The 141,425-nt window shown below is 41.7% G+C and overlaps 2 protein-coding genes and 1 pseudogene across 6 annotated transcripts; 1 reads left to right on the top strand and 2 right to left on the bottom strand.

Moving 5' to 3' along the window:
• DCSTAMP (dendrocyte expressed seven transmembrane protein) lies at nt 4,034–20,037 on the top strand. 3 transcript variants are annotated; one of them, NM_001185150.1, is given in 4 exon segments: nt 4,122–4,156; nt 12,792–13,833; nt 17,422–17,724; nt 18,844–19,203. In NM_001185150.1, coding segments are annotated over 3 exon segments (1,464 nt in total). In that variant the 5' UTR covers nt 4,122–4,156; nt 12,792–12,804; the 3' UTR covers nt 18,976–19,203.
• Nucleotides 52,868–141,205, bottom strand: DPYS (dihydropyrimidinase). Of its 3 annotated transcripts, none has more exons than XM_001925251.5 (10): nt 140,093–140,436; nt 125,087–125,245; nt 120,523–120,702; nt 118,234–118,423; nt 103,570–103,726; nt 102,190–102,331; nt 99,047–99,189; nt 66,171–66,378; nt 54,643–54,773; nt 52,873–53,291 (listed from the first exon to the last, which is right to left on the bottom strand). In XM_001925251.5, the coding sequence occupies exons 1-9, from the start codon at nt 140,354–140,356 to the stop codon at nt 54,657–54,659; spliced, it is 1,560 nt and encodes a 519-aa protein (XP_001925286.2). In that variant the 5' UTR covers nt 140,357–140,436; the 3' UTR covers nt 52,873–53,291; nt 54,643–54,656. The 3 variants fall into 3 exon arrangements, with proteins under 3 accessions (XP_013852013.1, XP_001925286.2, XP_020944687.1); XM_021089028.1 differs by lacking the exon at nt 52,873–53,291 and adding an exon at nt 140,983–141,205 and having other exon boundaries at nt 53,961–54,773; nt 140,093–140,705; XM_013996559.2 differs by lacking the exon at nt 54,643–54,773 and having other exon boundaries at nt 52,868–53,291; nt 140,093–140,449.
• LOC102164145 lies at nt 119,658–120,516 on the bottom strand (annotated as a pseudogene).

Genomic DNA, 141,425 nt, shown 5'->3' with positions numbered 1-141,425 from the left:
AGATAGACTTCCCCTTGGCCAAGGATGAGTCATATATCCATGGTCTGACTGTAAGGAAGCCTGGGGAAATGGAAGGGAGAGGTTTTTCTGGTGAACATTCACCAGGGCCAGAATACCGGCACATCCAGAGCTCTGTGGCTTTGCTGGTTCCCAACCCCACCCTACCCCCAAGCCTTTCTCTAAGCACGGCTCTCAGCCTGATCCTCTTCTCTGCAGTTCTCCTACTCCCCCCTCTACCCCTGAGAGTGTTCAGTAATGCTCATGGGGGTTCCCACAGGCCTTTCTATATACCTTCATTGTCCTTCTGTCTAGATAGCCTTATGTGTGCATCTGTCTTAACAGCCAGAGGTGAGCTCCCAGAATCACGCCTCTTTCAACATGGGAGCCCAGGACCTAGCCCAGTTATGCTCAAAGAAGTAAACATGAATAGGAGAAAAAGCTGATGGAGCTAGAAATGGTCCTGGAGAGGACAAAAGGCAAAGGTGGGGGTGGGAAGGAGCTTCAGTAAAAAGTGAGTACAAAACACTGAAAGCCTTCCGGATTGAAAGAGCATTAATGATCAAGACTTATCATTGTAAAGGATATCTCTTCAGTGAGCTCAGAAAAACAGACCTGCGAATATCACTCTGAAATTAAAAGCAGAGAGTTTTAGAGCAGAGATGGAACAACCGCTTGCAGGACGGAATCCTCTGATTATTCATTCAACATATGGAACTCATTACTTCTCATACAGGTAGTGTTCAGGAAAGACTACAACAATGTTTAAGTTAAAAGCTGCTGAATGGACAAAGGGACTACATTGTCTCTGCTGGGTTCTTGAAGCCTCACAGGGCATCCTTTCCCAAGCTCAGTGCTCCAGAGGGACCCTGGGCTGGATGAATCATGTGGGTCTGAAGCAAGCCTTGGAGCATCTATGCTTCCTGACTCATCAGAGCAAAAATCACCTTTGCGGGGCAGAGACTCCTGATGGCTGAAGAAAGGACAGAAGATGCTCCTGACCCCAGGATCAACAGTCATTTCAGCAGTGACTGACTTCCTTGACAGCCACCCCAGACGGAATCCTAGCGACACCCTGAAAGTTTAGTCTCTGAGTCTTAGTTGGCTGGTGGCCAGCAGGCCCTCGCATTGGAATCACAATGGTTCCTGCACATCAGGACCATTGCTGTTCTGAAGCCATTTATCTGAGGAATACAGACACTCTCAAAGAGTCCAACCCACTAATTGCAGGCTCAGAGTCATTAAGGAACATTTGAGCTGAATCAGGTTGAAATTCCCAGCTGAGCATAGCTTTTCTCTAAGTTCACTGGAAGCACCGGAAAGAAATCTGGCAGCAACAGCTGAGTCCCATCCGCCTGCATCCCAGCCCCTCAACCTTAAGCTGCACCTAGTTTTAGGAGTCTCCAAGGTCCAAAGCCAACTGGCCATTTCTCCCACTCCCAGCTTGGATGTTGCTAGGCAGCAGCTTTCAAAACCACACTCCCCCACCCCAGTCATGGCCCCAAGGGTCCTTCCCCTCCTCCCTGTGCTTTCTTCCAACAGCTGCTCCCAGATTTGCTCTCCTCAAGCCAGCAACCCCTGCCTCCCTCCCTTTTCTTTGAGCAGAAGGTCCCCTCTTCTCCTTCCTCAAGAGGGCTGAGACCATCCTCATAAATGTTTTTACTTTGGGGTTGGTATGTTAAATTTTCTCTGTCCTTCGAGAAACCAAAATCATTTCTTCTCTACTACTGCGTCCCCCTCTCTGTTTCCGTCCTTAACACAGCTACACAGTAACCTTTGGCATGTCCCTCCCTGCCTCACCTCTGGTTCCTGCACCCACCCTTCTACTGAAATGGCTCTTCGCAGAGCACCAGTGACCTCCAGTCACCAAAGTCTAGGGCCATTTCCAGTGCTTCATTCTTCCCACCCTCATAGTCTCCAGCCTGCTTCTGATTCTCCCTTTTCTGACTCCTCCCTGCCTTGGACCCCCAATACCCCTTCCAGATTACACAATCAGGCATCCGCTCTGCAGTCTGGACCTTCCTGTTGGACTGAAAACATCTTACTTCAACAGCTCTCATTTCTTCAGGACTAAGTCAGCCCCCTGACATGATGGGCTGTCTAGGATGTGGCTCTGGTGAACTTGCCTACATCGTTTGTGAGCACTTGTCCCTAGCCCCTTACCCTTCAGTCACTCCCAGAGTTTTTCAGCTCTCTCATTGGTCTCTGTGCATTTGCAGGTGCTATGTCCTCTGTTGGGAACACCTCCCTTTCCACCACCATTTGCCTCTCCATGCGCCTGAAGCTTTCCCTGAATGTGCTCTGTGAGCTTAATGACTCAGCAGCAGCTTCGGGCTCTTGAGTGCCATGAAAAGACCCTCTCTGCAGCCCAGTGCATGACAAACAGAGATCCTCACTCTTCTGCTTCTACACTGGCTCCCTCTGAAAACCCATTCTGTCTCACAGTTTCAACTTGCAGCTCCGTTCAGCAGAGATGCTCGGGTGTCATCCTGCAAGCACACATCTGGCTAATTCCCAGCTCTCTGCCTGCACAACTCATGTCTTCTCCGAAGCCCAGGCCTATGTTCCTGCCTGTTCACAGGATGGATGTCTCCATCCGGACATCCATCTGGGACCTTGTTTCTCCAGCCACTGTCCCTGGGAACCAGGGCCTCCATGCTCTTCCTGGTTCAGGTGGAAAGTTCTGATCATCACTGATACCTTTCCTGTCTCTCCCCCCACTACCAAAATCTATCCATCCATTCTTTGCAGCCTAAGCAAATAAGCAAACAAGCAAAGCTCTATGTGTTGTCTTTCCTCTCCATTACTCAATCTGGTTGTGATGGTTCATTTTCTGTGTCAATTTGGCTAATTCACAGTACCCAGACATTTGGTCAAACAGGAATATAGATGTTACTCTGAAGATATTTTAAAGATGAGATTAATATTTAAATCAGTAGACTTTGAGAAAAGCAGATTATCCTATCAAATGTGGGTGGGCCTTGTCCAATCAGTTGAAGGGCATACAAGGAAGAAAAGCCTGGCATCCCCTGAGGAAGAGGGCATTCTGCCTGCAGTCCACCTTTGGACTCCAGCTGCAACATTGACTCTTCCCTGGGTCTCCAGCCTGCTGGCTCACTCTGTAGCTTTCAGCGGTGCTGGTTCCACCTTGTGAGTCACTTCCCTAAACTAAACCTCCTTCTCTCTATATACATACTCTCTATTGATTCTGTTTTTCTGGAGAACCCTGACTTATACACTATCTTACCTCCTGACTCAGCTCCCTTACCCTGTATTCACTCCCCTCCACCCCACTCCAAAGGTGCTCACTGATTTTTTTGGTAATGTTAATTTGCTCACAAAATTTGCTGGATCCCTCTTGTTCACTGATGGATAGCTGTGTCTCCCAAACATTAGCTCTTTGTGTATCTTCACCATATTTGATGAATTTTCGTGTCCCATCTATACAGTTACTTGTTTTAGATTTTTCTTTACATTAATCCTTCTCAGGGATATTTGCATTTTGGCAGGGATGCATGAATTTTAAGATAAAAGCTCTTGCAGTTATAGGTCTCAATCAGATGGTGAAGAGCAGTTTCATGGAAGGATTTTGAGGCTTTCCTAATTTCTTGCAACCACACAAGCTGGTCCTCTTGACGTAAAGCTACATCTCTAAGACAGAAAGTCCCAACGAGATTAAAAAGCGTGGCACAGATTACAACACCTGTCTTGGGACATCAAGGCACAGGTGGCTTCTTCATGCAGTCCACCTCACTGACTGTGGATGGGAGTGGGGATGGCAAAGTGTTTGTCACGGTCTCTCTTCTGGGGGGAGGGGGGGAGGATGAGCGAAGGAAGAAGAGGAAGAAGGCAAGAGACTGCCCAGGTTTTCATAACTTACTCCCTGGTGTTTGAAACTATCTTATTTCGTGATTTTCCAGGGTTGATTTCTGAAACATCTATGCCCAGGAAAACACGAGAAAGATATATCTAGTTCCTTTGCATCAGTTATCCCCTTGGTCAATACTAAATGACTTAATCACTTCTCCTGGGAAACAGAGGTTGATTCATGGTGGTGTGACCCTCTTGTCACTTCTGGTTCCTTTTTTCCTGTTCTATATCAAGACTGTGCCCTTGGGAAGGGCAGTTTTGCACTCAGAGAAGAACCAGAGAGGACCCTGTAAGTAAACTTTCAGAATAATATTGTTTTGGAAATAGATTTTTTTTTTAAGAAAAACTTGAGTATTGGTAAATTGGAATAAACAGTAGAGACCAGAGGAAACTTGAAGCCTCTACCCTTGACACTTTACCTGTGTACAGAAATGACAGAAAGGAAGCCTTTGCTAATGTTGGCCTGAGGGATCTGAGCCCCATCATCTCAGGGAAGCGTGAGCATCCTCTTCCCAGAACAGCTGTATGGACTTGTGCCATCCTGGCTTTTGAAGAACCGATCTGTTAGCCAAGCCTCGGGCCGGCGAGAGGAGCAGGGCTGGCTCAGAAAGGCTGCCAGGCCTCACAGACCATGCCATGCACACGGTCAGACTGAACGGTTCTGTAGATGCTCCTTCTGTTTACCCGGTAGCTTTCATCAATCTCTCCTTTCTGGGGTGAAGGTTGCTTTCTGAGAGAAAGGCATTTGCTGGCTTTCCCAAGGCAAGAATGATGAAAACCAAGTTATGAGGAATTCATTCCACCTCTCGGTGCTGCTCGAGCTATTTTGGCAGGCTCCAAGAACAGTGTGTTCCAAACCAATTTATAAGTTCGCAAGAGTTTTTTTAAAAAGAAAGAAAGAAAAAGAGGCAAGGATGAGAAACTCTCCATCCTCTTTTTGTCCCCTTTCCAGGTGCTGGGCTGATGCAAAACACCAGCACCCAGAGCGGCCCTGCTGCTCTCCTTTGCCTTTATTTCTGGGGCTGTGGGCTGGGAGAACCCTTAGAACTAGACTCACCCAAGGGAGCCACGGTCCTGAGAGGTGAAGTGACTTATCCAAGGTCACACACAGGCCAGAATACCAGTCTCCTTGCCCCGTGATTTTTTCTATCCCACTTTGCCCTTTGTCCAAATTTCCTTTAAAATGAGATTCCCATCAGGTTCTGAAGCCACTGAGAGCCTGATGGGTTCAGACAAGGTTCCCACAGATGATTAGCAGAGCGGGCTGGAGGAGCAGAGAAAGACTAGCAGCGTCGGCAGGTAGGTTTATTTCCCCACTGGGTGTCTGCAGACTGTATCTGGGCTTGTTGAGCAGAAGCCATTGGCTTCTGCATGGGAAGCAGGGTCAGAAGCAGCTGGTCTCATTACTGGACATCTCGGGATGTTGGACCATGCTCCCCAAATGGGGAAGCAGAGGAGAGAGAGGATGGTGCCCAAGGCCCTTGTCCTCCAGGTCCTTCCCCAAAACAGGCTGCACAGGTTTTTCCTATATTTGCAAAAGCAGTGAGCCTGTGCGTTTCTGTTTGTCAGCCTTGGCGCAGCACTGGTGATGTACATCTCCAGTCTCCCCCTCAATCTAGAAGGCTCCTAGGATGGGCCATTTTGGAGGCTCTAATTATAATTGTCATAGCTGCTTCCTGGGCCTTGGGTCTGAAGCAAGGATGTGTTCTGTGCACTGTGAGAGCTGATCTGTGCCCAGAGGAACCACAGGGCAACACAGGAATGGTAGGCTCCCTGACTCCCCAGCAAAGCAGGCGAACAGGGTTCTGGGAGCCCCTGTCTTTTGTGCCAGGGCTTTTGCTGCTGCTACTGACACTTAATACCCCTCAAGGAAAACAACTGAATCCACTGTGCATGCACCTCGCAGTCAGTGTTTGCTGGCATGTGCAGGGTGATGGAGAAGCCTGGCTGCTTCTGTTTCCCATGGCAACAGCTCAGCTCTGCATGAAAGCAGATAAGTGTGGGCTAGGGCTGGATACACAGACTGCCCAGTTCTTCATGGCTTCTGGCTTGGACCAGGGGCTCCTCATCAATGCCCCTGATTCCTTAACTTGTTCCCTCCCACACAGCCACACAAAAATTACTTTCATCCCATGAAAGAGAGATGGGTCCTTGGTGATCGTTTCCTGTGGACTGCAGCTGTGGTTTCCTTGCCTGGGGTGTGGTACAAACAGTAGTTTAGGGAGAAAGGTAGAAAAGTGGCCATTATTTTTGGGATATTGCTGTTGGTAAGAGCAAAAAGCAGGTACGTGGTCCTGGGGAGATGCGGGTGTTGAATCAGGCAATAAACATTACTGATGATGGAGGCACAGTAAAGAGAAACTGCAGGTTAAAGGGATCAGGTTAGCCTTTTAGGAGCTTCTGGAAGACAGAGTGAGAGAGAGAGAGAGGGTGGGAGGGGCTCAATCCAGCAGCACAAGGAAAGGTAATAAAATAGAGTTAGAGATCTTCAGACAAAAATAAATATTCCCAAGGCATAGAGAAAAACCTTTATGCATGAGACTGGAAAGTGGCCTACAGCATGATTTTAAAATGTCCCAGGGGATAAAAAGAGGGCAAGGTAATTCAGGTGAACAGAGAAGAAGGTTAAGGTGAGGGGGGAGGTAGAGCAGAGAGAAGAGGAGGAAGCCATGTGAGGATTCCCCAAAGACCAAGGGTTGCAAACTAACAACCAGTGGCCAAAATTATTGTCAGGCTATTTAAAAATCATTTGAACCAAACTTTTTTTTTAAATCAGAAGATGCCACCCAAAGGAAACTAGATTTTTGGCTTCTCTTGAGGAAAATCAGAAAATCTGGTAACACTGGATCTGAATATAGACTTGAAGAAAATCTGCTGGGCTGGGCTGCTGCTCCTGCAACTTTAATGGGGGCTTCGGCTTCCCAGACCATAAGACCCACTGTCCCACATCCCTCTTGCCAAGAAGTATCTGTATCTCCTGATTTCCTTCACTCTTTGCAGTGCCTGTCTGACCGCTGCAGGCATTTGAAAGGCACGGTGCTGCCCACATGACCCTAATTTTCCAACACAGGGAAAACCTTGACTCTGACCTTCAGCTCAACAGAGAAGGTGGGGGCCAACACTGAAGAGAGCTCTCCCTCCCTGACCCTGGAAGAGACGGTCCAGCTGAGAATGAGTGTCTTGCAGCCCAGACCTCAGACCAGAATGGGCCTGACCCCAGGATGGAGATCTGTGGTCAGCCCTGGAGGGTTCAATTAGGCTATGCTGGCAGAGGAGGTGGGGGATGCCCGGTGTACATGACAATGCAGGGGGCGCTTACAGTGGCATTGTTGAATGTGCATTTCAGGATTGGAATTCTGGGAGTATATTTCAACCAAATCTAGAAGCTATTCTCTGAGGATCAGGTTAAAGAGAGCCCAAGAAACTTGCCTAGCCTGAACGCTCAGTGCCACTCAAACATGGGTTAGAATCCTGGCTCATCCACTTACTCGCTGTGTGACCTTGGGCAAGTTATTCAGCCTCTCTGAGCCTCAGTTTCTTTGTATAAAACATATAGATATAATTGTACAGAGTGCTGTGAAAATTAGGAATAATGTATATCAGATGCCATATCAGTGGGAAGGCACTTGGTAACAACTTGGTAATTATTACCTATCATTATTACTATTTTGCTTGTCCACTTTTCTAATTATTTATTTTGTGGTGCCTGAAGGCAAATTAGATATGTGGGAAATTTTATCTCCACTGCTTAGGAACTCTGGTAGGGATTTTTAACTCATGAAAAGTCAGAAATGAGGTGGGAAGTGTGTCGCATTGTGTCAGAAAACTGGGGGTCTCCCTCCCACCTCTGCCTCTAGTGCCGGGACAGCCTGGATTTTTGTTTCCTCATCTGTGGAAACCAGCGATTCAGGTGTCAGTCATCTATAGCCGTGCCGTTCAGTACATAGACACCAGCATGTGACTATGTGACAATTTAAACTTAAATTAATTAAAACTAAAGTTAAAAATTCAACTCCTCAGTTATTCGAGCCCTAATTCAAGGGCTCAGTTGTCACATAGTGTCAGCTAGTGCTGACCGTGTTGGACAGCGCAGATATGGACCATTTCCAGTACGGTTGAAAGGGCCATCGGACCGTCTGAAGTCTAGAGCTTGCTGTGCAGTGTCTGGTCCTCAGATGAACAGAATCAGCACCACCTGGGACTTGTTAGGAGTGAATGAGACTCTCAGCCGCCACTCTAGACCTTTGGAATCAAAATCTGCATTTTAATAAGACTCCCCCAGCGATTACATCCTCAAGGTTAAGAAGCTCTGATCTATAAGATTTCTTCCAGCTCTAAAAATAAAATTTAAGAATCTGGGTATCTGCCTGAAAAAGTCTTTGAGAAAGGAATAAGCAACCAGCTGATTTTTCTAAAAGGGAAGAATTGGGGCCATCTGGAGAAAGAAAGATGAGCAGAACCACTGCACCTCTGCAGGAGCCAGAGGGCAGAAATCAACAGACATCTAAAGGCAATGTGTCAAACATCAGTGCTGGGAAGGCTGTGCAATCCAGCTTCTGCCTCTGAGCCTCCCATCATCAAGCATTCCATCCTTGCCCAAAGAGCATCAGAGAAGGAAAGTTCTCAATTTTCTGTGGCAGCAAAGAAACAAGAAGAAAATGGGTTGCATTTACTGGGTACCAAACCTCCGGGGCATTTTGATGTGCTTATCCAAACTCCCCTCCTTAGACCTCAACAGGAAGGAGCTCAGGCAAGTCTTTTATTTAAGGAGGGAATATGAAGAACAGGGTTTGGTGAAGAAATCCAGGCCACATTTACCAGTGATGGGAAAGGCAGATTGGAACACCAGCCCTGGGCTGAGCTACAAAATAAGAGAGAAGGCACTCGGTCCTCTCACTGCGAAAAAATCTTGGTGTCTTTTGGTGACATACTGTTTTCAGCACAAAAACAAAGGGGAATAATATTAGATCTGTTGCTTGTTAAGAAAACATGTGCCTCTTACAGGACAAAATTGCAGTCATATATCTTATTTAATTGTTATTAGATTTTATTGCCGAATGTTCAAATTTTAATGTCTCCATAAATCTGCTTCTCACTTGCAGAGAAATCTCTTTATTAAGAACACACTGTAAGGATGAAGGCAAGAGAAGGGAAAAATGAATCTAAAATATGCATTATTAATTTTTTAGGAAGCAAGCAACATGGTGCCTCATAAAGAATATTAGAAAAAAAATAAAACTGCTGGGATTTCTGATTTGCTTTAGACAGAAACCTGCTGATTGGAGAAACACGCTTACAGGGTCAACTATTTTGTTGCAAAAAAATGAGCAGATAGAAATGGGTTTGCGATACACAAATCAGGTCTTAACAGTCACTGTCAGAAAGTGTGATTTTTGTTTCCAGCATTCTGTCACATATCCCAGAACCGTGGAATCTAGGAACAACGCGGGGGGCGGGGGGGGGGTGCAGAGAGATCTGGTTTGAATTCCGCTGTGCCACCTCCTCTCTGCATGATCCCTGACACATTTCAGCAAGTGCTGGAGTCTCAGTTTCCACTGTGTGAAATGCAAAGAACACCCATCTCCTGAGGCTTCAGGAGACGGATAGTGCTCCTAGGACATAACAGACCATTAATACCTATTAGTGTACCAATTACTCAGATAATGGTTTGGGGTCAAATCCAAAGCCATGACAAAGAAAGCAAATGGGGACACACCTAGGAGGAGAGGCTGCATGTCCTGATCTGCTCTGGGGCTGGGGGTTCTGCCCACTGTCCGGCTCACTGCTGGCTGAGCTTGTCCTCCAGCCCAGGCAGTGAAGCAAGGTCTGCCTCACACTGGCAGCACTGGGGTGGGGGAGGTTCAGGAACACAGAAGCCCATCAGTGATTTCTGGGGGTCAGAGAGGTGTCGCAGTGAACCGGGCTCCAGTTCTGAAAGGAAGCAAGCCTGCAGGAGAAAAGAACTCGGTTCTTTTGCCAGTCCCCATTCTAATGACCATTTATTCCAGTTCCCTTTCCTCCAGACATAATAACACCCTCTTAGGGAGGATCTTGAATCTCTGATAAGGCTAGCTCACATGGCAATGACTCTTCTTCAACACAATTTCTCACCATATCTCTTTTCTGAGCTGAACTTTCCCATTTAGATTAGGTGCCAGGAGCTAATTTCCACAGGTTTGTTTCTAACCTGCCTATTTCCCCATCTCATTTCTGCCCTATATTAGCCACCTCGTTCAGCCTGAACCCAATAGAGAATCATTTCCTCATCTCAGGTTGCTCAGTTCATGCTCTCCAGCCAATGCTCAGACTCCTTTCTCACATTATGAGTGTTAAGTCCCTGCCTCGAAAAGCATTAAGCTACCCACAAATCCAGCCCCAAAATATTTGATGTGAGAAGGGATTTATTTGAGAGTGTTTAAAAATTGATTGATGTCTTCATTAAAATTCCATACATATGGTATAATGCTCATTAGGTATTTTCATATCAATCAAGATACCTCAAATTTATTTCATATCTTTCCAAATGAACCCAAGGATCTCTGAGTGCATCCCAGACTGAAATCTGCATGACTGACAGGCTGGTAGCAGCCCCATAGCCCCTTCACTTTAATTATGTCAGATCTGGGGGAAAAAGATGATTAACCAGTGACAAAATATTCTCATTTTCCTTGTAAGATTCTCAGGAGAGAACCGCTCAGAGGGTAGGAGCAAGAGAAGGAAGGTACAGTGAGTTTCTACCCTCTGAATGGCCTCCCCAGTGCTACATTCAAGTCTTGATGTCTGTGGCTTGCTTTCTTGTCTGTAAAATTAGAGCACAGAAAATGGATGACTATCAAAAAGTGATGTTATGTAACATAGTTTGTTGAAATTTCAGCCTGTCCATCAATCCAAGGTTTGTTTCCAGTCATAAGACCCATGACACAGTATTGCTGCTTTTATCAGTTAACAATCACTGCCTAACAAAGCAGTACAGAATTCAAGGGCTTAAAGTAAATAAGCATTTCTTACTGCTCAAGTACCTGTGATCAGGTGGTGCCTGGGGACTGGCCAGGCTGGAGGTCCTTCTTCATACATCTGGCAGTTGACTGACCAGCTATTGGCTGAGTTGATGGAACAGACTGGTCATGGACCTCTCATCATTCTGCAGCCCAGCCTGGTACCACAGGCTGAATGACCCCCTGAGCCCTGCCCAAAGATGTCCACCTCCTAATGTCCAGAACCTATTACTGTCTTACCTTTCATGGTAAAAAGGGACTCCACATATGTGCTTGAGTTTAGGATCCTAAGATGGAGAGATTACCCTGGATGACCTGGGTGACCTCGGTATAGCACAGGGGTCCTTATAAGAGGGGAGGCAGGGGGATTTGAATCATGAGAGAAGATATAAGGATGGAAGCAGAGATCAGAGAGAAAAAGAAGAGGCAACACTGCTATCTTTGAGATGGAGGACAGTCCTTGAGCCAAGGAATATAAGCAGGCTCTAGAAGCTGGAAAGGCAAACAAATAGATTTTTTTCCCTAGAACCTCCAGAAGGAACTCAGCCCTCTGGGCCCATTTTAGACTTTTGACCTCCAGAACTCTAAGAGACTAAAGATGTGTTTCTATAGGCCACTAAATTTACAGAAAGTTACTACTGCAGCAATAGAGGCTAATACATGTGGACTTGTTAAAAACTTAGTAGTAGGGTTCTAAGAGAAAGGCAGGAGTGAATCAAGACCCAAGATACCCAGAATAGGTATATTGTCATTTATGCCATATTCTATTGGCCATTAATGTCACAAAGACATCCCAACTTCAAGAGTTGGAGAAAGGAACCCCACTGACTGATGAATTCTATTTCTCTCACTTCTTGTTGGGAGAAACTGTGAAGTCACTGTGCAAGGAGGTGTTGAAACAGAGCAGGACCCTGCGGGGCCTTCCCAGGGACAGACCTCGCTGTCCCCCACCTCTTGTTTGTAGAAAAGCTTTAGCCCCCTAGGCCTTCCCTGAGTTCCAAAGAAATTAGAAAAGTGAGCAAATGCAGAAAGAAAGGAATGCAGTCAAGCAAGACAAAATAATAATAGTTCAACCAAAAAAAAAAAAAAAAAAAAAGAGTTTCCACTGTAGCTCAGCAGAAATGAACCCGATTAGTATCCATGAGGATGTGGGTTCAATCCCTGGCCTCAATCAGTGGGTTAGGATCCAGCATTGCTATGAGCTGTGGTGTAGATGGCAGATTTGGCTCAGATCCCACATTGCTATGGCTGTAGCATAGGCTGGCAGCTGCAGCTCCAATTAGACCCCCAGCCTAGGAACCTCCATATGCTGCAGAAACAGCCTGAAAAAGCCAAAAAAAAAATATTGTTTAGCCATAAAACAAAGTCAAGGACCTTTAGTTCCTTCTCAAGGGCTGTGGATAATATCCTGAGACATATCCTTGAGTTGTTTTGCAGGTATTAAAACCCCTACCAGGTGGAAGAAGTTAACTGCATGCTGACCATAAGCATGTAGACTCCAGACTGGTTGGAACCAGAGTGTTGATAATGTTAACTCCTGAAACATCACCCCATTACCTCACCAACCACCAATTAGAAGGACGTACATGAGCTTTGGACACCATGCAACCCTCTCCCTCACTTTGCCTTTAAAATCCCTTCTCCGAAAGCCATTGGGAGGTTCAGGTCTTTTGAGCAAGAGCTGCCCATTCTCCTTCCTTGGCCCCACACTCGGGGTCTTGCAATAAACTCTGTACTTCCCTTCATCATAACCAGGAGTCAGTAAACTGGCTTTATCGTGTGAGGGCAAGTAGACCCAAGTTTGGTTATTAACAGTGTAGGGACTGAGAAGATTAAGAATTATGGTCATTTTTTGCAATCTGCCCCTTACAAAGTGACAGAAGACACTCAAACACAATGCCTGACCCTGGTTTCTTTTTTTATTTCCAGGGACACTGGAAGCATGGGGGTCTGGACCTCAGGCACTGATATCTTGCTAAGTGTCTGGAGTATGTATGTGTCTCCAAGAAGCCCTGGATGGATAGACTTTACCCAACATTTGGGAGTTTGTTGTTTAGTTGCTTTCATTTCCATGGGCCTCCTCTCTGGAGCCTTCTACTGGTTTCTGTCCTCATTCATAGTCTTTACCGCCTCCTGGATGGTCACATGTGCCCTGCTGTGCTGCTCCAAGCATGCACGATGCTTCATTTTGCTTTTCTTCCTCTCATGTGGCCTGCGTGAAGGCAGGAATGCTCTGATTGCCACTGGCACGGGGATAGTAATCTTTGGACACATAGAGAACATTTTTCACAACTTTAAAGGTCTCCTGGACAGTATGACTTGCAACCTCAAGGCAAAGAGCTTTTCCATCCATTTTCCATTTTTGAAAAAATATATTGAAGCAATCCGGTGGATGTACGGCCTGGCCACTCACTTAAGTCTCTTTGATGATCTTGTTTCTTGGAACCAGACCCTGGCGGTCTCTTTCTTCAGTCCCAGCCAAGCCCTGGACGCACAGCTCAATAACACTACAGACAAAGCCCTGGGTGTCTTATACCAGATAGTGACGGCGACAGAGGTGGTATCCTCCATGGGGCAACAGCTACTTGCCCTCATGGGGCTTCTGCTGGTGCTCCTGGGCACTGGCCTCTTCATGAAGCGATATTTGGACCCTTGTGGTTGGAAGTTTGAAAACATCTACATCACCAAACAATTTGTTCGGTTTGACGAAAGGGAGAGGCATGAACAGAGGCCCTGTGTCCTCCCGCTGAATAAGCAGGAAAGGAAGAAGTACGTTGTCATTCCGTCTTTCTGGCTGACTCCTAAAGACAAGAAAAACCTGGGGCTCTATTTCCTCCCAGTACTTACCCATCTCTGCATCTGGGTGCTGTTTGCAGCCATAGATTATCTGCTGTATTGGCTCATTTTCTCCGTGAGCAAACATTTCCAAAGCTTGCCAGGGCTCGAGGTTCACCTGAAGCTGCACAGAGAGGTAGGCGCTCATGGGCCCGTCTCATTACGAATCCCAATTGTCTGCTGGTCTGTTTGCAAAGGATCATGAACCTCAGGGTCATGTCTTATTCATTTCCAGATCCCTCCACCTGGCATGGGGCCTGGCATGTAGGAAGAGCTCTCAAAACATTAGTTGCATCAAGTTGACATCCCAGTGTTGGGGAATGGTATCATTCTGAACATCTTTGGTCACTGCATCTGTTTCCTGTGGCAGCTACTCCCTGTTGAGAAGACTGCGGTTTTTCTCACCTTTCCTCTTTTTCATTTTTCTATGGAAATTTACGATTATGTGGACATTTTGGAGGATCTGGATACTGTCAGATACTTGCCATTTTTTTTAAAAAAACCCAGATATTGTGAAACTGAGCTGGTGGGCCATGCACGTGTGGATCTAGTGTGTGCTTCCGTGTGAATGTGCATGCGTACTGTGTGCAGCTGTACGTGTGTGCGGGTGCACGTATGCATGTGTGTGTAATGTCATGCATGCTGGGTGGAGGGTATTAGCCTGGGCTGGCGAAAATGCCATCCACAGATTCCATGAGTCTGTCTTTCCCCTCCTCGTTATCAAGCTCCACTGGGTAGCTGCTGGCCTCAGAGGGGCAGGGCAGAAAGGGACCTATAAACCCTCCTTTGAAACCCTTCTTTCCTCCTGCTGCATCCATACTCTCCCTCCCCCTTTCTCCTGCTCAGCAGGTACTGTCTGGCCCCCGCCCCTCCTAATCCTGGGCTGTTTCTCAGGGTTGATTACTCTGAGCACTCTGCTTCCCCTGAAGACTCCAGTTAATTACCAGAAGTTGCTCTAGATATCTGGAGCAGAGTGGATAATGGAAGCAGTGTATCAAAGGAAAGGCAAACAAGCTTTTCAGACAGGCTTGATCCTGGGGGTGGGGTGGGGGTAGGGGCTAGTAAAAGGGCCTCTCCCCTCAACCCCCACAACCCACCTCCCCTCCTGCATTCCTTTTTGATCTTCCCTCCGTTCTTCTTTTCCTTGGTTCTCTTTTTGCTCCTTTCTGAGTTTTCTCACTCTCAGCCAGTACTCATGCCTGTTTTGTGAATTCTGACTGTTTGAAACAGAAGGGGGAAAAAGTGAGTTCTGCCTTCCAAAAAAGGCCCAGAAGCCTTCCAATGATGATGTCCTGACAAATACATTTTGGGGTGTTGCTGGGTCCTGAGGATGGAAAGATGTCTAGACCGTGATGGCTGCCATCGAGGGGCTCACGTCCTGGCGGGGGAGGTGGCCACACATACTCACAATGACAGCAGGTTGGTGGGCGCCGGAACAGATGTGAGTACGAGACTGCTGTGGGAGCTTGTCTCAGACTCTCCTGCTGAGCCTGGAGGCTGTGTCACTTCCCCGTGACTGGCAGTGCCCCGCCCTCATCCCAGGAGGCCCTTGGAGGTCCCTGAGCTCTCCACTGCCACAAATTTGCAAAGGAGAAGTTAAGCAAGAAAAGAAACCTTGCCTTAAGATTTCGCCAGTGTTTCTCTTCCACTTTCAGATAATTTTAAATAAAGACAGAAGATGAGAAATGATGTGAATGGACCTGGCTGGCAGGGTGGGCATTGTAGGTGAAAATGGCGAGTCACCACTTATTGAGCACCTACTATGCCCAGTGTTGGTCTACCTTAACTTTTCAAGTATGATACACCCATTACTCAATGCCATCTAGGCAAACTGTTTACTTGAGAGAGGTAAACAAATTTTAAAACATCTGGGTACCATTTAGTACAATGTTCAGTATTTTGGGAGCGTTCATTTGTCTTCCACACTATCTTCCACCGAGCCCATACCAACCTTTATGAAGCCCTGACTCCCAGCTGCAAAATTCCCCTTAGCTTCCTAGACTAAATAACTTCTTTCCAGGCCAGACACCCGCTGCTTTCTTAATGCAGAGTTTCTCATCACTGACTCAATCGATGTGTTTGTTTCTTCAACAGTATTAAAAAGAGCTCATGCCTTTGCTCTGGGGACTGAAATCTCTCTATTTAATTGTAGGCGAACTGTCTTTTTAATAAGAGAAAAGGAAAGGCAACACAAATGCTTTCTCCTGCCCAGCCACAGTGCTGGGTAAACTGCAGATTTGACTTGACATAAGTATAGAAGTCCCAGGTTTGGAGTTTCCAGAGTTTTCACAGGTCTTGGGATAGATCCAAGGAGCACAGTGTTCTCTGGGTGTGGTTGGGTTCTTTGGAGAAATCATTTCCCTCCTGTGGGCCCCAGGACTCCAGGCTCTGGAGTGATAATAACTTACTAAGTACTCCGGTCTGTAAGGTTAATGCTCCATCCCCAAGGTGCTTAATTTACACTGGGAGTAGTTTATTCATGGGCAGGATCTGGTCCATTAATTCCTGTTTTACCAAATTGGAAAACAAATCCACTGAGAGACTCTGTGACTTTCTCGGGTCAGGGAAAAGAAAAAGCTGAATCAGCACGTACTTCTCCTGCCTGTGGCTTGCTGGGAGGCTCAATGTCACCTGCCTTCTGGGTCAATTTGATGAGAGCAACTGGTTTATTCTCTGCCTTCAAGCAGGAAGGAATGCATTCCTCCTGGCATCCAAGAGAGATGAGAAAATGTCCCATTTTGAACCTTTCTATGTAGGAGTTTAGAGACACTTTCAGTAAATATACTACTCTAATATTCTTGCACCAAGAATAATCCCCCCACCACTACCACCTCAAACTCTAAGATTGGGAGTTCCCATCATGGTACAGGGGAAACGAATCTGACTAGGAAGCATAAGGTTGCAGGTTCAATCTCTGGCCTCGCTCAGTGGGTTAAGGATACAGCATTGCCATGAGCTGTGGTGTAGTTCGCAGATGCGGCTCGGATCTGGCGTTTCCGTGGCTCTGGCGTAGGCCAGCAGCTACAGCTCCGATTAGACCCCTAGCCTGGGAATCTCCATATATATGCCGTGGGTACAGCCCTAAAAAGACAAAAGCCAAAACAAAACAAACGAACAAAAAAAAAACCCTCTAAGGTTGACTTAGAACATAATTTTAATGTCTCCACATCTTTATGAGCTTCTGGTCTACTGACTGGGTGTTTGTCAAGATGGGGAGGCCATGACTGGGTCTTGAGTAGCTCTGCTCCAAAAAACTACCCCCTCCCCAGTTGAGTTAAAACCATCTTTCATTAGTCCCACATGCTCTGAAGAGCAGAAACAAGTGTTCCAAAGAAATGGGCTATGCAGTAAAAATTACTGGGACAACTGTTGGATGAAATTAAACAGACCTCTCTGCTTTCCTCTCAGAGCCCTCAACGGTCTCATGGGCACCATGTCTCTCTAAAGAAGGGACAGAGCAGACAAAGTTATCTGATATCCTTCTCTCAGGGAAATCTGAATTTCCACAAACCCGCTTTGGAAAACACTGCAATGGCTACTAATAAAATTCACCTCTTTTCCTTTACTCCAATCATAGCACATAAAAGGAGCTGCAATAGCTCCTTCAGCCAAAGCTCCCTGCCTATTTTAAAATAAATGCTACATGCTACAGGGCAGTATTGGGAAGACAAGGATGGAGTACCAAAGTGGCATGGATCTTGATGATTTCATTCTTTCATTTTAGGCACAAGGAACTCAAGACATCATCCATAATTCTTCTTTTAATATATCTCTGTTTGAACCTAACTGCATCCCTAAACCAAAGCTCTTTCTGGCTAAGATCTGGATTCCCCTCAGTATTATTCTTGTGATACTAGTGATGCTAGGACTCTTGTCCCCCTTCCTAATGCAACTTAAAATCCTGGTGTCAGCATCCTTCTACCCAAGTGTGCAGCAGGAACGTGTCTTATATCTACATGCAAAGATGCTGAAGAAAAGAACAAAGCAGCCAGTGGGAGGAGTCAAAAGGAAACAGTACTTTACAAAGGTAAGATACCAATGAGGGTATAACCTGTAATTAGGGAAATTTCGAGTTTGAAGGACAAATGGACAAATTTCAAAGCACTCTTCAACTTTACATAGGGGCTTATATCCCCAGCAATACATGGGATACTGGGGATGGGAGTGCGGGAGACAGTGATTAACAGGTTTTACAGATGTACCTGACCAAGTCCAAAAGATTCTACAACAATGCTAGTCCAGAAGATTCTACAAGATAGCCTTCAAAACACTGATTTCCTGTGAGATCCTGCTGTGTAGCACTTGGAACTATATATCTAGTCGTATAGAGCATGATAATGTGAGAAAAAAGAATGTATGCATGTATGTGTAACTGAGTCACCTTGCTGTACAGTAGAAAATTGACAGAACGCTATAAGCCAGCTATAATGGAAAAAATAAAAATCATTATAAAATAAAAAAACACTGATTTCCTGTGAATACATTCAGTCATACTACAGAGAAACTAATGAAAAGGACCTGCCTAATGGCTATTAAAGGACAATAGCCACTAAGAGCTACTTTTCCAGGATAAATAAATAACAGAAGGAAAGTATCTACCAGAGTTTGGTAAACTCCAAAGAATTTGCTCATTTTCTAGCATTAAAAATATATATGATGAAATATATATGATATATGTATATATATACATGTATATAAAAACACACTTTCATACACATATAAAATGAATACTTGTCAAAGATTTCATTCAACTTATTACTTAATTAGAGAGGGAACAGGAAGAAATTCCAACCAATTCAAAAAAAAAAATCAATTTAGCTCACACATATACATATAAGCCATCAGGAATACCAAAATGAATTTGCTTAATAGATACAAAACTGACTTTTTCCACCAGGGTTAATGGGAGACTCAACTGTATTCTACTGGGAGAAATTCATTTGCATGCTCATGGACAAGACGCATTTGCATTGTGGCCAGCCGCTATCTACAACTTACAGAATTGAAAACTAGCTGGTAGATAAGGAAAGACCAAAATAATCCACAAAAATAAGCTTTTCTGGCCACTTCAAAGTCTTTTGAAAAGTTTATGTCAGCAGCATTTGAAATGACTAATTCTTATTCATCTACTTTTATGGCTCTTCAGATTCATTTCTGGCTTCCAGTCCTGAAAATGATTGGGAAGAAACAAATGGACACGGCCAGGGAAGACAATCCATGGAAGGCCGCAGGCAGCACCTCAGCACACCACACCAGCAGTTCTGCTCAGGTTGGCTGACGGTGGTCATTATTCATGCCCAGCAGGAGATAACTGCTCTGCATGGCCCTTCAGCAGTTTGAGTTTGCAGGGCCAAACTACGTTTTTCCACAAGGGCCAAAGGGCTACCAGGTAAATGGTTAAGTTGTCTGTCTCACAAACAAGGCACTGATTTGGACTGTGTCTCAGTGTAATAGGATTACAACCAGGCCCTTCGTGGATGTGTCTCAGCACAGTGTAATATTCAAAGGAAAAACAGAAAAAAAAAAAAAAAAAAAAAAGAAAGAAAGAAAGAAAAAATCAAGATCTCTACTACAGGCTCACAAGCAAGTATCAAGAACATACGTACATGAATCACACCAGTAAAATATCTTTGCCTTCTCTGCCCTTCTTTTTTCTTTTAATTTTCTTTTTTGTTTTTGTTTTTTAGGACTGCACCCGAAGCATACTGAGGCTCCCCGGTTAGGGATCGAATTGGAGCTGTAGCTGCCAGCCTATGCCACAGCCACAGCCCCAGCAACGCCAGATCTGAGCCACATCTGCGACCTACTCCACAACTCAGAGCAACATGGGATCCTTAACCCACTGAGCAAGGCCAGGGATCAAATCTGCATCCTCATGGATGCTAGTCAGATTTATTTTCACTGAGCCACGATGGGAACTCCCCCTTCTCTGCCCTTCTTAAAATCCCTCATAGCTGTTTCCAAAACCCCGCAACTGTCTGTCCTCCCCCACTCCCTCATTCAAGAACTCCTTCCCAAACTCATCTCCATCAGCTCCTAATTTCTTCTCACCACTTCCTCTGCTCCTACTCTCCACTTTCCTGGATCTCTTTTGTTTTTCCTCTTCTACCAAATCCTCTAGCCCCATGTATTTAGAGAACGCGCTTATTAAAATCATATGGAAGGCTTGCTACAACATGCACCTTGAGGCTCTTTCTCACTATATGAAATATATACTATACTGCACATGGGCCCATTTCCCCTATACTCAAAATACCTAAGAGGGAAAAATACTGTTATCTCTAAAGCACCAGAATGGGGAAGAAATAAAGAAACATTAAAAAAATTTTTAAAAATTTAACTTTTCATTTTGAAAATTTTTCAGACTTACAAAAAGTTGCGAAATAGTACAGCATTCCATTTAGCCATCACTCCTCATCCCCGAATGTTAACATCTTACACAACCATAGCACGACTGTCAAAACCAGGTAGATAATATTGAAAAATGTATCATGTACAAAATTCACTGGATTTTTACCAGTTGTCCCACTAATATTCCTTTTCAGATCCTTGATCCAATCCAGGTTCATGCATTGCATTTGGTTGGTCATGGTTCCTTAGTCCCGTCCCATCGGGGATAGTTCTTTAGTCTTTCTTTTTCTCTCATGACCTTGACGCTTCGAGAGAGTACTGTCAGTTATTTTGTAAAACGTCCCTAAATTTGGCATTGCCTGATGTTTCCTTGTAAGTAAACCCAAGTAATGTAGTTTTCGGCAACAATACTACAGAAGCACTGATGTGCTCGTCTCAGTCCATGAGATCAGAAGCGTGTGGTGCTGACATGTCCCACTACTAGTGAGGTTTACCTTTCTTCCCTTAGTTAAGATGGGGTCTGCAGATTCTTCCACTGTTGATGTTACTACTTTCCCTTTGTAATGAATAGGTATATTCCAGAGATATACTTTGGGACTATGCAAACATCCTGTTTCTCATCACAGATTTACCCTCTAATTTTAGCATCCATGGATGCAAAACAGTGCCAGTCAAACAGTGACTTTCAATTTTCATAATATCTTCTACATTTTTATTGAGGTACAATTTTTTTCTTTTTAGGGCCGCACCTGCAGGATATGGAAATTCCCAGACAGAGTTGAATCAGAGCTGCAGCTGCCAGCCTATACCACAGCCACAGCAATGCCAGATCCAAGCCGTGCCTTTGATCTACACCACAGCTCACAGCAACCCCGGATCCTCATCACACTGAGCAAGGCCAGGAATCGAACCCGCATCCTTATGGATACTAGTCGGGTTCTTAACCTGCTGAGCCACAAAGGGAACTTCCTAACTTCTGCATTTTTAAATTGAAATTCTACACCCACCCCAGAAAGAAACATTTTTTTGAAGACCAAACTTTGTTTTTGGCACCAGAGTAGACATTTTACACAGACAATCTCATTTATATTTCATGACCATCCTGTAAGGTAGACAGTATTATTTCTGTTTTACAGATGGGAAAACTCATCCACAGAGACCCTAACTTAACTGGCTTGGGCTGGGCTTGGGAGTTGGTATGTTTAAAGGTGATTCTAATGATCAGCCAGCATTGAGAACCATCATTCCAGGCAGGTGTTCAGAATTGCAGGGCTTTGAATACCAGTCTTCAAAAATGAAATTTTCTAGCAGAAGGAGCCTATATTAGAAATGCGTCTGAGTCAGCATTCCCCAAAGTGCGTTCCTCAGACCACTAATCCCTTAGTTGTTCCATAAAAAGAGTTACATGTTGTTAATAAATCCATACCATCTGCCTTCCAACCTTGAAGATTCATAAAGCATATTGGCATACTTTTAAAACTTTGAGAAACCCTATAATAAAGAAATTTCTTTTAATCTCTCTCTGTCTTTTTTTTTTTTTTTTTTTTTTTTTGTCTATTTTAGGGTCATACCCGAGGCATATGGAAGCTCCCAGGCTTGGGGTCAAATCAGAGCTGTAGTTGCCTGCCATAGCCGCAGCCACAGCCACAGCAATGTGGGCTCTGAGCTGAGTCTGAGACTACACCATGGCTCACAGCAATGTCAGATCCTTAACTCACTGAGCGAGGCCAGGGATTAAACCCTCGTCCTCATGGATACTAGTCAGGTTCATTATCACTGAGCCATGATGGGAACTCCTCTTTTAATCTTGTTCTACTCGATTTTTTTCAAATTATTTAACCATGGAATAATTTTACCTATAATAACTGTTAACAGCAAGGACCAAATCTACAGCCATACTCTGGTAAATGCTGATTTAATTGTTACAACTTTCGACTGAAAAAGTTCAGAAAATGAAGCTGCATTTGTAGTTTTGGCTTATTTAAATATACGGATGATTTTCTGCTTTATTGTATTTTCTAAACATGCAAGTGTATATATTAATAAACTGATAAACTGATTTCTTTTACTCATTTTGCATTTATTGCTCCTATAAGAGAGGGAATCTATCCACTAATTAAAGCAAAGAATCAACTGCTCAAGTTTTACAGAAAATTGGGTCCTTTGGCCTTTCTGATTTCTAATAATTAACTAACTTACTTATTTACCTAAAAATATCACCAACATCTACAGGAACTATTTGAAGAGGACACAGAGAAGGTGCTGGTAATGCCCAGACAGTTCATCTTGACCCTGCCTTTGAGATGTTTCCAATCTAGTCAGGAAGACAGGTAGATGCTTAGACAATAAATAACAATATGGGGTAGCTTTGGGGAAGTGCCAAGGGCACAGAACAGGCAGTGCCTTTTGGGAACCATGGCCAGTCTCTGCCTTTGTCTCTCTGAATGTCTGGTTTACCCCTCTTCTCTATGAAATGAGCACTAGAGGGGTTGGTAAAGGGGTCTTAATTTCCTTGAAGCTTAACTATCTTTCTGAAGTAGCAAAATCTCTGTTGTTTCCAACAGATCTTGACTTTGGACAGTTTGTGAGACTCCAGAGAGTATCCTGCTGTCTTTATCTGTTAGGTGTGCTTGCCCTTACTTTGAAGTTCTTGTCCCTATTGGAAGGACAGACTGGCAGAGAGGTGCTGTCACTAAAGGCAATTTTGATCTTGAAAACAAGATTTAGACTTGCTCATTAGGGCCAATCTAATGTAGGACATAAATTGCTTATTTAACTGCAGCTTATCCACTTTAAGATTTAAATAAATGGTTAGTTAAATTTCTTGAAACATCTACTGTGAAGTATGCTCTGTTAATCTTGCAGTGGCAGGAAGATATTGCCCCAGGTAATTTAATAGAACTTCCTTTCACCTCTAATTTTAATGGCATATAAAAGTATATTGCCTTATATTCTAAGTCACTATTTCTCATCTCACAAATCCCAACTCGATGGCCATATTTTGTTAGAAGTGTCATTATGATGTCCTCATCGACTCCATATTTGTTGCCTGTTACAGTTCCCTTTGACAATAAGATATAGCAATCTTGAACACCTTCACAGTAAGAGATGTCTTATGCTCTTCTAGTCAGGATGTTAAACATTATCTTATCTTTCCTCTTGCTTTCACTGGTAAAACCTAATCAATCCTAATTTTAATCTGGGATATGGCAATATCTTCATATCATACATTTTTGTCTTAATGCACCCGAGAAAGAAATAAAAATATCTTAATCCTAAGGGAATGAAAACTAGCTTTTTCATCAAAAGTCAGTAATACTGAGAAAGACCACTGAAGTCAATTCATTTATTTTGTTTTGTTATTTTATTTATTTTTCTTGCAATTAAAACAAAATAAGTTTTAATGATTAGGTTAATTAATTTACTTTAAGTATACACATTAGAATTAATCTTATGCAAATGATCAGAGTTACCAATCCCTCACACTGCCTCCAAGTAAGAAACTTTACTGTTTTCAAAAAGATACTGGGTACTATTTATTTAAAAGAAATTTTTGTGTATGGGGTTAAAGAGTGTTCTAATTTCATTCTTTTACATGTAGCTTTCCAGTTTTCCCAGTACCACTTATTGAAGAGACTGTTTTTCTTCCACTGTATGTTCTTGCCTCCTTTGTCATAGATTACTTGAACATAGGTGGTTGAGTTTATTTCTGGGCTTTCTATCCTGTTCCCATTGATTTCTATTTCTGTTTTTATGCCAGTACCACATTGTTTTGATAATTGTAGCTTTGTAGTATTGTGTGAAGGCAGGGAGCCTGATTTCACCATACACAAAAATAAACTCAAAATGAATTAAAGATCTAAATAGAAGGCCAGATAGTACAGAATTCCTAGAGGAAAACATAGGCAGAATGCTCTTTGGCATAAATCACAGTAATATCTTGTTTGATCAACTCCTAAAATAGGGGCAGTAAAGACAAAAATAAACCAACAGGACCTAATTAAACTCAAAAGCTTTTGCACAGCAAAGGAAATCACTAAGAAAACAAAAAGTCAACCCACAGAATGGGAGAAAATATTTGCAAATGATGCAATAGACAAAGGCCTAATCTTCAAAATATACAAACAGTTCATACAACTCAACAACAAAAAAAACAAACAACCCAATTGAGAAATGGACAGAAGACCTCAATTGACATTTTTCCAAAGAAGACATCTGGCTGGCCAACAGGCACATGAACAAATGCTTAAGATCACGAATTATTAGAGAAATGCAAATCAAAACTACAATGAGGTGCCACCTCACACTGGTCAGAATGTCCATTATTAACAAGCCAACAAATAACAAATGCTGGAGAGGGCATGGAGAAAAGGATACCCTCCTTCTCCGTTGGTGAGAATGTAAATTGGTACAACCACTATGGAAAACAGTATGGAGGTACCTCGTAAAACTAAATATAGAGTTACCATGTGATCCAGCAATCACTCTCCAGGACAAAATACTCATTCAAACAGATAACATGCACCCATATGTTCACTGCAGCCCTATTCACAACAGCCAAGACATGGAAATAACCTAAATGTCCAACGACAGATGAATGGATTCAGAAGATGTGGTACATACTTACAATGCCATATATACTCAGCCATAAAAAAGATGAACTAATGCCATTTGCAGCAACATGGATGGAACTAGAGATTCTCATACTAAGGGAAGTAAGCCAGAAAGAAAAAGACAAATACCATATGATATCATTTATTTGTGGAAACTAAAATATGGCACAGATGATCCTACCTACAAAACTGAAACAGATCAGGGCCAAGCAGAGCAGACTTGTGGTTCCCAGGGCAGAGGGTGGAGAGAGTGGGATGGACAGGGAGTTTGGGGTCTTGGGATGCAAACTGTTACATTTGGCATGGATGGGCAATGGGGCTGTACTCTACAGCATGGGGAATTGTGTGTGATTGGATCACTTGGCCATATGACAGAAACTGAAGAAACATTGTAAATCAACTATACTTTAATAAAAAAATATAAAAGGAAAATTTTAACATTACCCTAAAATCATAATCATTAAGCCTTATGGTAATGGAAGACTGGTGGTATGCATTTATATAAGTATTACACCAGAGAATTTATTAGGTAAGTTTTTAAAAAATATTATTTTCAAGGATGACTAATATCTTCTTACATTTACAAAAGTGCTTACAAAAATAAAACATTCCAAACTTGTTTTAAACGGTAAGCAAATTTGTTTAAAATTAATTATTGTAGAGATTTATTAATACTATAGTTGTCAAAGTTTGAGGGGGACCCTCAAAATATTAAAAAAAGATTTACTGGAGTAAAAACACTCATATCAGACAAGATAAACTTTAAAATAAAGAATTTGGAGTTACCATCGTGGCTCAGTGGTTAACAAATCCTACTAGGAACCATGAGGTTGCGGGTTCAATCCTTGGCCTTACTCAGTGGGTTAAGGATCTGGCATTGCCATGAGCTGTGGTGTAGGTTGCAGGAGCGGCACTGATCCTGAGTTGCTGTGGCTCTAGCGTAGGTAGGCCAGCGGCTACAGCTCTGATTCGATGCCTAGCCTGGGAACCACCATGCGCCTCGGGAGCGGCCCAAGAAATGGCAAAAAAGACAAAAAAAATAATAATAACAAAAAAAATAAAGAATTTTATAAGAGACAAAAAAGGACACTACTTAATGAACAAAGGATCAATTCAAGAAGAAGATATACAATTATAAATACATATGCACCCAATATAGGAGCACTTCAACAATAGAAGGCAACTGCTAACACACACAAAAGGAGAAATCAACAGTAACACAATAATAGAGGTGACTTCTACCCCATTTACATCAATAGACAGATCATCCAAACAGAAAATCCATAGAGAAACACTTAAATGACCCATGAGACTGGATAAACTTAATTGATATCTATAGAACATTCCATCTAAAAGCAGAAGAATACACATTCTTCAAAAGTGCACATGGAGGAGTTCCCACCATAGTGCAGCAGAAACAAATCTGACTAGGAACCATGAGGTTGTGGGTTTGATCCCTGGCCTCGCTCAGTGGGTTAAGGATCTGGCGTTGCCATGAGCTGGGGTGCAGGTCACAGACGCAGCTCAGATCTGGTGTTGCTGTGGCTCTGGCATAGGCCAGCAGCAACAGATCCAATTCGACCCCTAGCCTGGGAACCTCCATATGCTGTGGAGGTGTGGCCCTAAAAAGACAAAAGACGACAACAACAACAAAAAGTGCACATGGAACATTCTCTGGGATAGATCACATCTTGGGCCACAAATCAAGCCTTAATAAATTTAAGAAAATTGAAATCATACCAGGCATTTTTTCAATCAACAAGCTATGAGACTGGGAATCAGATAAAAGAAAAAAAATTGCAAAAACCCACGTGAGCTAAACAATATGCTACTAAACAACCAATGGATCAGTGAGAAAATAAAAAAATACCTAGAAAAAAAATGACAATGAAAACATGATGATCGAAAACTTCTGTGATACAGTAAAAGCAGTTCTAAGAGCAAAGTTCATAGCAACATAATCTCACCTCAGGAAACAAGAAGAATCTCAAACAAGCAACCTAACTTTACACCCAAAGCAACTAGAGAAATAAGAACAAACAGAACCCAAAGTTAGTAAAAGGAAAGAAGTCATAAAGATCAGAGTAGAAACAAATGAAATAGAGATGAAGAAAACCATAGAAAAGATCAATGAAAATAAGAGTTAGTTCTTTGAAAAGATCAACAAAATGGGTAAACTTTTAGCCAGAGCCACCAGGAGAAAAAAAGGGAGAGGGCTTAAATCAATAAAATTAGAAATGAAAAAAGAGAAATTACAATGGCCACCACAGAAATATAAAGGATTATGAGAGAATACTAGACTATATGGCAATAAAATGTACAACTTAGAAGAAACAGACCAATTCTGACAAAGGTACAAACTTCTAAGACTGAACCAGGAAGAAATAGAAAATATGAATAGACAAATCACATGACTGAAATTGAGACAGTGATTTAAAACCTTTCAAAAAAAAAAAAAAATCCAGGACCAGATGGCTTTAAAGGCAAATTCTATCAAATACTTAGAGAAGAGTTAACACCTATCCTCCTGAAATTCTTCCAAAATATTGCAAAGGAGGGAACATTTTATAAAGCCATTGTCACCCCGAGCTCATTCTATGAAGCCACTATCACCTTGATACCGAAATTAGAAATAGCGGAGTACCCATCATGGTTAAGGGGAAACTAATCTGACTAGCACTCATGAGGACACAGGTTTGATCCCTGGCCTTACACAGTGGGTTAAGGATCTGGTGTTGCCATGAGCTATGGCGTAGGTCACTGACACGGCTTGGATCTAGCATTGCTGTGGCTGTGGTGCAGGTTGGCAGCTGCAGCTCTGATTTGACCCCTGGCCTGGGAACCCCCATATGCCTCGAGTGTGGCCCTAAAAAGAAAAAAAAATCGGAAAAAGATTACCCCCCCCCAAATTACAAGCCAATATCACTGATGAACATAGATGCAAAATCCTCAGCAAAATAGTAGTAAACTGAACCAGAAAGTATATGAAAAGGATCATACACCATGAGCAAGTTAAGATTTATCCCAGAGATACAAGGATCCTTCAACATCCACAAATCAATCAAAGTGATAAACCACATTAACAAATTGAAGAATAAAATTCCTACGGTCATCTAAATAGATGCAGAAAAGATATTTTTACAAAATTCAATACTCATTTATAAAAACTTTCCAGAAAGTGGGCCTGGAAGGAAACTACCTCAAAATAATAAAGGCCATATATGACAAACACACGCTAACATTATTCCCGATGGTGAAAAGATGAAAGCTTTTCCCTAAGATCAGAAAGAAGTCAAGGATGCTCACTCTCACCACTTTTTTTTTTTTTTGCTATTTCTTGGGCTGCTCCCGTGGCATATGGAGGTTCCCAGGCTAGGGGTCAAATCAGAGCTGTAGCCACTGGCCTACGCCAGAGCCAAGCAACGCGGGATCCGAGCCGCATCTGCGACCTACACCACAGCTCACGGCAACGCCGGATCATTAACCCACTGAGCAAGAGCAGGGACCGAACCCACAACCTCATGGCTCCTAGTCGGATTCGTTAACCACTGCGCCAGGATGGGAACTCCACTCTCACCACTTTTATTCAACATGGTTTGGAAAGTCCTAGCTACAGCAATCAGAGAAGAAAAATAAATAAAAGGAATCCAAACTGGAAAAGAAGTAAAATTGTCACTGCTTGCAAATGACATGATACTATACATAGAAAATCCTAAAAATGATATCAGAAAAGTACTGGAGCGCATCAATGAATTCAGTACAGTTCCAGGATACAAAATTAATACACAGAAATCTCTTGCATTCCTATACACTAACAATGGTAGTGTACAGAAAGAGAAATTAAGGAAACTATCCCATTTACCATCACATCGAAGAGAATAAAGTACCTAGGTGTAAACCTATCTAAAGAGGCAGAACACCTCTACTCTGAAAATTATATGACACTAGATTAAGGAAATTGAAGATGATACAAAGAGATGGAAAGATATACCACCTTCTTGAATTGGAAATTATTATATTTTGACAATATAATACTGAGGCTATCTACACATTCAGTGCAAGACAACTTTTTGCAAATGGCACTTTTTGCAGATCTAAAACAAAAAATTTTTTAATTTATATGGAAACACAAAAGACCTGAATAGCCAAAGCAACCTTGAAAAAGAAAAACAGGGCTGGAGGAATTAGGTTCCCTGACTTCAGACTATACAACAAAGCTACAATTATTAAAATAGTATAGTACCAGCATGAAAACAGAAATATAGATCAGTGAATGCCCCAAAATAAACCTACATACCTATGGTCAATTAATTTTTGCCAAAAGAGGCAAGAATATACAATGGATAAAGTTTCTTCATTAAGTGGTGCTGGGAAATCTGGACAACTACATATAAAAGAATGAAATTACAACATTCTCTTACACCATACACAAAAATAAACTCAAAATGGATTAAAGACCTAAATGTAAGACTGGCTACTATAAAACTAGAGGAAGTCATAGGCAGAAAACTCTTTGACATAAATTACAGAAGTATCTTTCTTGAACTACCTTCTAGAGTAATGAAAATAAAAATGAAAATAAACAAATGGGACCTAAGTAAACTTAAAAGCTTTTGTACAGCAAAGGAAACCATAAAAAAGAAAAGAAAAGACAACTGCAGAATGGGAGAAAATGCTTGCAAACAAAGCAAATGACAAGGGATTGATCTCCAAAATATACAGACATTTCATACAGCTTTATATATAAAAAAAAACAACACAAATAATCCTATTAAAAATAGAGGAAATAGACATTTCTGGAGTTCCCATTGCAGCTCAGCAGTAATGAAACCAACTAGTATCCATGAGGCTATGGGTACTATCCCTGGCTCCATTCAGTTGGTTAAGAATCCGGCTGCAGTTTCGATTTGACCCCTAGCCTAGGAACTTCCATATGCTGCAAGTGCAGCCCTTAAAAGACCAAAAAGAAAGAAAGAAAGAAAAAGAAAGAAAGGAAGGAAGGAAGGAAGGAAGGAAGGAAGGAAGGAAGAAAGAAAGAAAGAAAGAAAGAAAGAAAGAAAGAAAGAAAGAAAGAAAGAAAGAAAGAAAGAAAGATAGGAATAGACATTTCTCCAAAGAACACAGATAGCTAAAAAGCACATGAAAAGATGCTCAACATCACTAAGTACTAGAGAAATGGAAATCAGAACTATAATGAGGTATCACCACACACCAGTCAGAATGGTCATCATCAAAAAGTCTACAGATAATAAATGCTGGAGAGGGTGTGGAAAAAAAGGATTCCTCCCACATTATTGGTAGGAATGTAAATTGGTGCAACCACTAGGAGAACAGTATGGAGGTTCCTTAAAAAACTAAATATAGAACTACCATATGATCCAGTGATCTCACTCCTGGGCATCTGTCTGGAGAAAACATAATAAAAGATAAATGCACTCCAATGTTCATTGCAGCACTATTTACAACAGCCAAGGCATGAAAGCAACCTAAATGCCCATCAACAGAAGAATGGATAAATAAGATATTAATTGGCCATAAAAAAATAATGAAATAATGCCATTTCCACAACAACATGGATGGACCTAGAAATTATCATATTAAATGATGTAAGTCAAAGAAAGACAAATATCATATGAGGTCACTAATATTTGGAATCTAATAGAAAATGATACAAAAGAACTTATTCACAAAACAGAAACAAACTCAAAGACTCAAGGCCAAACTTATGGTTACCAAAGGGGAAACTTTGGAGGTTGGGATTAACATATACAAACTACAATGTACAAAATAGAATTTAAAAAAAGAACTTAAGCACAGGGAAATCTACTCAATACTGTGTTATAAGCTATATAGGAAAAAGATTCTGAAAAGGAATGGATATATGCATATGTATAACTGATTCACTTTGCTGTACATCTGAAATTAACACAACATTGAAGGTCAACTATACTCCAAAAGAATATTTTTTTGCCTTTTTTTTTTTTTTTTTTTTTAAGGGCCACACCTGTAGCATATGGAAGTTCCGGGCTGGGGGTTGAATCAGAGCTGCAGCTGCCAGCCTGTGCCACAGCAACTCAGGATCCAAGCAGTGGCTGTGACCTACACAGCTCATGGCAATGCCAGATCCTTAACCCACTGAGTGAGGCAAGGGGTGGAACCTTCATCCTCATGGATACCAGTTAGGTTCATTACCTCTGAGCCACAAAGGGAATTCCAAGTCCAATAAAATTTTTTTAAAATACACAAAAAAACAGAGGTCCACAGAAGGGGGGGGCAGCTTTACAAAGATTTCCATATGATTATGGTAAATGCATGCAGAGCTTTTGTTCTTTTTTTTTTTTTTTTTTCTTTTTACAGTAGTACCTGCAGCATATGAAAGTTGCCAGGCTAGAGGTGAGTTGGAGCTGCAGCTGCAGGTCACAGCCACAGTAACAGTGGATCTGAGCTGCATCTATCTGTGACCTACAACACAGCTTGCAGCAACATTGGATCCTTAACCTACTGATAGGGACCAGGGACCAAACTTGCATCCTCATGGACACTATGTCATGTTCTTGACCTGCTGGGCCATGATGGGAACTCCAGAACTTCATTCTTTTAAATAAGATGACAAGTTAATTGTTTGTTCTTAATACTCTATCATGGGGAAATACTGACGTTTAGTAAGAAAGAATTGAAGAGATAGATATAAAATATCTATTTTGACAAGCACTGATTAGCAAAGTCAGTCCATGAACTACTGTAGGAGAGCACAAAAAATACAAGGAGGGTAACCCATGATTTTCGTAAATTTATTCATGACAGACGTTTTAGAAACTAATGCTGTCTTCGGTAGAGCTTATGCCCAGTTCTTTAAGAAAGATGTGTTGTTGTTGTTGTTGTTAAACAAATATTGTATTTTAAAATCACCATACAAGAAGATCAAAGTCAATACAGATTCTTAAAATGAACTGGACAGAGACTAGAGGGTGGCAGAAATGAAAAAGCCAAAGATTACTGGAAAGATTGTGGAAGATTATTATTTAGAGTTTTCTAATGTGGTAGATTATCGTATATAAGAAGCCAGAGCTTCAGGCAGCAGCTTTTTAAGCATGCAAGTAAATACAGTCCTATGGGACTGCAAGCCTCTGCCCCCTGGCCATCATCTCAAGGTGTCCCCTGGGCAGCAATCCTTAAAACTGGGGCTCCAGATGAGTGTATAAACTCCTGTTTAGGAGATACCTGCGAGCTACACGGCGGCAGGGAGGGCGCAAAGATGACCACACTAGCCTGCCTTCCTTGAGAGACCATCCCTGTCCAAAGGGCGCTAGCAGTGTGCCTGCCCCTCAGGTCAAAGCCCTAGGACCAGCGCAGAGGTCGCCCTTTCGGAAAGCCCAGGGCTGCCTCACACTGCATGTCTGTGCACTGCGTCGGGCGGTAGCCAGCCAAGAACCATCTCACAATTGCCACACTTCCACAGGACGCAGGAATGTAAGCCCCATGGTCACTAGAGCCGGGCCATCAACGAGCGGCCCCTTGGCCGTAGCTGCAAAGACAAGGCGCCAGACGCGTATAAAAGCTCGAACGAGATCCCGGCCCCTGGAGTGGCGGAGGAAGAGAGACGATGGCGACAGCCTGGCGACCTGTCAGATCAGGTGCCCGGTCCCAGGCCAAGCCCAAGACCAGCGGGTGGCCCTCTCCCACACCAAGTCGCAGCACCCTGGGTCAGCACTACACCCTGGCCCTGAGCTTTGGGGCGGGTGAGTCCCATTGCGAGCCCTTTAAGTGCCCGAGTCCATATAGCCTCCTGGGGCATGTGGTCAGTTTTCAAGCTAGATGTTTTGGGGACGCATCTCTCAGGTGCAGATCTTAAAAATGGGGGTACCAGATGTGAGGTTCAAACCTTTGCGCCTCAGTGAAAAGCTGTGGGTCTTCTCACAGGGGTGAAGAAGGTGATGAAGGCCGGGGCGGGGGGAGGGGTGGGTGGGGGGACTGCGTCCCGGAACCCTCTTAACCTGCTTCAGATGCGGACCTTCTTTTGTTCACCAGATGCTACGAGTGGCTCGGCCAGTTTCTAGGATTTTTTTTAAGAAGTTGTTCCACATGTAGTTGTAGACTTGGTGCGTCTGTGAGAGGAGGTGAGTTTAGTGTCCTCTTAGGTCACCATCTTGAAGCAGAAACTTGTAAATCTCTCTTTTTTACAAGTTAATGGAAATTGTTTGACCTTTCTTTTAAATTTTTATTTTATTTATTTATTTTATTTTTTTTAGGACTGCACCTGCAGCATATGGAAGTTCTCAGGCTAGGGGTCGAATGGGAGCTGCAGCTGTGGCAACTCAGGATCCAAACTGCATCTGCAACCTACACCGCAGCTCACAGCAGTACTGGATCTTTAACCCACTGAGCGAGGCCAAAGATGAAACCTGCATCCTCATGGATACTAGTCGGGTTTGTAACCTTGACGAGAACTCCTAAATTTTATTTTATATTGCAATATAGTTAATTTACAGTGCTGTGTTTGTTTCACATGTATAGAAAAGTGATTCAGTTATACATATACACATATCCATTCTGAAAAGTTATTACAGTAACTTTTTCCCATATAAATTATTAGAGTATATTGAGTAGAGTTCCCTGTGCTACACAGTAGGTCCTTGTTGATTATCTATTTTATAAATATACAAACATCTCATGAAGCTCAATATCAAAAAAAAACAAACAACCCAATCAAAAAAATGTGCAGATCTAAATAGACATTTCTCCAAGAAGATACACAGGTGGCCAACAGGCACACGAAGATGCATAACATCACTAAGTATGAGAGAAATGCGAATCAAACCTACAAAGGTATCATCTTACACTGGTCAGAATGGCCATCATCAAAAAGTCTGTAAACAATAACTACTGAAGAGAGTGTAGAGGAAAGGAAACCCTCCCACACTGTTGGTGAGAATGGAAAATGTTTTCGCCACTATAGAGAACAATGTGGAGGTTTCTTTAAAAACTAAAAATAGAGCTACCATATGATCCAGCAATCCCACCCCTGGGCATACATCCGGAGAAAACCATAATTCAAAAAGACAGGTGCACCCCAGTGTTCACCGCAACACTATTTACAATAGCCAAGACAAGGAAGCAACCTAAATGTCCACTGACAGGGGATTGGATAAACATGTGGTACATATGCACAACTGAATATTACTCAGACATAAAAGGAACAAAATAATGCCATTTGCAACAATCTGGATGGACCTAGAAATTATACTAAATGAAGTAAGTCAGACAGACAAAGACAGATATCCTATGATACCATTTATATGTGGAATCAAAAAAATGATAACAAATGAACTTATTTAGAAAACAGAAAGAGACTAACAGACAGAAAACAAACTTATGGTTATGGAAGGGGAAAGGGATAGAAGGGATAAATGAGGAGTTGGGGATATACGCACTACTGTATATAGTTATTTTATTAATTTATACTATGGAAGACAGAGGAACTGGTGAAAAAATGGCTGTGGATTGAGTGTAGTTATATATATATATTCCAAAGCCTGTTACATTAGGCTAATGTAAACCCGCCAGTGAGGACGAAAGATTTTTTTTTTTTACATATTTTACTTTATTTATTTATTTTTTTTAATTTTCCCACTGTACAGCAAGGGGGTCAGGTTATCCTTACATGTATACATTACAATTACAGTTTTTCCCCCACCAGGACGAAAGATTTAAATTACTGGGTGACTGAGATCACGAAACTTTCAGAGTTCAAGGTCCCTTTTGATTTTAATTGCTAATGGTTGCAGTGACATTTTTAAAAGTGGGAAAGGGCAGGGAGATGAATAACAGGGTAGAGGGGATAATATCCTTTTATGATCTAAATTTTGGGTATCTACGAACCTCACTTTTTAGTCAGAAAGCAGAAGTCAGAGTTTAATTTGTCATTTGAGGAACTTTTGCAGATGTCAATGGGAAGTAAATAGAACAATGATAGAAATAAAAGCATAACTAACCTTAGTAACTACAATTAAGGCAGAAAATGTTTGCACTGCTTTCCTGGACACTGAAGAAATACACAGTGTGGTGTGTGAGGTGCCCTCACCCCCCATAGGTTCCCAGGAGGACAGAGACAGACCCCCTTCCCCCCCAAATGTGGCTGTTCACCTTGGAAACCTGCTTCGGACACGGGTTTGGCCCAGCACAAGATCTACACCCTTTCTGGGAATGTGGATGCTCAAGTTAGGCAGCAAGAAACAATGGCCTGTGGAAAACAATTGCCTGCATAGATTAGCCACCTACAAGGATTAACTGCCCTCTGTCATGGGACTCGAACCCCTACCCCCTTGACTCTCCCCTCCTCCCTCTTCATTGTTCCTGCCACAAGTTCCAGCCATAAAGGTATAAGCCTAGCATCTCGTCACAGTCAGTGCTGGCACCATCTTGAGCCCAGCCCGTCCCCCTCTGATGCCTTAATAAATCTCTCTTGCTTTACCAGCTTGGCCTTGTGTGTTCCTCCTAACAGCCTCATTCAGCAAAGACAAGAAACGATGTGCTCACTGGTCACTGAGTGGGACCCAGGGAGAGGACAGGTTAGAGGAAGTAAGGGAGGACTAGCAAGGTCTGAGACAGAGATATAGACATTCATCCCCTCATTACCCAGAGTAGTTCCCAAAGCTGGCTTAGGATCAGAGTTACCTTCAGAGGTTAAAAAAATCATGTAAAATCATGGATTCCCAAACTCAGATACAGTGACTAGAGAATCCTGGGAGAACCCTGAGAATCTGTCTTCCAAGGGTCTTCATGAGCAATTCAGATGATTAGGCAAATCGGTAAACACTGCTCTAGAGAATAGTCACAAACTTTAGAGATACTGTTGATTAAATAAAGATACATCTATGTGGTATTTATATAATTAGTTGTGTAGACATACATACAAGACTTCCATTCTATAGTTGCTGAAGGAACTATTAAATCCATCAAGTTTCTCCAATAATGCAAAAATGTTGATTGTCAAAAAATGTACTGTTCTGTCTTCTGCAGTCCAGCTTCCCCGAGCACCCAAAGGACAATTAAAACCTATGATGGCACCATGAATTAGACATGATCATAGCTAGTATTTAACTATTTATCAAATAAGACTTGGTAGCCAATGCTACTTTTTAATTCAACTATTTCAATTTAAGGGATGGTATGCAATATTTTAAAAAATTGAAGGCAACCTGGACTGTGACAATCACATGGTATAGAAGAAAGAATAGAAATTTTTAGAATGGGGAAGGCTGGATTCAAATCCTAGTTCTGCTAATTACTAGTGACATGAACTTAGGCAACTTAGCTCTTATCTCTCTGACCCTCAGTTTTCTTATTTATAAAATGAGGCTTAAAAGAGCAATTTGATAACATCTTTTCAAGTTGAGTGGGGGTGTTTTTGTTTGTTAGTTTTTTGGTCAAGCCTGTGGCATGCGGAAGTTCCTGGGCCAGGGATATCAAACATGAGCCACAGCAGTGACCTGAGCCACAGTAATGATAATGCCAAATACTTAATCTGCTGAGCCACCAGGGAACTCCTGATAACATCTTTTTGAGAATTAAGTGGGATGACACATATAAATCTCCCCCAATGAGATAAATAAATGTTACCTGTTTCTCTTTCTTCTTTCCCATTCTTTCATACCCAAGCCCATTTTCTTTAACTTTTGAAATAGGGTCTGAAACAAAAAAACAAAAAAGAAAAGAAAAAAAGTTAAACAAAAAGAGAATTTCAAACAGGCTTGATATACAAAAGGGATTGGCAAAATTTTTCTGGGAAAGGACAGATAGTAAATATTTTAGACTTTGCAGCCACATGGATCTGTTGCAACACCTCACCTCCACCTCTTCGGGCAGGCTAGATTCAGTTTGCTGCTTGTTTGTGCAAATAAAGTTTTGTTGAAACATAGCCACAGCCATTCATTTACTAATTGTAGCCTGCCTGAACTGGATCTAGCCTGCCCCAAATGCAGGAATACTTTTCAGAAATCCATGAGCTGATGCAGGAAATGATGTCTGAAAAAAAAGGGGGTATATGTCAAAATCCCTTGTTCCCACCAACTAGCTAGATGACTTTACAAAAGTCACTTCACCTTTCTGAACTGAACTGTCTCACCTATAAAGATGAAGGAGCAGGGCTACAGAATCTCTAAGGAAGCTGCTGTCTCTTAAAGTCTCTGGTTCTTTGGGAGAACACAGTCTCCTGGAGAGAATCACCAGTAAATTGTCACCCAAGTTTCAAGCATTTGATTTGTTTGTTCTTTCATGGTTGATCAATGAATCATGAAAAACAACGGATACTCTTGGGTGATAAGTATGATTCATTTGATGAAAGAGGGAAAAGATAACATTTGGTCAAAATACAGGTTTTCTCCACAGACGCAAAGAAGCAATCAGAATAGTTATTATATTCCAAATGTCAAATGTAATTTCATACTGTTTAAAGTCAGGCTGCAATGGCTGAAGACCTGAAAATTGAAAGTCTTGCTTTTTCTTTTCTTCTTCTTCTTCTTCTTTTTTTTTTTTTTTTTTTTTTTTTTTTTTTGTCTTTTTGCCATTTCTAGGGCCACTTCCCTCAGCATATGGAGGTCCCCAGGCTAGGGGTCTAATATGAGCTGTAGCCACCGGCCTGCGACATAGCCACAGCAATGAGGGATCCGAGCTGCGTCTGCGACCTACACCACAGCTCATGGCAACGCCAGATCCTTAACCCACTGAGAAAGGGCAAGGATCGAACCCGAAACCTCATGGTTCCTAGTCGGATTCGTTAACCACTGCGCCATGACAGGAACTCCAGTCTTGCCTTTTCAAAGCAAGCAGTGCACTCACTCCAAATATGATATGTTAATTAGAGAGTGAACGAAATTGATAAAAATTCTTTGTCCAAAAGGAAACCGCTGTAGTAATTGCACCCAAAGGATAAGAGTGCTGTGTCTTGCAAGCAGAAATGCTAATACCAGAAATAAATAATCTGCTGTTTTAAAATATGATATAATGAAAGAAAAAGAAGGTCAAGTTAGAAATCATAAAAACTGGAGTTCCCATCATGACTCAGCAGCAATAAACCCAGCTAGGTTCGATCCCTTGCCTCCCACAGTGGGTTAAGGATCCAGCCTTACCATGAACTGTGGTATAGGTTGCAGACGCACCTCGGATCCTGTTGCTGTGGTTGTGGTTGTGGTGTAGGCTGGCAGCTGTAGCTCTGATTCGAACCCTAGACTGGGAACTTCCATATACCGTGGGTGCGGCCCCAAAAAAAAGAAAAAGGAAGAAATTATAAAACTGACTTCTATTTCTGGCTCTGCTAACTACTTCAACCCAAGGCACTTCCCTCTCCTGAATCAATTTAGCCCTTCTCAGAAAGCACCATAGCTATTATTTATTTATTATTTATTTATTGAGCACCATAAATAGCTATTATTTATTGAGCCCTTACTAGATACCAGGCATTGTTTTAGGTGTATTATTTTTCACCAGGCATATTTTTGGGTGTATTATTTTCATTAATCCTCATCAAAATCTCGTGAAGCAAGTTCTAATGCCTAGCTTTTTTGTAAATGAGGAAACCGAGGCACAGAGAGGCTAAGGAACTTGTCCACGGTGTGTTCTGGAAGCAGTATTTGAACATCATTATTTTCTGCTATGCTGCTTCCTGTAGCATGATTTTGATCTGTTGTTTCCCAGATCAGAGATCTGGATCACAGGTTCTGGTGAGTTAACATTTTCCCCTCTGGGCATTCAACAGCTCCCCTCCAATCTGATCCCAGCCTGTTCCCACCCCCACCCCTTATTCCTTACTTTCCCTCTGCCCCAACCCTCCTATTAATCTAGTCCAAAAACTCTTCCCACCTGGTTTGGGAGTAACCCACATTCCTGCTTCATACTTCTGCTCTCCTGAACCTCCCCATTTGTAAAGCATATTTCAGTCTTCTCTCCACATTCACTTCTCCCATCCTGCAAGTTCCACCTCCTCAGGAAGCAAACACAGTGGGAAGAGCATGGTGGGAGTTATGTGAATGGTGCTTTGTCCTGGCTTTGTCACAAACTCTGTGTGGGAACCGGGAAATGTCATCTAATCTCTCTGGGCCTCAATTTCTTGATCAACGGAGTTTTGGACTCTATTTGACATTTGCAATCTATCAATTACTATTCTTTTAAGCAGTAGACCCCCCTTCCTCTAATTTACTCTTTTAAAAAAAACTATATATTTTTATTTTGTATTTTTATTGTGGCAAAATATATAAAACATAAAATTTGCCATTTTAACAATTTTTAAATATACAGTTCAGTGCCTATGTTGGGTTTTTTAATTGAAGTATGATTGATTTACAATATTGTGTTAGTTTCAGGTATACAGCAAAGTGATTCAGTTATCTTTTTTTCAGATTACATTCCACTGTAGGTTATTACAAGATATTAAATATGGAGTTCCCGTCGTGGCGCAGTAGGAAACATGAGGTTGTGGGTTCGATCCCTGGCCTTGCTCAGTGGGTTGGGGATCTGGCGTTGCTGTGAGCTGTGGTGTAGGTTGCAGACGCGGCTTGGATCCCGCGTTGCTGTGGCTCTGGCTACAGCTCCGATTAGACCCCTAGCCTGGGAACCTCCATATGCCGCGGGAGCGGCCCAAGAAATGGCAAAAAGACCAAAAAAAAAAAAAAAGATATTAAATATAAGTCCTGTGCTAACAGTAAATCCTTGTTGTTTATCTATTTTATGTCTAGTAGTTTGTAGCTCTAGTTCACTCTTCAGATCACCAATTCCCAGCCCAACAGAGCTGCCCTGCGGGTGATCTGAAGCCAACTTTCCTTCCCTTCCTCCCCACCTTGGTAGTTTCTGAAGCACCCGGGGGATCTGAAAACAAAGGAGGAAGACACCAGGTGAACTTTAGGCATTCATGCACAATGTCTACCTTTTTTTTTTCATATTGGCATAATTGATGCTCCATTATGTACTTAAATGTTCTTTAAATCAACTCAGCATTTTTACCTAAATAAATTCATTCTAAAAGGAAAATTTATAACACCATTGTAAATAGAAAAACAGTATCACCTTCCATAAATAGAAAGTCACAAAGAAACACCCTATGTATTATTTATTATACACACATATTTACATTAATATACACAGCATATATATCTTATATATATATATAAACTATACATACCGTATTTACAAACCCACACACATACACATACACGCTGAACACTAAATCAGATGATTACATTATTAATTTCTCATAAGCAACTCAGCTGCCAAAGCCTGCAATCTACTTTCTCTCTGTATTAAAAAGCTTGCAGAACCCATGCCTAGGTTATCCCACTGAGGGCTGTGAGACTAGGGTATTTATACACCAACTCCTGCCAGTCTCCAGCTGTGTGCTGCTGCTGCTTCTGGGTGGTATTTATTCCCTGGCATGTCTGGCTTTCTTCAGTTATGAAAAAGCCCCCAGGCAGAGAGATGCAGAGACTGGCAGCTGAAGGTCAGCTGGAGCACATGGAAGCAGTGAGGCCCAGGGGGAGGAGCAGGGCCTCACAGCATCTGCAGGGCCCAATTCCCCCCTCAGTCAAAGGGGAGGGGCTGCCATCCAAGACTGCCCAGCTCTCTGCTGAGGTTCAAGGCCTGCCACTGTCAGGATGCAGTTCTCATCCATAAAGCATTGAGAACCCTTTGCTCTCATTCCCGATGCCTTTTCTCCAATAAAATACCTGTTCCTGGTGCAGGCATATTTATACAACTAGGTAACAATTTTGCTAAAAAATCAGCATAATTCTCTGTGCAATTCACTGAAAAATAGTCACTGCTATACTTTGGAGTGCAAAAAAAGACAGGGCATTAATAATTCAGTTTAAATAAGTGAGTGATTTCTTTCTGAATGTCTGCACCATTCAGCCATGAAATCCTAGACAACTTCAAGAGAGCTGTGGCCCAGAACACCTCGATCCCACTCAAAAAACTATTTTTAAGAATGCCCTGTGCACAGTAGTCTTTACAGGCTTTTTTTTTTTTTTTTTTTTTTTTTTTTTTTCTGTCTCAAATGTTCTCTAGCCCATGTAGATGGCATTTATGCAATTCAAAGAAAAGCATCTGAACAGGATTAGTCAGCAGCAAGTCTTCTGACGCAGCTTCTGTGATCTAGTTAAAAATAGGAAAAGAGGATGTTTTGCATAAGTCATCACCATTGTGTGGTTTGGGAGAATTGACCACTTTTTTTGGCTTCCACATCCTGTTACTTTATCTAAAAATAGATAAAAAGTCTGTCCCTGACTTTTTGGACAAGACCTTGGCTCCTGTGACCAAGGCTCTCTGGTCTTTCTTGTCCCTGGGTTTCTTTGCCGGCTTCCCTTCACCTCTGCCATTAACAGTCCCAACTCTTGGCCTTGGACTCAGGGCCTCTGCCTTTCCTCACCCTCTCAGGGCTTGCAGACTCCAGGGCCTGCAGGGGCTAAGCAGAGGATATGCGCTCGTGAAGCCAGCCAGGTGGACAGGCACACCAGCCTGGCCCACCTCATTTAAACAGAGGGCAGCTCTTCCTCCTTTCTCACAGAGGAACTAACTTTTCCCAGAGCAGCAAAACACCCAAACTTTTAGGGGAGTGCACTGGCTCTTTCAATATTAGTAATCAATCCAAATATTAACTTAAAAAAAAAAAACAGAGTCAAGGTCAAATGCGTGAGCTTGTGGTTTGAGGCCTTTGCTCATACATTCTCTTTTGGGAACTATGTGTGTTACCAGCTCTAAAAAGGGGTTCTACAAAATCTGCATGCTTTAGCCTAAAGCCTCCTGCTTTTTCCAATCCTTGATTTCTAATTTGGAAAGAGAACAGAATAATGAGAGGAGTCCTGAATTCTGATCTGGGTTCTGTCCTTCGCTGGCCATAGGATTTTGGTTGAGTAGCTTCTCCTCTTTGGGTGTCAGTGTGGCACTTGGAGTCAATGACCTTGAGAGCCCTTCAAGCTCTATGAGCCTGTGGGTCTGCCAGACCCCCATCCTCATTCCCTACTTTCTTGCCCTTCTTAATCTCAAAAATCAACTCCCTCCCCACAGTGACCCAATGTTTTCCAGATTTTCTCATCCTAGGAGTCAGCTTTATTAGTAACTCTGAGTTTTTCCAACACCCAGCTAATTCTATTGCTGCACATCCTTGAATCCGCCCCCCCCCAACTCCCAGTGGTTTTTTTTGTCTTTTTGCTATTTCTTTGGGCCGCTCCCGTGGCATATGGAGGTTTCCAGGCTAGGGGTCAAGTCAGAGCTGTAGCCACTGGCCTACGCCAGAGCCACAGCAACGCAGGATACGAGCCACGTCTGCAACCTGCACCACAGCTCACGGCAACACCCGGATCCTTAACCCACTGAGCAAGGGCAGGGATTGAACCCGCAACCTCATGGTTCCTAGTCGGATTCGTTAACCACTGTGCCACGACAGGAACTCCCCCAACTCCCAGTGTTAACTGCCACCAACATTTCTTTTCCAAATCACTGCATTTGCTTCCACCCCTACTCCAGTTTCCCCATCATCCTTCAGATCTAGCACTCTTTCTCCTAAAACAAAAAAATAACTTCTAAAAAAACCCCACAAATGAATCTATAAACAAATAGAAACAGAATCACAGACATAGAAAACAAACTTTTGGGAGTTCCTGTCATGGCTCAGTGGAAACAAATCTGACTAGCATCCATGAGGACGCAGGTTCAATCCCTGGCCTTGCTCAGTGGGTTAAGGATCCAGCGTTGCTGTGAGCTGTGGTGTAGGTCGCAGACACAGCTCAGATGCCAGCTGTGGCTGTGGCATAGGCTGGCAGCTGCAGCTCCAATTCGACTCCTAGCCTGGGAACCTCCATATGCCATGGGTGCAGCCCTAAAAATACCATAAAAAAACCCAAACTTTTGGTTACCAAAGGGGAAATATAGGGAGAGGATGGATAAATTAAAAGTATGGGATCAACAGATATAAACCACCATACATAAAATAAATAAACAACAAGGATTTACTGTATAATAGGGAACTATATCAATATCTTATAATAACCCATAATGAAAAATAATCCGAAAAAATATATATAACTGAATTATTTTGCTGTCTACCTGAAATGGACACAATATTGTAAAGCAACCATACTTTAATTTAAAGAGTACTTTGTTCAGACATTTTCTTAGAAGATAATTTGTAATAGTCATTTATAATCCCTATTACTTATCACATCCAACTCTCAAGCTGCCTGCTGCCCTTACAAATTAAGGAGTCAATTCAAGCAGTCTTGATTAATTCACTAGCTGGGCGTAGAAGGAGGGTCCAAAGGTGTGTGTCATGGTCAGGGGCACCTCTCAAGCAGCCTTTATTAGCTATTAGGTGTTCCTACTCTAGGAGGAGCTGTAAATATTTACAAAGTATCTCAAATGTAACTGTCTAATGTGTTATGGCTAACAATGTTACCAGTGTCTAGGGGAGCAAGAAGTCTTTTCTCCCCCCTCATATCCAAGAAACAAACCAGGCAAATTCCCACTTAGCCTTGGGGGCAGAACAAAATTCCAGAGAGTCAAACTTCTTACCTTTATTTCCTCTGCCAGTGGTGAATGAATTTGTTTCCTAGGCCAGCTGTAATAAATGACCATAAATTGGGTGCTTTAAAATGACAGAGGAGTATGCTCTGACAATTCTGGCGCCTAGAAGCAGAATTCAAGGTCCTGGCAGGGATGTGTTTCCTCCCAAGTTTCTAGGGGAGAATCTTTCTTTGTCTCTTCTGCCTTCTGGTGGTTACTGGCAATTCTTCACAATCTTGGACTTAAACGGCAGCACAAGTCCAACTTCTGCCACTGTCTTCACATGATCAGCTTCCTCCTGTGTCCAATATTCTCTCTTCTTTTCAGAACTCCAGTCATTGGATTAGGACCTCACCTAATCCGGTATAACCTCAATTTAATATGGTAACATGTGCAAAGACCCTATTTTCAAATAAGGTCACATTCACAGGTAATGGGGATTAAGACCTGAATGTAATTTTTGTGGGGGGACACAATTCAACCCGGTATAGTAAACAAAGGCTTTCCCCTACAAGAAATTACCTCCAGATTGGCACAACATTGTTAATCAACTATAATTTAAAATAATTAATTAGACTAAAAAAAAAAAGAATTACCCCCATGTACGGTATGCAGAACCAACTGTTTAGAAAATAACTTTTACTGGGTCATAACATAGCTGCACAGTGGGATGAACTTTACATTTCCTCTGATGCGCTCTGGCTCTGACTGCAGGCATAAAAGTGCAGGAGAAATCAGAGGGGGAGGGAGTGGGATAGACTGGGATTTTGGAGTTGATCTATACAAACTATTGCATTTGGGGTGGATGAAAATGACATCCTGCTGTAAAAGCACAGGGAACTCTATCTAGTCACTTGTGATGGAACATGATGGAGGATAATGTGAGAAAAAGAATATGTGTATATGACTGGGTCACTTTGCTGTACAGTAGAAACTGACAGAAGACTGTAAATCAACTATAATGGAAAAAATAAAAATCATAAAAGAAAAAAGGAATTGAATTTCTGAGGCACAGAGGAAAGCTATTCTATAGAACCTGGAATTATACCTTAGCTGCAATAAGTGGTCCATTACATAGACACTCACTGAGCACTGAGGAAAGGATCTCAGTAAAGGATCCCAGTGATTCACTGAGCTGATCCACAAGGGACCTTATAAGTGAGAGACACCAAATGTAAGAATCCCTATGGTGCTCTCTGGGAGGATAAGGAATAGTGAAGGGCCCCAAGTGAGGAACAGGACTAGCTGCTGGACCAAGGACAAGCCCACTCACCCTGGCTACAAGTGGCAGGTGTGCGGCAGAGAGTTCTTCCATCTTCCAAGATGGAGATGCGAAAATTCACCTTGAAAAGACAAGACAAGGTGATCCTGAACCGGCATTAGTGGGCCCCATCTGAGTGTTTCTTAAAATAAGCCTTAAAAGAGTACAGCTGAGAAAGAGACTAAGGTCAAGACACACTCTCTTAGTGGATGAAGATGTATTCTAAGAAGGGACTTGCTAGATCTTTCTTCAATACAGTGGTGAAAACCATGTTGTGAGCCTTAAAACACATATAGACTCTAATAAAAATGACTGGGTAAAATAAAATTAAACGTGCACTGTGACTCTCGTGCCTACATTTTCGGGGGATGGTGCTCCATACCAAGGGTGACCTTGCTGGTGGTCTGATCATGACAGTGACCAGCAGGGGGCAGAGTCCTTAGATGTAGGTGAGAGCTTGAGAGCCAGACATTACTTTGGGAGTCAAATGTTTCTCCTGCAGACTCCAAGGCTGGCTTATAATATGTGTGGAGAAAAAAGTTTTGACAAGAGTCAACGAAAAGGGTTGACAAGGAAACTTGTTTCTTGGCAAGGAAGTTGTGGAGAAAATTTATATTTCTAGTTGAAAAAAAAATCATGCCATAATGTGTTTAAATGTGATTTTTAAAGTTAATTTTCTGAGAAGACAATGTTCCCTTAATATAAGACATTCTATATCAGGACAGGATGTAAACACGGCTGGGAACTGCCATGATTAGAAATCTGAATAAGTTGCGGCAATGCCTGGTAACGAGAGGCAGGTTGAACGTGGTGTAATGAAGAAGCAAGTTGCCACAGAAACAAGCCACTGAATGGAACGTGGCCATCTTGAGCACACATTCCACATAAAGAGAAGGGAAGGACACACACTGGATGGTCAGGGGTTCTCAGGTGGGACCATGAGGGTGAAGGAAAGCCACCAAAAGGAGGAACGCTGTTCAAAGCTTGTTGGGTATTTTGAACTTGGCCTTACTTGTCACTCACTTGTTGGTTCATTCCAGTGAACAACGACCATGTGCCTTCTGATCACCAGGGAGGCAGTGAGGCTACAGAGAGGAATGAGACATGGTTCCAGGTCACAAGGGACCTGCTGTCCCTAACTGCTCTCTGGAGGAGCATAGACCTAAATACAGTCCTTGTGTTCCACTCTTAGGCAACAGGCCTGCCTGGGCCCTGCAGCTGTGGTTCTAATTCAGCGTGCTTGCCAAGTTTGCTTCCTGACCAAGTAGCATTCCTGCCATCCTGCCTAGGACTCTAGCTCCTTCTGAACTGGTCTTCATGGCTTCTAACCCCATCCCCATGGCAGGTCCTCACGCCTTCCAGGAGCCTTCTCTGCCCACACCTCCATGTCTTCCTTCTGACCTCCTCTGTGCTTTCTCAGAACTTGCCCGGACTGTCCAACTCATTTCATGGTCCCCGTCCTCCCAGCTCAGTGCATCTTCTCCATGGTGCCTGAACCCAATCCTAGCCTCCACCTGGCATGCCTATTCCTGGCTCTGGCTTGTACATGTGACACTCAGGGTGAATGGTACAGTGACTCACAGTAAATGCTCCCATTTTAAGCCATTCCCCATCCCCATGCCCCTGCAGAGCAGCGAACAAAATCTCCAGCTTTCTCCAGTGGGACCCATCAACACCGCCTCCTTCTTGGTGGTCACTGTTAAACTTCTGGTCTGGTTCTCAGTTATTTTCTCCTTTTCTTGGCACCCTCCACTCAAAAGTGCCCTTCCGTTATTACCAGGATCTCACCAATCCATATTTAAATCTGCCATGGCCTTTACAATCTCATTCTGAATCTTTTTTTTTTTTTCCTCCTATAAACCACCTTTCCAGAGTAACTGACTTTTGAGCCTGACATTGATATTATAATCACATTATACTCACCACAAACTTCATTTGGTTCAATGCAGTAAAGTGTGCAGGGCAGGTATTATCATTTCCATTTCATGGATCAAAAAACTGAGGTTCAGAGAAGTGACTTTCCCCAGACCACACACTGAGACATGATGAAGCTGTCTTCTCCAAATCCCGGGCCCCTTGCCCATGTCATGTGTCCTCTGGTGCATGAGGCACTGACTTTGGGGGCTCTGAACCTTTGCCCACACTACCTCCCATCTTATTCTAGGAATCTTTTCTTCTTAGTGTTAAGCCATTGTCCTCCAAAGAATTTCAATAAACAGAAACACCAACTCATGCCTTTAATTTCTCCCCTTTCATTAGCTCCATGGCAAAAAGGTAGATTCTAGGATCCTACAACTAAAATTCAGAAACCTTCATTTTTTCTTGGTTGTCTACAAGAGGAAGAAGAGTAAGTGAAGGAGGAGAAGGGAAAAACAAAAAAACAAAACAAAACAAAAAAAACCCACAAAAGCCACAACAAGAAAATCCTATTTTCAGGAACTTCCTTGAAATCCCAGCTGTTGGCATAGTATCTGTGCCTACACTCCTAAGAATCGTAGTAATTTTTCAACTCCTCTCCCTGTAACAATTTTATTATATGCTCCCTGAAGGCTATGTCTACATCTTCTTAATGCACTGTAAACCTTTCTTCCTCTCAGCAGACCTAGAGCCAGTAAATATTGATTTGAGGGGGTGCACCGTGTTCTTTCAGAAAAGAGAAAGTAAGCTGTCTTGTTACTAGAATTCCCAAGACAAAAGAATTCTTTACAGCAAGCTGGCCATAAGGTGTAAGGCAACTCAGAATATTGTAAACCACTTAAGAAAAGAACACAGGCCTTGGGAGGGAGGGAGAGGAGAATGAATAACTCCCAGAAGTCTATCTGCAAAGCTGCGTGAGGAGTCTGGACAGCTCCTGGGTATGTAGATGGGGTGGGGTGGGGGTTGTAAGGAGATGCTGCTGATGCAGGCTTTCACTTAGCCTCAGCCCTGTGGGGGCTGCATCTGTTTGGGATGAGAGTCTGAGAGTCAGTGACTTGCCTGGTGGAGTCTGCTGGGTGATGAACAGGACGCGACACAAACACAGGGTGGGAGGAGCTTCTGCTGCTGGTCTAGACACCTAATAAGGGCCTAATAAATGTTATATTAATGATCTCTTGAGAACATTTACAGAAATCATTAAAGAAAATGCCAAAGGTGCTGTGTTCTTTAGAATACATCCTATTCTAAGGTGAAAAGCCCTATTAACGTTCCCTTACTCCCTTGTGATAGAAACCTCCATTGGCTCATAGAGCCACAGTGGCCAACCCCCAGTCAACCTCCAAGGCTGATGGCCCTGGAGGAGCCAACCTGTGTTTTTGCTGTACTGTTCCTTTCTCTAGAATGTACTTCCTTCTCTCCTCTGCCAGCTGTGACTATCATCATCCGTAGGATTTTAAACCCTTTTCTTTCTCGAAAGCCTTTCCAGATTCAGACATTTTCCTTTAAATCCCCTGAGCCACAATGCATTCATGTCAATTCACCGAGCTCCTTGCGAAGGCCTGCCCTGTGTAAGTCACTGTGCTGGTGTTGTTTGGGGCACAACTGTTAAGAAACTGTTCCTACCCTTAAGGAACTTACGATCATAATGCAGGTGCAAATATTTTGTTATTTTATCATGTTGGGTTCTCGTATAGGCTGAGTTAAAACATGGGCAAATACATTTCACAACTGGCCATTTGCATCTTTACAAGCTCCCCAACACACAATGGATATCTCCTGAGACAAATGCCATCCTGATCCCTGAACACAAATAATGGTTTGCTGTAGTGCTCATTTTCATTCACGGATTATTTCTTTCTTCTCCCTCCATCCCCATCATCTTCTTTGTCTTCTTTTCCCAAGATGAATTCATTGAGCATTTCTCTGTGCTACTCACTGTATATTTGAGGGAGAGTGGTGGCCGAAATTGAGAGCTTTGGTTTGTGTTCTATAAACAGTAGATGTTTAATAAATGGTAGATCCACTGCCTTTTCTTTAACTCGTCCACAGATATTTTCCAAAAAGAAGGAAAGGAACAGAGTGGGTTTGACCCAAGGAAATCTAAATCTATTTGTGCCTTCAGTGAGTGTAGTAGGTAAGTGAGAAAGAAGGGGGGAAAAAAAGAGTAAAAGCGGTGTGGGGAAGGGGCAAAGAGAAGAGAACCATTCTGACCTTCCATATCAACTCAATCCTTTCAACTCTACTGTGCCAGGGAAGAATTATTATTTGTTCCCACCTTACCAATGGGGAGACAGGCTCAGAAAGGTCAAATCACCTGGTTCAAATCTTGTTTTGTGATCTTAAAGCCTGAGAAAAGCCCAGGATCTTTCCCCCACAGGATGCTGCCTCCTCTATGGTAGGCAGGTGTAGGGGAGAGAAAATACTGAGCTGGTGGCAGATGTTGACACTGGGACCTGCTGGATCTACTAGTGTCACTTGAGAGCCAAACTCTGCTCACACCCTGTATTTCCGCTAGTGCCCCAGCTCAGGCTGCTCACATGGGCGTGTTGGAAATTAAGATAACTCTGGCTGGGGTCACCAGTGTGGGAAAGTGAGACACGTGGACAGGAGAAATCTCGACAAGGCTCTTTACTTCTGCAGAAGGGCGCGGGTACTCCAAAGAGTGCATGCTCCAAACAAAGGACCCTCCCCTATTTATTTATCCTTAATGCAGGTGATTTACCTGTCCCCTTCCCATTGGTCAGGTCAGGGAGCACATTCTTCCCAGTTGGCTAATTTGAAACAAATTATTACTGGGAGAAGAGGGAAAGAGGAGGAGTGTCATAGGGGTATTTCCTCTGAAACCAGAGCAAAATGGAGTAACCAAGATTTCCTTTGATAGAAAAGACATTTTGTTACTTTCCACAGGCGGACCCCAGGGCCACCACGCCCACTGAACCTGGAGCCCTCTCCAGGCCTGTGCTATTCCCTCACCCTGTGCCTGCTCTCACCTGGTCCTCCCAGTCTTGGCTCCCATGCTCCTCTAGCTGCCGTAGGAGCTGGCACTGCAGAGCCTGGTCAGCTTCCCCACAGAAAGAGAACAGTCAAGACTCTGGCAGTCCCTGAGCAGCCCATTATTTATCATTCATCAAGTCACTATTAGCACAGTAATCCTAGCCACCCTCTGCTGACCACACATTGTGAGCTTCGTAACCCGCACGGCATCCTCATGTATTAGGAAGATACTTTATAAATGAAGAAACTCACAGTAAGATCAATTAAACTGTAATGAAAATAAGATCAATCTCATTAGCACTCAAGAAAATGCAAATTAGAACTCCAATAAGATAACTTTGACAGGAATAAGATTGGCAAAATTAACAAGATGGACAGTGTCTAATGCTGGTGAGAAAGTGGAGCAACAGAAACTGATCCACTCTGATATGGAGGGCATAACTCTCCACTTTGGAGAAGAATTTGCCAGCATCTAATCAAAGGGAGAAGGCACTCCTTTGGACCATGGGTCCCACTCCGCTTCCCACTCAAGGCATGTACCCTAGAGACGTGCTCAATGAACACACGGAAACCAGTATAAAAACACCTATAGCAGAGTTGTTTGTGATGGCAAGATACTGGAAACCATCTAAATGTCTATCAACAAGAACATGGGTAAATAGAATGTGGTGTGATTATACAAAGAAATACTGCATAGCATTAAAATGGATAATTAGAGCTAGACCTATCAAAACAAATAACTCCCAAACATGTTGACTGCAAAAAAGCAGAAATCAAACACATACTAATAAACAAAGAAAAAACCCGGAGTTCCCATCATGGCTCAGTGGTTAACGAATCCGACTAGGAACAATGAGGTTGCAGTTTCAATCCCTGGCCTCGCTCAGTGGGTTATGGATTTGGCATTGCCGTAAGCTGTGGTGTAGGTCGCAGACGTGGCTCAGATCCCACATTGCTGTGGCTGTGGCGTAGGCTGGCGGCTACAGCACCGATTGGACCCCTAGCCTGGGAACCTCCATATACCCTGGGTGTGGCCCTAGAAAAGACAAAAAGACAAAACAAACAAACAACAACAACAACAACAAAGAAAAAACCAGGACATACTAGATAATGCTTTTTATAAGATTTAACCACATATGAAACAATGCTTGGAGATATGTTCATATACAGCAAAGATACGCATGGGAATGAAACACCAGATGCAGAGCCCTGGTTACCTTGGGGGAGGGAGGGAAAATGAACAGAGAGGCACCGAGGGCTCTTTAGCTGTACAGGTAAAAGTTTATTTCCTAAATGGAATGATAGGTACATAGGTGTGGTTTATGTTAATTTTTTTGCTTTTTGTATGTTTTGATAAATCCATTATACATTTTAATTTTAAAACCTGCTCAGGAGTTCCCGTGGTGGCGCAGTGGTTAACGAATCCGACTAGGAACCATGAGGTTGCGGGTTCGGTCCCTGCCCTTGCTCAGTGGGTTAACGGTCCGGCGTTGCCGTGAGCTGTGGTGTAGGTTGCAGATGCAGCTCGGATCCCGCGTTGCTGTGGCTCTGGTGAAGGCCAGTGGCTACAGCTCCGATTCGACCCCTAGCCTGGGAACCTCCATATGCCGCGGGAACGGCCCAAGAAATAGCAACAACAACAACAAAAAGACAAAAAATAAAAAATAAAAAAAAATAAAACCTGCTCAGAACTAAGAAATAGAAGGTTGTGTTTTTTTTTTTTTTTTCTTTTTAGGGCCACACCCACACCATATGGAGGTTCTCAGGCTGGGAGTCAAATAGGAGCTGTAGTCATTGGACTACAACACAGCCACAGCAACTCAGGATCTGAGCCGCATCTGTGACCTACACCACAGCTCACGGCAATTCCAGATCCTTAACCCACTGTGTGAGGCCAGGGATTGAACATGTGTCCTCATGGTTACCAGTCGGGTTCATTACCCACTGAGGCATGACAGGAATTCCAGAATAGAAGTTTAGAGCTCACACTTTTTTGTTTCCCAGTACATCACACTGTCTGTTGGAGGAAGAAGACAAGGGAAGGCGAATATATTTTTTAAAAAATACTACTCACTCCATCTAGTCTTTGAGCAAACCTTGAGAATGCAATTGTTTAATGACAAAGAGACCTTACTTTGTATACAAGAGGCAATCCTGAGAAACATGGTATTAAATATTAATAGCTTGAATTGTGTTTGTCCACTGCTTTATGTTATTTTTTAGAACTATGCTTCTCCAAAAATTTTCATGACAAAGCCTTAGTAAAAGCAAACAAAAGGATCCCCACATTCATTTCAAGTGAATTTGTTGATGCAGAATCTCAAGGCTATTTCATTCTCCCAAAGAGATCTGTCGAATATGGATAATGAATCCGTCTTCTTCATTTAAAGCAAACTTACACTAAATTCTTCATAAAATTTACCCTTATCTTGCCAAGAGTTCTAACTTCATTGGTATCAATTTAGGAACTAACAGGAACTCCTTCATATCCTCCTTTATTTAAAAATTAATAACCATCCATTGAGTGGTCCTCAGTTGGCACTCTGATAGATGCTGAGAAATAACAGTGGATCAGGCAGCTCTGTCCTAAAGGAGCTTCCAGTTTCCTGGAGGAAGCCAACAAGTAAAGCAGGTAGTTATGGTACAGTGGGGTGTGATGCTGTGACAGGGCACATGGTGGCCCTGCTATGGAGGAACACAAAGGGGGACTCAGCCCTGTCATGTTGGGTCTGGCTAAGCCTCCGAGGGAAGGTGATATTTTAGCTGAATTCTAAAGGATGAGTGAAAACTGGCTTCTAGATTTAAAAAAGCAATTTAATTCTTCCTTTTCAGAGGATTCCATCATCTCACTGTTGAGTTTTTATTGTCAACCAAAGCGGAGGAGAAAAGTGATAAGATATTTTAAGGTATCTCTTACCTGAGGAAAAAAAAACACCTGTGATTCTTCTTTAGATGTGGTTCATCATCCTTTTTACTGTGTTCAAAATGAAATACAATCAAGTAAACTGGATTCTCTTCGTCAAAAGTGTGAATACACTGCAGATCTAAGTAAGATCTGAGTAAGTCAGGGGCAGATGTACCTGCAGTGAGAATATGATTGCCCCGATTTTACTTCATCTTTTAAAAATCCCTCTTGGCCTAGTTACCCAGGAGAAGAAATATAAGCTCAGCTTCTCTGCACACAAAGGATCACAGCACAGACCAGGAAGTGCAGGGCAGGGAAGGTACCACTGCGGCGTCTTTCAGCCACGCTGAGTCCCTTTAATTCCCGCGAATCCTGCATTCACCAGTGTGATGGGATAATTTGCCTTGGAGTTATTCTGAGATTGAATATCCAGTCTGATTCTGTGGGGTTTGCTGAAGGACCTGATTTCCAGGAGTTGTGGAAGCAGATGTCTCTCAGGAAATTATGCTTGAATCAAAACCAACTCCCAGAGACTCAATCCCATTAGTTAGAAAAAGACTCACTTAACTCAGACAACAGGATATAAAATGAAGATCTAAATGTTTATTAATTACAATAAAGATCTAAATGCTTATGAATTACAATAGATTGTAAAATCACAGAGTTGGCTATTTTTAAACAAATGTATATATTGGAAAAAAAACTTTAAACAGGAAAGTGATTTTTAAAAATTCAAGTAAGAAAAGCAAAGATGACATTTTAAACTATCATCAATGAATTTTCACACAGATTTTCCATCACAATAATATTCATTTATATCTTCAATCTTACACTGCAACAAAGTCACAGTGAGAAAGACAGCTATTCCTTCTGAAAGGAAATCAAAGAAGCCTAGAGCGATTATTTTTTCAAAAGGATCTTGGTGAGTTGAAATAAGGCCTGCTTCTCCATGGGCTGACAACGTTTAACTGGGATGGGAACAGCAGCATCCTTTTCTCTGATTTTACCTTTGAACAGAATAAAAGGAACTCAGTGTAACATTCTCCCTCACAAAGAGATGCAGAACCCAAGCCTAACCCCCAAGAAATGCTATAATCAAAGTAAACACTAATCTTGCTCTTAAAAATGCTGGTAATAGCATGTTATAGCATCCGATAGAATTCCTTCCTCTTGCTAATCTTCCTCTGAGTTTTTCACACGCACTTTCTGGCTTGGAAGAATAATTCCAATAGTCAGGAAATGAAAACAAAGCTGGAACTTTTGGCTGTATAGCATTATTAAAGACTTAACAACATTCAATAATGAAATAAAACAAAGCCAGAAGCACACAGGGCCCCATTATGCAAGTCTGGGGTTATGTAGGAAAGCATGGGTTACCATAATGCGAAAACCTGAAATGCTTAACTGGGTTTGTATAAAATGTGTCCTTTGCCAGACAGTGTCCCTAATTAACAAACATCTCTCCCTGTCCATCATGTCAATCTCTTCCATAGTCTTCTGCTAACTGCTATGTGGTGAAACATCTGAAAATGTATCATACATTAAAAAGAAAAAAAAAAGAAGGGTAAGTGAAATTGCAAATCTGGCAAAACGTGTAGATTTCATGAAGACAGTGGAAATGACATTATAAAAATGTTTACATCACAGCAAAGCCATAGTCACAGTCCTCGGCAGAGCAGGATCAGAAAACAAATTGGGGAAGAAAAGAAAAAGAAAATCGACAAGGATGATGGTAACAGGCGCTTCAAAAAGAAAGATTTGAATTTCAGAAACTGAGAATCAATGAAGCACTCAAATATTTGTAAATGACCATATCCATAAAATTATTATAAAATTAAGTGTGAAATAAGTATATTTTTTGATGAAGTATTATCAAATAATTTTCTTGAAAGCAATATTTGATTCATTTCTTATTCATTCTAAGTTCCAGAAGATAGTTACTTTTACAATACAAAGATTCATTTTTTTTAAAGTCCTGAGTAAACAATTTATAAATTTTGACTATGAACCTGTACTTTCTGTTTGAAGCAGTGCCAACTTCCCTCAATAACAGGTCCCTCCGTGTTACCAGCCTCTTGCACACATTTGATTCTCCAAGCCTCTGAGGAGTGCTTCCTAACATCTCAGAGAATAAATCTCTAGCCAGGCCAAGGCCTTCTTCAGCCTGGCAGGCTCACCCAAGGGTTCTACGTCAAGAGCCCTTTTACCAGTCTTCTCTTTGGCTAAACTATCCTTGAGTCTTCCGTTACTTTGAAGTTTTTGACCTTGACCTTGAACTCTTCAAATGCTTCCAAAGCAAGAGATATGCTAATTTCACATGCTGTGTTACAGAAAAACTCTCTGTCCACTGTTCCTTACTGCCAGCCCCCGGCTCAGTGGTGGGCCTGTTTGCTGGTCCCAGCTGTAGAGTCGTCTTCTGTCCCTCTGGATTTCAGTGTGACGACTTCTCCCTTATAGGGTTCACGCTCCACGGGGGTAGGTGCGCATGTCTGAAACAGAACATTTCATTTTTCTCTTGTGGTTTATTGACTTCTCAAAGTCAAAGCTAAGTTCCGCTCCCTTAATGAACTGTGAGACCAGAAATGAACCTTGTGAATTTATCATGTGCCTCCCACCCGTTGTCCTTTCACAGAAATTCCTGGCAAGGGCAACCTGCCTGGTCCCACACTTCCGCTTGGTGGTGGGCGGGTTGGGGGTGGGGGAGGAGGTGTTCAATTTGCATCAAAGGCCCAGGGAACACTTTCTAACAATCATTCTTTCCATGGCAATATTCACAAGGACCTCTGCCATGTCCTCACACACTCCGTTCTAAAACTGCCTTACAGTCTTTTTAAACATTCTACCTTTTCTTGTAGTTTCCACCCTAGATGTCTGTATTCCCAGAGTGCTTGGTTGTTTCTCTCCTAATACTTTCAGCATTTTGCTTCAGATTCTAGCAGTCTGTATGTGGGTTTTCTCATTTTCCGACTGTCTCTGCATGGTCTTCCAGGGCATCTCCCATCTGGAACTACATCTCTTCAGTGACCAACTGTGTATCAAAACCCTTAGCTGGATTCAGCCAGAGTTAATTCAGTGCTTGAGCAGAGTTTTGAAATCAGGTCTTTATAAATAAAGGGAGTCACACAAAGTAACTAAATCTTACTGTTTGTCGGCCCTCCCGCCGCTGCCTTAGCTCCGGATTTTTAAATTTCATCTCCTGCGTGTCTGCTGGTTCCTCCCTGCCAGCTTCCCAGACGCAGGTCTCCCTCCAGGGCGCAGAGACCACCAGGCATGGCTGTCTGGCGCAGAAAGCCACCGCGCCAGCTTCAGAGGTGGGAGCCACTGACCTCAGGGCCTCGGCGCCTACTGTGAATGGCGCCCCGATGGAGCCTAGCGAGTCCACAGGCCACGGTGGAGCATCAGGCCACCCGGCCCGGGGCGGCCCCTCCAGGGCGTCGCGATCCCGGTGGGAGAAGAGCGGTCCATAAGCCAGGCGGAAACTGCAGATATGCACCCGGACGGCCCGCAAGGAGGAATGAGCAAAGGGCCCCGTGGCTCTGACCAAAGGGGTAGAGCCTTCTGTGGCGCTGAGGCCTCCCCTTTCCGGGGCTGGATCTGGCATCCGTGGGGGCCCGCGCTCCTCTAGGGAACCGAGACCCCAGCCCCGCCCACGGAAGTCACAGCCACCGCTCGGAGGGAGGAAGAGCCCAGTGCCTGGAAGTTCCAGGTGATGCTGGAGAAGGTGAGGCTGAGTTGCCAGGAAATCTCAGAAGCTGTGGAGGTGGTGAACATGGTCTTAGACCACCTGCTGCGGAGGCTGCAGGGCCAGGACCCTGAGTTGCTCAGATTTGTTCTTTTGTGGTATGTGACACTGTTCTAATTAAAACGCTGTTTTGTAAATTGACAGAACATTGTAAACTAACTATTCGTTAATTACAGGAAATAAAAAAAAAACCATACTGTTTGTCAACGTGGACACAAATTCACTGACAAGTCAAGAGTTAGCAAACCCCAGTGACTAAGGGTGTAGGCTCTGGAATCAGCTTGCCTGGGCACCTAACTTAACGCTGTACACCAGGGATCATAACAGCACCTAATGTATAGGGTGGTTGTAAGGATTATATGTTGAGAGGATTAAAGCCATGTAAAGTGTTTAAAATAATGCCTAGCATATAATAAATTCTTAACAAATAAATGTGTGTGTGTACATTTGTGTATCTTTGTCTTATTTTGACCACCAAACTAACATATTGTGGTGACCAACAGTGTGGGCTTTAGAGAAAGGTAGGTCTAAGTTTGAATTCTAGCTTTTGCCATTTACTGGCTGTAGGAAACTGCTAAATTAAAAAGCCCCTCTGAGTCTACTCACTCATCTACGAGAGGGAGGAAATAAATCCACCTCCCAGGTACATGACATTCCCCAGACACAAAGCATTTCCTTCATTCATTCAGTAGATATTTATTAAGCCCATGCAAGCCCTAGATATTTTGCCAGGCTCAGAGGATAAAGCCAAGAAGAAGACGAGATCATTCTGACAGCCGAGGAATATGAAGCGCAGCGTCGGGGGCACATGGATGGCTCTGTGAGGGGGAGAGACCCCTGCCCCCTGTGCATAGGTTCAAGCCTCTGTCCACTTTCTGTGTCTGGCTCCATGCTTTGCTGGATTGCTGTTCTGGCTCACTATCAACTCAGCTCTTTCCTTCACCCTGGATTCTGTCATCACTTTGAAAACGGACACAGGGAAATGAAGCATCGGCCCCTCATGGCTGCCACCCCTGGACACCGTGGTCACCTGGAGTCAGTCCACACCTGAAACTGTAAACTCACTTGGTGCCCCACTCTCTGCCCACATCCTCCCTTTGGGGGCTTTAGTCCCCATGTTTTTTCTTCTCCCGGTTTACTTTCCAAGCTCAACTCTATGCATGTACTTAAACTGAGGGTGACTGTATATTTTATCACCCAAACTGGGACACTTCTGAGAATGTAAAGGGTAGTGAACATAATTAGCAGGCATAATCCAGGACTGTCCAAGCCAACTGGGATTTATTTCCACCTTCCTTTAACCGCTCTCTTGCTGGCGGTCTAAAGACTGTTGCTTTTCTCTTTTTTCCTTTCAGTATTTGTGCTCGGCAAAGCCCATAGCCTATCTCAGTTCAATCACAAGTCTTTTCTGCAGCCCCTGGAGAAGGTGACATCAGTGCACTGATATTTGTGTCACCTGCCTTTGTGCTGTGTGTCCCTCATCAGCTCCACCTCCTCTCCCCATTTCCTCAACAGTTCCTTTGAAACTTTACTGTCTGAGGTTTGCAGCTGTACTTTTTGGTCTTGCCTAGACTCCTTCTTGGGAAGTAATGACCAACACCAGTGCTGTCAACCCCGGGCCCCACCCTCCTCATTCAGGGGTGGGCTTGTTCCACAAACAGCTGGTCTCGGAGGACCCCTTCCTTGAACCCAACTGCAGGCTCAGGGGGGACTCAGACCAGGTGAATTAGCATCCTTCCTGGCATCTTTCTGCCAGTCCCATGCCTTTGCCCATCCTGGTGTGTCCACCCTCCTTTTTACCTAAATATCTCCACTGATCTTCAACAACTCAGCCCAGGCAACCATCAGTCCTGGAAACTTTGGCGCTCCAGCCACATCTACTATCTCTCTGTCATTATCATTTTCTGAAATTACCTATTTCCTTGTCTGTCTCCTGGGACAGACATACTGCTCTGTTTCTCCATAACAAGTACTCCATAAATAGCTCACAAATTCACAATGATGGTGGAAGAGATCCCCGCCTGAGCTTCTTTCCTCCTTGTGTGGGCTGCCCTGGCCGAGCTGACTCAGTTTCCCTCATCTCCTTTGTGTGGATCACTGATGATCTGCTCCCCAGACAGCATTTTTGGCCAGTGGCCTTCTATGGCTGGCTTCCCTAGTTGTGTAAGAACCCCTTCCAGCTGCTTGGTCACTGCACTAGTGATGCCACAAGGCTCCTCTTAACCTGGCTGATCACTCTGGTCACCTTGACCAGCAAACGTCTCTCACTTGCCTGGAATCTAACTCGCATACAGCCTCCCTCCTTATCTGCTGCCCAGGCTTGGGGCAGGCCGGGACTGGTTTCCCGCCAGAATGGCTGTGGCTGTGAACCACTCCTGTCCACTTGGCCACCTCAGACACAGACTGATCCTCTGTGGGGAGGCTTTTGCTGTCCCACACTTCACAGCCTTCCCCTTTATAGACAAGTTGACAGGAATCAAAGACAATTGAAGTTCTGGTCTCAAGCGTTTCAGTACTTTCAACCGTTTAATCTTTTCGTAAACTTAGAGGTGGTTACATAAGCTATTTTTAATGCTAGATCCAGGTCTTGATCGTCTTTGTACTGTCTGTGGTCCCTGGCATGGCCTCTATGTATATTTTAGAACCTCAATAGATGTACACTGTGATGAAATGGAAAGGTGATGGCCCTCCTTCTGTGGAATGTTAAGCCATCCCTGTGTTATTCAGAAGTTCAGGTGAACATTTGTTTTCTTACCCTACAACTCTCAGGAAAAGTGGTCATGTGGCTCCTCTCTAGTGACAAGGGAAAGTCTCCATCTCAAGTGCAAAGTGCCCAGCCCTGAAGAGGGCGCCAGCACGTGGGGCCACCAGTGTGAAATGCTCAGAGGTTATCCTTGTGGTTGAGTCCAAAACAAAGTGGGTTTCCTTCCCTCATATCCAGATGAACACAGTGATGACAGGGACTCCATCCTGTCTCCCAGGTAAGTGCACACCTACTCCTTAGAGGATGTTAATGCAGCATAAAGCTCACAGAAAGACCAGGATGAGGCATCAGAGGGTTCTGCGTCGAACAAAGCAAGCAGGTCTCCTTTCTTCTCCGTGATCCTCCAAGCTCCTGGTCTGCTTTCTCAGGTCCTTTCATGGCTCCTTACTCTCCTCTCCTCAACCCCTGAAGGTGTCATTCCCAGAGCTTTTTTTTTTTTTTGGTGGGAGGGGCTGCATCCACGGCATATGGAGGTTCCCAGGCTAGGGGTCCAATCGGAGCTGTAGTTGCCGGCCTACACCACAGCCACAGCAATACCAGATCTAAGCTGCATCTGCAACCTATACCACAGCTCACAACAATGCTGGATCCTTAACCCACTGAGCAAGGCCAAGGATCCAACCTGCATCCTCATGGATCCTAGTCGGGTTCGTTAACTGCTGAGCCATGAAGGGAACTCCCAGAGCTCTTTCTTAAGCCCCCTTTCTTCTTGGTCCACAGTCTCTCTGGTGGCCTCAGATTCATGGTTTTAAATCTACATGCTATGGCTCCTAAATTTTATGTCCAGTCCCAGTCTCTACAGTCTTTTATCCCAGTGGCTAATGACCTCCTCTCAAGGAGGTATAATAAGCATCTCAAGCAGAATGAGCACATAGCACCAGAAACTTTAGTTGAGACAGAAGCAGGATTTGAGCTCTTGAGACAGGGACTGCTGTCTTAGTCATGCCTGTAACCCCTGCACCTGGAATCGGCATAGGCCTTGGTGCTTAGCAAACATTTGTTAAATGAAAGATTTATTGACTGTAGGACTTTTTTCAACCTTTTAATATGATATTGGGCAAGAGAATCACCTAAGGGTAACATTATCTGAAATCAGTTGAGAGTTTTCTTAGGGAGCACCACAGAACATTTGTATCCTGAGTGCACACCTTTGGAAGACAGATCTGGGTGGTGGCATCTTTTTCCCCAGGACAGGCTGGTCAAAATTACATGATCCCACCATCAGTTCTTTCCATCTTAATGGGTTCATGATCAAATAGAATGGCTTGAGGGTAAAACAATATACTAGAGGTACCCTAGGTAACAATACGAGAGGTTACCCTAGTAATAAAGGAAAAATGGATGGCACCTCACCCAGCAGCATGCTGGTAGTTGATTTTGGTAGATGAGAGTTCAATTTGAGTTCATAGTATTTAATGACAACTGTCACTGTGATGAGTTAGTAGAAAGACAAAAATGAGAATTATATTCCAATATGCAGTGCTATGAATAAATACTAATTGCATAATTAATATTATACCTGCATAACTGCAGAAATGCTTTTTTTAGTTAGCTGATCAGGGAATGAGAAAACTTAAAGTTGATAGAAAATTTAATTGGATTGTCTGCAGAGAAGGATGCTAGATTTTCTGAGACCATAGAGAAGAATCCTGGACCCCAAGGAGTTACTGATATAATGCTTTCCATGGAGGCTAAGACACTAAAAGAGCAATAAAGACAACAAAACTTCTAAATACCAAACAGTCCAAATGAACAGTGACTCCCTGAAAATGAAATCCCTGGCTGATGAGTTTACAAGTAGGTACTCAGAACCTGCTGACCTGAGAGGTTTTTGTTTTGTTTTGTTTTGTTGTCTTTTTGTCATTTCACTCTTTTCCTTATCTGAAAAATAAGTGTGTTGGGCTTGATGAATAAAGTGTGTTCTAAGAGTTTGCAAATACTTTCACCTGAAGTCTCAAGCCCCTATGTTCTTAGGATTTTAAGGATATAGTGTCTTTTTTTTTTTTTTTTTTTTTTTTTTTTGTCTTTTTGCCATTTCTTGGGCCGCTCCCGCGGCATATGGAGGTTCCCAGGCTAGGGGTCTAATCGGAGCCGTAGCCACCAGCCTACGCCAGAGCCACAGCAATGTGGGATTCGAGCCGCATCTGCAACCTACACCACAGCTCACGGCAATGCTGGATCCTCAACCCACTGAGCAAGGCCAGGGATCGAACCTGTGACTGAACTGAGAGTTTCTTAGAAGTTCTCACGGGACAGAGTCTTCCAGAGAACTGTGAATCATTAGATCCAAATGAGGTGATCTATAGAAATGAAAATTTGCATTCTGGTAATGTTTTACAACCCACCAAATGTTTGCACTTAATCCTCAAAATACCTGTGAGCTACCCCTCAAGGACAATGTGAGCATACATTTGATCATCAATAAATATTTACTGAATGAACATTAAAAGTTAGATAAAACATGAACAGAGAGTATTTAAAAGTCCCTGTATGCAGTGATGTGCTAGTAAATGTTAACAACCACACTTCCCTTTTTCTCATCGCCCTAAATAGCACGTGCCTATTGCTGTTGTGTAAATGCTCCCACCATAGCTGATTTCAAGCTACCAAACTGACATCATGAATGAGGTGCTGGGAAGAGATACACACAAGTGTCTCTTACGAACTAGAAGGAGCTGGCTCCAAAATATTTATCACCTTTTATAATTATTAGCAATCAGTCTGAGGAAATCTGAGTTATACGACAGTTGATGATATGTCAAATTGTTTTCACTACATTACCACAGTGAGAAAGATATTGATAAACTGTTATTTCAGAAACAGAGAACACCCATTTCAAGGACTAGATCAGCCAACCATTCAATTTTATCTTCTTTAAAAGTCAAATTATGCTTAGAGTTGCAAACAAACAATCCAGTTTAAAAGCTTTGGCAGCAACAGAGGCAACCTATTGCCTTGGGAATGGGTAAGTATTGGAGACATGTTTCTACAATCTTTTCTTAGCCTCTCTGCTTCTATTTTCTATGCTGAAAACTCCATTTGTCTTGCTTTACCTCTATCTACCCTATATTCCTGCTTGAAAAACAGTTACAGTGCTGGTAAATAACTTAAGCTTAAGAACAAAGACCAAAAGGCATAAGTTATTCATGTGGTCAGCTGGATGAAGACATAATGAATGCGTTGGTCTAGGCATGCTGGACCTGAGCAGATAGGCACACGTTTGCACAGCATGATATGTCCTGTTAAAATAAGAGGAAGAGGAGACTCAAGGCCCCAGGGGTTTATGAGGGTCATTAGCATAATATGCATCAACAAGGAAAACAAGGTGCAAACCTAGGCACACCATCTGCGGAAGCACAATGGTGATTCTCTAGATGCTATGCATAGATAGCTGATGCCAGGCTTCCTCAATGCTAAACCAAACCTCTGCAGACACCAAGGGATGATGCAATTTTTTTTTCCTCTTTTATTTTTCTTTCTGGCATCCCCCAACACTCTTCTTTAAGTGACTTTTTACAATGAACTTAAATATGTATTTTATTATGTTATATTTATCAAATAAAATTTGATTTAAAATAATTTCCCTTAAGGAGCCACTATTTAAATATTAAAAATAAAGCAACAACTCTCCAAAGCTGTCAAATTGCATTAAAATATCATTTTTTTCCTTTGAAATTCCTCCCGCTATCTGATAACAGTGATAGTGGAATGGCATGATGCTAAGTTTTATTAAATAATAAAATCATGAAGAAGAATCAAGCTCTCAGAAAACCTTGCTGTTTGGGAAGAGGCAAGGGACAATGTTCTGCAAAAACTTATTTAATTTCCATTCTATGACCTCTGAAATTATAGCCTTTGCTCCTTCCATTTGTAACTTGTTTATTTATCAAATGCCTACAATATAGCAAGTACTGATCATAAAAAAATAAGTTCCCCAAAGAGCTAACCTTCTAGCCAGGGGACCAGCCGAGTTCTGGAGCTGACAAACACTGGTATATCTCTATAATCTGTGCTTCGGGAATCCAGAATGGTAAGTGATTAATTTTCTTGGGAAGGATAACAAGTGAGCAAGAGAAATGGTGTGGGCCATTCCTGCTTGCTTTCAAACACTTAGCCTCCTTCATAAAGAAATCTGAACAGTTCAGATGAAAACCAAAGGAAGAGCTCTAATAACCTCATGTGAATTTAAAATTTGGGATTGCTAACAACTCTTTCTTCTATAAAATTATCTTCAACTAATGGGGAGAAAAAAGGTCTGAAACATCTCCACACAACCCTCGAATCTCATTTTACCCATTTTATTCGATACTCTTTCCACATCAACACTTTTTAAAGTAATGCATTCCCCATGATTTGAATTTCCCAGTCACTTTCTTCTTTCCTTGTTCTACTGAGGTCCCATGGTACAGTGGGAATCAGAAAGGCCTTGTCACAAACCCTGGCTCTTATGTTTACTTACTGCTTAGCCCAGGGAAAGTTACTTTACCTTGCTTGGAGTCAGTTTTCTATTCTGTAAAATGAGGATAACATCCCCCACATGACTTGTTGTGCAGATTAAATAAAATAATAAATATAAATATACCTAGTCCAGTGCCTGGTAGATAGAAAATGCTCAGAACAACATGTTACAATAACAACTATTATTATTGTAATTGTAAAAACAATAATGCGCTAGAATATCTAAAAAGTTGGCATTAGAAGAAATTACTGCGAAACTAACTCACAAAACTGATAGTGAATTCTTAAAAAATAAGGTTGACATTAATTTTGCCAACAAGACACCAAACAACAACTTGAAAAGAGAACTTATAAAGCCAGTCATTTGGTGATTTCAGCTGCCTCAAACTTCCCTACAAGAGGAAGACTTTGGCCAAGTCAGTTGTTTAAGTACAGTCTATCAGGTTCCCAGTTAGTCTAGTGCCCCTGCTGGTGAGAAACTGGTACTGACAGCCAGGAGAGCCCTGCCTTAGATCCGCTTCAAGTGTCACATAATTAATCACCCAGTTCTGTTGGTTCCACCTCCTTGTGATTTTCTAAGTGTCCATCTTTCTGTTCATTCCTTCAATTAGTCCTGCAAGTGTCATGAATGAACTAGCTGCCATCAATGCCTCCAATTTATTTTCTTCCCAAACCTAGAACAGAATAATTTATCTCCCATTGACTCACTTAACTCAGTCTTTATGGTTCACAATATATGGTTTAATGCTTAAGTTTATAGTTTTTGGAGTAAAATAATCAGAGTTTATGTTTTGTTCCTACCATATACTAGCTATGTGACATGACCAGGTTTCTTAATTCCTGAAGCTTCAGTTTCCTAATATTTAAAGTGGGAAAACAATAATCCCTTCCTCACAGGGTTGTTACAGCGACAGGTCCCTAGCATTGTGCCTTGCTTTCAGTAAGCACTCAGTAAAAGTTAGTACTGCTCTTATTTATCATGTAAATGTTTAGAAACACATGATAATCTTACACTCACTACCTGTCACCTGTCAGTGTCAACATTTACAAATTAACCCCTAGCAAAATGAATTACAACCTAAAATATTTTGAATGAAATATAAGTAATGAGGAATTGCAGCATCCTGAGAATTTAAAGCATTACAGAGAACCCATTTGCTTAAAACTTTAGGAAGTGGCTAAAAAAAAAAGGGAGTTCCCGTCGCGGCTCAGTGGTTAACGAATCCAGCTAGGAACCATGATGTTGCGGTTCGATCCCTGGCCTCGCTCAGTGGGTTAAGGATCCAACGTTGCCGTGAGCTGTGGTGTAGGTTGCAGATGTAGCTCAGATCCTGTGCTGCTGTGGCTCTGGTGTAGGCCAGCAGCTATAGCTCCAATTAGACCCCTAGCCTGTGAATCTCCATATGCCACGGCAGCGGCCCAAGAAATGGCAAAAAGACAAAAAAAAAAAAAAAAAAGGATGACTTATGTAACGGACTCTGAGCATGCACAAGTAAAAATTTTCATAAAACATTAGAGGAGAAATCAAAGAGACTACAAGACCCAAATGAGTCAGAAAATAGCCAGAGAATTTTGGAAAAAGAGAAGTATATGTTAAAATGGAAAGAATACACAAAAGCCTTAGAACTAATCCAAGGGTTACAAACTCTAATGTCTACACGGCCAGTCTGGGAACATGGATGAGTGAAGCCTACAAGTGAAAATCAGAAAGGCAGCCTCTGTAGAGCTCTGGCACTGGCTTATTGTTCCCATGTGGGATTGAGGGTACAGTTGCCTCCCCTCATTCCCAAATCCAGCAATTTAGATGGTTTTAATCTGAAAATTTCTGATCTATTAGTGTATTTAGTGACGTGAATTTTAAAAACTGTTTAAAACACTGTGTGAGCCAAACAAACTTGTGAAAGTCCAAAATATATTAAAAGAATAAATATCTATCTCTCTTATAACAACATTTATTACGAAGACTCGGAGGCCTTTCTTATAAATTCGCTCATCAAAGGGGGAAGGCAAAACATTTATGACCACCTAGTCTGTGCCTTACATTTTAAAATTTCACTTGGTTAAAAAAAAATTTCACTTGAGTAATACAGTCTGTTAGGGAGGAAGCACTGTTGTCATTTTCCAGATGAGAAAGCAGCCCAAAGATGACAGAGAAACATGTTCTTGACCACAGAGCTAGGAAATGGGAGGTCAAGGTAGAATTCACATTTACCTGGGCACCAAACTCCCTTATTGCTCTGGTGGTCGTTAGAATAGGCCTTGCAAACCTTCAACTAGAGGGAGCATGATTTTTCATGGGGCAGTTGCTGTCCGAACTCCATCCCTTTGCTTGCATGATGGCCTCGCCTCCTACTGCTGCTCCCAGCCAATGACAGCATGCCATTGTCATTGCTGGACAGGCTGGCGAGGAGGAGGCTTGGCTCAAGGGCTGCCCATAGGCCTTGCTCAAACCTTCTTAGTCTGTAGGGTAGTGTAGGAGGCTTCCACCCCCCTTTTATTTTCTCCTCCGCCTCACTAGGGCCAGGCTCAAACTGCAGTCTGAGGGCTGTCCCAGCTCTTCCCAGGCTCCTGCCCATTTTCTCTCCTGGGTATTTCTCCTAAGAAAAAGTCACACCTTTATCCACCTGGATGGCTGCTTCTCAGAGGACCAGACTAACCCAACTTCCAAAAGGCCCACAGGAGCCCTGAACTTGCCTAGGGAAAACCCCAACTTGGTACATTAAGAAACCCCGAATAGACACCAATCTGCAAGGGAAAATGCACCTATCCAATTATTATTTTTTCTTTGAAAACTATTTGTCTGTAACCTCTTCTGACACACCAGGATTATGTTAACCAACTGTATGTGACAACACCACCACCACCATCCAGGAGCAGGTGACAGTCTAGCCTGTGGGAACAGCCCACTTAGCTCCCACTCACCTCATCCCGCTGCTTGATCCGTTTGTAAATATAGTCAGCAAATGGTTTACGGGGAATAAACTTCCCGTGTCCTGCTGTGACAGTGAAGACTCCAGCTTCATATACCACTCTGCCTCTTGAAATAGTCACCAGGGGCACCCCGTGGCAAACCATGCCCTCGAAGATGTTGAAGTTAACAGCCTGATGATGAGTTTTTGCTGAAATTGTCCTGTTTGTACAAACAAAGTTGCTCCAGATCATCACCAGCTCTTGTGACAAATACAGCATATTAAAAGAATGACTTAGGAGAAAATACAGCAGCTCTATTAAGCCATAACTTCATTGCTGGCACAAGTGACTTTAAGAATAGAACACAGCATTAACATTTCATTACAAAGTAATTACATTTTCTGAGAGAAAAACCCAATAGATCACTCTTTACAGTGATTAATGAGGATGAAGTGGGTGGAAGGTGGGTACTATCTATCGTGTTTACATTTTTGAAAAGTTTTACATATATGTTTAAAGAATAAAGTATTAATTATAACATTCCAAACACAGATGAGTCTGATGAACACACTGACCCAAAACCCCACTCTACAGAATTTTAGCTTTTTTTTTCCTTTTTAGGGCCACACCTGCAGCATATGGCAGTTCCCGGGCTAGGGGTCCTGCCACAGCCACAGCAACACAAGATCTGAGCCACGTCTTCGACCTATGCTGCAGCTTCCTGCAATGCCAGATCCTTAACCCACTGAGCAAGACCAGGGATTGAACTCGCATCCTCATGGATACTAGTTGGGTTTTAACCCCCTGAGCCACAATGGGAACTCCCCAGAATTTTAACTTTTTGCAGACACAGCTGAGGCTTCCAATACTTTGCCTCAGATTAAATTCCCATCCCTCCCTTTCTAGAGGCAATCCTTAAATGGTAGTTATCAAATTGAATCTGGTAGGTATCAAGGAAAATTACGTCTTGAATTTCTTTTCCTTGTCTGCGGCAAAACTGGAAATTTGAGGATAATAAAAACAACGAAGTATGTCAGAATATATTCTCAGCATATCGTCCTGTATTTGCATATTCATCAGCACTCTCAGTATTTTAGTACTTTTCAATCTTACACAACACGATTGACAACTTCCAGGCTCAGTATTGGAAATGCTGGGCATCTCCTTTCCCTAAATCTCATTAAATGGAACAGAAAAAAAAAATCTGGCAGCAGTGGATCATACCAGCATAACCTGAAGTTTCTACAAGCACTTGCTCTCAGGAATGGATTGAAGAAAACTACTTTGCTAAAAATCCCAAGGCTGCCTCAAAGGAAAAGCAAAAGCAGCCAAAAGCTCCCCCTCCTCACCCTAACCTGGAAGGGCATTGCTGGGAGACTCAAGCCACCTCCAGTGGAAATGAATAGACAACGCTGGCTGGCCTTGTACTGGGTTCCAGAATCCTGCGCCCAACTACCTACCACCCAACTACCATTTCCACTCTTAACATGTGCAAATGGAACTCTTGATTTTCCATCACAACTACAACCCACACACTCAAGTTTGCTCCTTCCTTAAATTTCTCATCTTAGTAAATGACACCCCAGCCACCCTCCTCATTTCTCAAACTATCATCAAGCCTGTTGGTTCTACTTCCAAAAAATATATCCCAAAGCTGCCCACTTCTCTCCCCTCCATTGCTCCCACTGAGTCCATGCCACCATCACCTCTTACCTGGACAACCCCACCTCCTCTTACTGGCCTCTCCACTTCCATTCTGACTCTCCCACACTCCTCACCACTCCTCACAAAGCCACCCAAATGATCATTTAAAAATGCAAATCAGGGGTTCCTGTCTGGTGCAGCAGAGACTAATCTGACTAGGAACCATAAGGTTTTGGGTTCAATCCCTGGCCTTGCTCAGTGGGTTAAGGATCTGTTGTTGCCATGAGCTGTGGTGTAGGTCAGCAGCTGTAGCTCTGATTTCACCCCTAGGCTGGAAACCTCCATATGCCGTGGGTGTGGCCCTAAAAAAAGAAAAGAAAATCAGGAGTTCCTGTGGTGGTGCAGTGGTTAACGAATCCGACTAGGAACCATGAGGTTGCGGGTTCGGTCCCTGCCCTTGCTCAGTGGGTTAACGATCCGGCGTTGCCGTGAGCTGTGGTATAGGCTGCAGACGCAGCTCGGATCCCGTGTTGCTGTGGCTCTGGCGTAGGCCAGCAGCTACAGCTCCGATTTGACCCCTAGCCTGGGAACCTCCATATGCCACGAGAGCGGCCCAAGAAATAGCAAAAAGACAAAAAACAAAAAACAAAAAAAAGAAAGAAAATCAGATCAGGTCACTTTTCTGCTTGAAACACTCAATGGCTCCAGTCTGTTCTCCAAGAGCCAAATAACTGTATAAAAGGACAGATGATAATATCAACAGGAAAAAGATTCTGCTTCCAATAAGAAATTTCAGCATGGGAAAGAAAAAGAGGAGCTTCTTATATGTCATACTTTATGGTGTTCTATTTTATCTTTATAACACCTCTTCAAAGTAGAGAGTATTTTCCACACTTGACAGGTAAATAAATTGAGGCTTAGAGAGGTTAAATAGCTTGTCAAAGGGCTATGATTACTTTGATGAAACTGGAATCTTTTTATATTTCTTAAATTAGTGTGCAATAAAATTTACCTTTTCAGTGTTATTCTATGAATTTTGACATATGGATAGATTTGTTACCCTCACATTTACAGTATAAAACATTTCCATCACCCCTAAAATCACACTATCTCTGTGTAGTCATACTGTACTACCTCCTTGAAAATCCTTGATCTGTTCTCTGTCACTATATAGCTGCCTCTGCTCAAGAATGACATATAAATGGAACCACAGAGTATGTAACGTTTAGAAGCTGATTTAATTCATTTGACATAACTATTTTGAGATTTATCCAAGTTGTGTGTATCAATAATTCATTCCTTTTAAATTGCTGAATAGTATTCCACTGGATGGATGCACCACAGAGTGTTTATCCATTGACCTACTGAAGGACACTTGGGTGGTTTCCAGTTTGGGATGATTATGAACAGAGATGTTATAAACATTCATGTACATGCTTGGTGTGGATGCTTCTCCAGTGTAAATACCCACAAGAGGCACTGCTGGGTCATATGGCCAGTGTATGCTACAATAAAAAGAGCTTTCAGCATCCTTAGCAACCAACTAGCTGATATAGAGAAACGTTTAAAAGGTCATTAATGGATAGGAGGTAAGTACAGATACAATAACAATAATTTCAAACACTAAAAGGAGGGAAGGGCTCTGATCAAATAGTAAATAATGTCACTGAAGTAGGAAATGAATAAAACTGTTAAAGGGTTACTAGGTATAGAATGAGTTATAACAAGTTATGAGTTGGTGATGAAAGATACAAACTTAAAGAAAATAAATCTAGGGAACAATATAGAGGAGATTTAGGCCCTCAGGCTAAAGTGACTTTTTATGACCATCACCATAATCTGGGCTACTGCTTTCCTGCTTAGCACTGTCACACTGATGGCAGAAACTCTTGGGCTTATATTATAGAATGTTACATAAACATGTCTGGACTGATGCATTTGTATGGCTGCTACATAGAAAAAGTAAAATACATAATAATTCATACTGCAATGGTTATTTATATACATGAATGGGAGGCAAAGAAGGGAAAACCCTAATCATGAAACTCTATTTTTCCAGGTTGGAAGTTATGAGTTAAAGATGCTGTTAGGAAAATAATCTAACTGAAGAATAAGTTCTCTAAGCAAAAACTGCCATGATAACTAAACTTCTGAAAAACTGAAGCATAACAACGTTCCAATGATTACTCAGTCTATGAAAGACTAGAATTAAGAATATACTCGGGAAGCAAAGAAAATGATAATTATATAATATTAACTGGGAAAAAAGTTACCAAAAGCTTGGGGAAATGCACATGCATGTGAACAAATACAAAAGAAAATACACAAGGTAAAGTGCTTGTGTGGGCTCCGAAAAAAAACAAATATGCAAAAAAATATGAAAGCAAAAGGTCTATGACCGTAAAACATCAAATCAGATTTCTCTATCACAGTCAAAATAAAGGTCATTTTTTTTAGTACTTTCTCAGCCTTGCGATTAGCAAGAGAAAGGAGATAATTAGGCAATATCTAAATGACTCTCTGTAATAGGCATTATGTAAATGAGGTCAAATTAACACAAAATGTAAATTCTCTGCGTTATCACCAGCAGCAAAAAAAATGTGCTTCCACTTTCACATTTGAAGGTGTCTGATGAGGTGTCATTCCTCACCCAACTTTTTCCTTCCAGCCAGAGCTGCAAGTCTGGTTCCTGAGGAGTTTTCACACATCTGAGTCTCCTCTTGCCCTGGATGCCCTTCCCGCAACCCTTCCCACTGCTGCCCCCTCCCTGCCCTGTGACTCTGCTCAAAAATTCTGGTCCCATGTCAATACATTTCAATAAAGCTGGAAAGGGAAAGAAAAGAAAGGAAAGGAAAAGGAATCCTGGTCGCTGGAAACTGACTGACTCTGATGACTCAGGGCAAAACCCTGTCTTTTCCTCTGTGGTTCAGCACTATCTCAATCAATTGTAATGATCTCTTGATAAGTCCCTCTTTTCCTGCTTGGTGCACACTCTAAGACAGGGACCATGTCGTTTTATCCCCAGTACACGGTTTGTGCTTAATAAATATTTATGAAATGAACACAAAAGCATCACACACTTTTCCTCCCTTTGGTTGCATTTCCTGCCTTCAACATCCCCTGGGACACGACCGTGTTTCGGAAATAGAATAGTGCATTAAATGGGATGTAAACATCCAATCCTGTTGGGTACTTAACATTTCTGGCAAGCTGCACAAGGTCATTAGTAATAAACAGATAAGTAAAGGAATACTGTTATAATTATCATTCTTAGTTGTATCATATCCAGTTATATGAAAATTTGTTTATTGATAGCTAACAATAATTAGCCATACCAATATTATCAATATGATTAAGTCCACAGCTAAGTATTATTACCCCACATCCTGGATGGTAGTGCTGAAATACAGCTGTGTCAGAGCTAGTTCAATGTGTACACAGTTTGATGTAGAATGAATCTCTGAGAGGTTGAAATCACTTCCACTTTTAAGGGTACTATTTATATCTGTAACCCCCTCATAAGATTTTTAAATTTGTTTTGATATTTGTTTTAAACAAAAAAATAGACTGTAATAACACCACAAGGTTTACAAAATGATTACAAAAATGTATTTAATATTTTTGGGATGTGCCCACAGCATGCAGAAGTTCTGGGCCAGGGATCAAACACCCGAGCTGCAGCAGTGGCAATCTCTTCTGGCCCTCCTGGAGATTCTCAGAGCCACATACTTCTTTTAACACATTCCTCTTAACCTGCTGAGCCACCAGGGAATTACTACAAAATGTATTTAAAATCTATTCATTAGTAGATTACTAGATTCATTACTGGTGCAGTGTGGGAGATATGGTCCACTAATGGAATGAACACAAGTTCAAAGTCACCTAAGGATGTAAGGATGCTGTTGTTCCTCTGAATATGCTTCCTCCAAGGCAGAGAGGCCTTCTGCTCCCAGGCAGAAGCCAGGATCATGCCTTCCCAGGCTCCTTTGCAGCTGGGGCTCAATCATGTGACCTGGCCTCCTCAAAATGGTACCCTAGCAACCAGACTCTGCATGGCAACCTGGTGACTTAGCAGGCAGGTGCCACAGAATCCATGCTGGTGAAGGTAGAGATGGATAAATCCTGTTTCTGAGGCCCAGCTGCGACAGGTTTAGCACTAGTGCCAAGTCCTGTCTCAGTGAAGCAGTCCCTGGTGACCGTGCCCTTGGGCAGCACAGGGGCCCTCTGTTGTCCTGTGGGAGGCCTGGGACATTGGTCCTGACTCCCTTGCCTCTCAGTTTCACCTTCTGGCCCTCCTGGAGACTCTCTGAGCCACCTAGTTCTTTTAACACCTTCCTCTTTTGTTTAACTACCTAGAGTAGATTCCTCTTGGTTGTAGCTAAGAACTCTGACCCATCTTTTTCTCTCAAACATCTTAGAAGAAAGCAAGGGCACACATGCCTGGGCTCTAGCTAAAAGAGATTCAGCCAGTAGCTAAGCATGTCATCATCATAAGGTTCAGCCATACTGTGAAATAAATTGGAGCTGGTGACATGGAACTTTGCAGGGTATTTCAGCCACACACTTGATCCCACTCTGAGAAATTCAATGTAGCAAGCACTATACATCCACCCTTGGCATTCGCTCTCCCTTCTTCTGGTTTTGGCAACCCTTCCTCCGCCAATTTTTCCTTAAGAAACATCTCTCCCCCATTGGAGATAATCTGGCAAGGTGGTTAGGCATGGTGCCCTATTCTTCCCTAGCCAAGAGATGGGAAACTGCAATGTTTTTCAGGAATCTGAATCTTTGGCAGAATGACAAAAACAAATTTAAAGTGGCTGAAGGGGGCATCCCTGAACACAGACCAATGCCCATTGCCAGCTATCCAGGGCTGCCTTGGGCTCTGCTTTTGCAAAGCCTGGAGCACTGACTATTCCTTTGGTCTGTAAGATCCCCAGAGTCTTCCCAGAGAGTGTGTTTTTGCTAATCTGAGTGTAAGTTAGTTGCTATGGTTTGTGGCCAGTGACCCTGACTGATAAAGACCTTGTCCTTTGGACAGTAATTCCTCTCATGAAGAGCCCATGGATGTCTCTGAGGCACAGTTTAAAAGGTCTGTGACTCAAAAAGAAACTAGAAGCTATTTTCCACCAACTCTGTCTGGAAAACAGGTGTGAATATGGGGCAATGTTCTGATTCCATGCCTAAGGAAAACCAAAGAGCTGTGAGATTCATCATTAAATATTTTTCAAATTTAACAATAATGCAAGGCAGCTCAGGAGAGTAGCATTTATGAGAAATACTTCTAATTACTGCTTGGATGGCTAGGCTGTTGGCCTGTGCCAGTGGTGAAGGAAGGAAGGATAGCAATGATTAAAGCCTTCCCATCCGGTAAGTGAGGCTGGGGTTCCTGGGCCACTGACTCTTCATTAGCAGATTCACAGGGAGGGTGTCCTCTATGGTCCCTCTGCCCCCGGGGGAAAAGCTGCTCTTTGTCAAACTGGCTTTGAGCCTGTATCAAAAAGGCACATCTCTCTGCAGAGGGGTGTCAAGGTTGTCTTACTGAATCCCAATTACACACATCTCCAAGGCTCAAGCTGTCAGGGAAAGCAGAAGCCCTGAAGATAGCATTAAGCTATTTTTCAACTTAGTCAATAACTTTGATACCACTCACATCACAGCTGCAGAAAAACATTCTGTCCCTTTGCAAATAGCTTTCTATCAAAGAGCCGTGTGCTCCTATAGATGAGAAAATCACTGAAGCAAAGCCTGCGGGAGACAGCAACACTGCCCTGCGTATTCAGAGAGAACACTGTGGAAAGGAAGTGAATTTCTTAGAACAATGTGGGTCTTTCTGGCCCCAGAGGAATGACTCGTTTAGGTATTTTGTTATTATTTTCTTCAACTCAGCCATTTTGTCCATGGCTTAGATGGATTCTTATCAGGTTGCTATGAGAATCAAAAAAAAAAAAAAAGTTTAAAAAAATCACATTAGGTCTATTAGTGGCTTCTTTAAAAATATACCTCATCTCTCTACACTGTGTTATATGACACCTGTATATTCAACATGAAGGAATAGTTACCACTTAAATCATCCCAACAACACTATGAGGCAGGTACTATTATTACTCCCATGCGATAGAGAAGGATGACGAGACACAAAAAGGTGAATAGCTCCTCCCATGTAATACAGCTAGTACATTTATGTAGCTCAGCTGAGAGGTAACACAATGTTGCCCCTTGAAAACTCTATGACAAATTATTTGAAAAGCATGCAATCAATAAAAACATTCCATATCCACCAGAAAACAAATGGGAAACAGCTCACTTCTCAGATCCTGATGTTTCATAGCCTGGTTTCTGTTTAGCAGCAAGGGATTTAGGATGCTATTAAAAGTTCCTTAAACTGAAATTGGTCATTCTCCATATTATCAGGATGGAAGATATTTTTTTGACGTGTGTTCCGACTGTCTATTTCAAACTACTTCTTCTGTCAATGTCTTGGACGTGACAAGTTATATAAATAGGGAGCAAAGCAACCACAGCTCTGGAAATGCTAAATGGTGCTACTTCAGGTCCGTTGTCATTATTAAGCAAAGTTGCTGCTCACTGCACCCATCAATCTTCCACCCTCGATGTAGACTTCTGCACTGCCTCCCACAGAAGAGAAAATGGGAATTGCTTCAGCCATGTTATTAAATCCAAATTGGACAATAACTTGGAACTTTATTGGTGCTCCATGGATGACAAAATATTTAATGCAGATTCATAAAAATGCTGCCCAAACACTGACTTAAAGAAATAAAGTGACCAGGTAAGCCTGATATTTTGTCCTTGCAGTTAAGTTGCATAGGTCATGGATGGTGGTGTAGACCATGGTCAGATAAATCAGATTAGAAAGTTGACCTTGGAAGTAGGTACCACATTTTTCACCCTCTGTGCCTCACACAGCAGTGGACAAATAGGAGGTGTATATGTATGTATGTATATGTATACACACACACACACACACACACATAATTATATACACACATATATGTTTATTTGAAAATAAGTTAGCAAATTCTGACATTACTACTTAACATAAATATTTCATGTTCTATACACTAGCTTTCAGAAAGTGGGGAACTAAAAACAATTTACAGTCTTGAAGGAATAGGAGCTGAATATGAATCAGTAAAAGCTAGCACGATACTAGGATGCATGTCCTTTGAATATTACACAGATAAGTGCTCATGGGTGAGGTATGATTATTAGCTTTTAGAAGGTGAATCTGTTGACCTAACATATTCGTAAGCGTTAGAAATAACTTTCTGGGGTAGGGAATGGACTTGGTCTGGTAAGCACATTGTTACCCTTCCTGGGAAGCTGCCTTGCCCTTGGCAAGATGACATTGTTTGACAGACTATCTACGGGCACAACTTGGGCAGAAAAAGACATAGGTTTTCTGCACAGGAATACACTGGCTAAAATTCCCACTATATCATCCCTGCAAATACAGAGTAGCCCAGGTACTTAAGACTATGTTCAGCTTTAATACCATATTTTAGGAAGAAAAAAGACTTTCTGGAATATAAAGGGAAGACAGTACGGTCCTCAACTCAAGAGATGGAAAAGAGAATGTTGGGTAACAGAAATGTCTGGGGGACTTCTAAACTCCTTTTTTGAAAGGAAAAAGATGACCTATTTTCCCCTCTATCCCTGCCGAGGGAATAAAAAGAGGTAGTAAGCAGAGGTGCTGGCAGATGAAATGTAGTCTGACACTGGAAAATAACTTCTTGACAGTCGGGAGTGAGGTGTGCTAGTGAAGAAGAAGAGCAAAGTCTGAGGCCAGGGAAGAGATTCGTGGGTGCAGGTTGCCAAAGAACTGTGTGAAATATACAAAGACGAGCTGCAGCATCCCATCACAGGTCAGAGAGGATTTACAGCTCGGCCATCCTAAGTATGGAGCCCTGGCCTCCAGCACTCCTGAGAAAGGGATGAGACAAACAGAACATCACATGATTCTATTTCCAAATTATTTCAATTAGGGGCCCTCAGAAACTCCAAAATTGTCATCTCACTGTAATAACCATATCAAATACCTATGACTTACTCTGTCATAGGCATTGAAAGCACTATCTCATTTAATCCTTGCAGTAAGCCTACGATATCGATATATTATCATTATCCCTCTTTTATGGATGAGAAGAATGAGGTTGAAAGAAGTTAAATTCTCCAGGACACAACTAGCATGTGGCAAGGCCAGATCTTGAACTTAAGTCTGTGAAATCAAAAGGCTTCCCTTTAATGAGGGAAAGCAGCTCATTTTAATGGCAGTGTGGGTTCCATATGCTCTTTCAGAAGAAGCCTGAGATGACTGGTCCATAACTATGCAAAGTGCACAGTACCCAGTGCTATCCTTATATACTTCTGCCTTGGCTACCAAGTTTTCCCTCATACTGACTGCTCAAATACCATCCGTCAGTTTTGAACTGATGCAGCCACTTAAGATCCAAGGACCTCAATGGAATTTTCTAGACTTGAATGGTATTCAGCTGTGAAAAACAAAGAGGTAACCTTTTCTAATCACTTTGGATTCAGTCTAAAAGCCATGCTATGGAACAATACTGACCAAGAGCTGCTGAGGTACCAGAGGTGTCCTGGTATGAAACGGAGACCCAGGTGTCAACAGGAGCCACTAACCTTGGATGTTCAAGGAGAGGAGCCTGTAATCTTCAAAACCCTAAATCAGGGCTTGGGAAACTATAGCTTGCATGTCAAATCAGGCCCACAACCTGTTTTTGTAAATAAAGTTTTACTGGCACACAGTCACGTTGATTCATTTAAGTTTTATCTATGGCTGCTTTTGTATTAGAATGGCAGAGCTGAAAAGTAGCAACAGGGACTCTATGACCCACAAAATCTAAAATATTTACTCTGTGGCCCTTTTTAAAAGGAGTTTGCTGAACCCTGCTCTAAATGCATCCAGTGGTTAAAAGAAATTTTTTTTAATTAAAAAAAAATTGGAAGACCTAAAACCTTGATGAGGAAGAGAGAGACACAGAAAAATATAAAAGGTCAGCAAAGAAAAAAGGAAAAGCAAGAGGGATAAAGAAAACATAAAAGTTATAAAATGCAAAGGAGGACAAGAAAAGTGACCAAAAACTTGTGAGGCAGAGGGAGAAATATCGAGACATCCCAGCAAATCCCAGGTGTGGTCACTGTCCATTTAAGCTATGTTCCAGGTACCTCCATGTGCACTGCCTCACCTAATCTCTCCACAACCTACATTATCATGATGAGGAAATAGAGACTGAGAGAAGCTGACTGGCTTGCAGAGTCACACAGGAAGTATGTGGCAGGGCTGGAAATAAATACAGGCAGGCAGGCTGACCTCCCACACCCCCTCCTTCCACCACACCCCACCATTGGTGAACACCCCCTGCTCCAAGGATGAAAGCACGACATTCCTCACTCATTAAAAAGGTTACCAGAACACTTGGACTTTTAATAGAGAGTATCTGCTTTTTATCTGGGCAAGAACTCGTTGACAGCTAATCATCTATTTCTGTCCCGGTGCAGTGGAGCGTTTCATCGACCCTCCGAAAATAGAGCATTTTGGAGGCTCTGTCAGAGCTAAAAGCACAGCCCCCAAAGCCCCAATTAGCAATACGGTTGTCTAATTCAAACTTGACTGGACCCAAAAGGCAGCTGCTTCGAGGAAACACAGTCAGGTCACAGAGGCAGGCACTGGGGCTAATGCAGTCACTGCAACATCGCCTCTGTCTGCCTTTGAACAGGTACATGGCTTAGAATCTAAGGTGGTGATGCTGAAAAGCTGTGGAAATGCAGCCAGGGAAACTGACTGAGCTACACCACTGAGCCACCTCAGGGCAACTCATCCATAATGAAGCCAGAGCGGCACCCAAGGAGGGCCTGACAGACTCTCTGCCACTGCAGGGAGACACGCACAAACCCGCTGACTTGTACAAACTTGAGTAACATCTGCCAATACTCTCGGGGTGCTTACAGCCCTGGGCACTGCTGCAAAGAATTCACTTGTATTAGAACCCTGACTCTACAGCAGCCTTTGACATGGGGAATTATAATCATGTCCATCTGACAGATGAGGAAACTGAGGCAAGTCAAGGTCAAGCACCTCGCCTCAGGTCACACTGTAAGTAAAGAGGCCAGATTACAACCAGGAGGTCTGATCCAGAGAGCAAGTCTTAAGCTCTGTGCTATGCTGCTCCTTTCTTCCTTGCCCTTTTGAGAGGCTGTAACTTTGCAGTGTTTAAGAAATTAGACATGAGTCAGCCAGGCCTGCTCTGAATCTCAGCTCTGCTCTTTTCAGCTGTGTGATTTGAAGCAAATGAATAACCTCTCTGAACCTCTCAGTGTCTTTACCTTAAAAGAGATATGCACATTGATAAGGCATTCACAATCCTGAGGGTGGAAGTGAAGCAGCAACCAAGGTGCAGCCCAAATTATCTGCAGGCTCACCTTCTGGTGTGAGGAGCCCCGGGGGCTGTGCCTGCTTTCTCTGGATCCTCCTTCAGCCCTCTGACTTCTGGGTGGGGGTGTGCTTGGTCTATGACCAAAGGCAGACACCCACGCCACACGACCAACGGCAGAGACCACAAGGATAGGCACTGGTTGTCACTCCATCCTCCCTGTGGGCCCAGCTGTGCTCATAGTTCCAACTGCTCTGTGCTCTTCCCACTTGACCTTCATCTTCTCTTCCCAATGGCCTGCCTGCGGACCTCAAGCTCCAGAATCAGATGCAAAGACAGCAGCCCTGTAGATATTGCTTAACCAGCTCCTACAATTGTGGAAGGTCAAATCATATATACACACATGTATGTGTATGTGCATTTGTGTGTGTGTGTGTGTATATACCAACACATAAATCTATACACATGCACGTGTGCATATGTGTATTTACCTGGTGTGAATCATCTTTGTATCTGTATCTCCAGGTGGTTCTACTTCTCTACATGAACCACTGATAAATGCTGGACAGGTTACTTGTGGGATTGTTTCTTACAGAGATCTCTCTCTCCTTCCCCATGTTTTGCTTCGTCTTTGACATTTTCACTTGCTTTTCCTGCACTTACTAGCAGCACCTCAGTGGCTAGGAGAGCCATGGCCAAGTCATCTATGATGAACATAATGATGATAAATAATAGTATTGAGTTGCAGCTTCCACTTACTGCTTGCTTATACGTCAAACCCTATGCTAGCATCTTTTCACACTTTATTTTATTTAACCCTTCCTACGATCCAATGGAAGCAGGGTTTTTTAAATATGTATTTTATAAATGAAGAAGTTGAGGTCAGCGAAGCTGAGTAACTCACCCAAGATCATAAATAAGAGTCTATCCTAAGAGTCTAGGAGTTCCCATTTTGGCACAGCGGAAACAATCTGACTAGGAACCATGAGGTTGCAGGTTTGATCCCTGGCCTCACTCAGTGGGTTAAGGATCTGGCATTGCCGTGAGCTGTGGTGTAGGTCGCAGACATGGCTCAGATCCTTTGTTGCTGTGGCCCCTAGCCTGGGAACCTCCATATGCCACAGGTGTGGCGCTAAAAAGAAAAATAAATAAATAAATAAATATTACAAATCATTGCAATTCTCACTTGAAAAATAAAAAAAATGAAAAAAAAAAAAAGTCTATGTGACTCAAATACAAAGCACTTAACCACTAGGTATTGCCTTCCACTGTTAGTGACTTTCCAGAACACAACTCTAGAGCCAAAATGCACATTTATATGAACTTTATCCCATCTTTCCTCCAGAAACACTAAAGCACCTTAAAAGGAAAACATAATGTGAGGTAAGATAATTAGGGGTAAAAACAGAACAGAGAAACTTTAGAAAAGAAGATGGTACCAGGCACCTCTGATAGTTGAATTTAGGTCTATACAGGAGATTAAGCTCATTAGCATAATTTCTATGCAAAATCTTTCCCCCAAAACAGGCAACCAAAGAATGAATCAAATTTAAAGCATACTGTCATGTTTTCTTTTAGACCTTGTGTACAATTTATTCTCATAATTGCCAGAAAACAACAAGTGAGGCATGGACAGACTAGGAGGTTTGTCATATATTTAGGAATTAGAAATGCTCTTATATAAAAACAAAACAACAACGTGGATCTTTTATCATATTGCTGAAAGCCATGCTTAGGTCATTAAACTCTTCTTGTCTCTGGTTTATCGCTTAAATAAATGAGGCAGAATTACTAATTAGGCTTACAATTGTTACCATAAAGAAAGTTAGGTTCTAAGAGGTGGGTTTTCTAAGCCCAGAATAAGACCACTTTGCACAGCTCTGACCTACCAGCTATATACAACTCTATTGCTTCCAGTTTCAGGCAAAAAAAGAAAAAAGAAAATGAAATGAAAAGTCATGTTGGTGGAACATTGCAGAAAACCTCATATGTGTTTATCTCATATTCGATTCATTTCACAAATCTTTATTGACCACTGCTCCATATCACACACTGTTTTAGGCACTGGGGATGCAGCAGTGAATAAAACTGGCAAAAAATGCCAACCTGAATTAAGCTTATACCCTAGTCAAGGCTATTTCTGAATTTGAAAGACTATGTTATAAACATGTGAACAGGGTTGACTTTTCAGTAAAAATAATGTGCATATAGGGTCTTACAGTTTATGCAAAATGCTTTCATGTAACTTTTATTTCTCAAAAGAACCTTGGGGGTTTGCAAGAAATAAGACATTTATTTATTTATTGTCTTTTTTTTTTTTTTTTTTGCCTTTTCTAGGGCTGCTCCCACGGCATATGGAGGTTCCCAGGCTAGGGGGTCTAATCCGAGCTGTAGCCGCCGGCTTACACCGAGCTCACGGCAACGCCGGATCCTTAACACGCTGAGCAAGGCCAGGGATCAAACCCGCAACCTCATCGTTCTTAGTCAGATTCGTTAACCACTGAGCCATGATGGGAACTAAGACAGACTATTTAAATGAAGAGAGAAATAATAATGTTACCAAATGAAAAGTGAACAAAGGGCATGCACAGATTTTTTTTTTTTTTTTTTTTTTGTCTTTTTGCCATTTTCTTGGGCCGCTCTCGCGGCATATGGAGGTTCCCAGGCTAGGGGTTGAATCGGAGCTGTAGCCACCAGCCTACGCCAGAGCCACAGCAATGCTGGATCTGAGCCGTGTCTGCAACCTACACCACAGCTCACGGCAACGCCGGATCGTTAACCCACTGAGCAAGGGCAAGGATTGAACCCGCAACCTCATGGTTCCTAGTCGGGTTCGTTAACCACTGCACCACGACGGGAACTCCTTTTGTTTTTTTTTCTTTTTTGTCTTTTTGCACAGATATTTCTTAATAATGGGGGGGAACCCAATGAATAATAAACATGAAAAAATATTCAACTTCTTTAGGGCTCAAATATATGCAATTTGAAGCTGAAAGTAACAATTTTTAACCCACAAAAATAACAAAAATCAAAGATAAAAAAGATTGTGCCTAGAGCCAGTGAGGAACCATGAGGAGGTAACCACATATGTAGAGAACCCTTAACTGCCTCTACCCTTTGATATAGTAATTCTGTTCTTAGTAATTCATCCAACAGAAATACCCAGAAATCTGGATTTAAAATGGCCAAAAATTTTTAAAACTATAAAAGTAATCCAAATTATAACTAACATAAAATAATTATACAGAGAGCCTTCTCTGGAGACTACTGCCCACACTGTCAGACATCCAACACTGTTTAATGTCCCTTTACAATGTGACACTGAAGGGGTATTTTACCTAAACTGCAATTACAGTTGTCCCCATTGACACACCACTCACCAACTACATGTACAGAAGAAGATATGTATAAACAGGAACGAAACTATGATTGACAAAACAAACTGGAATTTTGGAACTATTGCTGATTCATCTAAGTTTTTTTTTCTACAGGTTCTCACATTATAAGTCATTCCCTTTGATACCTCCCTGCCAGCTAGTAAATCTCTGGTGTCTTAACGCTTTGCATGTGATAATAAGATTAATGTTGCTCACAGTTTTACCATATGCCATGCACCATGCTGAAGGTATAATGCCCTTCCAACAAGCCCTAGCGCTTGGTCCTCAGATTAGCATATCTGCAACAGTGTCCTAGAGCAAACTGAGACTTGAAGAGGGGAGTGACTTGTCCAAGGTCCTGCAGCTCATGTTAGAGATTTGAATCCAGTAACCCTGTTCTGCTCTAAATTTCATGCCCCTTAACCACTGGGACATATACTCTGGCATTTTACCTTCTATCAGTTATTTGAAGAGGGTTTTTTTTTTTTTTTTTAATGTATTCAATTTGGTCCTAAGTTACTCTGGGGGAAGTCATTTCTCACTCAACTTTGAATATAATGTCTTGCACCCAGTTGGCACTCAATAAATGCTTGGGTCATAAATGAAAAAAACTGCAGTTGTTTTGAAGTCACTTCTGACTCCCCCACCTCATTCAATTTCCAATCTTTCTTCAAGTTATCAGAAGAATTCTTTCTCTCAGGGGAAAGAATATCTTAATTCCTTCCCATCATTTTGTCTAATCCCCTCAACGCAGACTCTACCAATAGTCTCCTGACCATTCTCCCAGACTCCAACCTATCTGCACACTCATGACCCTAAAATACTATTTAATCAAGGTTGCCTAACCTATAAGTCCAGATGCAAGACTGAAACTCTGAGATCCCAGGGTGACCAGATGTGGGGAGAGCTCCTAGGCTAGTCACCTTTGACGAGCAGTCCTGGCACAGGCTAAGGCTGAGGATATGTCTGGATATGGGACTTTCAGTGCTATGGGAAAACTGGGAAGGTTCCAGGCAAACCAGGACAAGTTGGTTTTGCTATATTCTCCTCCCAGTCTCCCAATCCCCTTCTCTTTACTGTCATATACTCTACAAATAACCATTTTCTACTTCTGCCATGTAAAAATAGGGAAGTACAGATTTAGATCAACTCAAACCCTCACACAAAGACATTCAATAGCTCATGCTGCCTAAGAGAAAATCTCCTATACTTTAACTACTATTCAAAGCCCTTGGTTTGGCAGGACTAATCTTGTCTCCAGCTGCCTGCCATCTTGACCCTGCTGGCCAGCCTCTTGATTGCCCATTGAATTATGTTTTCCATTTCCCCTCATTTACCCTTGACCTCTCCATCTGGAGGGTCACCTGCAAAGATTTAGCTAGTCCAAAGCCCTTTCCCATGCCCAACCCGGTCTTCTGCGAATGTTTGATGACCTCAACTCAGGACAGTAATTTGGATGACTCATTGGTAGGAGTCAAACACGTGAGACCCTCCACACTTCTTGAACTGATGTGCTGTGCAGTTATAATTTTCTTCTTCTAAGAGCTATCTTATCCTTTCCCATATTAACATCTTGTCTGTCAAACCAGAATGCAGCCTCTTTGATGGTGGGTGTTACACCTTATATTTAGGTTCCGCTCAGCTCTTAGCAATGCCATTTATTATGCTTTTTTTAATATAAAATGTGTGCAATAAATACAGCTTTATGGATAACCGGTTAATACTATCTTTCTCCCCCACTGCCACCATGTGAGGAATTCAGCAATCCTTCCGCACAGATAAATGCTCCAATTTTTTTTGTGTGTGGCCAAACTGCCTTCTCATTTTTCTGCCTCTAGACTCAGCTTTCCTTAAATGCCTAGTAGGAGGATAGAAACGAGAGCAAAGTATAAACGTTTTCCTCCCTGCTAATAAAAAAGGGCAGCATCACAGTGGGGGTGGGGTGGGGAGGGAGGGACAGGAGGAAAATATTATAACAGAGATCTAAAAAATCCACTTTAAGAAATTTTGAAGAAGCAGAGAGCACTCCAAATACAGAAAAGGAGAGAAAGGTAGGGAGAAAAAGGCTTCATAGAAAAGAAAAAACAAAACAAAACAAAGCTGTTTAAGTTAGCGTATGGCCAGGGAAATGTGCAGAAAGGCTGGCACAAACGCCAAGCTCTGCCTAGCGGGCAGCCCATGTGACTCCTCCAGAAGGCTTGCAGTAGGCTCAGAGCAGATGGTGGGCCTTGTGTGCACGTCCAGGAGGCCATCGCCTAGTTAGCCCACAGCCCCAATTACAGGACTGAAGGCAGGGATAGTGAACTGATGGAAAATTTCCTTCAGGCAACATGATCTCAGCATAAAAAACAATATTGATCCACTTGCCTTCCAGCCAAAGAGAAATCAAGTTAGACAAAGGAAATTAGGCAATAGTTTTAATGTGACTCCAACTGCAGCTGCAAAATAAACCTAATGTACCCTGACTTTCCTTCCCAAGCTCTCTCTGTTTTGCACAGGCTGCTCTCCTGGAGGGCACCAAGTAGGTGTTCCCCAGGACCAGGAATTCTCAAGTGGAAAAAGCCAACTGTCTTCTGGTGTGTAAAGAATCCCCCAGCCATCAGGATGTGCTGGGAAGTGATGTCCAAGAGCACTGGCAGGTTTGCTAGGACCTATGCCACTCACCGGCCAAGTAAACACTTGTCACCAAGGACAGAGCATGCAATCTGCTGCCCTGCTGCCCAGGAGGAAAGCTCTGACCTTGGATTCAGGGGCGGCCTGCTTAGCACTCCAGCTTATCACTGCATGACCCCATATATGTGTGTATGTGGACATAAACTTTTTTTTGCGCATTTTTAGGGTGCACCCGTGGCATATTGAGGTTCCCAGGCAAGGGGTTGAATCAGAGCTACAGCTGCCAGCTTATATCACAGCCACAGCAACGCAAGATTCAAGCCACATCTGCAACCTACACCACAGCTCACAGCAATGTCGGATCCTTAACCCACTGTGTGAGGCTAGGGATTAAACCTGCAACCTCATGGTTCCTAGTCAGAATTGTTTCTGCTGCGCCACAACAGGAACTCCTGGACCTATAAACTTAAGCTCAGTTTATACATGACAAGAATGGGGGAATCAGGGCCAACATATATGTTGTGCAAAATAGATGTGGCTGTAACCAGAGGGCTTGATGAAGAGAAAATAGTCATAGGCTATGTGCACATGTCTTAGGTAGATACCAATATTCTATATTACAAGGATGAAGGATGCAATTAGAATAATAAAATAGGTACAGAGACAGGTCTAAAGCCCCCCCATGAGGGCTTGTGAAAACACAGGTTGCTGGGCTTCTCTGGCAGAGTTTCTGGGGCAACAGGTCCCAGAAGGTGCCTGAGAATTTGTATTTCTAATAAATTCCTGATGATTTTTTTTTTTTTTTTTTTTTTTTTTTTTTTTTTTTTTTTTAGGGCTGCACCTGCAGCACATGGAAGTTCACAGGCTAGGGGATGAATCGGAGCTGCAGTTGTCAGCCTATGCCACAGCCACTAGCCATGCCAACGCAAGATCCGAGCTGTGTCTGCAACCTACACCATAGCTCATGGCAGCACAGGATCCTTAACCCACTGAACAAGGCCAAGGAGTAAACCTGAATTCCTTATGGATACTACTTGGGTTCATTACCACTAAGCCACAAGGGGAACTTCCCCCAGATGATGTTAAAGCTGCTGGTCCAGGGACCATACTCTGAGAACCTTAAAAAATGGTAAATCAGCTTACTTTAAGAGTTTTTTGGGTTTGGTTTTGTTCAGGCTATTTAAAAACACTGCACCTCCCTAAATTACTCACTGCCTCCAAGTAGGCTTTCACGTGATTAGCTTCTGAAGGGAACAACATATGTATACAGGTGCTCTCTCCAAAGGTCACAGCTCTGTGCTGTGCTTTAAGAATATGAGGACCCTGGGATTCTTTTCAGGTACCAATACTAAATTTCCTTTGATCTGTTTTCACTTCATCTTCTGTTCCCTCTGTAGCCAAGGACCCATGTTTTCAAGATAACTGGCCAAAACTAGGAGTGAGTCTGGGACCAAACCACAGAATTGTTTAACCCACAAAAGGATCCAATCTGGCTTAAGCCACATTCATGGCCAAGTCTGGCAATGCTATTGGCCAGTGACTCTGGAATGCATCTTTGTCAAGCACTGCTTTGGGGAAGGAGAAGACAGAAGTGCCAAGAATTTTTTTTTTTTTAACTCAGAGGGAAAAATGTAAAACCCGGATCTTGAACCTGTTTCAGGAGCAGATAAACAAAGCCCAATCAAAATTTTAAAATCACACATTTGTTCACTGACACAAGACACTTAGTATCTGATGTATATACTCAATAAATAATTATTGAACTGCTATGTATTCCCGGCACTGTTTTTTGTACCTAGAGACATAGCTGTAAATAAGACAGGCAAATGCCAAAGACAGAAAAATTTATGTGTCAGGTAGGAAGAAAAATATAGCAGGGGCTTAGTTAGAAAAACCTATGCCTTTCACACAACTACCTCCTTTTGGTGCTTATTTTTTGTCCAAATCCTAATGCTTAAAATAAATGGTGCTTACTCCCACAAAGACAAATCCATCAATGATAGAATGGGTTACTGTGATCTGTTCCTAAGCTGCTTTTCTTTTATAATTTGAAAAAAAAAAATTGCAGCTATTAGTAGTGAAGTCCTTGGAAATCATTTCTAGTTCACTTGAAAGGTTCAGTTGCATAAGAACATGTTTAAATAAACAACCTGGAATAAATAGTGGTTAAAATGTTACCCATGTGTAATCAGCAAGCTAGCTTTTTTTCATGCACAGTCCAGAACTTTTTTTAAAAGTAAATGTCTTCTGAAGGTCACAAAATGGATCTTAGGTGGTTTGTTGAAACAGTTTCACTGCAAATAATTTTTCAAAGGAGTCAGCTCTGAGGGCACACAAGAGCTCTGATTTAATCAGGTTTTTGAAGCCAAAAGAATTCATCTAAGTGTCTTAATTTTAGTTATTCCTAGTGCAAATAGCAGGTGTGTAAGAAATATGAGATGGAGATTTTAAATGATAAATAATTTTAGTATCTTTTGGTCCTGTCTGAATTAAGTCATTACTGCTATGTCTTTTTAATCAAAACTATAGTTAAAAATAGCTCCCACTTATTTAACCATTTACTGCCACTGACCACCTACTACTACTACTGAGCACCTACAGCATGCCAGGCACTACTGAACATGAATTATGTACCAGTATTTCAGTTATTTTAATAGTTTTTCATTTCTTTTATTATACCAAACATTTTACCTGTGCTGTTTTAAACATAGCATGCTATGAGGGAAACATCATCATCATCTCTATTTTGTAAATAAAGTGACTGAAATTCAGAAAAATTAAGCAACATTCCCAAGGTCACATCCAGTTAGTATGTGGCAGATGGAGTAGGAATTGAACCCCAAAGCCTCTCTCTTGACACTCTAGTTCTGCTCCTGCCCCTAGCAGCTGAGAAAGTGGGCTAGATTGCATGTGGATTAGCAAAGTCATTTATTCCTCATGACATTTTGCTATCATTTGCCAGAAAACAGTCATAATTTCTCTATAAATCTACGGTAACTATGATGTGACAGGTGCCTGGACAGCTGTGCAAATGCAGAGCCTGGACAACCTCCACCTGCTGCCATGCTGCCTCCTTGAATGTTGCAAGACAATGTGGTGAAAAACCACAGAATAAACCATCCTCATTTTCATCCCACCCCCACCTGTTACAAAGCCTGGGTCTCCTTCCCTTTTCCCTTTGTGATGGTGTGGGTTTGGGGAGGGGGAGAGGAGTGAGTTATAAATACTCTCAGAAATGCATTAAAAGCAGAGTGTGAATGTTGTAAATGACCAACATTAGCAAGCAGATAAAAGGCTGCTGTGTTTATGTGCCTTTGTGTAAGTGTATGCTAGTATGTGTGCACACAAACGCTTCTTTGAGATGGAAGATCACAGTGTACAAATTAGTTAAATGATACACAATGTGCAAGGTCAAGGGAAAATGCCTAGTAGCTTCCATGAAATAGCCACTAATAACACAGCTATAACAATAATCCAAGTCATCACTATTTGCCAAAGGGCACCTTACTCCTTATTTCTTCTTTCCCCCTCTGTCTCACAATCCCCACTCAGGGATGAAATAGTCATTCTTCCCCTGCTTTCTTTCACACATGAGGCCCTCTCTAGAATCCAGAGGGGCACTTTCATAAGCTGCAAGTCATTACTCTTTTCTGAATATAGTTAAATTCATTTATCTCTATCTTCAATGAAAAAAGGAAGGAAATTAAGCAGGAAAGACGGCACAATGCCTTCAAGAATGGCATATTCAAGGTCAGAGTCTGCTATAACCGAGTTCAAAAAATAATAAACGAAAATAACTATGAGCAGAGTATGCCTCCTTTGCAAAATATGATCCAGCCTAGCAGTCTTCATTAAATCTCCCAGTGCATACAATGTGTTAGCTGTGTGTTTGTGTGCTTCAGATTCTGTGAGATACCCTGCAGCTCATAAATACTGAAAAGGGACAGTTGCCATAGTAACTAAGTGCTATTTAATGAATACAGAAGAACAGAAGCTCATAGGATAGTCTTAAATTGCTAGAACATGAGTTACTGCTGCTGCTATGGGCTTGCAAGTAACTTACATGCCATCTTCTCTAATCAGGTTTTTAACAAATTGGCCAATTTAACTGGTCTCTTGACCACAAGATACCACAAGATTCTGTTTTGACATCACATGAAAATCATACTCCTGATTTTGTCCCCCTGACTCTAAGTACCAAGACATCTTACAGAAATGGGCCAAACATTTAGATAGGCAATGTGTCCTTAAACTGGAAGCTAGGACCCAAGTAGTGACGTGTTAGGACACATACCTTTGTCATAAGCAAAACTGTTGGCCGTCAGCTGAACACAGCAGACTCTTTTCACTTCTGAAATAGGTGAATGTTCCATATGCACCAAATGTAGTTTGTTTTGATTGTGCAATGACACAGAAGAGCTACTGTAGTTGATGTCTGCAGGAACTTTTTACAGGTGTAAGTAATATTTCATCAGGAAGTCCAAACCTTCTCTATAGACTCCCACTCCCGATCCTCTCTCACCCATTACCACATGTCAGATTCTTCACCCTGGAATTACCTGTTTTTTTACAGGTTTAAAAGAGAAAAGGCAAAGCTGCCCTGCTTTTCTTTCCCCTGATTTGCCTCAGTAATTTTAATGCAGTCCACTTTTAAGGTTACAGATTGTGTTGCAAGTATATTTACTTCTCCATGCCATTAATAAGTAATGAGAATTTTTAAAAAAGAAAAAAATAAAGGAAAACATCTATGTACCATGAAGCCAAAAATCATTAGCAAGTGCATCCATCCTCCAGAGGCCAGCTTGTTCTTGCATAACCAGCAGCTAGAATGGCCTGGTTGGGGCCCCTGGCTCAGTGTGGGCTATGGGCGCCCTCTTCAGGCTCTAGGGTGAAATGCACATTGCTCTCACTTGACATACTAACTAGTCAAAACAGTTGCTGGGCAACTGTTTTTGCTAAAATCTTTCTGGAAATTTCAAAGGAAAATTCTATCCAACCGCTACTGGTGTGATCAGATAGAAAGCCTCCATGTAACCAGCCTTCAGATAATATTAAAATCATTTAGGTAAAATAAAAAGAAGTATCTTTTTTTTGCAAAAAAATCATATACATAAAAATATATATTTGTTCATTTGATTAAACAATGCTTCTCCACAGTTTAAAATTGCCTGTCTGTAATAAAAATTAAAACTGGAGAGAGGAGTTCCCATCGTGGTTCACTGGTTAACGAATCCAACTAGGAACCATGAGGTGGTAGGTTCGATCCCTGGCCTCACTCAGTGGGTTAAGCATCCAGTGTTGCTATGAGCTGCGGTGTCGGTCACAGACTCATCTCGGATCCCATGTTTGTGGGCTGTGGTGTAGGCCGGCGGCTACAGGCCCAATTAGACCCCTAGCCTGGGAACCTCCGTACGCCATGGGTGCAGCCTTAGAAAATACCAAAAAAAAAAAAAAAAAAAACAACTTGGAGAGAACCAGCCCATGACCTCCTCATCCTCCCACTCCCTTCCACGGCCTGAATCTGTTTTCTTAGATCTATTCTCTTCTCTATTCTCTTGCCTCAACTGCCTCCACTCAGACTCTCCCACTAATGCCTCAGTTTATCTCCTCTGAATGTTTAGCCTTGACTCGCAGGCTCAGAAGTCTCATTTCCTCTCCTCTCTCCTGTGGTCCTAGGTCCTATGCCAGTGACTGCACTAATGATCTTCCTTCTCTAAACGTCAATGGCATCTTGTTTCTGCCGTGCATGTGATATTCTTAACACATTCCTCTGACACTGAAGCTATTTGACTTTATATCTATCCCTTCTCCATAGACTGTCGGCTTCCCAGCAGACCTGGCTCTCGTACGACTTTAGCCCTCTTTTCTGGCTCTTAGCTGTACTACTTGCTGAGTGAATGCATGAATGAAAGAACCAGGAAAATAGCTCTCTGTTAACTTCATTTTCCTCTCTCCTTATAAAAGCTACTTAAAAAACTAATTGCTCCCCAGCCTCAAAAATGATGGGGGCAGGGGGGTGGCCTAGCAGTGAAGGATTCTGCATTGTCACTGCTGTGGCTCAGGTTCAATCCCAGACCCAGGAATTTCTATATACCATGGGTGCGGCAAAAAAAAAGACACTCGGAAAAGCAGCTTCCTCCTTTCCTTGGAAAATTCTTTCTCCTTTATTCACCTTCATTCACTTATTCTTCCCACAATTATTTATTGATAACTTGCAATAAGTTAAAAGTGTGAAGAAATGCTATGCTTCTTACTTTTCCTCTCACTATAATTGTTGCTGAATAAAATCTTTCCAGTTTTACTTTATGCCATTTTTTTTACCTTTCCCAGCTTTACTGAAATATAACTGACATGTAGCATTGTGTAAGTTTAAGGTACACATGATTTGATACACTTATACATGAAAAATGATTACTGCCAAAGCTCCTCCATCATGTTACATAATCTTTTTTTTTTTTCCTGTGGCAAGAACATTTAAGACCTACTCTCTTACCAACCTCCAAGTATATAATAGAGTGTATGCCATGTTCTAATCACATCAGTGTTCCATCCAGTGCGAGACCTATATCCTTCTCACTTACCCCTTCAACATTTATTGTGCTTCTACTCTGTATTGAACTGGGTCAGGCTCTGGGGATGTAGAATCAGTGTTAAAACGTAACACTAGAGCATCATTCTCTACTCCTTAAGTGTGGGCTGTGCCAAGTACCTCCCTTCTAAAAAGTACCATATGGAAAGAGGAAGAAATGAGTAGCTGTACAGTGGAGAAACCAGACACAGCTGATTTGGGTCAATAACAGCAGTGAGGAGTTCCCGTCGTGGCGCAGTGGTTAACGAATCCGACTAGGAACCATGAGGTTGCAGGTTCAGTCCCTGCCCTTGCTCAGTGGGTTAACGATCCGGCGTTGCCGTGAGCTGTGGTGTAGGTTGCAGACGCGGCTCGGATCCCGCGTTGCTGTGGCTCTGGTGTAGGCCAGTGGCTACAGCTCCGATTCAACCCCTAGCCTGGGAACCTCCATATGCCACGGGAGCAGCCCAAGAAATGGCAAAAAGACAAAAAACAAACAAACAAACAAACAAAAAAAACAGCAGTGAGAAGTCACCCTGACAGCAGGTACCCTTGAAAGGATGTGATGGAAATGGTACTTTGCCTCTATGGTCTTCCTCCCCAAACCCATAACCTCAGGCTAATGATGAGAGAAACATGAAAAAATAAAAAGAGAGAAACACTCAAAACTGTCATGGTCATCAAAAATAAAGCCAGAGAAATTCTCAAAGACCAGAGGAACCTAAGGAAACATGATGACCAAATGTCATGGAGTGTCCTGGATGGGATTCTGGAATGGAAAGAGAATATGAAGCAAAACCCAGAAAGTCTCAAAAAGTAGATACTTTAATTAACAACAACATATCAATAGTGGTTCAATCATTGTAACAAATGTACCAGAGTAATGAAATATAATCATAATAGAAAATGAGTGTGGGGCATCTGAGAGCTCTCTGCTATCTTTGCAACTTTTCTGTAAATCTAAAACTATTTTGAAATAAAATGTTTATTTTATATTATTTTATTCATTTTTTGGGGGAGGGGGGCATATGTAAGTTCTTATGGCTTATGCAAGTTCCTGGGCTAGGTGTCAAATCAGAGCTGCAGCTGCCAGCCTACACCACAGCCACAGCAAGGCCACATCCAAGCCGCGTCTATAACCTACACCACAGCTTGTGGCAACCCTGGATCCTTAACCCACTGAACAAACCCAGGGATCAAACCCACATCCTCATGGATACTAGTCAGGTTCTTAACCCCCTGTGCCACAATGGGTTTTCCCTAAAATGTTTATTTTAAAAAATGAAATTAGACTTTGAGACTGTTCATGAGCAGAAGTGAATAAAGGCTATGGTGCAGTGTAGGTGTGCGTGTTCCAGAGAACTCCTTCTGCAGGGCGAGGAAAGCAGGCTGTCTCAGAGGTAGGACAGTGGCACCTATGGTCATGTATAGACAGTTAGGAAAAGCTAAAAATACTATCGAGCACCAGACAAGGTCCTCCTTGGGGTCATCAGCATTCATTTGGGGTCAGGAGCAGCCCACACCAATGAGCACCTTTCTTCTAACAAGCAGGCCGAGAATAGAGAAGGCTGGGGTTCTGATCGACCTAAATAAGGAATCAACATCCCGGTTTCCATCAAATTCTCTTTGGATGTATACCATGATAAACACATTTTCTCCTTGTTCAAAAGTATGTTCCTTTTCAAAGGGGAAGGAGAAACGAAATCATTCTGCTGAGGGATGGCTGTCCGGTCTAGTTCCTAGCAGGGTGGAGAACCATGGGCAGGCCGTTCCCTGCGGATCTTCGTTTTAACCCTACACCTGGGTGTCTCCAGCCTTAAGAGTTTCCTTGGTTGTGGTAATGTCTGAGGACAACACCAACCCAGGTGGAAAGCACTGTCTCCCTTAGACAACTGGACAAAGAAAAATGACCTAAGCTCAAGGTTGTGCATAATTCACATTCCTTATTTACCACATATATTGTGCTTGGAGGATATTTATAGACTGTGATTATGTCTCTTTGAGTCACGTTTTTAGATGATATAAATTTAGACTGCTCTCTCAAAAGTGTTAGCTACTGATTTCTATAACATTCTTTGTCCTTCTTTCTTATTCAGTTGTTTCAGAATAGCCCATAATGATCCAGATGTTTAGTTTTTTTAAGACCTATATATTACCTGCTAATTTCCCTCATTTTTAGCCTAAGAATAACTAATTTAAGGTCAAACTAAAAAGTTTCTGTGCTTTTAAGTTTCTTTCTATTATTTTCTCTCATTAGTTCTCTAGTATTTCTTATATAATACCCATCCTTCACTTTATTATGTAATGGTAATAGGAAATTAAATATTTATATATATTTTTGGGGGGGTGAGGTAAGGATACATATTAGCATTTGATTTTAGTGCTGGGTCTTCTCTACCAATGTCTGCTTATTATGTATAACTAAGCTCTAGGCATAATGAAAACCAGCACAGTCTGAGAGCTTGATGGTAGTAGGTCCTGGTCCCAGTTCATCAACACCAAGCTGAAGGAGGAAGAATCAACACTGCCAAAATGACTATACTATCCAAGACAATCTAAAGATTCAGTGCAATTCCTATCAAAGTACCAACAGCATTTTTTTTCACAGAAGTAGAACAAAAAAAATTTTAATTTGTATGGGAAGACAAAAGACCCTAAATAGCCAAAGCAATTTTGAGAAAGAAAACTGAAGCTGGAAGAACTGGTCTCCTTGACTTCAGATTTTATTACAAAGCTACAATAATCAGAACAGTATGGTTCTGGCACAAAAACAGAAATATAAATCAGTGGAACAGCATAGAAAGCCCAGAAAGAAACCCACGCAACTATGGTCAATTAGTCTATGACAGAGGAGGCAAGAATATACAATGGAGAAAAGACAGTCCCTTCAATAAATGGTGCTGGGAAAACTGGAAACTATGTGTAAAAGAATGAAATTATAACACTTTCTGACACCACACATAAATATAAACTCAAATTAGATTAAAGAGCTAAACATAAGACCAGAGACTATAAAACTCTTAAAGGAAAACATAGGCAGAAAATTCTTTGACATATATTGCAGCAACATCTTTTTGGGTTCACCTCCTAGGGTAATGAAAATAAAAACAAAAATGAAGAGACGGGACCTAATTAACTTAGAAGCTTTTGCACAGCAAAGGAAACCATAAACAAAATGAAAAGACTACCCACAGAATGGGATAAAATATTTGCAAATGAAGCAACTGACAAGGGATTAATTTCCAAAACATATCAACAACTCACACAGCTGAATATCAAAAAAACAAACAATCCAGTCCAAAAAATGGGCAGAAGATCTAAATAGACATTTTTCCAAAGAAGATATACAGAAGGCCAAAAATCAAATGAAAAGATGCTTGTCATTGCTAATTATTAGAGAAATGTAAATCAAAACTACAATAAGGCATCATCTCACACCAGTCAGAATGGCCATCATCAAAAAACAATAAATGCTGGAGAGAGTGTGGAGAAAAAGGAACACTCCCATACTGTTGGTGGGAATGTAAGCTGGTGCAATCACTATGGAACATAGTATGGAGGATCCTTAAAAAACTAAATATAGAATCACCACATGACCCAACCATCTACCTGGAGAAAACCATAATTTGAAAAGATAATGCACCCCTATGTTCAGTGCAGCACTATTTACAACGCCAAGACACTGAAATAACCTAAATGTCCACTGACAGAGGACTGGATGAAGAGGATGTGGTACATATAAACAATGGAATATTACTCAGCCAAAAAAGAATGCCATTTGCAGCAACATGGATGGACCTAGAAATTATTATACTAAGTGAAGTCAGACAAAGCAAGACAAATATATGAGATCACTAATATGTGTTGGCTAATAGAAATGATACAATAGAATTTATAAAACAGACTCAAATATTTTGAAACCAAACTTATGTTCACTAAAGAGGAAACATGGGGGGGATATAAATTAGGGAGTTGAGACTAATACATATATACATTGCTATATATAAAATAGATAAGTAACAAGGATGTACTGTATAGCATAGGGAAATTTACTCAATAATATGTAATAACCTATATGGGAAAAGAATCTGAAAAGGAATGGATATATGTATATGTATGACTGATTTACTTTGCCGTATGCCTGAAATGAACACAACCTTGTAAATCAACTATATTCCAATTAAAAATTTTTTAAAATACCATCTCAAATTCCCATCATGGCTCAGTGGTTAACGAATCCGACTAGGAACCATGAGATTGCAGGTTCGATCCCTGGCCTCGCTCAGTGGGTAGAGGATCCAGCATTGCCATAAGCTGTGGTGCAGGTCGCATATTCGGCTTGGATCTGGCATTGCTGTGGCTCTAGCGTAGGCCGGCAGCTACAGCTCCGATTAGATCCCTAGCCTGGGAACCTCCATATGCCATGGGTGCAGCCCTAGAAAATACAAAAAGACCAAAAAAAAAAAAAAAAAAAAAAAAAAAACCAAGCCAGAGGACCCAGGCATGTCATTTAAGATCTCTGAGTGTCTATTCTGTCATCTGTATGAGATATTAATAATTACTGTGGCTACTTTGTACGGTTTTTGTTAGAACCACATGAGGAATATGAAAATGCTTTGTAACCCAGGAAAGTGTTACAAAAAGACAAGGTATGTACTACTATGGCTATTTTATATTTATCTAGTTTGGCTGGTGTCATGTCTTACAGCCCTTTTTCATTTTTAGGTGTCTTCAGTTATTTTGCCTGTGGTGACCAGGAAGGCAGATGAACTATATATAGTGTTCTATTTCTCTGACCCTCAGACTCTCTTAAAAAACTGGAGATCTTGTTTTTCTTTTCTTGTTTTAATATCCTTTTGAAACATGGAGAAATATAATCTTTACTTGGCAGGATGTACTGAAGTGATCTGGCATCCTTTGGATTTCTTGGACTTAATTCTACATCTTTCTTCTCCAACCCTTTCTCTAAGCCATGATCAGAATATTTTGCACTATCATTATACATCTTTTTCAATGTGAAAACTCCACAATGTGAGAAACAGGATAGAAAGGGTTGTGGAAGAGGAGGCGCCACTGAATAATGAACCTGGATGAATACAGGCACCCCTCGGAGATAGTGCAGGTTTGGTTCCAAACCTCCTCAATATAGTGAATATCACAATATACAGGGCACATGAATTTATTGATTTCCCAGGACATATAAAAGTTATGTTTATATCGTATTGTAGTCTATTAGATGTGCAATATCATCATGTCTAAAGAAACAATATATGTATCTAATTAAAAATTATTTTATGGCTAAAAAATGCTGACCATCTTCTGAGCTTTCAGCAAAGTCCTAATCTTTTTGCTGGTGGAGGGTCTTGCCTTGATGTCTTGCCTGGGTTTCTGACTAATATCAGAATGATCACTGCTGAAGGATGGGGTGGCTGTGAAATTTTCTTAAAATAAGACAACAATAAAGTTTGCTGCATTGATTCACTCTTTCTTTCGTGAACAATTTCTTGGTAGATGCAATACTGTTTTATAGCATTTTATCCACAGCAGAACTTCTTTCAAAATTTGAGCTAATCCTTTTAAAGCCTGCCTCTGCTTTATCAATTAAGTTTACATAATAGTCTACATCCTTTTTTGTCATTTCAACACCTTCACAGCATCTTTATCAGGAATAGATTTCAAGAAACCACTTTCTTTGCTCACCCATGAGAAGCAACTTCTCATCCATGAAAGTTTTATCATGAGATTATAGCAATTCAGTCACATGTTCAGGCTTCAATTCTAATTCTAGTTCTCTTGCTATTTCCATCACATCTGTAGTTACTTCCGCCACTAAAGTCTTGAACCCCTCAAAGTCATCCATGAGGGTTGGACTCAACTTTTTCCAGATTCCTGTGAATGTTGATATTTTGATCTCTTTCCATGAATCATGAATGTTTTTAATGGCATCTAGAATGGTGAATCCTTTTCTGAGGGTTTTCACCTGACTTTGCCCAGATCCATCAGAAGAATCATTATCTATGGCCACCACCGTCTTATGAAATGTATAAGTAATTAAGACTTGAAAGCTGAAATTATTCCTCATCCATAGGCAGCAGAATGGATGTTGTGGTAGCTGGCATGAAAACAACATGAATTTCACTGTACATCTCCATCAGAGCTCTTGGGTGACCAGGTGCATAGTAAATGAGCAATTTTGAGTCACATTTCAAAAGGAATCTTTTTTTGAGAAGTAGATCTCATTAGTGGGCTTAAAATATTCAGCGAACAGATGTACTGTCATCGAGGCTTCGTTGTTCCATTTATAGAGCAGAGGCAGAATAGATGTAGCATAATTCTTAAGGCCCCTAGGATCTTCAGAATGGTAAATGAGCATTGGCTTCAACTTAAAGTCACCAGCTGCACCGGCGCCTAATAAGAGTCAGCCTTTCCTTTAAAGCTTTGAAGCCAAGCATTGACTTTTCCTCTCTAGCTATGAAAGTCCTACATGGCATCTTCTTCCAAAATACGCTGTTTCATCTACATTGAAAATCTGTTTAGTGTATCCATCTTCAGTAATTATCTGAACTCGATCTTCTGGCTAACATGCTGCAACTTCTACATCAGCACTTGCTGCTTCACCTTGTACCTTTTTATTATAGAGATGGCTTCTGTCCTGAAACCTCATGAACCAATCTCTACTAACTTCGAGCTCTTTTTCAGCAGCTTCCTCACCTCTCTCAGCCTTCATAGAATTGAGGAGAATCAGGGCCTTGCTCTGGATTAGGCTTTGGCTTAATGGAATGTTGCAGCTGGTATGACCTTCTATCCAAACCACTCAAACTTTCCTCATACCAGCAATGAGGCCGTTTCACTTTCTCATCACTTGTGTGTTCACTGGAGTAGCACTTTCAATTTCCTTCAAGAGCTTTTCTTTTGCATTCACAACTTGGCTAACTGTCTGGTGCAAGATGCCTAGCTTTTGGCCTATCTTAGCTTTCGACTTGTCTTCCTTACTTAATCATTTTTAGCTTTTGATTTAAAGTGAGAGACATGAAGCTGTTCCTTTCACATGAACACTTAGAGGCCACTGCAGGGTTATTAATTGGCCCAATTTCAATATTGTTGTGTCTCAGGGAATAGGGAGGCCCAAGGAGAGGGAGAGAGATGGGGGAACAGCTGTTTGGTGGAGTAGTGAGAACACACGCAACATTTAATGATTAAGTTCACTGTCTCACTTGGGCCCAGCTCATCCTAAAACAATTACAACAGTAACATCAAAGATCACCATAACCAATGTAATAATAATGAAAAAGTTTGAAATATTGCAAGAATTACCAAAATATGACGCAGAGACATGAAGTGAGCAAATGCAGTTGGAAAAATGGCATGGATAGACTTGCTTCATGCAGATTTGCCACAAACCCTCAAAGAGTTAAAAATACAATTATCTGTGAAGTTCAATAAAACAAGGTATGCCTGCATAGACCTTTGTTTAATACAATAAAACATTTAATAGACTTTGAATAAATGCCTATTTAAAGAAGGTAGAAGGTCTTATCATATCTCTGTTTACACACAAATATGTGCAAGCACACACATGGACACACACACCCGAAATGTTAAAGTGTGGGGGATTTTCTCCATTATAATTGCAGAGTTTATGAAAAACACAAATCACGATGCAGGTGTTGTCTGTGCCAACATCCTATACAGAAAAATTAACAAAGCTTCAGTCTCTATTGAATGCTTTTCTGAGTTGGCGGAATCAGCTAAATCTGCAATATTAACATAGAATTATGGAAATTGGAAACAAAAAGCTGGAGTCTACTGGGAATGACAGGCTCAAGATGAACTCAGCTGGAAAATTTGGCTAACTAAAAGCGACATCCTTTGTGCTGGAATTTTTCTATCTGAAAGATTTAAAAAGGCTGTAATTATTTCAAGTCTTCAATGCAGCCCTCTTCATACTAAGCCTTTCCTTTTCTCCATGGCCCCAAACCTTTCCTCTATGTGAACTCAGGTGTTTGCCAAGCACTGGAGTGGGAAATTCATATTGCTCTTCCACACATATGCATTTCCAGGGAATGGTAAGCAACACAACTTTTGCCTCCTCTATGCCAAGGAAAACAAAAGAATGTTTGTACATCCAACCTTTATCTTATGCAGAGGCTCAAAATACCTGAGCCTGGCTAAATAAATCACCTAATAAGAAATGGCTGATCAAGGCCAGTGAATAGTTTCTTTGCAAGTTAGTGCTTTTTCCCCATGAGGAAGCCAAGGAATATAAAAACTTACCTTGTAGCTTTTGGGTCCCAAATCACAATGTCAGCATCTGAGCCCACAGCTATTCTTCCTTTTCTTGGATAGAGATTAAAGATTTTAGCTGCATTTGTGCTAGTAACTGCCACAAATCGGTTTTCATCCATTTTGCCACTGTGCTGTAAAACAATTCAAGGAAGAAAAATATATTTGTTCCAATGATAAAACACTAAAAATCTATCAATAAAATTACATGATTGTATCTCTTAGAACTAAATAGAACTGCACTTAATTTCTTCTATCATGGAGCCAAACACATCTGTAAATTCTAATAAATATTAAATAATCATAATGATTACAATGGGGTTATATATGGAAGCCTAAGGATAACTATTCAAAACCCTGTCAGCTTAAGAAAACACCCCCACTAATTTTTCCCAGTATCACACAGACAAAAGCCAAATGTTAGTAACAATATTTTCAATTCTTGTTTAAAGTCTACCACTGCCACCTACTATATTTATGATCTGGCTTGTTTCATGCAGACCTAAGATTTATGAGATGATCATGTAGACAGTAGATGGAATATTATAGAGTTAAAATAAGATAGACCTTTAAATCAGCAGATAATACTTTTTTTTTTTTTTCTTTTTACAGCTGCACTTGAAGCATATGGGGGAAGTTCTCTGGCTAAGGGTTGATTCAGAGCTTCAGCTGGGGCCTTTGCCACAGCCAGGGCCACACTGAACCAAGCAGCATCTGTGACCTATGCTGCAGCTTATACCAATGCCAGATCCTTAACCCACTGAGCAAGGCCAGGGATCAAACCTGCATCCTCACAGAAACAGCTTTGGGTCCTTAACCCACTGAGCCACAACAGGAACTCCCGGAAACAATGCTTTTAGAAGGGGGAAAATCAACTAAGAGATTCCATTTTGTGTTTTTCTTTTGCCCCCCTCATTTTTGGCCACCCCACAGTATATGGCGTTCCCAGGCCAGGAATCAGATTAAAGTCACAGTCGAAACCTATGCCACAGCTGCAGCAATGCTGGATCCTTAACCTACTGTGCCGGGCCAGGGATTGAACCTGCGTCCTAATGATCCCAAAACGCCACCAATCCCGCTGTGCCATAGCAGGAAATCCAAATTCTGCTATTTAAAATTGCATGTCCATGGACAGTCTATTGCGAGAGATTTTAAGATAGACAAACTTTAGTGGGATATCATCCTTCTAAAACTATTTTTTTTAATGTTGAGAATGTATCTCTATGTACATTTAAATAGCAAGAGCATCCTTATGGTTTATTTATCAAAGGGTCTCTGTCTCAAAAAAAAAAAAAAATTAAGAACTATGTCTTAAAAGCAATATTACCATAAAATAAACCTAACATCTTAAAGTTTCAGAAAATAAGAGTTTCGTATATGTTAAGAAGTATGCGATCACTTTAAAGCCATTTATATACTATATATTATGAAAATCTGCCGCAATGAAATTACTCATTGTAATAATACAAGCTCAAAGTGAAAGGATGGACTGTTATCAAGAAAGTCTAAGCAAAAAGATAGAGAAGTCACCTGGAATGATTATAATTAGAGAAGAGGTAAAAGGGGGTGGAAAAGACAATTAACAGGAGATAGGGCTCTAGAGGTGTTCTGAAGATGCTTACATGTAAATTAATTTTTCAAATATCATCCAATAAGTAATGGAGAGAATTAAAGGGTTCTGGAGAAGACAATGCACAAATAGATTTTGATGTTTGAAAGGTAATTCTGGTACTGGAGTACAGAGTAGATTGTAGCAATCCAGAGATTGAAGGCAGAGGAAACAGCTGTGAGACTACTGCAATAGTCCAAGCAAGAGATGGCCTCAAAGTAGAACGGAAGACATGAAGGTGAAAAGGCATTTGGGAAATAAAAGTGACATTAAGTGGTAGATAATTAGAGCTAGAAGTGACTGCTATGTATAAGTGATTCTGAGATGTGTAAGATGTGATTAATGTGTCATCTAAGGGAGGGGTTCTAAGAGGTAGGTGAGAATGGCATGACAACAAGGATCTCAGATCTAACTGGGCACTTCTCCCCTACTGATCTTTGCAATGACATCTGTTAGCTGGCTGTACAGAATAATATACAAACATTTAGCTATTTGATTCTTCTTCATCCTTAGGGAGAAATTTTTAAATCAGGAAATAAAAAAATCTATTTCTATACTTGGGATTATTGTTAATGTGACCACATAGGTATTTCAAAACATAATATTTAAAAGTTCTTGTTTGTTTGTTTGTTTTTGCCTTTTTTAGGGCCGCTCCTAAGGCATATGGAGGTTCCCAGGCTAGGAGTCCAATCAGAGCTGTAGCCGCTGTCCTACACCACAGCCACAGCAATGCGGGATCCAAGCCTCGTCTGCGACCTACACCACAGCTCACGGTGACGCCAGATCCTTAACCCACTGAGCAAGGCCAGGGATCGAACCCTCCACCTCATGGTTCCTAGTCGGATTCGTTAAGCACTGCGCCACGATGGGTTCCCATGAGGTTTCGGGTTTGATCCCCTGGCCTTGCTCAGTGGGTTAAGGAGCCGGCGTTGCCGTGAGCTGTGATGTAGGTCTCAGATGCTGCTCAGATCCCGCGTTGCTGTGGCCCTGGCATAGGCCAGCGGCTACAGCTCTGATTGGACCCCTAGCCTGGGAACCTCCATATGCCATGGTAGCGGCCCTAGAAAAGACCAAAAGAAAAAAAATTAAAAGTTCTTAAAAAGGGACATCTACATTTTTGTATGAAAAGGAGGTATGAACATAATAAAAGTTCTTCATGTTGTTTCAATCGTTATAAGTATCTATATCAGTGGCACATGAGGAACTGGGATTCAAAAACATGGAAATCAAACAGAAGGGCTATTACATCCCAAAGACTTGAAGAATTACTCTCTTGGTACCCAATCTAAGTTTATCTCCTAATGTCATCGTGTAATGCATCCTCTAAGCCATGCAGAGAAGAAAATTATTCTCCTGATCATCTTTGAGGATGGCATAGTTGTGGCGATGCTCTCATATTCCCAGTCTCCTCTGTAGTAAAAACAATCAAAAGCTTCTTATGAAAGTTTTTGGTACTCTGGTCCTAAAATGGGCCAGATCCTGGCTGAAGAATTAGGCAAAACAGACCAAATCCTGTGAAACTCACCACGGCTTTTTCCCAGATTACTGACATCCGGTCCTCAACACCATTCACTCCATTGGGAATCTTAGTAAAATCATCCTTTCCAAGAGCTTTCTGGCAGGTGTTGAAAGTGCAGTGATCAGACCCTGTTGTGGTTAGATCATCACTGTGAAAGAGAAACACATGAGACCAATGGGGGTGACTAGACAGAACATGTCAGCAGGAAACTACCATAACCTTCCCTGACCTCCTGACACCATTCTCAACTGGAAGGCAGAAAAATGCATTGGAGCATGAGTAGCTTTTTCAAGTACAGATTTTACTCACCTCTGTCTATTTTATGGAAAGCTTTGGGAGAGTAATACTCTTGTAAGAAGCATGATGCAGGATCATGCTTAGGTCAGAAAAAGTGGATTCTAAGCCCCATTACTTACTGGTTCTGTGATTAGGAGTTTGTTCAATGCTCGGTTTCTCATATAGAAGTTAGTAATTAATATACACTTGATGACAATTATTGAGGATCACCAGCAATAATGTACATGTAAATTTCTTATGAGTATAGTACCACACGAAGGTGAACCATGGTGATCCATATGAACAGAGGCAGCCCCTGGCTAAATGGCAATGTTGTGATGGGCAGAGGTGTGATGCTGGGTGAGGATATCGACATCACCAGCAACAGGAATCATGCTTTGACTTGTGAGCAATCTTGAAGATATAAAAGTCTGAAGGCGGAAGCAAACTGAAAGGAAAAGGCAAGTAAACAAACTGTACAGTCTGCTGTGAAAAGCTCTTTGTTAACTTGGATCTGAGTGTCCATGAAAGGGGAATGAAAGGCTGTCCAGGAATGGGGTGTATTACTCAAGAAAAACAGCCATAATGTTCCAGAAAGCAGCATTTGAAAATAGTTTGAATGGCTTATCATGGGGATAACCTCTTGAGGGCAGGGCCTGGCCTTTCACCCCTCTAGGGGCTCTGCCCTAGATCCTAATCTCTTGTTCCCATACCACAGGCACATCTGGTTCCTGGCTTATAGCAGCATGCAAATATATTCAAGAATATTCTGTTTGATAAAAATAAGGCATAGTGACGAGACCTGGCCCTAGGCAACAAGAAACAGAAAAGACAACAAAAGAATCAGAACAGAGTAAAATTTTAGAAAATATGATCTGATTTCTCTGTGGCCAGGAAAAATTTTGACACCACATCATAACATAATTAAGCCAGTGCTTTTTGGTCTCCAGATGAGAGAGTCCCCAGGACCTGTCAGGTCAAGTAGAACAGAAGACTGGGAGGCCAATGGAAGGTCCAGATGGTGGAACCAGATCTCCTACACTCAAACCTGAGACTTGCAAAACATCTTATTTTAGCAAAAGACGTCACAATCATCTGCTCAATGATTACTTAGCCAATAGATTCAGGAGGAAGTCAGGCGTTGAAGGGTCTGGTCGCAGGGGTGGACCCATAACATGGTGGGCTGCATGGTGCCAGTCTCTGTTCCAGTAGTGAGTGCCATCTGTGCCAAGGCCTGCTGCAATGGGTTCTCCATAGACCACCTTCCCTGGAAAGTTCAAGGTCGCGTTCAGCACCTCAAATTGCTCTTAAGAGAGCCATTCAACAAACACGTAAAGATTAGTCTTCTCATCCTACCTAAACTAGGTAAATAATTTACCTCTCCAAATAGGATTTAAAAATAAAATCTGGAGTTTCCGTCGTGGTGCAGTGGTTAACGAATCCGACTAGGAACCATGAGGTTGCGGGTTCGGTCCCTGCCCTTGCTCAGTGGGTTAACGATCCGGCGTTGCCGTGAGCTGTGGTGTAGGTTGCAGACGCGGCTCGGATCCCGAGTTGCTGTGGCTCTGGCGTAGGCCGGTGGCTACAGCTCCGATTCGACCCCTAGCCTGGGAACCTCCATATGCCGCGGGAGCGGCCCAAGAAATGGCCAAAAGACAAAATAAATAAATAAATAAAATAAAATCTAGTGTTTACTGAGCATTTACTATATTCCAGTCAATGGGCATCACACGTTTTAGGAGATGACTATACCCACTCCCTGATATGAGGCCTGGCCCCATGGCCTCATGGCTTACTTTGGCCACTTAAATATGAATAGATGTTAAAGCCACAAGGAGTTTTAACTCTTTCACTAGACCAGCAGAGGCTGCTGTTTCAGTTGTGTCTCAGAATGAAGAGAATATAGAGCAGAGGCAGGGACAAGCCATGATGAACATGAATATCAATGAGAAATAAATCTCTGCAGTTGTAAGCCACTGATATTTTAGATTAATTTGTTACTATAGAGTACCCTAGCAGAAACTGGCTGAAACATGCACTATTTTAATGGAATCTTCTCAAAAACCCTATCTAGGACATGCTATTATTATCTCCATTAAAAAAACGAGGGTAAGTCATACAGGGTTAAACAACTTCTGTACAGTTAAATTACATGCACTCAACATAGATGGAGTGGAGGAGATAGGTCTTGAATCCAAGCATGTTGGCGCCCATGGTCCTAACTTCTATGCTCTACCACCCTGCTGACGAATGAGCATATGGTCATATGGAGTCCAGCCATACTCCACCTCTGTTGCAAACAGACTGATCACCTTTTCACACCCTTAAGAAAAAAAAAAAAAACACTCCTCTAAATGTTAAATAAAAGAACACTCAGATAATAAAATTGTAGCCAGAAATGCATATTTATAAAATCATGCAAATGAGGCCATCAAAAGCACACAATGTTAGAAAAGTTAATAGTGCATAGTGAATTTGAATTTAAAATCAGGAGCCTATCTCTGATTAGCATTTGTCAGCATAATAGATTCATTGGCATCAACCTGATCATATCTAAGCAGTCATAAAGGAGAGTGCATAGAAAAGAGAGGCTGGCACACCAAATTACCTCACTCCAGCTAACCAGATGCCAGGCTTTAGTTGAAATCCTGATATATAACTGAGATGAACTGATTTCCTCAGAGAGTCCTGACAGTGGATGGCCACCAGCTGCTTGAGTCATACTGAATTGGAACATAGCACCCTATTATCTCACAGATCATTTCTCCCCCAAACGAGCCACCTTCCTCCAGCTAGCCTAGGAATCTGAAAAGGCATGAAAGCAACGCTGCTTGAAGCCTAGCAAACTTTGCCTCTTAAGTAACCCAGTACCAAACAAACTATGGTCAATAAAATGTATCCTCGAAGAACTCAACACTGTTCAGATCCTTCAGTTTCAAGACACACACACACACGCACTGGGTGAATCCCACCTCCCTCCTGTTTCTTACTGTCCAATTCCCAGAAAAGAGGAAATGTCATTAGTGTCTCCTTCTGCTGTAGAGAACAAGAAGCAATCACTTTTAATGTGAACTAAGAGGTAATGTACTATTTACTGGAGAGAGAATAGGATGGACACAGTGTTTTATTTGCAGACATGAAGAGACCATCCTATTCCAAGAGACCTCCTTATGGATGCCTGGATGATGGGAAACTCAGATACGTGATCTACAATCACTTTATAAGCTGCCAGCTCAGGATTTTTCATGGTGTTTCATCACAGAGGAAAGATTCTTATCACATGTCCTATTCAATCATTTGGCCCATCAACGTGGTACGGGAATACAATTCCCAAAGTTCTACAATTTTAATAGCTCTCAGCAAAAATTAAAAGTGTCAGTATCTACAGGAGCCTGCCAGGACTGTTCTGAAACCAGATGACAGATAATTTCCTTGGAAGGGCTTAGCACCTTTACAATGTGGCATCCACTTTGGGGATGTATACAACAAGCTCTTTGTTAACAGGGCTATGTTCCACTGTTTCCTCATTAAGCATCTGTAAATATTTTTTAATGAAAAAAAAATAAAAAGTAAAAATTCCCAACAGTTGTTCCCTGTATGTCACAGTGATTCTAAGACATTTTCAAAAGATTAAACAGTGTGCAAGCAGTAAAAGGGGAAAGAAAACAAGGGGTTTGCCTAATCTATAAATTGAAGAATCAAACTGGATAATTCAGCAGAATGGCGAGTTCTGTTAGATTTGGTCCAAAAGTAAAGTAATAATAAAAATAGGTAGCCTATGTTTAGCACTATAGAGTTTGAAAATATAGTTTGAAGATCACCTATCTTATTTGACCTTCATGGCAACCCAAACACTGGTTTGAGAGAGAAACAGACCCACACTAAGACTAACTAGTCCACAGGGCTAAGTAAGTAAGTGGTACATCAGAATTAGAAGCCCAGAATACCGATAACACGACATATGCACTATGTTAGTAGCAAAAAAGGGTCATTTTTCATTTCTTGGTAAAGAGAATGCATTTTTAAGAGTCAACCACAAGCTATTTGTGGATGTGGTTAAGCAATTTTCCAATTTCTGGTTTCCTTTACTACACTTAATAGGTTGGTAATGAAAAGTCCTAGGTCTGTCCTAGTCTGATACTTTCCCAGCTACATTCGAAACCAGATGGTTTCAACTACTCTTGGGAGACAGCACATCTTCATCATTAATCTCCTCCCACTGTCTCAGCAAGTTTCACAGCATGTTGTACTCTGTCCCCTCATAAACGTTCTCCTTCTTTCTCCATCCTTTGGCTCAAATCCAGAAGAGAATCTGCACTTAGGATGCAATCTCCCACTTAAAGGAGTTTTGCCCGCTGAGAGATTTTTAAGATTTCCAAATAATGGAACACGTCAAACTCGCCCCCATCCCTGACCAGATTACCCATTGTTTATTAGATGAAAGTGTTAGAGCAGATGTTAACTTCTTGTCTAGATTTAGGAGCAGCATGTAATCAAGTCATGGGGTCTGTTAGAAAGGGATGAAAGATGCAGAAAACCTGGCATGAATGTCTTGCAGTGGAAGCATGGCTGCCAAACAGAAGGCCAAACACTTTTATAAACATAATTTCTCCCACAGAGTTCCTGCTGAGCTGCAATGGGATCAGCAGTGTCTTGGGAGTGCTGAATGCAGGTTCGATCCCAGACATAGCACAGTGAGTTAAGGATCTGGCGTTAGCTGCAGCTTAGGTCACAACTACACCTTGGATCTGATCTCTGGCCTGGGAACTCCATATGCCATGGGGTGGGCAAAAAAAATTCTTTTCTCTCAGCTGGAAGGATAGAATAGAACATTCCTAGGCTTTGTTTGGATTCAAAATACTACATTTACAAAGAGAAAATAATTGCAAAGGAAAATACCTACAAGTAGCATTATAAAGTAGAATACACAGTTTTAGGTTCAAATCTTGATTTTGCTACTTTTTAGTTGGTGATGTTGTGTGGGATGAGTCATTGCTCTTGGTCTCAGTTTTTCTTTTTTCTTTTTTTTTTTTCCTTTTTATCTTTTGTCTGTTTAGGGCCGCACGTGGAGGTTCCCAGGCTAGGGGTTGAATCGGAGTTGCAGCTACCAGCCTACACCCCAGCCATAGCAACGTGGGATTTGAGCCACGTCTGCAAATTACACCACAACTCATGGCAATGCAGGATCCTTAACCCACTGAATGAGGCCAGGGATCAAACCTGCAACCTCATGAATACTAATTGGGTTTGTTAACCACTAAGCCATGACAGGAACTCTGGTCCCAGTTTTTGTCTGTGAAATGGGATTATAATGTCCCTCTAATGTGGCAATTTTGTGAGGATCCAATAAATTAACATAAAGGAAAGTACCTAGCATCTTCCTGGGATCCTGTAGTCACTTCATGCTATGGGCTGAAGTGTGTTCCTTGTCAAAATTCGCATGGTAAAGTCCTAAGCCCCATATCTCAGAATGTGACTGAATTTGAAGACAGCATGCTTTAAAGAGGTAATTAGGTTAAAATGAGGTCTTTAGAGTGAGCTCTAATTCAGTATGACTGGGGTCCTCAGAAGAAGAGGAAACTTGGACACAGATACACACAGAGTGAAGACACAAGGAGGACACCATCCCTGCAAAAGCCAAGGACAGAGATCTGGAACATATCCTTCCTCCAGTAACCACAGAAAGAACCCACATTGCCAACATTTAGGTCTTGAACTTCTAGTCTCCAGAACTGTAAGAAAATTAATTTCTGTTGTTTAAGCCACCCAGTCTGTGCACAGCTTTTTTTTTTTTTTTTTTTTTTTTTTTTAAACGGTTGTACCTGAAGCATATTGAAGCTCCAGAGCTAGGGATTGAATCAGAGCTGCAGCTGCAGGCTACCACCGCAGCCACAGCAACACCCGATCCAAGCCACATCTGCAAACTACGCTACAGCTTGTGGTGATGCTGGATCCTTAATCCACTGAGCAAGGCCAGGAATCGAACCCATATCCTCACAGACACTAGCCAGCTTCTTAACCCACTGAGCCACCATGGGAACTCCTGGTTGCACAACTTCTAAAATGTTTCGAAATGGGCAGTCTTAAAGTGCTTTGCAATTGGACATAAGGACAATCATCTCGTTCTAAATTTAAAGGACAAGAGGTTTTCAGATGTTCATGCACAAGAAAGAAAAAAGAAAATTTAGATTCAAATCCATCTTGACTCAGGCACACATTACTACTTCCTTAGGAATTGCACTGGTTAGCAAGCAGCAGTTCACTGTACTTGTCTAAGTGAGATTTGGGTTACTCTATTCAGCACTAACAAGCAGCGGACAGCATGACCATGGGGCAGAGAACAGCCTCCGAGTGGCCCTTTCTCCTCCTTCGTCTCCAAACACAAGAGAATATGTGGGAGGCAGAGTTTAAATAAAATGGAAAATAGGACATCTAAACCTCTAAGAAAAGTTTACATTTTACAGAAATAAGCCTGGAAAATAAAGATTTCCAAAATATGGGGAACCAAAACTAAAAACAAAACCAAAATGAAACAAACAAATTAAACCATAATGTAGCCCAGTTCACTATAAGCTCCTTAAGAACCAAAATTACCTTAATTGCCTTTCCAAACCCAATGCCAAGAGCACAGTGCCCAGCATATATTTGGTGTCCAGTAACTTGTTTTTTTATGAAAAGGATAAAGAAAACATTTTATTAATAAGTTCAAGTGAGAGTCATATTTATACCCTACAGACACAAATATGACTATAAAATAGAATTAAGCTTTATTAAGAAAAATTGAATCAAGTTAAACAGGGAACTAAAAAGCACTGAAAATTTCAGTCATTAATTGGTAAACAAGTTATAATAGATTTAAACCAAATAGAGCATCAAGTAAGTTGCTGAGAGAAATCACCATCATTCTAATTTTAGGCAAAGTGCCAGAAAAACTGAATCTGTGTGCATGCAAGTTCTATTGGGAGGCAGAAAGGAGGGGTGAACAGTAGGTTTTTTTAAAGACTACTAATAATTCCATATGTCCATAGGTGGCAGAAAAGGAACATGGATGACCAAAACTACTCAAACCAAAGTAAAAAGTATCTCTATCGCAGAAACAAATGACACACAATGACACACATCCTATTCGGACAAAAACTAAAGCACAGTGAGTGAAAGGGGTCTGAGAATGAGCAGATGGGAACTTCCACATGAGATACGATTTCAGCTGGCTTGTCTAGCTTTATACTTGGGGTATGGAGCAAGGGAAGGAGATTCTGCTTCTGGGAGAAAAGGATACCACTCAAGGGACAGCCTTCTGATTCCCTTGCCTCACTTTTGCAAAAGCAGCTTCTCACAGGAAGGATGAACTAACCTAGTTCTAGTTACTCAGCTTAGATTAACTAAGACTTGAAATAAGCATGAAATTGAAATTCCTTGCAAACTGTCAAGGGCAACTCAGCTTTCAATGGCTTGGATGTGAAAGCTTTTTCTTTTTCCTGTAACCTGCTTTTTACTTTTTACTGCGGGTGCTGGACGCTAAAAGGAAATATCAAGGTATGAACAAAGGGAAAGAACAGGCTTTGAATAAAAGTTGGACTGAACATGCACTCCTGTATCTTCCTTCCCAGTTCACATCAGACCAGGGTGAAGATGTACAATAGACGAAAAAAAAGAAAAAAAAAAAGAAAAAAGAAAAAAAAAAACTGTGCTGAGAGTAAAAGAGGAAACACAGCTAACCAGAGGTTTTGATAGATTGTAGGAGGACAGAAAGCAAATGGGATGGCAATGTTTATAAAGGAAAGAGCAGGCTACAGTCTGAACTCAAAGAAGCAGAAGGGTCATGACAAACATTCTTCCTTGGGTGAGGAGGGCACATAGTGTGGGGAAAGGGAGGAGCTGGGGCAGTTAGCACCCATCCCCACCTCTGCCTGGAGAACAAATCTTCCTAAGGTGGTATGATGCTACAGACTGAAGCCCCTACTCCTGAAACTGAAGCTCAGGAGTGACCATGCCCCATTTACATTCACAAAGCTCACACAGTTGGCATTCTCATTTGGGGAACGGGCCTGTTCAAGAGCAGAGAAAATCCACACCTGTTCTACTCACCTGAACTGTCCAATCATGTATATGGACAGCCCAGGATCACCAGACACTTAAAAAACAAACATAAAAAGAAGGGTAAATGTTTAAAAAAAAAAAAAGCCAGAAATTGACTCAGCAAGAAACAGAGATAATCCAAGAAACAGAAAATATATATATATATATATATATATATATATATTTTTTAAATCTCCATTAGTATTCTAATGAGATCAAAAAGATCTCATCCACTGAAGGAAAACAATGTAAAAGTTAGCAGCTGGGGGGGAAAACAAGCTATCAGAGAACAAGTGTTTTCTTGGAAATAAATATATGGTTATTAAAATGAAAGTGTATTAGAAGGGCAGAAGAAGTAAACAAAATCCTTTCACAAAATATAGAGCAAAATTCTAAGTTTTTTTTTTCTTTTTTTTTTAAGGTGAAAACAGTTAAAGGGCATGGAGGATTAATTCAAGAGGTCTTATAGAAGAGTTCCAAGAGAGGAACAGAGAAAATTAATATGAAGGAAATAATAAAAGAAAACTTCAGAGTCAAAGATCAGTTTTCAGCTTGAAATATGCATCTGAACATAAGATGAATTTTTTTAAAAAATCCTGCTGCAAACTGGATTTAATAAAGTTGCCAGGTGTCTAAAATGAAGAGGAAATATAAAAATCTTCCAGATGGTGAAAAAAGTGACAAAAGGACATTAATTTGATTGGCTTTTACCTATTTATCAGTAACACTAGATGCTAGAAGAGAATGAAATGGCTCCTTACAATTCAGAAGAAAATAATTCTGAACCCAGAATTCTATGCTCATTCAAGTTGCAAATAAGCCTGAGAACAAGGAATCAAAACATTTACTTTCCAATACTCTTCCTTTAAAAATTACATTAAGAATCTTCAAAGTAATTCAAGAAAAGGAGAGAGATGGGAACAGAGAAACAGTACATCTAGCCTAGGATGCTATGAAGAGAAACCCAGGATGGTATCTCTACAACTTAGAAAGTATAAAACAGAAAGTCAAGAGAGTCTACTCCTAAAAAAAAAACACTCTCTGCAAGTACAGCTAATTTAATTCAATAGAAGCTGATTCCATTCAACAGAAGGTATGAGGCATAAGCTGGAAAATTTTCATGATACAGTAAAGAAGGTATATGTTTCTTTTCTTCTTAAAAATCTTTTTAGGGCCGCACCGGAGGCATACAGAGGTTTCCAGGCTAGGGGTCAAATTGGAGCTGTAGCTGCTGGCCTACACCACAGGCACAGCAAGGCAGGATCCAAGCCACGTCTGCAACCTACGCCACAGCTCACAAAATGCTGGATCCTTTACCCACTGAGTGAGGCCAGGGATGGAACCTGTGTCCTCTTGGATTCTAGTCAGATCCATTTCTCTGCTGAGCCACAACAGGAACTCCATATGTTTCTTTTCTGAACCTCTTTTCTTTTTCCTTTTTGGCCACACCCATGGAATGTGGAAGTTCCCAGGTCAAGGATCAAATCCCAGCTAGAGCTGTGACCTAATGCCACAGCTATAAAAACTCTGGATACTGGAGTTCCTGTCGTGGCGCAGTGGTTAACGAATCTGACTAGGAACCATGAGGTTGCGGGTTCGGTCCCTGCCCTTGCTCAGTGGGTTAACGATCCGGCGTGGCCGTGAGCTGTGGTGTAGGTTGCAGATGCGGCTCGGATCCCACATTGCTGTGGCTCTGGCATAGGCCGGTGGCTACAGCTGCGATTCGACCCCTAGCCTGGGAACCTCCATGTGCCGCGGGAGTGGCCCAAGAAATAGCAAAAAGACAAAAAAAAAAAAAAAAAAAAAAAAAAAAAAACTCTGGATACTTAACCCACTGGGGCTGGGATCAAACCAGCATCTCCACAAAGACAAGCTGAAATTCCATTCCGAACCTATTTTTTTTGTTTTATTTTATTTTATTTTATTTTATTTTATTTTAGTCTTTTGTCTTTTTTTAGGGCTACACCCTTGGCATATGGAAGTTCCCAGGCTAAGGGTCAAATTGAGGCTGTAGCTGCTGGCCTACACCATAGTCACAGCAATGCCAGATCCTTAACCCACTGAGCGGGGCCAGGGATTGAACCTGTGTCCAAACTAGTCAGGTTAACCACTGAGCCATGACGGGAATCACTGAACCTAATTTTTAAAAGACCTAATTGAAAAAAATTCCAAGCTAAGAGGGTGTGGAGAAAAGGGAACCCTCCTGCACTGTTGGTGGGAATGCAAATTGGTATAACCACTATGGAAAACAATATGGAGGTACCTTAGAAAACTACACATAGAACTACCATATGACCCAACAATCCCACTCTTGGGCAAATATCTGGACAAAACTTTCCTTGAAAAAGACACATGAACCCACATGTTCACTGCAGCACTATTCACAATAGCCAGGACAAGGAAACAAGCCAAATGTCCATGACAGATGATTGGATTAGGAAGAAGTGGTATATAAACACAATGGAATACTACTCAGCCATAAAAAAGAACAAAATAATGCCACTTGCAGCAACATGGATGGAACTAGAGACTCTCATACTGAGTGAAGTAAGTCAGAAAGAGAAAGACAAATACCATATGATATCATTCATATCTGGAATCTAATATAAGGCACAAATGAACCTTTCCACAGAAAAGAAAATCATGGACTTGGAGAACAGACTTGTGGGATGAATGGGAATTTGGAGTTAATAGATGCAAACTATTGCCTTTGGAATGGATAAGCAATGAGATCCTGCTGTGTAGCACTGGGAACTATAACTAGTCACTTATGATGGAGCATGATAATGTGAGAAAAAAGAATATGTACATGTATGTGTAACTGGTTCACTTTGCTGTATAGTAGAAAATTGACAGTATACTGTGAACCAGCTATAATGGAAAAAATAAAAATCATTATTAAAAACATAAATAAATAAATAAATTCAAAAAAGAAAAAGAAAAAATTCCAAGCCAAAAACCAAAAAACAAACAAACAAAAAAACCTTTTCAAGACAATAATAGTCTAGATATGTAGCAAGGTAAAATAAGGAATGCTTTTAACCTTACAGGAGTGTAGGAAAGAAACCTACTTCACTTTGACACTTGGCAATTTCTTCTCCAAAGAGTTAATTTGAAGAACATTAGCTTTCACTCCCAAGTCAATGATGTAAATTTCTCTAAGGTTCTCTTCTCATGAATTGTTTGCACTGGAAGAATATTTGCACAATCTTACCTTGTAACAATTCTAAATTTTAAACTTGAACTATAAACAAAGCTTGAAAGACCTAATTATGTTTATAGAGCCAACTGAAAATGCTATAATCCCTGTCTAGGTAAAGATAATAACACCGTTGACAGAAGTCAGGAGGAGGCAGCAAAGGCAATGTAGGGCCTCTCAATTTTACAACTTAGCAGAGAATAAAGACATATCACCAAAAAAAATAGCCACAACACATAAATTGAAGTGATATTATTTGAAGTGACATTTTTTACTTAACAAAACTCAGGAGGTAAGAGGTAAGATTTACATGAGCTAGAGTATTCATTTTTCATAGCTCAGAGTCAAGTAACTATGTCAAAAATTATGTCACCAATTATAAATTTATGGTTTAGAATTTTGGAGGAAACCATCAAAAAACTAAAAATAAATATGGTTAAAAATTGCTGGTACCAAAACTGAGCTGAGAGAAATGAAGGATGTTTACTTTTCACTTAATACATTCTTGATCACTTCCATTGCTGGCATGTTTTTTCTTTATTTGGTTATGTTGAAAAAAATAACAAAATGATGATAACACTTTTTTTTTTCTTTCTTGGCTGCACTGCAGCATATGGAGTTCCAGGGCCAGGGATCAGATCTGAGCAGTTAAAACCTAGGCCGCAGCTGCTGAATCCTTTAACCCACTGGCGCTGCAGAGACAACGCCAATCCCATTACGCCACAGCAGGAACTCCTGATAATAATATTTTAAATAAATTTTTAAAACCGTAAAGCCAAAAACCAAAATCAATTAAATATAAACCTGATATCTGCATTTCCAAACTCTGTAAACCAATTTCTTCTTGAACAGAATAGTGAGCAATAAAAAATGTGGGCTTTGGGATTGGATAGACTTGAAATCCAGGTTGAGTACTTACTTAAAGTGATCTTGGTTTACTTTACCAAACTTTCCCAAGCCTCAATTTCATCAGTCACAGAAGAATGATAAAATTTAGTGGGAAGTATTATGACAATTTAAAAAGATAATGTATATTACTGTGCATTGATGAGATAATACATAAAAAAACTTGAAATGGGAGAAGATAAATTAAAATATGTGCCAAGCATGTACTGAGCACTCAACAAACCAAATTGGGTGTTATAATCACAAACCCTCAGGCTGCTATCTTCTGGGTATATAGTTGGCAATTCAACAGTAAAATCCAACATAATAATTGCACTGTATTTCTAGGCAACTGCAATAGAGACAATTAATAATTGGATATCTTTTGTGCCTCCTGGAGCAGTGATTCCAAAATCTAATATGCATATGAATCACCTGAACTTCTAGTTATAAGGGCACATTCTGATTCAGTGTACCTGGGATAGGGTCCAAGGATCTGCATCACTAACGAGCTCTTAGGGGACGCTGATGCTGCATCCCAGGGACCACACTCTTTAAGTGGCAAGGGCCCTAGATATTGGAACAGGCTGTTAGAGGTATTTACGGATAGGAAATGTCATATTACACATCTGTGAAGCTGAACTGTTTCTTATTTAAACAAGAAAACAATGAGTAGATATGCACTGCTCTTTTACATTCAGAAATTATGTGAGATAATAAATGAGTACAGAGTAGGTGAATCTCCTGTAAAAAGTCAGTGTGCCCACCAGCTCTGGTCCCTCTGTACTCCCCAAGGATCTGCCCGAGGATTGGCTGGTGCAGTTCCCATGCAAATGGTCTAACGCTGTTATGTCCAGCCTCTCCCCATTCCCACCAGGTTCCCGCTTCATCACTTGTGTGCCAGGGGTGGGAAAATCTCCCATGCTAATTTATTCTAGACCTCTGCTCCTCTGACAGTTGTGCTTTAGACTATTTTCACAAGTGTTATTACAGTAAGTCTGACTCAACTAGAACACTTGGATTGACATTTTAAGTATTTCATACTTACAACCCTTTGCAAAGGGATTTAGTAATGTCCAAAAAGCAGAAATCCACCTGCCCTTCGAACCAGCTTCTAGGACTCTACTCAGAGGCAACCCTATTGTGGGGGATCGAATAATGGCACCCCAAAGATATCCATGTCCTAATCCCCATAACCTATGACTATGTTGCCCTAAATGGCAAAAGGGATTTCACCAATGTGATTAAATTAAGGGCCTTGAGATGGGGAAATTATCCTGCATTAATCAGGTGGGTTCAATGTAATCCATGGGGACCTAAAGTAGAAGAGAGAGATCAGGATAATGCAATGTTCTCCACCCACCATTGCTGGCTGTGAAGATGGAGGAAGGGAGACAGGAGCCAAGGAATGCAGGTGATCTCTATAAGCTGGAAAAGACAAGGAAGGGTATTCCCCCAGAGCCTCTGGAAGGAACAACGCCCTGCTGATACCTTGGTTTTAGCCCAATGTGACCTAGTGCAGGCTTCCAACCTGAACTGTATGATGAATAAATCTGTTTTGCTTTAAGCCACTCAGTTTGTGGTGATTTGTTAGAGCAGCAATAGAAAACTAATACACCTTCCATGAATATGAAAGAGCACATGCATAAGACCATCACTGTGGTTTTATCTGTAACAGCTATAAGATTGGAAACAACCCAAATATCCATCATTAAGGACTAGTAGAACAAATACAGTGGCATGCCCTGTACCTGTAAACATAATATGAGATGACCTTTATGACATACTTTCAAGTAGAAAAAAGCAAGATACAGAATACTATGAATATTATTTTACCTTTCAAGTATGAAAGAAATAGAAATAAGAATATACATTTTTTTCTCTTTTTGTACAGAGAAACACTATATGGATAGGCCAGAAATAAATTAATAAAAATAATTACCTATGGGGTGTGGAATTAAGAAATTAGGGAAGGAAGTAAGATATATTTTGAGAATATATCTTTTGATATATTATTTTGACTTTTGGATCATGTAAATGTTTTAACTATTCAAAATATAAAATTATATTTAAAAATATATGGGGAGTTCCTGTCGTGGCTCAGTGGTTAACGAATCCGACTAGGAACCATGAGGTTGCGGGTTCAATCCCTGGTCTTGCTCAGTGGGTTAAGGATCTGGCTTTGCCACAAGCTGTGGTATAGCTACTATATATAAAATAAATAAATATACACACTACTATATATAAAATAAATAATTATCAAGGACCATATAGTACAGGGAACTATACTCAATATCTTATAATAACATATAATGGAAAAGAATCTAAAAAAAACCACACACACACGTAACTGTACAACTTTGCTGTATACCTGAAACTAACACAACTATATTTCAATAAATTTTTTCAAAAATAATTTAAAATAAAATTAAAATATCCATACTTAATTTTTCTAGTGGTTTTCTGCCTATGATTTATATTTTAAAATCTCTCTTAGACTTATTCTGCTGCTAATGGAATTCTATCCCAATGCAAAATAAATACTCAAGATCAAGAAACTGTTTCCTGACAGAACTGTCAAAGTCATAGCTTTCTGGTGGAATAAGATTGACCATTTCTGCTGATTTTGCTGTTTCTTAAATCATATTCTGACATTACAGACCTGGCAGGCTATAGGACATGGTACACGACTTATGGAAGCAGAGAGCCAATTTCATAGAACTAGCAACATCGCCATCTGGTGGCAACACCTAATGCTACAAATTTAAAATTGCAGTACAGATTTCTTTTGAAGAGTTGTGGGGGTTTTTTGTACAAAAGAAATCTGTTGAGGAGTTCCCATTGTGGCACAGTGGAAATAAATCCAACTAGTATCCATGAGGATACAGGTTCAATCCCTGGCATCACTCAGTGGGTCGGGTCGGGGATCCGGTGTTGCCGTGAGCTGTGGTGTAGGTCTCAGACACTGCTCAGATCCTGCATTGCTGTGGCTGGGGCGTTGCTGTGGCTGTGGAGGAGGCCAGCAGCTATAGTTCTGATTCGACCCCTAACCTGGGAACTTTAATATGCCACAGGTGAGGCCCTAAAAAAGCAGAAAGAAAAAGAGAGAGAGAGAAAGAAAGGAAAAGAAAGAAATTTGTTGAACATCTCTATGTGCCCTGCATGACCCTGACTCAGATATTGACAGAGATAATGGAGGTTCCTCAGAGACAGGGAAGCTTCTTTAGAGTTGACCACAGGGTGGGCAAGAAGTGGTGGGAAGGTGCCCTCTGAAGGAGGGTAAAAATAGACAGACATGAATAAGATTGGGAGCAAACAAAGGAGTCTAATTAAAAGGGAGGAAGAAAAGCTGTGGAAATTCATGGGCATTTTTCTCATAAGCAAAATCAGAGGTTGCAGTTATTTTACTCCCCCCCCTCACCCCCCCGCCACCCACGACATGATTAAGTCCCCAGGTCAGGGACTGGATCTGCGCTGCAGCTGTTACGTGCACCACAGATGCTGTGACAATCAGACTCTTAACCCCTTGCACCACAGGGGAACTTCTCATTTTACCTTACTTTTTAGCTAAGAGTCCTGAGTTATAAGTGAGGTTATAGCTCAGGAATTACCGTCTCTCCTGGCATCTGCTATCACCCTCGCTGCTGACTTGCTCATGACATGCACGACATAGAGAGGGCAGTTCACAGCGCTGGCTATGGTGATGGCCCTCAGCGTGGCTTCTGCCTCCACCGCTTCCGGGCGGCACAGCTCGTGGCCCTCAGGACCTGTTATTCCCAATGCCAACATCTTCTTTGCTCCCTGAAAAGACAGCAGGAAGATAAACACAAATGAGAAAGGTTTACTCATGACAAAGCCTATAATTTTGCTGTAAAATAAATACACTGACAGGTTTTTCTTTTAGGTCTATTAGGCATAGGTGTGTGTGAATGTATGGGTATACACAGTGTACGTATATGGTAGAAATAATTTAGTACTCTGACAGCGTATGTTATTTTTTCACATATGTATTTCACAATTATATTATTTTGATTAAAAAGGGTGAAAAAGAGGGAGTTCCCGTTGTGGTGCAGCAGAAACGAATCCGACTCGTATCCACGAGGATGCGTGTTCTATCCACACCCTTGATCAGTGGGTCAGGGATCTGGCATTGCTGTGAGCTGTGGTGTAGGTCGAAGATGCGGCGTGGACCCCATGTTGCTATGGGTGTGGTGTTGGTTGGCAGCTACAGCTCCAATTCAAACCCTGGCCTGGGAACCTCCATATGCCGCAGGTGCGGCCCTAGACAAAGACGAAAGAAAAAAAAGTGAAAAAGATAGGAGGCTGGTCCTAATCATATTCTTTGAAAAGCAGTGTCCAATGTTGAAGACTTATTATTGGTTCGGAACAAAATTTAAAAAATATTCTAGTCCCTCAAATTAGATCCTTGTTGAAGGAACTCATTGTATTATGTCGTTAGTTCTATTTTTCACTACTTCATACTTTTCACTGCCCTCTCCCCCAGCCACAGAATGATATTAGACCAGCATTTCAGTGCAAGAGTCCAGTTTCAACCTGGTCTGTCTGAGCTACAGCTCATATTCCCTCCCACTCCCCCAACCCAGCCCCCGACCCTACACTTCCACCCCTACCTCCATTGGCCACAGGGCCTCCCTCTCACTGATTTTAATGGACACTGAGCCCAGGGAGAGAGAAAGATCAACTAATACAAAGGGTAAAAGGCAGCTCTTTAATCCTGTAGATGGTGTATCCTTTGGGCATTAATAATGGAACTAACATGAGAAATAAATATCATCTAGATACCTCCAGAGCACATTTTAATACCCAATTTCTGAAAAGCATGGGGCTTTATTTTTTATTTTTAAATCAAAAAAGGAAACATCAAATTTAATTTAAAGAAAAAAAAAATCCCAGAAATTTGCCTGAAAAACAATGGAGCAAATCAACTCCTGAAAGAGTTCTGCATCTTGCTGATCGCATTTATTGAAAGAGGAGGAGAAAAATAAAAATGCCATTTAGCCTAAGAATTTCTGAGTTATTTGCAAATCAATTTATTTCAGGAGTGGCAGAATTCTTGGTTATTTCTTAATATCATTATGTACGCAGGTTTCTCTTTTGGGTGTCTTCTATATTTAAAGAGGCAATCATACAACATCTTCCATTTCCACACAGGATAAATTCTTTGTTTCAGCCAACTCTCCATGGCAGGGCAACTAGCACAACACCATGTCACCGGACAAAGAGCATCGGAATATTCCGTTTTGTTGATTTATGTATCTCTTCATGTGTTTCATCAGTTTCTATAGTTGTCACAGTTTCTTCCACATCTTCCAATATCATATTTAAGTGCTGATCATAAGTATGTAACTTTCCTCGAAGCTCTGTCATTTCTCATTTTCACATAGATTCACTCATCCAGGCTCAGCCTGATGAGATCCAGGGGCTCTTCTACAGCGCTGGTAGTTTGGTGCTGGTCCGCGTCATCCACCATGTTTCAAACTCTGCCAGCATGGGGCTTTCAACAGCTACCTAATGCACTGCTTAAGTCATCAGATTCTGCTCATGTCCACACTTTGTCACTCTGAACCAACAGCTTGAATGACTTTAAAAAAAAAAGTGCTGGGGACACAAAGAAAAATATTTGTGTTTTTAGAAGAAACCTTGCTTGAGATCTAACATCTGGTTTAGAAAAGGGAAATCCTCATTCAAATGCATACACCACTTGCAAAACCTCAGAGCAGGTCAGCAAGTCATCGGAGTCAAGTGTTTCCAAGCCATAGAAAATTAGCATCTGAATTTCCGTTCTTCCAATCCATTAAATGAATTTATCTACTTGGGGCCAGTCATCTTCACCTTAAGTCATGTCATTTCTGTGGAAGCTCTGGACGGCAATCACTTACCTCTGCAATGAGGTCTCCATTTTCTGCATGAACTTGAGCAATCGCTCCAATTTCCTTGCACCAAGAAAAGACTGTGTACAGCTCCACATCTCTCAACATATACAGGTCTTTATAGGCCATAAACATCTTAAAAGAGTTCACACCTTTCTCTTGTGTAAGGATTTTCATTTCTTCTTTAACCTAAAAGGGCACAACAACCCCAAAAATGCCACTCTTTAATTTAAAGATAATATCAGCATTCTCCAAAACATTGCATTCAAAGAAAATGAAGTAAAATAAGGACATCATTGAACACCAGAAAAATGTAATCGAGGCCTCAATCTTTCTCCTCAGACCTCATTTCATCTGATGAATGGCTGTTGCTATGATACTTCTAAATCATGAAAGAGCTACGAGATGCCCCCCATACTTCATTTCTATGCTTAGTTATGAAATGCTCAGCATCTACTTTCCAAGGGGATGAAATTATTCTAGAACATGAAAACAAGGCTATTTGGCAGCAACAGAAGTAATCAATCATGTCTCTAGAAGGGTTCAAAGCTAGTGCAAAGTTGAGGGTTTGGGTTCAGATCTGAAACGCACAGGATGAGTTCTGAGAGGGAGAAGTAGAAGATGTAGGTGAACAATTGGCAGCTCCTGGGAGGCAAGAGAATGGACCAGTTGGGAGCCTCAGGAGCCTCCATAAAAGGTTCTGATCACCAATTCCAATGTGTGTGTTGGACCCCCTCCCACCTCACCGAGCAGTTCTCCAGACTCCAGCTGGAGGGTATTCTACAATTCAACTCAATTCTAACACTATCTCCCTGGAGACTGCATCAGGCTCCACAGGTTAAGGGTTCAGTCCTACGCGGCATCCAGGTTATCACCTGCACATCTACTGACCAGGTATAAATCAGAGGTTCCCACAGTCCCCTCCTCAGGTTCAATTAATTCGAAAGAGTGGTCCGTAGAACTCAGAGAAATATTTTACTTACTGGATAACTGGTTAATTGTAAAAGGCATGAGAGCCACTCTTGCTCAATCTGCCCTTGGTCACCATTCTGGAAGCTCTCCAAATCCTATCTTTCTAGACAAGATTAATTACATCATTGGCCATTGGTAACTGGTCCAACCTCCAGCCTGCTCCCCTCCCTGGAAGGTCAGCTGGGTAGGACTGAAATTTCCAACCCTCTAATCACACAGCTGGCTCTTTGGTCAACCAGCCCCATCCTTAGGTGGGTCTAAAAGTCACCTCTTTGACTTAATAAAAGACATTTTTATTGCTTATATCACTTAGGAAATCTCAAGGGTTTTAGGAGCTCTGTGTCAGAAATGGAGACAAAGACCAAACATATGTTTCTTATTATAAATTATAACATCACGTCAATGGTAAGGGACAAGTTAAGATTAAAACTAGCTTAGTAATTGCCCCTGCAGATCCAATTTTAATCTCAACAAAGACTAAAAACTTCAAAGAAAAAATCAGAAGATTTGACCAAATAAAACTTGTCTTTCTCTATGTTAAAACACATATACACACATACAAATTTAAAAATATTTAAATTTAGGAGTTCCTGTCATGGTTCAGTGGAAACAAACCCGACTAGTATCCATGAGGACACAGGTTCAATCCCTGGCCTTGCTCAGTGGGTTACAGATCCAGCATTGATGTGAGCTGTGGTGTAGGTTGAAGACATAGCTTGGATCTGGCCTTGATTTGGCTGTGGCGTGGGTCAGCAGATGCAGCTCCGATTTGAACCCTAGCCTGGGAATTTCCATATGCCATGCGTGTGGCCCTAAAAAGACTATATATGTGTGTGTTTGTGTGTGTGTGTGTGTGTATAATTAAAAAATAACAAAACATAAAACAAAACATAAAAACAGACATAGGAGTATTGCTCTTAATAAAAAATAAAGAATTATTGCTGTTCCTACTTGGTAAGAAAAATCATAATATTCTAGGTGAAAAATGTTATAGTTCAAACAGTAAATACAAATGACTAATAAACATGGAAAAAAATGTTAACCTTCCTATTGATTAAAAAGTGCAAAGTAAGGAGTTCCCGTTGTGGCTCAGTGGTTAACGAATCCGACTAGGAACCATGAGGTTGCAGATTCGGTCCCTGCCCTTGCTCAGTGGGTTAACGATCTGGCGTTGCCATTAGCTGTGGTGTACGTTGCAGACGCAGCTTGGATCCTGAGTTGCTGTGGCTCTGCCGTAGGCCAGTGGCTACAGCTCTGATTAGACCCCTAGCCTGGGAACCTCCATATGCCACGGGAGCAGCCCAAGAAATGGCAAAAAGACCAAAAAAAAAAAAAAAAAGGTGCAAAATAAAACAATGCAATTTTCCCCCCACTGAATCAGCAAAATTTTATTTATTTATTTTTGTCTTTTTAGAGCCACACCCATGGCATATGGAGGTTCCCAGGCTAGGGGTCAAATTGGAGCTATAGCCACTGGCCTACATCACAGCCACAGCAACACCAGATCCAAGCCTCATCTGCGACCTATACTACAGCTCACAGCAATGCCGGATCCTTAACCCACTGAGTAAGGCCAAGGATTGAACCTGCATCCTCATGGATACTAGTCAGAATGTTTCCACTGAGCCAGAACAGGAACTCCTGAATAAGCACAATTTTAAAATGACACGTGGCTCATCATATTTGCAGACCCTGAACTGCAGTTCTTTGATGATCCCAAATGAGCCTGTCTGCTGGAGAAATATTTGGCATTCTTTTTTTTTTTTTTTTTTTTTTTTCAGGTCTTACATTTGGAAAAAGGGGCACTACAGATAAAATGAGTTACGATGAAGTCACTGGGGTGGACCACAATCTAGTATGATTGGTGTCTTTGTAAAGAATTTGGACATAGACACACATGGAAAAGACTGTGTGAAGATGAAGGCAGAGACTAGGGTAATGCTCCTATAAGTCGAGGGACAGGAGAGACTGTTAGCAAACCACCAGAAGCTGGTGGCAGGCATGAGAGAGTCTCCTCTCAGTTCTCAGAAGAAACGACCCTGCCACCCCCTTGATCTGACCTACAACTGTGAGACAATGCATTTCTGTGGTTTGAGCCACTCACTTTGCAGTTCTTTGTTGTGGTCTCATAAACTTACTGAACATAATCTGCATCTAAACAATATTCGCCAGGTAATCACTTGCATATTAAAGTGTGAGGAACACTGGGGAGGGCAGCCATCTTCACCTTGGCCCTATCTTATAAAAGAAGAGAGGGGAGAAAGGAAGGAAGGATGGGAGGGAGGAGGGAGGGAGGGAAGAAGGCAGGCAGGAAGACCCTAAAAGCACAAAAGAGATCAGACGCCTCATTTAGAATGGCATTTTTGGAGGAAAATTAACTTTTTTTTCTGTGGACTATAAACCATGCCATTTTGTTTGCTGACCTATCTGTTAAAGATTGATTACTTGTTTTCTATTAACTTAGTGTCTACAGCCCAGATTTTAGGGGGAAGACATAAGTTACAAGGCAACTTCAAATAAAGTCACCCATGAGATCTTTCTGGCAAAGAAATTTCTGAACTAAGTCCAATGTGGAAGAACATGTTATTGATTCAAAGCGCAAGTGAAAATTTCTTCCAGTGTATGCATACATGTTTTTATGGGAAGAAATAAATATTTTAACATCTCCCAAAACTCTCTTTTCTATCTGAATCGTGTTATTTCTGCCATGACTTAAATAATGAGCGATATGGAAGGTTGTGTAGGCTTGACCAGGTATTGATATTACAGTGGGACTGGAAGAGCATCTGGTTAGGATACAGCTGAGAGAAGGCCTTGAACACATTTCTGCTCTGTTCCTTCCTTGTTGTTTTCTTTCCCCCCAGATATTAAAAACCTTTCTAATTCAAGTTCTAAGCTGTGGGAAAAGACTGCTTAAAAGTGCTTGGAGATGTTAAAGTTGAGAATCAGTACTTTTAAAAATTACATTTAAAGTATTTACAATTCATGAATTAAAAATTAGCAAACAGGAGTTCCCGTCGTGGCGCAGTGGTTAACGAATCCGACTAGGAACCATGAGGTTGCGGGTTCAGTCCCTGCCCTTGCTCAGTGGGTTAACGATCCGGCGTTGCCGTGAGCTGTGGTGTAGGTTGCAGACGCGGCTCGGATCCCGCGTTGCTGTGGCTCTGGCGTAGGCCGGTGGCTACAGCTCCGATTCAACCCCTGGCCTGGGAACCTCCATATGCCGCGGAAGCGGCCCAAGAGATAGCAACAACAACAAACAACAACGACAAAAGACAAAAAGACAAAAAAAAAATAAATAAATAAAAAATAAATAAAAATTAGCAAAGGCTACTACTGCGAATGAGTAGAAGGGATTTATCCTATCATCTTCATACGCTTTAAATTTTTTTTTAGTTTTCTAAATTGATAAGACCTCATAGGATTCAAAATTCATTTCATACAAAAGAACATTCAACAAAAAGACTTCCCTCTCATACTGAATTCTAGGAAGCAACAATCATCACCAGTTTCTCGTGTTTTGACATTGCCCATTTCTTGATCTTGTACAGAGCAGGGACTAAGGGACTAAATGGAAGAAACTGGACCCCCAGTGGTTCACCTGGTCACTCCACCACGTCACTGCCACATGAAGGCTGTAGTCGCAGCAGACTTTGGAATCAGCCCAGCTTCTCCAGGTCTCAAAGGCCTCGACGAGGGAATGGCCTTTGTGAGGAATGGCAAAATCAATGATCATGGTGGTGCCTCCTGCCAGGGCAGCCTGCAATCACAGGAAGGTTTCAACAGGTTAGCCATCACTTTTCAAGTTAAGTCATTTATCTCCTTGAACAACATGCATTTGCAAGCACTTGGGCAAACTTGATGGGTCCGAGAAACTGCACAAAAAAAACCTCCTGTTTTTTTCTGTTTGTTTGTTTGTTTTTGGCCACCCCGTGGCATATGGAGCTCCTGGACCAGGGATCAAATCCTAGCCGTAGTCTCGACCTAAGCCATAGCTGTGGCAACTCTGGATCCTTAACCTACTGGGCCCGGCCAGGGATGGAACTGGTGTCCCAGCGCTTCCAAGATGCTGCCAATCCTGTTGTGCCACAGCAGGAGCTCCAGAAACTGAATGTTTAAAGGATAAAGACAGACATGAATAGACTTTTTTAGAGTGTGAAGTAATAAAAGTGATGGAGTTGTTTCTACAAAAAAAAATTACATGCCTCATGAAATAAAAATGGCTTTGACTCAAAGAAAACAGATTGAGGGTTGTAAAAAAAATAGAAAAGTGGAGAGGATTCAAATATTTTTCTTTTCAAGGAAACTATATTCATCATTGAAAAATCCATTTCCTTAGACGCCATACTGGTGAACTGTATCTCTAGCTATCCTTCATTTCATGCAGAATCCTAGGAGACTCACATGATTCCCACCACGCCTTCATTCCACACATCCACCTTAATCTTTCCTTAATCCTCAACTCTCTCCTCTAATCCATCTCCAGTGCTCTGGTCTTAGTATCATCCCTCATCGTGAACTTTATGTCTCCAGTTTTGCTCTTACCTCTTCCAATATGAACTCCTTATTGCAACGAGAGGGCCATTCCAAAGTACAAATGTGACCCTTTGACTCCAAGACTTAAAACTGAATGCTTCTTGGAGTTCTCTTGCGCTGCAGCGGTTAAGGATTCAGCATCACTGCAGTGACTCGGCTCAATCCCTGGCATGGGAAATTTCACATGCTGTGGACACAGCCAAAAACAAACAAACAAACAAAAACCCCAGTGCTTCTCACTGCCTCTGGAATAGTGTTTAATCTTAACATGGTCCATAGGGCCCTGCATGATCTGCCTTGAAGCTTCTATTCTCCTTGGCTATTGCATTATGTTACATTATGACTGAATTAAAAACTAAGTTATTAAATCAAATGTCTTTGGCTAATTATTGAAATTGATTTTATTTAAACTAAGATTACAAGATGGTTAAATGTGTTTTGAACTATCATATTCAAAATACTGTTGGTGAAGAAAAAAACATAGGCAGAGGTATACTAGCACACTGGTTAAGGGCACCAACCGAAAAGGCTTATTGGTTCCAGGGCACAGCTCAGATTCAGCACTCACCAGCTTTGGTACCCTGAGCAATTCCTTAATTCCTTCCTTCCTTCCCTGCATAGCATTGTTAACTACACTCACTATTCTATAATCTGATCCCCAGAACATATTCATCTTATAACTGGGAGTCTGTGTCCTTTGATCAACAGCGCTCCTTTCCCTCCAACCCCTCAGCCCTCAGCAACCACCTTTCTACTCTTGGTTTCTCTGAGTTCAGCCTTTTTAGATTCCACATATAAGTGAGACCATACAGTATTTGCGTTTTTCTGTCTGACTTACTTCACTTACGCAGTGTCCTCAAAGTTCATTCGTGTTGTTACAAATGGCAGGATTCCCCTCTTTCTGAATAGCAGTTCATTATATAGTCACACCATGTTTCTTTTATCTATTAATTCATAGATGGACACATTTATTTCCATGTCTCAACTGTAGTGAATAATCTTGCAATGAACATCGGACTACAGATAGCAATTTCTTAACCTTGGCGTGCCTTTGATTCCTCACCTGTAAAGTGAGGACAATAATTGTTCCTAAACCATAGGATTGTTGAGAGGATTAAGCTGCTTGATACCACATGTAAGGTGCTTGATACCATGTTTGACTTATGTGCTTTATGAGCTTCAACTCATAATGTGTGATGAGCCTTTGTGCCACTGCTTTAGAATGAGGCATTTTCCCACTTTTCATCCATCAGCTCATCTCACCAAGAGAAACATGGTCAAGTTACAACAAAGAAAGGAGTCCACCAGCTTCTCTCCTAGGACTGTACCCCATTACCTTCCCTCACAGCCCCCAAGACACCATGAGAGCTCCCACAGCCCACCTGGTCCACTGGGTCTATTCTATCTCCTTTTTCTTACTTCTATATATTTATTTTTCCTTAAGTCACTTGGTCCCACTTCCAACTCTTTTTGCTCTCAAAAAAATCTCACTTTTTATACAGATCCTGTACTTTGGATAACCACAGCCTTATATATAGCAAAACAATACATATTTGCATTTCTTAAGAAATTTCTATTGGTATGATGACAATACCAGAAGAAATTCCTTCGGCTCTGTCTTTTTATTTGGATGCAAATTAATCTTCTCACCTTCTTCCTTCTAAAATTTCTTTCCATGGATATCCCTTGAGGATAAAGGACATTTTTCTAATAGAAAGTGCTATTAATTAAAGTGTTAGAATAAAGTACTTTTTTTAGTGTCTACTGAACTAGAAAATCAAGCTTAAAGAAGTGTTCTTTCCATATTAAAAGTTTATCACATGCAGGATGTGAGGAAACTAGACACACTGCTGGTAGAAATATAAATAAAATAATGCAGCCACTTTGGAAAAGTGTTTAGCAGTTCCTCATAGAGTTACTACAGGACCCAGCAATTGCACTCCTAGGCACGTACCCAAGAGAAATGCAAGCATGTCCACCCAAAAGCTTGTACACAAATATTCAGCACAGCATTATCAATAATTACCAAAAAGTGGAAACAACCCCAATGTCCACTACTGATGAATGGATAAACACAATGTGGTATATTCATACAATGAAATATTCTTTGGTCATAAAAAGGAAAGAGGTTCTGATACATCTACTGCAACTTGAATGGACCTTGAAAACATGATGCTAAGTGAAAGGAGGCAGTCACAAAAGATCACATTTCATATGATTCCATTTATATGAAACATCCAAAAGAGACAAATCCATAGAGACAGTTAAGTAGAATAGTATTGCCAGGGTCTGGAGGGGATTGGGGAAAGTTGGAGTGATAGCTATGGAGCTCCTTTTAGGGGAGATAAAAATTGAAGGAAGTGATGGTTGCACAACTCTGTGAATACAGTAAAAAACATTAAACAGCACACTTTAAACAGCTGAATGGTATTATATATAAATTACATCTTAAAATTATTATTGGGGGGAAAAAAAAGGCTACCCCGTATAAGTCATTACATACAGTGAGTGGGATCTTAGGACACACAAATAATCAAAGATTCTGCCTCAGGGTATTTATAGTCTAGAGGGGGAGAGAGATATATGCACAAATGGTTATAATAAAATAATCAGATAGTACTAACAGGTAGTAAGCACACTTCCAGAGTAGACATAGCATAGAAATTGCTATAGAGTTGTTAGCACTCCTAAACTCCCAAGAAGAGGTACAAAGGAAAGATTCCTGAGAATTCAGAGGAGGAAAACTGAGATCAGAGGAGGATGGGATTTAAATTAGCATTAGGACATACACACGAAGGCACCAATAAGGATAATGACATCTAACTTGTGAGTGCCAGGAACTGTTCTGACGTTCTAGTGTTTTAACCATCTCACCAGCTCTGCAGTAAGTTGTATTGTTAACCCATTTTAGAGTTGAGAAACTGAGAATGTCACCATTAAATAACTCCCAAAATCTCACAGCCGGTGAATAGCAAAGGCAGGACTGGAACCAGGTCACCAGACTCCAGAGCCTGTGCTTTCAGGAACAGGCAACAGCAGGGGAAACTCTGAGAAAAGGGCCCAGGAGGAAGAATTGGCAGAAAAGTGAAAATGGGCAAAAGGTATATGCCAAACAGAAAAACACTCACAGAGAAAACAAACCTGTGGTCACCTGAGGAGAGAAGGAAGGGGGAAGGGACAAATTAGGGGATGGGGTTAAGAGATACAAACTACTCTGTATAAAGTAGACAAGCAACAAGGATACACTATATAGCACAGGGAATAATGCCCATTATCTTGTACAACCTATGATGGAGTATAATCTACAAAAAACACTGAGTCACTATGCTGAACACCTGAAACTAACATATTATAAATCAAGTAAACTTTAAAAAAAGCAATGTGAATCCATGGTTCCCAGCAGAAGGCAGGGCAGTGGCTGCCCTATAGGGGGACAGAAGCCCATGAGCTGATTTGACCAGGGTGACCCGGAGAAGGGTGGCAGAGGAGAGGACAAAGGAGGGCAGCAGATCTGGTGTTTGGAGGGAGCATGCGTTTCATGGAGGGCACCTGAGTGCGAGGTGCTCAGGCACAAGTTCACTCTGTGTATGTGAAAACAGACAGAAATGCAGCCCAGATGCTGAAGAGCACTCAAGGGCAGGAGAGAAATGTGACAGTCACCTTCGAGAGGATGTCAGGGGATCATGAGGTTGGTGGAAATGACCAGGAAGAAAGAAAGCAGCCACGGCAACACGCTCCAGAACACACCAACACATAGCAAGAAAACAAAACAGTACTGAGCCAGGATGAAGCGTTTATACTGGCTGTTTCTGGGTGGCATGCTTACTGGTTGTTTTAATTTCCTTCTAATTAAATTTTTAATTGCTAAATTTTCTATAACAGTATAACTTTCGTAAGAAGAAAAAAATACTTTACTGATGTATGATGCAAATCCATGTATGCATGTAAATGCCATATACATTAAGTAAATAGACTTTGATGGGCCTTTTTTTTTTTTTTTTTTTTTTCTTTTTATGGCCACACCTGTGGCATACGGAAGTTCCCAAGCTAAGGGTTGAATCAGAGCTGCAGCTGAGCTGCAGGCCTACACCACAGCCACAGCCACACTAGATCTGAGTTGCATCTGCAACCCATGCTGCAGCTCGTGGCAATGCTGGATCCTTAACCCATCAAGCAAAGCCAGGGATTAAACCTGCATCCTCACGGAGACTATGTTGGGTTCTTAACCCACTGAGCCACAGTGGGAACTCTCTGATGTGCCTCTTTTGAGACCTAAGAAGTGATGGTCAAATGGCCACTTCTTAAAAAACTACAGAAAATCAGAATTCCTGGGGCTACAATTAAAAAGGATTTATCACAAATGTTCCATTTCCCTAATGAAGTAGGAACAGAAAAGGAATGGCCACTTGTCTTTTTTGGTTTCTTTGCATTCTGTTTCTCCTCCCTACTTTCCTCCTTCACCCCACCCCCAAAATGAGAACAAATCTAGAAAAACTGTGGTGTCTATGAGAGGATAGCCTAGGCCGGAGTGGGCAATGGATGAAAATGGAAACCACTTCTCTTTTGGAAACCACTGAAGCAACCTCCATCCACCTGCTGCAGGGATCCTGGTCTTTCTGGTCACCCAAGGTCCTTTGGGTGCCCAAAGTTATCTCAAGTCCCTGAACATTATTTTAACATTTGAAATGCTCCCTTTTTCCCTTGGATCCAGGAAGAAAATGTGCCAGAGCTGTAGATTTGTAATCCCAATCAGAGTGGACCCTTCGAGCTGTGAAGAATACCTACCCCTCCCAGGAGGTATCTGCCTCTTGAAGGGAGAACTTGTTCAAATGCCTGGTTAAATTCATCTTATATATGGCAGCTCACTGAATGAAGCCTTGCTACAATCCTGAGAGGCAGAAATCAATTTTCTAATTTTACAGTTGAGGATACTGAGGCTCAGAGATGTCAAATAACTCTCCAGGGTCACACAGCTGGTAACTTCTCATTGGTAACATGAAGAGGATTCAGCTTTGAGCAGGAGGTCTTACTTTCAGCCTACTCTAAGCCTCAACCCCATGCAGGCAATCTCCTATCATCAGATCATCCATTTAGCATAATCTGATTTTCAGCCTATTGTCCCAGGATGTCAGTGAATCATTACTTGGAGAAATGCATAGGTTGGTAAAATGAATCAAGCACTTAGGAAACCCAAAGCCATACAAAACAAAACAACCCCCCAAAACTACAAACCATAAATTCACAAATGAAACATAATTTTATCAAGCTGGTGTGATGTTTATCGTTGCAACAATTGAAATCATGTGCCCCTACAAGAGTTACAAGGAAAACTCCCATATTAGTGCTTCTTTGCCTTGACACACCTATTATCCACAGGGTAATTAACTTTATTCATCAAGCCAATTCATTAGAATATAACATTCCCAGCACACTTTGGATAATTTCAGTATTCAGTGAATTGCTTTTTAACATCAGAAGCTTCTAGATTCATTTCACAAAATGTTGACCAGGATCAACAGCTGAATGAAGAAAGTTTAGGGAAAGGAAAAGCAGTAAAGGGTGAAAATTTCTTCCATGTGTTTACATGATACCTATTTTCTTTGTCTTTACTGCTGATTGACTTCACCTTTATTTGTCAGCTGAACAAAATGCATTTACCTTTTCTAATCTTGGCTCAAAAATCAATTCTTTCAGCTCTTAATTACTTTGGCTATTCTCCCTTAAAACTCTTCAAATTTGTCTAAAACCTTCTCTTGGTGGGAAAAGAGCATATGCACCATCTTAGGTGCAAACGTGACAGAACATAAACTGGGATAAACTCTAACCAACAGCAGGGGTATTGTATTACATAACACAAGATTTTATTTAAGACTAGATTAGGAGTTCCCGTCGTGGCGCAGTGGTTAACGAATCCGACTAGGAACCATGAGGTTGTGGGTTCGGTCCCTGCCCTGGCTCAGTGGGTTAACGATCCGGCGTTGCTGTGAGCTGTGGTGTAGGTTGCAGACGCGGCTCGGATCCCGTGTTGCTGTGGCTCTGGCGTAGGCCCGTGGCTACAGCTCCGATTCAACCCCTAGCCTGGGAAACTCCATATGCCGCGGGAGCGGCCCAAGAAATAGCAACAACAACAAAACAGACGAAAAAAAAAAGACTAGATTAGGTTGTCCATCACTGTTGAAAGCATCTCAAGCATTTTCTTCCTTTTTACAGGGTTGCTGCATTTTCATTTCTAAGCTTATCCTAGAACAAGTGATTCTGTTTCACTAAAATTTATCACAGGATAACCCAGATAAAACAAAAAGAAATCTACTAGTATGTCTGAGCCTTAGGGAGAAAAACACTTGGCTGAATTTTCAGCTTTCTCGGTAAGTCTCTCAGACTTATGAAAAGAAATTCCATGATCCTAGCTAATGTTCCAACTCTAGAAATATATCCACCAAGTCATCAGCTGATTAGACTAAAGCAGTTAGCCTCTTTATTGTCACCTCATCCCCAGCCATGCTGTCTACTTCCAATCTTTCATTGACTTCCCTCTGCTCTTAGGATGAAGGAAAAACAATGATTACACAGCCCATACAACCCTGCATGATTTGAGTTCCTTTCCACATCAGAGAGACCTGTCACCTATCCTTTTCTCTCCCTGTCCCCTCCACTACCTAGTACAGTGACTCTTAATCCTGGTAGCACACTGCCATGGTCTAGGGAACTTTTATTTTACCCCCCAGAGATTCTGATTTAGTTGATATACTTTCGTGTCCATATGCCCTGTGCCTGTTACAGTGCCTGGTACATAAATATTCTTTAAATATTTAAGGGGGAAAGAAAAAGAGACCAATGAATCTCTCCCAGAAATTATGAGATTGGGAGTTCCCATCATGGCTCTGCGGTTAGTGAATCCAACTAGGAACCATGAGGTTTCGGGTTCAATCCCTGGCCTCACTCAGTGGGTTAAGGATCCGGCGTTGCCGTGAGCTGTGGTGTAGACGTGGCTCAGATCCCGTGTTGTGGCTCTGGTGTAGGCCAGTGGCTACAGCTCTGATTAGACCCATAGCGTGGGAACCTCCATATGCTGCGGGTGCAGCCCTAGAAAAGACAAAAAAAAAAAAAAAAAAAAAGAAGTTGTGAGATGGGATAATTAGGATGGTTCACTTTTCCAGCTGCAAAGCAGGAAAGCTGTACAAGTTGCATATTCGTGTGTGATTTCATTTCTCCAAAGTATTGCTAGCCCTGGCCGTGTGGTTTCTGAGGTCCTTCGGTGAAAATGTTAACAGGAAAGTAGTCCCTGAGCACACGTGAAAACTGAATGCTGTTTTATCCCAAGCCCTCTACTTAATAGCGTTAACTAGGACTTTTAAAAAACAGAATTTTAGTCTATCTCTATATCCGTGTCTCCAATAAACTCCTGTTTACAAAATTATGGTTTGTTTTATTCTAGGGTTTTATGTGTGAAGAGATCCTCAGGGCTCAGGATCTCATGACTATCACAATCACATGCAATTTCTCTATTAGAGACAATGAAACGTAACAGAAAAATTGAAGTGTCCTCCCTCAATTGTTACCTGACATGTTGCATATGCAGTGCTGAGGGTAGGCTCTAGGCAGCTGTTGAGGTACATTTATCAGAAATGCAGCCCAATGATACCAGCGATCATGACATAAGGGGGAATGCCAGATCGCAAGTATTCACTCAAAAATAGTCACAAATAATCCAAGTTAAGTCTACAAGTCCAAAAGTCCACTGTATATAATTTATTATTAAAACCATGATAAATTAGAGCTCCGTATACCTTCAGTCTATCTGCCAATGAGAACGAAGGCTATGGGTTTTTATCCCTCTACCCCAAACACAATGCCTGGCACTCAGCAGGTTTCCAAGAACCATTCATTGACTGAACCTAACTGTGAACATGAAAAATCCTTAGCTTATGGTTACTACATATTAGATGGCAGTGATGGGGTCCAGGATATGCCACTGTGGCATAAAAATCATTTGAAATGGAGGCATTTGAGAACACGCATTTTTTTTTTTTTTTCTTTTTAGGGCCACATCTGTAGCATATAGAGGTTCCCAGGCAGGGGTTGAATCGGAGCTACAGCTGCTGGCCAACACCACAGCCACAGCAACATGGGATCCGAGCCACATCTGCAACCTATGCCACAGCTCACGGCAGGCAACGTTAGGTCCTTAACCCAATGAGTGAGTCCAGGGATTGAACCCGCATCCTCATGGATCCCTAGTCAGGTGTGTTAACCACTGAGCCACGAAGGGAACTCCCTAGAGTACGCTTTTTTTTTTTTTCCTAAACTTCCTTACAGCCTAAAAGCAGAGTCTTTCAAAGGAATTAAACTGTTATAAATCCCCTCCTAGAAGGATGACTCTTACCACCTAAGACTAGACGCCTGCACCATACCATATTTGTCATGAAATATTATATATTCCATCTATTCTCCTATGAGCCCATTAGTCTTTCCTAAAAGTCATGTTTCCCCATAAGTGCACCCATCCCCCTTCCGTTCCTTTGTTAAGGTGTCATAGAAGCCCCAAATTCTAACCACCTCCTTAAATCATTTTTTTCTGTGAATTTATGCTAAATGTATTTGAATTTTAAAAATCTACCTTTTCTCGTGCTACTCTGTCTCCTGTCAGTTTAATTTGTAGCCCCCTCCCCAAACCAAACATAAGAGGTTAGGGGAAAGGTTCTTCCTTCCCAAGGGCAATGTCAAGTAAACCTTGATTCCTGACTACCTCTGTCAGACACTGAAAACACTCAGTCCAGATAAATGAGGAAGAAAACAAGCAGGGGAAGTGAATAGTATAAAAACTGAAAGAAGGCAAGCCCCAAATTCTGAAAAGTTCAGCAAAAGGATATCTAACTCACAACACCCTCAATAGGGCCAAAGCCCTAATTCATATCAAGTGGTTTCAAATTAATCTTTGAGATGGTTTTATTTTTCTTCCTCTGATTAGTGCAAAGATGAACTCTGCAGTCAGTACATAGCCACTGAAGGAAATCACAGAATTATATACTCTTACAGCTAGAACATACAAGCATTAACCCAAAAACATTCAAAGCACAGCCTCACAAGCAATTAAAGAAATGCTTATTTAAATACATTAAGAAATGTTATATTTTTCCTATTAAATTGGCATAAATTAGTATAAAGTCAATTTCCACAATTATTTAGGATGCAGTGAGATGGGAATTAGAATGTATTGGTGGTAGGAGCACAACTGAAGGGCAATCTGGATGTATGTGTTAAACTCCTTTAAGAGGGATCTAACACTCATTGACTCAAGCATTGCACCCTGAGGAGTAATTTCTCATCAGTCACCAAGAACCTGAATGATGAATTATATCACAACATCATTATGCAGAAGCAAAAAATAAAATAAAATAAAATAAAAGACTAGAAAACACCAAAACGTCCAACATGAACAAGATGAGAGTGGAGCTGTTAACAGTTTGGGAAACAGAGGATGAAAGTGGGTCCAGTGCTTGAAGGGAAGGACAAACTTGGGCACTTGCAGCCTGAGGTGCTTGCAGGACAACCCAGGTGGAGGATGTGCAGGACATCCTCAGACAGGCAGAAACGAAAGCCTGATGCAGAAGAGATACCAAGACCAGAGAGAAAGATCTGGCACTCAGCCTCAGAGAGAACAAGAGGCCACCTCTGACTACAGTGAAGGTTGTTGGGAAAGGTTTCATGTACAAGGCTGATTCCAAAGAATACGTGCAAGTTAGTAGAAGGAGAAAGGTTTATATGCTCCCCCCCAAAAAAAAGAATCTGAAAGGAAAATGTTGAAAGCAAAATGTTAAAATTAGAGGTGATTTAAATATTATTTTTCTTTATACTCTTCTGTATTTTCCTTTTTTAAAAAAAGCAGTTTCTTCATTCAACCGACACATATTTAGCAACTGTAATGCTCCAGCATTTTCGTGAATGATGAATTTTTTTCATTAAAACATTTCTTTGAATCGAAGATGTTCTTACTATTGCCTTGTTTTACAAATGAGGAAATATTGACAACACCAAGAGAAGAACTGACATGCCAGAGGTCACACAGTCAGCCTACACAGCTTCTTAAACACATCCTGCAGCTCCCGCAAGCAAGAGAAAAAGGAACTTGGTTTGCGACCAAGTTTTCTGAATCACAGCTCTTCTACAAGGTGAGGAAGATCTATAAATACAACCATAAATGTGTGCTTAATCATACACCCTCCACTGCCTTTTATAAGAAATCACCCCAAGACATTTTACCAAAAAGTTCCAGAGTAAAGTATAATTTTCTTTCTTGGTAATTTTGAGGACTTTTTGTCTTTTATTAAAAAAAAAAAAGTGTTTTGCATTTTCTCAACTTAAAAAACAATGACTCTTTTGCCAGCTACTGATGCTGCCAGGTTTTTAATATGAGTCTACCTACTCCAAGCCACATGTATGTCTGAATACAAATATATATATTTGAAAACTGGCTGAGCTCTTGTAATTCACTGGCTTATCACAGGATGTAGCAAAAGCAAAGTCATCATTCTTTCAAGTTTATCTAATTTGCAATACCCATTTGAATAAAAAATCCCATTGTCTCTCCTCACTAATATTGAATTATTGGAAGACCGCTATATATCCAGTACAGACCAACAAAATGAAGTATGATTTATTTAAAGCAGAATGTTATTTCCATTAGTCACATCAGATGAAAGCTTTTACCTGTAATTAAGTAAATCAATTACAGGCTTTAAAACAACCTCTGACATGAATTAGATTCCAAAATATGTAACCTTTGGTTGACCTATATTTCATTTTTTAAATTAGGCTCCATCACAATCTAGTGATCAATACATATAATACCGCAACAGTCTCCCTTCTATTTGTCAGATTTATAAATGATCAGCCTGGTGCTTGCAGGAAGCATACAGCTACTGGTCTAACCTTTTGGAGCCCATCTCCTGAAAGCGTGATATATCATTCTTACGTTATGGCTTTCTGTACTTAAGGTACCCATTTCTGTACCCTTAGAGATGATGTGGCTATAAATGCATGTACAATGTCTCACAAACCTACTCTCGGTGATGTGTATTTATTTTGACAATCTAAACTGCCTCCAGTGCTAGGAAGGTGAAAGGCTACTATATTTCTTTGCTTTCTTTCTTTCTTTTTTTTAATGCTACTGTATTTCTTAAGGATGACTTTGCTCTGTCTTTGAGAAAAGACATCTCACAGTGACATACACCTTACTTACACAACTTTTTCATCCATCAACTGCCACTCTGACAAATCTAAATATTTGATTTTTTCAGTCATCATTTCAGAAAGGAAGAGAATCTGGGAGGTAAGAGCTCTAGGGATGGCAGGCAGTCCTGAATTTGAAGACCTACCCTGCCCAAGGTGTGCCTTCAACTGCAGAGTAGATAATGGCACCTGGGATTGTTGGTGCATAGCTTAGTTCACACAGTGTCTAGTACTTAGTAAAGTAAATGTTACTTAACAGTGTAAGATGTTTTTCAAGTTTGGTCTATAATATGAACATCATTTATAGAAGACTTCTCTGTCCCTATTTCCCCAAACCAGAAACTCCAGCACTGCCTTGGGAATTACCATGAAGACTCTAGAAAACAGGACAAAATAACCCTATAATTCCCTTCTTTTGGAACCCAGGCCAATACTTCAATGCTCATGTTTATCTGTGTTTACCTGTCTGGTTCCTTTTCATGGAGCCTCATCTGTTTAGGGAGTGGGGAGGGGGTGGAATGGGTATCCCTTGGGGTCCAACCAACCAATTTACTTTTGCGGCTTAGCCCTTTTGTGAGTACTGTTTAATGATCAACATGAATTTAGTATCTGCTAAATCTTTGACCCTATCTCTGACCATATCATTTTCTGCTTGGAATCCTAAGCTCACAAAAAATATGTTTTCCTTTAATGTTTCGATGACCCTTAAGTATAGAAATGCCTAGAGACTCAACTGGTGATGAAATTTTTCCCATGGTGAGAAAAGACTATAATATGCCACAAAAACTTGCCCTCTAAGTATGGAATTCTAAATCTCTCCATACTGGAATCCTAGAATGGACATGAACAGATACAAAATGAAGAACCACCTCCCAGGGGCTTGGGGTCTGCGCAGATAATCTTGAGAAAGAGAAAGGATGTCTCTCCCCTAGAGCATTCTAACCCTTCTCCTTGGCTGCTTTATCTGGAACCCTGATGAGAGAAACGAAAATAATGAGGGGAAATGATGTTAGTGGGCCTGGTAACTGATGTCAGCAACAGCAGCTACTACCTTGGCAAATGGGGGTGTCAACAGAATGGCCTGCCATTAGCAGTGCACTTAGTTAATGATGAGTCTATGGTAACAGAAAGTGCATGTACTATAATTGAATTCAACAATATTTTTATACATAGGTACACACTCTCACACTCATATACAATACAATCTCAAGTGTATAACATAAAGCATATTAAAACCACAAAGACTATACACCAAAACATTGGTTATCATCGAGTGGGAGATTATGGATAATATTTTTCCTCTTTCTACTTTATTATTTTTCCAATTTTCTGTGTGTTTTGTTTGATATCTTAAAAAGTATTTAAAACGTCAACACAAATTCACTAAAATTTAGCACATGTCATGTTTTAGCAAAAGAGAAAAATGAATACTCTTCAAAACTGATAGTGACCTTTCCTGCAGAAGACTTTGACTCTTGTCCTGATGATAAAGGTCAATAATTAGTAACTAGGAGGAAGCTTTGCAAATGTTAGCATGAGTAGCCTTCTCCAGACCTGTCTGTCTGGGCCAGGTTGTTTATGTTCTGTTAAACATTCTGGTAAGTCATAGAGGATTGAGTAATGTGTAGGGAAAGTAAAACTGTTAAAAATCGTAGGGTAAAGGATATATCCTCAAGACTGCTTTGAAAGTGTGCACAGCCTGTACCTGGATTAACCAGCTGGATTTGTTTGACACACATCAAGGAGTGGCCCATCTGGAAAAACCCAAACATTCCCAAGTAATAACTTAGACTTTAAAGACATCAGTACCTCCACTTTGGAGGAGTGGTTTCTCCCACCACAGCCCCAGATGCAGGCCTCAGGGAGGATGCAGGTTGGGCTCCAGCCAAAGTGCTGCAGAGTTTTGAGTTTATGTTCCCTTAAGGTTACCCTATGCATCTCCTGCTCTTGTTTTCATAAGCTTTGGAGATACCTTTAAGGTTCTTTTCAAAGGTGGAGCCAACAGGCCTTTGTGTCTAAAGAAGCCTAAGACTCCCTCACCCTGGGATCTGGGATCTGGTCCTCCTACACCATCAGTAAAGCTGCAGATGCTCAATCAGCAAGAATCAGGGTCTCTAATGTTCTGGGGCAAGCAGGCTGGAGAATGGATGGGACCACACCAAGTGTGAGTGCCAGGAGAACATATTTTGGGGGGTAAGGCTGACCACCGGCAGCCCTCCCCGCCCCACCGCCTCATGAGGAAGTTGCCCAGCCAAGGAATGAACCCCTGACACAGCAGCGACCCAAGCTGCTGCAGTGACACCAGCTCCTTAGCCCACTGAGCTACAAGGGAACTCCTGGGAAACCATTTTTGCAACAGTTTTCTTGGAAACACTTGTCAGGGTTGCATTTTTTTCTGCTGGTGGGTGGAGGCAATTCTGTAGGACACGGTGGACTCCTCACCATCACCCACCTCGCACTGCTAACTCTGGGGCCAAGGCAGTAACTAGCGAGTGAATGGCTTTTTCACTTGATTTTGGCTGGGCATGGAGGATGAGGAGAAATGGCTGGGAGTGTCAGCTTAACAAAAAGAGTCTACAGACATTATGGAAGATGGGAATTCCACAGAACACCAGTGAAAATGAGGGTGTGTGGGGGAGGGGTGTAGAGAACCGAGGGTGAGGGAATCGGTTGCCTTAAACTTGTCAAATTACCCAAAGAGAGCAGTAAGGGGAGTGTGGCTTGGCCAAAGCTGGGCGGAAGACACGGAGGAGAGCAACTTAGAAGGGAGCTCAGCGTGGGGCCTCAGTCGCTTGCTCCTGCCGAGGGGCGTCGCAAGTGGAGGGCCCGGCGGGGTGCGTACCTTGGTGCCCTGGTGGAAGTCGTCGACGGAGCGCGACCCCATAAAGGGGAACTGCATGTGTGTGTGCGTGTCGATGCCTCCCGGCAGGACCAGCTTGCCGGCGGCGTCGAGGACCCGCAGCCCCGCGGGCGCACCCCCGGGCGGCAGCAGGTCGCGTCCGAGCGCTCGCACCACGCCGTCCTCCACCAGCACATCGGCCACCTGCGAGGAATCGTCGTTCACCACGCGCCCGCCACGGATGAGGAGCCTCGACGGCGCCGCCATGGCGAGGGGCGCATGCGCTATGGGCTCGCCCTCCCTCCAGGTGCCTGGGAGCAGCTCCTAGGGTTCGGCTCCAGGTTTATCAACTGGCAGCTGGGGGTGGGGGTGGGGGCAGCTCCACCCCCGAGGCGGGGAGGGGTGGGTGGTGCTGGGTCTGAGCCAAAAGGCTGGGGTCCAACCCAAGGCCCGTTTGCGTTGCAGATGCCAAAGGTTCGGCTGCCCTGAACCAGGTGTCAGTCACTGGAAGGGAAAGATCTTTGCTTTGGAGGCGAGGGTCGTTTGTTGTCCTTTTGCTTTGGGGAAAGAAATCCACCTCATTTCTTCCCTTTATGAAGAGTGTGTCTGTACCAAACTGCAGAGAGACACAGGCAGAGAGAGAGGGTCAGGGAGAGGGCGCGGGGAGGGAAGGAGACAGACACACAGACGCCCACCACCAGCAACAATAAGAATACTCACACCCCGAAGAACCACCTAATCCGCATTTCCTTTTAAATAACCTTAACTACGTGAGGAGCAAATCATCACATGATGGGCAGAGGATGAAAGTTTAGAGTGAAACATTTAATCAATTTGAAACTAAAACGGTTTGGTATAAACTATTATCCAGGTTTCAGTGATACAATACATACCAGCAAGGTTTGGTTTTCGTTGTTGTTGTTGTTGTTGTTGTTGTTTTGGAAAATAGCAGGTAATGTACTTCTAAGGAGCTAGGGTTTTGCTCCCAGCTGTTCCACAAAACCAGCTTAGAGGTCTTCGCGTAAATCTTTTGTCCCCTCGGTTCCTCAGTTTTCTCATGTCTGCAACTGAGATAATGCTCGTTCTTCCCTTCCAGATTTGCTTTGATGGATGTGAATGCACTTTAATAAAGTGGAAAGTGCCATACAAGTTTAACCAACACTAGCTTTGTAAGGATGACCATGGAGGAGGATTGGATAGAGGAGTAAGTAAGGAAAAAGATAAATTGACATTTTCACCCTCATAGAGGTAAGTAAGGAGTTCCCGTTGTGGCTTGTGGTTAAGGAACTGACTAGTATCTGTGAGAATGTGGGTTCGATCCCTGGCTGCATTCAGT

This window comes from Sus scrofa, chromosome 4 (assembly GCF_000003025.6).
Source record: "Sus scrofa isolate TJ Tabasco breed Duroc chromosome 4, Sscrofa11.1, whole genome shotgun sequence".
Taxonomy (NCBI): Eukaryota; Metazoa; Chordata; class Mammalia; order Artiodactyla; family Suidae; genus Sus; species Sus scrofa.
The sequence above is the reverse complement of the archived record's forward strand: the minus strand, read 5'-3'. Positions and strand labels throughout refer to the sequence as shown.

Bases quoted from the DNA above. Each gene is read 5' to 3' on its own strand.
- DCSTAMP (XM_021088629.1), top strand. From the start codon at position 12,805: ATGGGGGTCTGGACCTCAGGCACTGATATCTTGCTAAGTGTCTGGAGT. The intron at 13,834-17,421 runs GTAGGCGCTCAT...CTTTCATTTTAG, and splicing joins ACCTGAAGCTGCACAGAGAG to GCACAAGGAACTCAAGACAT. The intron at 17,725-18,843 runs GTAAGATACCAA...ATGGCTCTTCAG, and splicing joins GGAAACAGTACTTTACAAAG to ATTCATTTCTGGCTTCCAGT.
- DPYS (XM_021089028.1), bottom strand. From the start codon at position 140,356: ATGGCGGCGCCGTCGAGGCTCCTCATCCGTGGCGGGCGCGTGGTGAAC. The intron at 99,190-102,189 runs GTGAGTTTCACA...ATTGTTTTACAG, and splicing joins TAATCTGGGAAAAAGCCGTG to CACAGTGGCAAAATGGATGA. The intron at 54,774-66,170 runs GTGAGTGGGAGC...GTTCTGTTTCAG, and splicing joins GGATCAAGCAGCGGGATGAG to ACATGCGCACCTACCCCCGT.